General features: G+C 46.6%; 2 protein-coding genes across 4 annotated transcripts; one reads left to right on the top strand and one right to left on the bottom strand.

The window, feature by feature from the left end:
- Nucleotides 1-14,559: 14,559 nt before the first annotated feature.
- Nucleotides 14,560-57,860, bottom strand: LOC144479222 (protein phosphatase 1H-like). Of its 2 annotated transcripts, XM_078197884.1 has the most exons (10): nt 57,614-57,860; nt 41,231-41,360; nt 35,256-35,582; nt 32,420-32,532; nt 30,427-30,511; nt 28,719-28,837; nt 26,585-26,648; nt 19,358-19,465; nt 17,900-18,051; nt 14,560-15,275 (listed from the first exon to the last, which is right to left on the bottom strand). In XM_078197884.1, exons 1-10 carry the CDS (start codon nt 57,847-57,849, stop codon nt 15,137-15,139), a joined length of 1,473 nt encoding a protein of 490 aa, XP_078054010.1. In that variant the 5' UTR covers nt 57,850-57,860; the 3' UTR covers nt 14,560-15,136. The 2 variants fall into 2 exon arrangements, with proteins under 2 accessions (XP_078054010.1, XP_078054011.1); XM_078197885.1 differs by lacking the exon at nt 35,256-35,582.
- A 41,733-nt stretch (nt 57,861-99,593) lies between these two features.
- rhocb (ras homolog family member Cb) lies at nt 99,594-131,317 on the top strand. Of its 2 annotated transcripts, none has more exons than XM_078242000.1 (5): nt 99,594-99,725; nt 120,697-120,871; nt 121,873-121,993; nt 122,190-122,320; nt 130,076-131,317. In XM_078242000.1, the coding sequence occupies exons 2-5, from the start codon at nt 120,716-120,718 to the stop codon at nt 130,244-130,246; spliced, it is 579 nt and encodes a 192-aa protein (XP_078098126.1). In that variant the 5' UTR covers nt 99,594-99,725; nt 120,697-120,715; the 3' UTR covers nt 130,247-131,317. The 2 variants fall into 2 exon arrangements, with proteins under 2 accessions (XP_078098126.1, XP_078098127.1); XM_078242001.1 differs by having other exon boundaries at nt 99,598-99,725; nt 120,714-120,871.
- Nucleotides 131,318-144,179: the final 12,862 nt, after the last annotated feature.

Here is a 144,179-nt window from a genome sequence, read left to right on the forward strand (position 1 = left end):
TAGAAACACACACACTCACAGACTCAGTGTAGACATTCACACTCACACACTCAGTGTAGACACTCACACACTCAGTGTAGACACTCACACACTCAGTGTAGACACTCACACACTCAGTGTAGACACTCACACACTCAGTGTAGATACACCCACTCACACACTCAGTGTAGATACACACACTCAGTGTAGATACACCCACTCACACACTCAGTGTAGACACACCCACTCACACACTCAGTGTAGACACTCACACACTCAGTGTAGACACTCACACTCACACACTCAGTGTAGACACTCACACTCAATGTAGACACACACTCACACACTCCGTGTAGACACTCACAAACTTAGTGTAGACACACATTGACACACTCCGTGTAGACACACACACACACACACGCTCAGTGCAGACACTCACACTCAATGTAGACACACTCAGTGTAGAAACACACACACACAGTGTAGATACTCACACACTCTGTAGAAACACACACACTCACACACTCAGTGTAGAAACACACACACAGTGTAGATACTCACACTCACACACTCAGTGTAGAAACACACACACACACACAGTGTAGATACTCACACTCACACACAGTGTAGAAACACACACACTCACACACTCAGTGTAGAAACACACACACAGTGTAGATACTCACACTCACACACTCAGTGTAGAAACACACACACACACACAGTGTAGATACTCACACTCACACACAGTGTAGAAACACACACACTCACACACTCAGTGTAGACACTCACAAACCTAGTGTAGACACACACTGACACACTCAGTGTAGACACTCACACTCAATGTAGACACACACTCAGTGTACACACACTCTCAGTGTAGACACACACTCAGTATAGACACACTCACACACTCAGTGTAGAAACACACACGCACACACAGTGTAGATACTCACACTCACACACAGTGTAGAAACACACACACTCACACACTCAGTGTAGAAACACACACACAGTGTAGATACTCACACTCACACACTCAGTGTAGAAACACACACACACACACAGTGTAGATACTCACACTCACACACAGTGTAGAAACACACACACTCACACACTCAGTGTAGACACTCACAAACCTAGTGTAGACACACACTGACACACTCAGTGTAGACACTCACACTCAATGTAGACACACACTCAGTGTACACACACTCTCAGTGTAGACACACACTCAGTATAGACACACTCACACACTCAGTGTAGAAACACACACGCACACACTCAATGTAGACACACACTCAGTGTAGACACACACACTCAGTATAGACACACAATCACACACTCAGTGTAGAAACACACACGCACACACTCAGTGTAGACACACACACTCACACACTCAGTGTAGACACACACACTCAGTGTAGACACTCACACTCAGTGTAGACAGTCACACTCAGTGTAGACACTCACTCACACACTCAGTGTAGAAACACACTCAGTGTAGGCACATACTCAGTATAGACACACACTCAGACACTCAGTATAGACACACACTCACACACTCAGTGTAGAAACACACTCACACACTCAGTGTAGACACACACTCACACACTCAGTGTAGACACACACTCACACACTCAGTGTGGACACACACTCACACACTCAGTGTGGACACACACTCACACACAGTGTGGACACACACTCACACACTCAGTGTGGACACACACTCAGTGTGGACACACACTCACACACTCAGTGTAGAAACACACTCACACATTCAGTGTGGACACACACTCACACACTCAGTGTGGACACACACTCACACACTCAGTGTGGACACCCACTCACACACTCAGTGTGGACACCCACTCACACACTCAGTGTAGATACACCCACTCACACACTCAGTGTAGATACACCCACTCACACACTCAGTGTAGACACTCACACACTCAGTGTAGACACTCACACTTTCAATATCGACACTCACACTCACACACTCAGTGTAGACACTCACACACTCAGTGTAGACACTCACAAACTTAGTGTAGACACACATTGACACACTCTGTGTAGACACACACACACACACACGCTCAGTGCAGACACTCACACACTCAGTGTAGACACTCAGTGTAGATACACCCACTCACACACTCAGTGTAGATACACCCACTCACACACTCAGTGTAGATACACCCACTCACACACTCAGTGTCGACACTCACACTTTCAATATCGACACTCACACTCACACACTCAATGTAGACACCCACTCACACACTCAGTGTAGATACACCCACTCACACACTCAGTGTAGATACACCCACTCACACACTCAGTGTAGATACACCCACTCACACACTCAGTGTAGACACTCACACTTTCAATATCGACACTCACACTCACACACTCAATGTAGACACACACTCACACACTCAGTGTAGACACTCACAAACTTAGTGTAGACACACATTGACACACTCCGTGTAGACACACACACACACACACACGCTCAGTGCAGACACTCACACTCAATGTAGACACACTCAGTGTAGGCACACACTCAATGTAGACACTCACACACTCAGTGTAGGCACACACTCACACACTCAGTGTAGAAACGCACACACACACACAGTGTAGATACTCACACTCACACACTCTGTAGAAACACACACACTCACAGACTCAGTGTAGAAACACACTCAGTGTAGACACTCACACACTCAATGTAGACACTCACACACTCAGTGTAGACACTCACGCACTCAGTGTAGACACTCACGCACTCAGTGTAGACACTCAGTGTAGATACACCCACTCACACACTCAGTGTAGATACACCCACTCACACACTCAGTGTAGACACACCCACTCACACACTCAGTGTAGACACTCACACACTCAGTGTAGACACTCACACTTTCAATATCGACACTCACACTCACACACTCAGTTTAGACACTCACACTCAATGTAGACACACACTCACACACTCCGTGTAGACACTCACAAACTTAGTGTAGACACACATTGACACACTCCGTGTAGACACACACACACACACACGCTCAGTGCAGACACTCACACTCAATGTAGACACACTCAGTGTAGAAACACACACACACACAGTGTAGATACTCACACACTCTGTAGAAACACACACACTCACACACTCAGTGTAGAAACACACACACACACACACAGTGTAGATACTCACACTCACACACAGTGTAGAAACACACACACTCACACACTCAGTGTAGAAACACACACACAGTGTAGATACTCACACTCACACACTCAGTGTAGACACTCACAAACCTAGTGTAGACACACACTGACACACTCAGTGTAGACACTCACACTCAATGTAGACACACACTCAGTGTACACACACTCTCAGTGTAGACACACACTCAGTATAGACACACTCACACACTCAGTGTAGAAACACACACGCACACACTCAATGTAGACACACACTCAGTGTAGACACACACACTCAGTATAGACACACAATCACACACTCAGTGTAGAAACACACACGCACACACTCAGTGTAGACACACACACTCACACACTCAGTGTAGACACACACACTCAGTGTAGACACTCACACTCAGTGTAGACACTCACTCACACACTCAGTGTAGAAACACACTCAGTGTAGGCACATACTCAGTATAGACACACACTCAGACACTCAGTATAGACACACACTCACACACTCAGTGTAGACGCACACTCAGTGTGGACACACACACACACTCAGTGTGGACACACACTCACACACTCAGTGTAGAAACACACTCACACACTCAGTGTAGACACACACTCACACACTCAGTGTGGACACACACTCACACACTCAGTGTGGACACACACTCACACACAGTGTGGACACACACTCACACACTCAGTGTGGACACACACTCACACACTCAGTGTGGACACACACTCACACACTCAGTGTAGAAACACACTCACACACTCAGTGTGGACACACACTCACACACTCAGTGTGGACACACACTCACACACTCAGTGTGGACACACACTCAGTGTAGACACACACTCACACACTCAGTGTAGACACACACTCAGTGTAGAAACACACACCTCACACACTCAGTGTACACACACTCAGTATAGACACACACTCAGTGTAGAAACACACTCACACACTCAGTGTAGAAACACACTCACACACTCAGTGTAGACACACTCAGTGCAGACACACACTCAGTATAGACACACACTCACACACAGTGTAGACACACACTCAGAGTAGACACACACTCAATGTAGACACACACACTCACACACTCAGTGTAGACACACACACTCACACTCAGTGTAGATACTCACACTCACACACAGTGTAGACACACACACTCAGTGTAGACACACACTGACACACTCAGTGTAGACACTCACACACTCAGAGTAGACACACTCTGACACACTCAGTGTAGACACACACTGACACACTCAGTGTAGACACACACTGACACACTCAGTGTAGACACTCACACTGACACACTCAGTGTAGACACTCACACTGACACACTCAGTGTAGACACTCACACTGACACACTCAGTGTAGACACTCACACTGACACACTCAGTGTAGACACTCACACTGACACACTCAGTGTAGACACTCACACTGACACACTCAGTGTAGACACACACTGACACACTCAGTGTAGACACACACTGACACACTCAGTGTAGATACTCACACACAGTGTAGACACACACTGACACACTCAGTGTAGATACTCACACACAGTGTAGACACACACTGACACACTCAGTGTAGACACTCACACTGACACACTCAGTGTAGACACTCACACTGACACACTCAGTGTAGACACTCACACTGACACACTCAGTGTAGACACTCACACTGACACACTCAGTGTAGACACACACTGACACACTCAGTGTAGACACACACTGACACACTCAGTGTAGACACTCACACTGACACACTCAGTGTAGACACACACTGACACACTCAGTGTAGACACACACTGACACACTCAGTGTAGATACTCACACTCACACACAGTGTAGACACACACTCAGTGTAGACACACACTGACACACTCAGTGTAGACACTCACACTGACACACTCTGTGTAGACACACACACTGACACACTCAGTGTACACACACACTCACACACTCAGTGTAGACACACACTGACGTAGATTATAAACTAATATTTAACCTCCCCTTTCACACAAAGATTACGGACAGGGATTGAACCTCGAGGTGAATCCAACCTGTCCCACAAATGCTTCATAACGTAGACACTTTGCACCCCACCCAGAGTCAGCATAGAATCGCCACAGTGCCGAGAGCGGCCATTCAGCCTATCAATTCTGCACTAACTCTCGGAAATGTATCCCACCCAGGCCTCCCCACCCCCCGCCCCCCTCCCTATCCCTATAGCCCCGTGTTTTCCATGGCCACCTCACCTGCACATATTTGCATTGGCAGATAAAACTCCAGAATAGGTGTGGGGAGTGGAGACATGGGAAGCTTCATCTCTGCGCCCCTCAACTGAACTTAGTCCCAGAGTTCAATTCAGCTCTGATTTTAGTCACCGGTGTTTTTCACTCGTTTATCAAGCGCTTTTGTTGGTTTTAATCAGTCATTTATTTCAGTAAAAGTCACTCTGCACATTTTCAAAATTACTCAGATTAAAGTCAAGTGTAAAAAGGGTTTGAACTGTATTAAACTTCATTCGAAGATCATTCCCGTCCCACTTCACAGCCATAAATACAGGGGACCTTTGTAAATTCCTCCATGGATACGAGTACCGCCTCACACAGAATGAATGAGTGAGTTAGTAATCAGCCACAATCATTCTGCAAAATTATCAGTGTCCGGAGAGTAGGGAGATCCAGGAGGAATGCCCAGCTTCCCAAGTTCCCAGCGGTCTCTAACTTTATCCTTATTCAAAAAATCCCAGGAACATTATACCAGTTCTCCCAGAGAGGGGAAAGGGGAGAGAGAAGAAGGGAGAGGAGAGAGTGGCAGAAGGAGATAGAGGGGGGGGGGAAGGAGAGAATGAGAGAGGGAGATGGGGAGAGAATGAGAGAGGGAGGGAGATGGGGAGAGAATGAGAGAGGGAGGGAGATGGGGAGGGAAAGAGAGAGGATACAATGAAAGAGAAAGAGAGAGAAGGAGGGAGAAAAGGAAGGAGAGAAAGAGGGAGAGATAGAGAGAAGGAGGGAGTGAAAGGGGAGAGAAGGAGGGGAAAGAGGGAGAAAAAGAAGTCTGGAGAGATAGAGGGGGGAGCAAGAATAAACATTCCACTCACTCATCCCTCTTCCACTTTCCCTTCTCTGCTCCTTACCTGCTGTCCTGCTCTGAACACAAAGGCATCAGTGACACTTCACTCCTCTAAATCCTCCCAACATCAGGAACACCATCCTGGGATCCTCCACAGGGCTGGAGATTATCAGCAAAGCTGCATCCTCTCTCTCACCCTTTCCTCTCGTCTCATCAGCCTGAGGATAGTTTTCTCCCCCTCCTCAAACGGTGGATTCGGGCAGAAGGATGAGGGGGGCGGTGGTTGGTTTCTGGAACAGAACCTCTTCAAACTTTCAGTCTGTTGCCTCATCAAAGTCTTCGCTTTACCTCCAGGCGAAGGTGGCAATTATGCTGGTCGGGGAGAGGGTGAGGGGGTCCAACTGCAACCTGGGCTTCAGTTAGGTTTTGGGTTTTTTTTGTGCGTAGCAGTTTCTGTTCCGTGTTGTTGATAGGGAAAGGTGTCAGTGTGTGTGTCTCTGTGTGTGTCAGTGTGTGTGTCTCTGTGTGCTGTGTAACAGCACAGATAAGCTGTGTGAGCGTCTGAGATGCTGTATGATGTGTGCGCTGTGTGGTTAGAGGGAGCTGGGCTGGGCTATTCCACTGCTGCTGTTGTTGCTGATGCTGTCCTTGTTCCACAGGGACCCCACACTCGGTGCGTTAGGGTACACTGCCACCCTGAGAGCATTCCGACAAAAAACAGGCGGCAACAGGAATCCAAACAGGAGTCAAGATACAATGAGCCCACGATAAGGTGACCCTCCACTGGTGGGCAGAGGCGGCCTGAGGACAGAACAAATCTGAAAGAGCCCCTCCCTGCCTCTGTAACCCCCTGCAGTCCCTGCACCCTCTGTCTGTGTGCATCTCCATGGATGTTTAAATGCATACAATTGTGTGCATCTAGCTGCAAAGTAAGTCAATGGAACTAAAACTCCGCAGAGAAATGTAAAAGGGGCTGCAATTCAGTGTCAACTGTTTTACAACATTGTATCAAGGCCACAAGGTAAAGGGGAAAATGATAATAATGCAGAGAGATAGATCTCTGTTTAAAAATTGCCCACTGCTTGAAGAGTCACTTGCTTGGTTCCTGATACTCTGCTGCCACTATGTGGTGGCTGTGTGAATTGCTCACCACAATGCACAACTCAAACTCATGACCTCTGCCACTGAAGGTGGGCGAAGGTAATATTTTCACCTGTTTGTTACTGTGACGATACTGTGCCTTTAATAAATGTACCTGAGCCATGTTCTTGCCCAGGGTCTGTTTTGTAGCAGTTTTTTTTAAGCACTCTGAGCCGTTTTGTGTCTACTGGCATGCTGTACTGTTGCAACAGCCTAATTGTTTATAAAAGCAAGAATGCTGGTTTTAATCTGAACTAGTACCGTTCTGCTGTTTTCCCCTGGGATTTTGCAGAGTGGGACTTCGTTTGGATGATTGGCAGTTATGGTCATGTGATGGGGGAAACTGGACTTTTCACAGATAATTCAAGCTCAGAGGTTAGTTGTGGAGTTGAGGGAGAGCGGAATCTCCCTTTGCCGCTGTCTGAAGTTGGAGACTGAAAGCTGCCAGAGACTAAGTTTACCTCTCTAAGGTTTTGCAGTTTTGAGGATATATATCCTTCTCTGAAAACTGCTGCCCGGACCTCTGTCCGAAATGTAAAGAAGTTGAAAATCCAGCATCACGTGAGCAGGTGTAATTTTTGTGCTAACTAATTTTGAAGAAGAGTATACCTATGGGGTATTGCTTTAAATTGGAATAACGGGAATAGCTAGCTGTTAAGGATTATACTTTGCTATGTCTAAGTATTGTAATCAGTAAAAGTTACGCTAATTCTTTTTATTATATTCTAACTGTGTTCTTAACTAAACTTTGTTTGATAAAAGCTTCCCAGTGGGTCACTTGAATCATACCTGGAGTGAAACACCCTAATGCTCACATGTTGTGGGGAGTTTCTTTTATGATGGTGACCAGTTTTAAAAACTTAGATTCTACTTTAAAAAAACTCACAAAAGGCAGTCCATGTTCAAAAAGACATAACCAAACTTTATTTATTTTCGAGCACACAAATCATACAAGACAGACAATACATTAATGTACGGCCGTGGGAGGCCTTCGGATGGTCAGATAGCTCTGATTCAGCGCTACAAGACCCCTCCAAAGATCTGGGTCACTCAGCCAAATTACAGAACAATTATACTTTTCGTTATCTAGGCTACACCTTCTAATTAGCTTAGTTTCAATTTCATTCAGTGTTAATATGTCAGTCCAATACAAGACAAATCTCCTCAGTCAATCGCAATATGCCACTCGACGCACTCATTTGTCCATTTAATTCTGGACATCTTCCCACTTGGCGCAGTCTAGTTCCTGGTTGCTATGTTGTCAGGGACGCTTCTACTGCTCTACCCTTCCCATAGGCGCATTGCCAAGACAGCGAGATAAGCATCTCTCCAGGCCTGTTGGAAAGATACTTTCTTATGTCTGGACAATGGGATGCCTCTATAATATTACATCATGTTTCTGTCCCGGGACTTGAAACTATTAATGCTTATTCTGCTGACTAATGGACTTCTAACTTTGAACTTTTGACCTTATCATTATATTTCTGCAACATTTGCATTTTTGACTGAAATGAAAAATACATTTATTAAAAATCATTTAAAACATACATTTAGTATTCCAATATATACTTTAAAATCATATTTCATCCATTTAATACTGTTATCGCATTCACATATGAGCAAACTGTTAACATTATTTTGTTAGGTAGAATCATTTAACTCTTCCAGTTACTGTCACTATAAACTAAGGACCTATCTGTGGATCTAACTTAGCTGACCTAAAATCCCCTTCCCTATCACCGTTGCCAAAATCAAACGTAAAACTTAAGAGTCTAGGCTAATTTCACAAAATATCTTGGAGTTTCTGGCCTGGGTCATAACAGTTAGTCTGTAAACAATATATCTCAAAAACTAATAGATAGTTTGCACTTGATAACCAGACAGGGAGCGATACAAGGAAAAGCTGGTTAATTTTGGGGGGGATCCAGATCCTGGAATTATTTAAATGGTCCATTAACCAAAGTGCAAATTGACTTTTTGTTTGAATGTTCTGGGCAGTTTTAGTTAGAACGTTGAAGACTATTTTAGAATGTTGTGGATTGATTTTGATTTGATTTGATTTATTATTGTCGCATGTATTAATGTACAATGAAAAGTATTGTTTCTTGCACGCTATACAGACAAAGCATACCACTCATAGAGAAGGAAACAAGAGAGTGCAGAATGTAGTGTTACAGTCATAGCTAGGGTGTAGAGAAAGATCAACTTAATGCAAGGTAAGTTCATTCAAAAGTCTGACAACAGCAGGGAAGAAGCTGTTCTTGAGTTGGTTGGTACGTGACCTCAGACTTGTGTATCTTTTTCCCAAAGGAAGAAGGTGGAAGAGAGAATGTCTGGGCTGCGTGGGGTCCTTAATTATGCTGGCTGCTTTGCCGAGGCAGCGGGAAGTGTAGACAGAGCCAATGGATGGGAGGCTGGTTTGCGTGGATGGATTGGGCTACATTCACGACCTTTTGTAGTTCCTCAGCTGCAGCAGTGGAATTTGTCACGGCGGTCAGACTGTGAGCAGAGTTTTCAGAGCAGGTTGATGGATGTGGATTGGTCTGTGGCCTCCTCGGCGAGATGGAAGCTCTTAATTAAAAGATTTAATTTTTCACCTTACGCGGTAAAATATGATTGACAGAACATTCCTCAAAAGAACAACCTTTGGTTAGGCACACAGGTAAACATCCTTTAGGCAACATGCCCTTTTGGATAGAAGATGCTGGAGAAACTCAGCAGGTGTGGCAGCATCTGCAAGGAGAGAAAACAGGGTTGACGTTTTGAGTCCTTTGGCACTTTGCCAGAACTGAAGAATGTGTTAGAGCGCCGAGAGATTGCAACAAAAAGTAGCAACTTTAAGAACAAAAGAGCGATGGTCTGGTGAGGGAGGGGGTGCGGCGGGTTGGCACTGAGGCAATACTTGTATGGGGTGTTATTTAAAAAACGGGGTTTAAGATTGAGGAGAAACACCAAAATCTAAAGCTGCCAAACTCCATGTTGAGTTCCGAGGGCTGCAATGTGCCACACTGGGAGATGAGGTTCTACCCCTTCAGCTTGCTCCGGGCTTCACTGGAACACTGCAGCAGGCCAAGGATGGGCATGTGGGTATGGGAGTGAAAATGGCATGCAACAGGAAAGCTGTGGTCACGCTTGCAGACTGAGCTAACGTGTTCTGCAAAAGCGGTCACCCAGTCTGCCTTTAAGTTTTTTTTTAAGTTTAAGTTTCTATTTATTAGTGTCACAAGTGGGCCTACATTAACACTGCAATGAAGTTACTGTGAAAATTTCCCAGTCGCCACAGTCCGGCACCTGTTCGGGTAACACTGAGGGAGAATTTAACACGGCCAATGCACCCTAACCAGCACGGCTTCCAGACTGTGGGAGGAAACCGGAGCACCCGGAGGAAACCCACGCAGACACGGGGAGAACGTGCAGACTCCGTCCAGACAGTGACCCAAGCCGGGAATCGGACGCGCGTCCCTGGTGCTGTGAGGCAGCGGCGCTAACCATCGTGCCATCCCCAATATAGAGGAGGCTGCATTGGGAGAAGCAAAAACGAGAGAGCAAATTGAAGGAGATGCATTTGAAACACTGCTTAACCTGAAAGGAGTGTTTTGGGCCTTGAACAGTGAGCAGGGGGGAGGTCAGGGAGGAGGTCAAGGGGCAGTTCTTACACCTGCTGCGATTGCACGGGAAGGCGCCGTGGGAAGGGGATGGGGAGTTGGGCGTGATGGAGGAGTGGGCCAGGATATCCTGGAGGGCTTGATCCCTGTAGAATGCTGACAGGGGCGGGTGAAGGGAAGATGTTTCATGGTGGAATCATACTGGAGTTGGCAGAAATGGTGTAGGATGATTCTTTGAATGGGGAGGCTGGGGGAGTTGATATGAGTGTCAATGGTGAAAATCTGGCAAAAATCTGAGCACTGACTTTGTACTCAATGCATTTATAAATTCAGGATGCACCTTAAAATGCATTTGTTCAGCTTCCGCTTCCTGCATCCACCACCCCCCCACCCCCCTTATGTCAGTATCTGTCTAACCATGAGCATTTAGCATGGCCAATCCACCTAATCCATACATAAAGTTTATGTAGGTCGGCTTACATTCTCCTCAATAATAATCCTCAACACCGGTGCTCCACAAGGCTGATCAAGATCCCGTTGCAATTGGAGATAACTTTCTTCACTGTCCACTATGCCACCAATCTTGGTGTCATCTGCAAACTTACTAACCATGTCTCTCTCCTCATACATCAGTCCCGCCATCCCCGGAATCGGCCTGGTAAACCTTCGCTGCACTCCCTTGAGACCAAGAACATCCTTCCTCAGAAAAGGAGACCAAAACTGCACACAATACTCCAGGTGTGGCCTCACCAAGGCCCTGTATAGTTGCAACAACACATCCCTGCTCCTGTACTCGAAACCTCTCGCAATGAAGGCCAACATACCATTCGCCTTCTTTACCGCCTGCTGCACCTGCATTCTTACCTTCAGCGACTGGTGCACAAGGACACCCAGGTCCCGCTGCACACTCCCCTCTCCCAATTTACACCCATTCAGGTAGTAATCTGCCACCTTGTTTTTGCTTCCAAAGTGAATAACCTCATGAATGAGGTAGCGAGTAAATGTAACGTGAGGACTGACAGCATTTTACATTCAGTTTCTGCTTATAAACGAGAGAATTTACTCTGTGGTCTGTCGGCGTTCAATGTGTTTTGTTGTGGTGTTTTGGTTTCTGTTCAATTTTAAGAGAAGGTTGAGAGGAGATTCGATAGAAGTGTTCAAAATCACCAGCACAGAGTAGATCGGGAAAAACTGTTCTTATTGCTGGAAGGATCGAGAACCAGATGAGACCAATTTAGTGACTGGCAAAGGAACCAATGGCAGCGATATGAGGAGCACCCCCTTTCGCAACGAATGGTTAGGGTCTGGGAACAGAATTCCCACTCACCTGAAGAAGGGGCTTAGGGCTCCGAAAGCTTGTGTGGCTTTTGCTACCAAATAAACCTGTTGGACTTTAACCTGGTGTTGTTAAACTTCTTACTAGGGTCTGGGACGCAGGGCCTGGGAGTCTGCTGGAGGCAGATTCAATCGTGGTCTTAAAAAGAGAATTAGATAATCATCTGAAGGGAAAGATTAGCAGGGCCATAGAGCAAGGCTGGGCCAGTTGGACTAGCTGAGTCTCCCTTGCAGAGAGCCAGCACAGACGCAATGGGCCAAATGGTCTCCTGTGCTGTAACCATTCTGATTGTTGCAAAGCTCAAAGGAGGTGTGATGATAAAGACCATCTTTATTTTCTCTACAAGTGTTTCTTCCTGTGTTTTTAGGCAGGTTCTTTAACGGGAATAGGGTGGAAGGGGTGAATGGTCTCCTCCTGATTTTTTGTCCCTTCACAACACACACTGAGAGAACCTTGCATTGCCAGAGTCCACTGATTCCTATCAACTCCATCTTTTGAAAACAAACAGAACAGGTTGTGTCTCTTTATTTATGTTACTAACTTTATGACAATAGATAATATTCACAATTCGTTAACATATCTTTAATAGCTTCTTCTTGCGGACTGAAAACTGATGAGGTGTGTGTGTGTAGAATCATAGAATCCCTACAGTACGGAAGGAGGCCATTCGGTCCATCGAGCCTGTACTGACCACAATCCCATCCAGGCCCTATTTCTGCTAACCCACACATTTACCCTGCTAATCCCCATTGCCGGCTGGGGGGGGGGGGGGTGGGGGGGGGGGGGGCGGGAGTAGGGGACTATGCAAAGGTCCGTTGACCTCAGGCGGGATTTTCCAGTCTTGGAGCGAGTGTGGCTGGAAAATCCCACCCGGGAAATGTTAATGCCTATGATTTTTCCTGATGTGGAGATGCCGGCGTTGCACTGGGGTAAACACAGTAAGAAGTTTAACAACACCAGGTTAAAGTCCAACAGGTTTATTTGGTAGCAAAAGCTTTTGGTGGCTTTCTGGTGTTGTTAAACTTCTTACTATGATTTTTCCACCAGGGTTATGTTTGCAGCCCCCAACCACTCACTCCCCCCCAGGAGTTTAATCCTCAATATCCGTTTGTTCCAGGATAATCCTGGAGGGTTGACAACCCTAAATGTGTCTGCTGTCTGTCTCCGTTATTTCCTGTTTTTATTTCAAGTTTGCAGAATAAGTTGATTTCGTCAATATCTCTCTCTCCTGGTCAGAGACTGGAAACCAGAGATTAAATATAACCAGGTGAGTACAGGAGGAGAGTCTGAAATCTCAGCTCTCGCTGGGGTCAGAATCATCAACCTCATTGGGCATCGTGCTGGGACCAGCAGCCTTGTCTGGGTAGGTGCTCAGTATCGCGTGCACACTGTGCTTCTTTACGGGACTGAGGGGCGCGGGTACACTCCGACATGTCCCCTGTGGTTTAGTGGATAGCAAACTCACTCTCAGTTTGAGTGCAAAATTTAAACTAACCCACCCAGTGCAATACTGGGGGAGTGCGGTCCCGCTGTAGGAGCACAGCACCGAGGGGGAGGGGGAGGGGGAGGGTGGGAGGGTCCGGCACCGAGGGGGGGAGGGTGCGTGGCACCGAGGGGGGGAGGGGGCGTGGCACCGAGGGGGGGAGGGGGCGTGGCACCGAGGGGGGGAGGGGGCGTGGCACCGAGGGGGGGAGGGGGCGTGGCACCGAGGGGGGGAGGGGGCGTGGCACCGAAGGGGGGAGGGGGCGTGGCACCGAGGGGGGGAGGGGGCGTGGCACCGAGGGGGGGAGGGGGCGTGGCACCGGGGGGGGAGGGGGCGTGGCACCGAGGGGGGGAGGGGGCGTGGCACCGAGGGGGGGAGGGGGCGTGGCACCGAGGGGGGGAGGGGGCGTGGCACCGAGGGGGGGAGGGGGCGTGGCACCGAGGGGGGGAGGGGGCGTGGCACCGAGGGGGGGAGGGGGCGTGGCACCAAGGGGGGGAGGGGGCGTGGCACCAAGGGGGGGAGGGGGCGTGGCACCAAGGGGGGAGGGGGCGTGGCACCAAGGGGGGGAGGGGGCGTGGCACCGAGGGGGGAGGGGCACCGAGGGGGGGCGTGGCACCGAGGGGGGCGTGGCACCGAGGGGGGGAGGGGGCGTGGCACCGAGGGGGGGAGGGGGCGTGGCACCGAGGGGGGGAGGGGGCGTGGCACCGAGGGGGGGAGGGGGCAGCACCGAGGCGGGAGGGGGAGCGGCACCAAGGGGGGGAGGGTCCGGCACAGACAGGGGGAGGGGGCGTGGCACCGAGGGGGGGAGTGCAGCATTGTTGTGGGCGTTGCCTTTGTGTGAATTGTTAATCTGAGGTCCAGTCTGTCCGATCAGGTGCGTGTCTCCCATGGCGAAACCTGGGAGAGTTGGGCCTAAAATCCATCCCTCAGTCAATATCAGTAAAAAACATTATCACCAGGTCATTTGCAGCATTGTTGTGGCAGCTTGCTGTGCACTGAACTGTTCCCGCCTTCCCAACATTACAATAACCACGTTTCAAATCTACTTCATTGGCTGAGAAACACTTTGAGATGTTCCATGCTGAAAGGTGCTATATAAATGCAGGCTTTGCTTCTTCTGTCGGTGCTCCTGCTGTGAAGGTTTATATCTCGAGGGGAAGTGGCGGGGCGGGGGTGGTGTTAGAAAGTAGCAAAAAAAATAAATCCCGCCATGGGATTGGATGGATATTTCGATCCTAACATCTGCGTTGTCAGTCTTTGCGGAGTTCCAGATCATGTGTGGCCGTAAAGGGGAATAACAAAGACCGAGATGTCATCACCCGAGCCCAGCCTGTCATTGGACAGCCGCCAGCCATGTTCCTTCAGGATTCCGCGGGATCTCATCACCAGTTCCTGAGCAGCCAGTGTGAATCTGTGGAGAGAATGATATGCAATCACATACAATATACAGCACAGGAACTGGCCACTCGGCCCAACTAATATGTGCTGATTGTGATGTCGCTGTGCCTTGAACAAATGTATTCCTGTCATGTTTCTTGTGAGGGGTATGTTTAAAATTCAGCTCTGTTCTACATGGTGCCAATTGGTCTACACCAGGCAGCTCGCATGCTGAGAATGCAGGCTAATGATTGAATTTAGCTGGGGATGTGTTTGTTCTAATCTGAGTTAATGTATTTTTGTTTATTTGGTCTTTCCCTAGGGTTTCAGAGTAGGGTTTTAATTATGTTGATTGATAGAGACAGTCGTGTGTTCAAGGGGAGGAGCTAAGATTACAGGGAAAAGCAGGCAGTTACTGTCGGATTCTGAAAGAAGCAAGAGGTCTCTATCTCTATCTCTCTCTCTGGAGGCTGCTGTTTGGGAGCTGCTCGGAGAAATAGTTTATCTGTCTCTCTCTCCAGAGGTGTTTTGGAGGACTGGCAGCCCAAGCATGTAATCCTGTGCATAGCTAACCCTGTGTGTCGCTAACTGATTTTGAAGAGGAGTTTAAGTCTATAAGAGGAATATTGCTGGAGACAGGTTAGCAAATTCTTAATATTTCAATTGGTAAAAGTTAAGCTAATTCATTCGTTAAACTGTATTGCTAAATAAAGTTTATTTTGATACAAGTTTCCCAGTGAGTCAACATAATCACACCTGCAGTGAAACACCTTTTCCTCACACTAATTCCAAAACAGAAAAATTCTTGTGGTCTTCATAACATACTCAGTGATTTCTGAACCGTACCGTAACATGGTGCTCACACTGCACACAAGTTTCCTCCCATTGCATCGATCTCATCTCAGTCTTTCACAGTACCTTTTCATTCCCTTTTGCCTCAGCTACTCACCTGGTTGGATTTTGAAGGCATCCACACTATCTCCCTCAACCACTACCCACAACACTTTCTAAATTAAGTGGCTGCAATGCATTGGTTGGAAATCACATTGCGGCATTCGGAACCTGTGGAAAAATTCGATACAAGTCTTCCTTTCTCCTAGTAGGACTGTTGCGTTGCTCAGATGAAGAGAGGTGGCTTCAACAAAGGGGCTCTGGTGGCAGGGGTGGTCACAGTAAGAAGTCTAACACCACCAGGTTAAAGTCCAACGGGCAGGGATGGAGACTGAAGAAGCTGAGATTCATAAAGTCACAGAATCCCTACAGTGCAGAAGGAGGTCATTCGGCCCATCGAGACTGCACCGCCTCTCCGAAAGAGCATCCTATGCAGGCCCAACCCCATCCGCATAATCCCACGTATTTATCCCACAAATCCCCCTAACCTACACATCTTTGGACACTGAGGGAGAATTTAGCACGGCCAATCCACTTAACCAGCACGTCTTTCGGACAGTTGGATGAAAGAGGGGCAACCCGGAGGAAACCCACGCAGACACAGAGAGAACGTATAAACTCCACACAGACAGTGACCCAAGGCTGGAATTGAACCCGGGTCCCTGGCATTGTGAGGGCTGGTTTCCTTAGAACAGAGAAGGTTGCAGGAAGAGGTATTCAAAATTGAGGAGCTTTGTCTGAGTAAATAAGGAGAAATTGTGTCCACTTGCAAGATGCTCAGAGAGCGGAAGGCATAGGTTGAAGATAATTGGGAAAAGAGCCAGAGGGGAACTGAAGATTGTCAATGAGGGTTTTAGCAATGATACCTTCTTTGGATGTGATATTAAACTGAGGCCCTGTCTACCTCCTCAGATATATGTAAAAGATCCAATGACACTACTGTGACATTGCAGCTTTATAGAGCCTTAGTTAGGCCGCACTTGGAATATAGTGTTCAATTCCGGTCACATTACCAGAAGGATGTGGAGGCTTTGGATGGAGTACAGAAAAGATTTACCAGGATGTTGCCTGGTATGGAGGGCATTAGCTATGAGGAGTGGTTGGAGAAACTTGGTTTGTTCTCACTGGAACGATGGAGGTTGAGGGGCGACCTGATAGAAGTCTACAAGATTATGAGAGGCATGGACAGAGTGGACAGTCAGAAGCTTTTTCCCAGGGTGGAAGAGTCAAATACTAGGAGGCATAGGTTTAAGGTGCGTAAAGGAGATGTACAAGGCAAATATTTTACACAGAGGGTGGTGCGTGCCTGGAACTCGCTGCTGGGGGAGGTAATGGAAGTAGATACAATAGTGACTTTTAAGGGGCGTCTTGACAAATACATGAATAGGATGGGAATAGAGGGATATGGTCCTGGAAGGGTAGGGGGTTTTAGTTCAGTCGGGCAGCATGGTCCGTGCAGGCTTGGAGGACCGAAGGGCCTGTTCCTGTGCTGTAATTTTCTTTGTTCAATATCACCAAAGTTGCGTTCCTAAAATAATCTGGCTTGTGGGATCTTGCTGTGTTTAAATTGACGGGTGACTGCTCTTGAAAATGTTGATGGACTTGGGACGTGCTGAGGTTGTGCAAGGTGCTATACAAATGCAGGGTCTGTTGAAACGTTTTGCATAACGTCCTTTTTATTTCAGTGGCGCCCCCTGGATATGCAGGATTGATTCCGTGAGGGAGATCACGGAGACTTTAGGAAAAACCCCCATTAACTCCACAAACCTGTTGGGATTGTCAGCGTCGCAGCTGGACAGAATGCGGATGACCGCGTCTGCTACCTCTCGGTCCGAGACCACGTCCCACAGGCCGTCGGTTCCGAGCACTATCACATCGTCCACTCCATGCTCATGCTGAGCGACATCGTACACTTTCACCTGCCAAAGTTAACAGCGGAAGCTAGCTTTAATCAAACTAACACCTCAGTGACATCAGTTATATAATACTTACAGTACAAGAAAAACCAGGCCATTCAGCCCAAGAGACCTCTGGCAGCGTTTATGCAGCCAGAAGAAGCAGCGCTTCGAAAGCTAGTGGATTTTGCTACCAAATAAACCTGTTGGACTTTAACCTGGTGTTGTGAGACTTCTTACAGCATTTATGCGCCACACAGATACTTCATTCCATTGAAACAATACAGTCTGCGGCACGGTAGCACAGTGGTTAACACTGCTGCTTCACAGCTCCAGGGTCCCGGGTTCAATTCCCGGCTCGGGTCACTGTCTGTGTGGAGTTTGCACATTCTCCTCGTGTCTGCGTGGGTTTCCTCCGGGTGCTCCGGTTTCCTCCCACAGTCCAAAGATGTGCGGGTTAGGTTGATTGGCCATGCTAAAATTGCCCTTAGTGTCCTGGGATGCGTAGGTTAGAGGGATTAGTGGGTGGATATGGGGGTAGGGCCTGGGTGGGATTGTGGTCGGTGCAGACTTGATGGGCCGAATGGCCTCTTTCTGTGCTATAGGGTTTCTAAGATTCTAAGATTACTTTCTCCCTCGTGTATTTATTTAAGTTCCTTAAATGAAGAATTCATAGAAACCCTACAATGTAGAAAAAGGCCATTTGGCCCATCGAACCTGCATCGACAGTCTCACCCAGCCCCTTTTTTGTATTCGTTCATGGGACATGGCCGTCGCTGGCTGGGCCAGCATTTATTCCCATTCCTAGTTGCCCTCGGAGGGCAGTTGAGAGTCAACCACATTGCTGCGGCTCTGGAGTCACATGTAAGCCAGACCGGGTAAGGACGGCAGATTTCCTTCCCTAAAGGACATTAGTGAACCATTAGTGATCCCTGAAGTTCCACATTTTTACCCTGCTAACCCCTCTGACACTAAGGGACAATTTAGCATGGCCAATCCACCTAACCCACACATCTTTGGACAGTGGGAGGAAACCGGGGCACCCGGAGGAAACCCACGCAGACACGGGGAGAGCGTTCAAACTCCACACAGTCACCCAAGGCCAGAATTGAACACAGGTCCATGGTGCTGCGTGGCAGCAGTGCTAACCCTAATGTTGGATGAAAAACAGAAAATCCTCAATGGAATCAAAGTCTCTCTGCATCTACTGGATAAACACAGTAAGAGTTTTAACAATACCAGGTTAAAGTCCAACAGGTATATTTGGTAGCAAATGCCAAAAGGTCTACTGGATAACCCATTTTTGATAAATTCCATTGCTGATTCTCACCTCTGGCACGCACGACAGGAAAGGTTTGATATGGATGTTGGAACAATACACCTTCAGGTTGTGATCACCCAGTCCACGAGTCACTCCAATGGTTGCCATGACCCGAGCCTGTGGGGACAGCGTCAATCAGTCAATATCTCAGTAATTCTCATTCATCAGGGTAAACCCCCCCCCTCCACCCCTCTCCCCAAGAGTCCGCTAAATATGCTTCTTGTACTTTGACACACGGAGAGGAAGTGTTACCTTTTGGGATGTTCCCCAACTCTTGTGGTCAGACGGTACTTTGCATAAACTGGGTCTCATAATAAACTGAAACCCGTGCTGTTATACTCTGCTGCCCACATGGCAGTGCTCCCAGGTTCAACAATGACGTGTTTATCCTAATTTACGCAGCGGAAAAGATATTTTAATTGTATCAAAACAGAATCTGGCCAACTGCAACTTTCAGCTCTTCTGTGTTCTTGTTCAGTTTAAAAGACAATTGTCCGATTTCATTGGTGTGTTTCACAAGCATAACTCCAGTCTTGTCCTCATGAAGATGCGAGGGATAAGGTTTAAAGGAGATGTACGAGGCAAGTTTTTTTTACACAGAGGATGGTGGGTGCCTGGAACTCACTGCCGGGGAGGTAGTGGAAGCGGATACGATAGTGACTTTAAGGGGCATCTTGATAAATACATGAATCGGATGGGAATAGAGGGATATGGTCCCCGGAAGGGTAGGGGGTTTTAGTTCAGTCGGACAGCATGGTCGGTGCAGGCTTGGAGGGCCGAAGGGCCTGTTCCTGCGCTGTAATTTTCTTTGTTCTTTGTTTTAATTAGCAGTGTGCCGGTTAAACTATTGGATCAAAATTAACTATTTGATCGGATACATTTACAGGTAAAATCATCGGAATCAACAAAAACACAACATACAAAAAATCATATTTGTCAAAAAGAAAAGTATAAACTTTCACCAATCAGTGCTCCTGCCACTGAATAGTCAGCAAATTAGATGGAAGTGGTTACTCGAATGGCACCAGGATTGAGTGACCAGTTATACTGAATTTCAGCTTGGGTCATTGCCTGTGTGGAGTTTGTACATTCTCCCCGTGTCTGCGTGGGTTTCTTCCGGGTGCTCCGGTTTCCTCCCACAGTCCAAAGATGTGCAGGTTAGGTGGATTGGCCATGCTAAGTTGACCCTTAGTGTCCCAAGATGTGTAGATTAGGAGGATTAACAGGATAAATACATGGGGTTGCAAGGATAGGGCTGGGATAGGTGCTCTGTCAGAGAGTCAATGCAGACTTGATGGGCCGAATAGCACTGCAGGGATTTTTTGATTCTATGATATGTAGACACTGGAGAAGCTGGGATTGTTCTCAGAACAGAGCAGGTTAAGGGGAGGTTTAATGAGCAGTTTTGATTAGGTAACGAGTAACTTATTTCCACCGGCTGGAGGGTTGGGAAGAAAGAGCATGTGCAAGATTCATGGGACACTGGCAGCGGTACTCAGGAAAGACGACGTTGTTCTGTTGGGATGAGGTGCAGTTAGACAGGGCTGGGAGCAATGGCCTGGAGGAGTTGCAGAACTCACACAGTGGGGGATGGAATTGGGTAAATGGAAAATTATAAATCTAATGCAAAGAGCCAAGGCAATAAAACAGTGTAGTGATGTGGGTAAAGGCAAGACAGGAGAAGATAAGACAAGAGGGGTAGGAAAGAACAGTGAGATTAACCGTGGTTAAGTTTATTTATTAGTGTCACAAGTAGAAACGTTTAAGAGGCATCTATTGTTGTTATTTTTATTACTGGCACAAGTAGGCTTACATTAACACTGCAATGAGGTTACTGTGAAAATCCCCTAGTCGTCACACTCCGGCGCCTGTTCGGGTACACCGAGTTAGAATTTAGCATGCCCAATGCACCTAACCAGCACGTCTTTCTTTCCTCTAGGGCACCTGGAGGAAACCCATGCAGATATGAGTAAAATGTGCAGACTCCGCACAGACAGTGTCCCAAGCCGGGAATCGAACCCGGGTCATTGGCGCTGTGAGGCAGCAGTGATAACCACTGCGATAATAATGCATCAACAACCAAGGTCCATGCTGGAAATAGTACTCAAAAATTAAGGGCTCTTTATCTGAATGTGCTGAGCACTCTCAACAATATAGATGAACGAGTGGCCCAAATGGAGACAAACGGTCTTCAGCTGATTAGCTCTATGAGGTTTACATAGTGGGAAGGTGACCAAGTTTGGAAAATAAATATTCCAGGGTGCATAACATTTCGAAAAGACAGAGTGGAAAAGGGGGCATATAGCCCTGATAATAAAAGATGACACAAGGACATTAGTGAGAAAGGATCTTGGCTCAGAGCTCGGGGCAGGATGTCCTGTGCAACCCACACCGAGTGTTTCACCGTGGCAGGAAGTGGCCTGGCATTAACCAGTGGTGGGATCAGCTGGTTCTGCCATGGTCAATGGGGTTTCCTGTTGAATTCATCCCTCGCCACTGGAAAACCCATGGCAGGGGTGCACCATCAGCAGGACTGGAAGATCCCAACAGTGTGAACAGCCGGAAAGTTCCAGGCCAGGAAGTAGAACCTAGATAGTGGTGATCAGGAATAATAAGTGGGAGTAGTTTATAGGCCCCCTAACGATAGGTAAAATGTTGATCAGAGCATTAGACAAGAAATTATTGGAGCATGTCACAATGGCAATTAAATAGTTATGAGGGACTTCAATCTTCATATAGACTGGACGAAACAAATTATAAAAGGTGGCCTGGACAATGCATTTGTAGAATAATTTCTTGGCACTTTCCTGGAGCAATAGGTGGTGGAACCAACTAGGGATAAAGTTATGTTAGATTTAGCACCTGCAATGAGGCAGGGTAACTTAGTTATCTTGTAATAAAAGATCCACTGGAAAATTGTGTTCATAATACAACTGAATTCCATATTAAGTCTGAAAGTGATATATTCCAATCACAAACAAGAATTTTTTAAACTTAACCCAAACCAATTAGATAGCTATGAGCAAAGTCATAGAGGTTTACAGCGTGGAAACAGGCCCTTCGGCCCAACTTGTCCATGCCGACTGGTTGAAGTTGATTGGGCAAATAGACTAAAAGGTACGTCGGTAAATAAACAGTGGGAAACATTTAAAGAAATATCTCAAAATATTCAACAAAAATACATTCTATTGAAAACAAAATGTCTGGCTTACTAAGAAGTTAAGGATACAGTCGTATTAGATTTTTTTTTTCAGAAAAGGGGCTCAGAAAGAATAGTAGCTCTAGAACCCAGCAAAGAACCACTAAAAAGGGGAAAAAAATAGAAGAGTAAACGTGCCGGAAATATAAAAACAGATTGTAAAAGCTTTACAAGTATATAAAAAGGTAAGAGAGTAGCTAAAGTAAACATTGATCCCTCAGAAGCAGCAGCAGTACAAATGATCATGGGGGATGAGCAAATGGCAAAGGCACTGGACAAATATTATGGCCACATCTTCCAGCCGTTCACACCCCTCCGTCACTGCAAGCGAGGATGGAAAATTTGGTGCTCAGCCAAATCTCCATTCACTGCAGCGGGACCAGAGAACCCCGCCAGTGTGAATGGACAGAAAACTCCGGCTTTAGTGTCGGTCTTCACAGTGGAAGAAAATTAAGTTAATTCATATCAACAGTAGAAGCTATTACAGAAACTCAGAGACTAAAATTCCAACAAATCTCCAGGTCTTGGGGGCCTACTTCCTAGGGTTCTAAAAGAGATAGCTGCAGAGATACAGGAAGCACTAACTATGATTTTCCAAAAATCTCTATATCCTTATAACAATCCCAATCCTGGGATATACCGCAATTCCTGGCAACATCATAAACCTCTTTCCCTTTATTCTGGAAAAGTCCCAGCAAATTGATAGTTAGCAGATGTAACGTCATTAACCAAGAAAGGAAGTAGAGAGAAAATAGAGAACTACAGACCAGTCAGCCTGACATCAGTCATTGGGAAAGTGTTCAAATCTACTATTCAGCATGTCTTAGCAATGCACTTAGAAAAATATAGCATGATCAATCAGAGTCAAGATGGTTTTACAAAGGAAAATTGTGTTTGACAAATGTATTGGAGATTTTGAGGATGTAGCTGGTAGGGTAGATAAAAGAAAATCAGTAGATGTAGTATATCCGGAATACCAAAACGCATTCAATAAGGTGCCACACTAAAGATTAATGAGTATGATAAAGGGTCATGGAATTGAGGGCAATTTTTCAGCATATAGTCTTGGTTAACAGGCAAGACGTCTAATTTTTTTTTTATTAATGTCACAAGTAGGCTTACATTAACACGTCAATGAAGTTACTGTGAAAATCCCCCAGCCGCCACACTCCAGCGCCTGTTCGGGTACACTGAGGGAGAATTTAGCACAGCCAATGCGCCCTAACCAGCACGTCTTTCGGATTGCAGGAGGACACCAAAGCACCCAGAGGAAACCCACGCAGACACGGGGCGAACGTACAGACTCCTCACAGGCAGCGACCCAAGCCGGGAATCGAACCCGGGTCCCTGGCGCCGTGAGGCAGCCGTGCTAACCACTGTGCCACCATGCAAAGCAAAGAGTAGGGATAAGTGGGTCATTTTCAAGTTGGCAGGCTATGACAGGTGCAGACCCCGGCAAGGACCAGTGCTGGGGCCTCAGCTATTTACAATCTATGTTAATGACTTAGACAAGAGACAGAGTGTACTGTATCTATGTTTGTTCACGACACAAAGATGGGTGGGAATGCAATCTGTGGGGAGGACCCAAAGAGGCTGCAAAGAGATATAGATGGGTTAGTGAGCGGAGTCTGAGGTAGCAGATGGAGTATAATGTGGGGATGTGAGAGGTTATTCACTGTGGTCGTAAGGATATAAAGGCACAAAAACTTCTAAATATTGAGAACAGAAACACTTGGGTGTACGAGTACGAGGAACACAGAAAGTTAGTACATGCAAATAGCACATTTCCCTTTACTTATAAGGGGATTAGAGTACAAGAATAAGCAAATCTTGCTACTATTTTATAGGGCATTGGTGAAACCACACCTGGAATACTGTGTGCAACTTTGGTGTTCACAGTTAAGGAAGGATTTACTTGCACTGGAGACATTACAGCAAAGGTTCACTAGATTGGTCCCTGGAATGAGAGGATTGTTCTATGATGTGGTGATGTGTAAATTGGGCTTATATTTCTCTGCAGTTCAAAAGAGCATAAGGTGATCTTACTGAATCATAAAAAATTCTTTAGGGCCTCAAATGATACAGGTTTTTCCACTGGCTGGGAAATCTAGAACATGGGAATAATCTCAGGATCATTTAGGACTGAGATGGGGAGAGATTTCTTCACTCAAAGTTTTGTCAATCTTTGGAATTCTCCACGCTGAGGGTTGTGGATGCTCCATCGTTGAATATATTTAAGACCGGCTGGACAGACTTTGATCTCTCAGGGAATTAAGGGATATGAGGAGCAGGTGGGAAAATGGGGTAAAAGCACAAGATCAGCCAGGATAGTATTAAAAGGCGGAACAATTTCGATGGGCCGAATGCCTCCTCTGGTCCTATTCCAGATGTTTTCCAGAGAACACAGATTTAAAATAATTGACTGAAGAAACAGAGAGAGGGAGAAGGAGGAGGAGGGGAAACATTTATATATCTGGGACTAACAGGTGGTGGAAACAGATTCAATAATAACTTTCAAAAGGGGGTCAGATAAAGTGAAAAGCAAAATCAGCAGGCAGAGAGGGACTTGGGGCGGCACGGTGGCACAACAGTTCGCACTGCTGCTTCACAGCGCCAGGGACCCGGGTTCGATTCCCGGCTTGGGTCACTGTCTGTGCAGAGTCTGCACGTTCTCCCCGTGTCTGCGTGGGTTTCCTCCGGGTGCTCCGCTTTCCTCCCATAGTCTGAAAGATGTGCTGGTTAGGTGCATTGGACATGCTGAATTCTCCCTCAGTGTACCCAAATGGGGGATTTTCACAGTAACTTCATTGCAGTGTTAATGTAAGCCTACTTGTGACACTAATAAATAAACTTTAAACTAATCAGCTCTTTCAAAGAGCCAGTACAAGCACAATGGGTTGAATGGCCTGTTTCTACAATTAGCCTTTCCAATGAACTCTTAATAAGGAAACAGGATCTTCTGAAATGAACTGAACTTCTCCATTTTGCAGGTGTAAACCACATGGTGACATGTCCGGCCTCGCGAGTCTGCAAACTATTGGCAACAGCAAAACACCAACATCACATCAAGGAGAATCCCTGTACGTAACCAAAAATGACGCTTCCTCCATTCCAATGCCGCAAGTTGTGTTTACTCACTCAAGGACTCAAAGGATCAGTCACATGACAATGTTTTAAAGTGGAGTTCGGAAACCACGATATTAACAGTTTAGAACTCTGGGAAGAGAGACATTAAGGGATGGAAGTTAAGAGTTCCTGTATAGATTTTGCTCAGACCCCATGAATGGACCTCACTGAGGTTAATCCTAGTTGCTACATTACAGTTTCGCAATCCACATACGTCAAAATATCCAGCCAACTGAATAGGATGAGACACTAAACCCGGGCTGGAGTTACTATTTCACAGTTGATGGAATAGATTGCTATTTTAAAATGAGCAGAGAAGCTGCCATCCATCGGTATCCTGACCAAGATTTACCCTCAACCCCAACAGATTGTCTGATAATTATATAGAATGCTACAACACTGAAGTGGCCATTCAGTCCACTGTATCTAAACTGGTTCTTTGTAAAAACTCCCCAATCAGTCCTATTCCCCCTGTTCCTGCCCCATAGCCCTGTAAACACACTTTCTCAACTTGCACTGCCATTTGTGTATACACACTCCAGACCTTTCCATTCCTGCACCTCTTTAACATCATACTATTTAGGTCATATGATTACAGCAGACAAACTGTGAACTCAAGTGGTATAAAAGGTATTGAGGTGTCCAATCAGCCATGATTGTATTGAATGGCGGAGCAGGTTAGATGGGCTGAATGGCCTCCTCTTGTTTCTATGCTCCTATGCTGCTAACTCACTGTTATGCAGGAAAACCCAATGCATCATTGGCTGTGAAATGCCTCTGGGGTGTCCAGAGGATGTGACGGACGTTAAAAACACAAGTTTGTTGCTTCTTTCATACACGGGCCAAAGTTTCCTCTCCTGGACGGACGTCATTTACATTGTTCACCAGCTGGTTTCTGCAAAATGCTTTACCTTTTTCCCTTCACCGTACACCAACGGGAACTTCAGATCGTCCTCCTCTATCGTCTTGTATGCCCTGTAGGAAGGAGGAGGGAGGTTAATGATTAAAATGAGAGATCCTGCTTTAACCAAGCTTCTGAATTTTTCCAACGATCGAAGACTCAGATGTCGGAATTTTACCGCCAGGCCCACCCTGGAATCGGGGCGGGCGCGGCTCGGAGAACGGAATTCTCCATTGGTCTCGGGTGGGATTTTACGAGCCTCGCCCGAGCGAGGTCAGAAAATACCGGCTAGAGAATCTTAAAGCGCAGAACAAAGACCATTTGGCCCATCATTCCTGTGCCAGCTCTTTGAAAGATCAATTAGATAGATAGGTTCTTGATTAATAAGGGGATCAGGGGTTATGGGGAAAAGGCAGGAAAATAGGGATGGGAAAAATATCAGCCATGATTGAATGGCGGAGCAGACTCAATGGGCCGAATGGCCTAATTCTGCTCCTATGTCTTATGGTCTTATAGTCCCACTCCCAACCCACCCACTGCCACCACCACCACTCTCCACCTAGCTCCTCCTCCCTCCCACGCCCCACCCTCTCAACAGCCCTATCCAATTCCCTTTTGAAAGTTATTATGAAATCTGCTTTCACAGTTGTTTTGGACGCTGCATTCCAGAACAAAACAACTCACTGCGGGAAATAAATCTTTCCTCATCGCATCTCTGATTCTTTTGCCAATGATCTTGGGTGAGATTCTCCAGCCTCCCAGCGCCGTGTTTCCCGGCGGTGAAAGGCAGGTTGCTGTTCGCCCGTCCCACCGCTGTCTCCGGGATTTCCCATTGCTGTCACACCGCGCCACCGTGAAACCCGCGGGTGGGTGGTGCTGGCAGAACCAGAGAGTCACACTGGCATGGACGGCCGGAGAATTTGGCCCTTAAACTTGTCTTTTGGTTACTGACCCTCCTGCCAGTGGAAACAGTTTCTCCTTATTGACTCTGTCAAACCTCTCACGATTCTCACACTTCTCATCTTTCTCTGCTGTTCGGAGAATCCCAGCTTCTCCGCATCCTCATCCCGGGTAACATTCCAGTAAATCTCCTCTGCACCCTCTCCAAGATCTTCACATCCTTCCGAGAATGTGCTGCCCAGAATTGGCGTTTCTTTTAAAGTTTAATGTTTTAAAATTTATTTTTTAATGTCCCAAGTAGGCTTACATTAACAGTGCAATCAAGTTACTGTGAAAATAAGTAATCATAGAATCATAGAATCCTACAGCGCAGGAGGTGGCGATTCGGCCCATCGAGTCTGCAGTGACCACAATCCCACCCAGGCCCAATCCCTATCCATGCATTTACCCTAGCTAATCCCCCTGACACTAAGGGTCAATTTAGTATGGCCAATCCACCTAACCCGCACGTCCTCAAACTCCCCTAGTCACCACACTCCGGCGCCTGTTCGGGTACACTGAGGGAGAATTTAGCACAGCCAATGTACCTAACCAGCATGTCTTTCAGACTGTGGGAGGAAACCAGAGCACCCAGAGGAAACCCACGCAGACGCGGGGAGAACGTGCAGACTCCACACAGACAGTGACCCAAGCCGGGAATCGAACCAAGGTCCCTGGCGCTGAGAGGCAGCGGTGCTAATCAGTGTGCCACCGTGCCGTGCCGAGCCGAGGAATGTAACTTCCTCGCTGCTATTATATTCGGCAACCTAACATCAGGGCAACTTGAGTAAAATAGAATGAGCGACAGATCTTACCGGCACTCAATTCTTTTGAGATTCATCACCTCCCCAGATTAGTTATTGAAGGACAGGTATGAATGTACAAAGATTTCATCCCGTTCGCTGCCCGGACCTGGCTTCACCCTCTATCCCGCTCCCTCTGTCCGCCTCTCCGTCAGGAACCCGTGCCAGCATTTCCGACAAGGTGCGGGGTCTGAGCACGTTCAATGAAACGCACTGTAGTAACGACGTGTTTAACCTAACGCTCGCCACATTTCCTGTGGTTTTTTTCACCTGCCTCCCCACCGTCTGGGGGCCTCGCTGCCCCACAATCCATCCCTCCCCACAAAGCTGCACAAGGACATTTGCCAGTCCCCCCTCCCAACCCTCTCCCTCCCCGATTACTGGTCCCTGGTGGCCTCTCACCAGCCTGTCATGCTGTAATCCCGAAACAGCATTTTCCGTCCAATTTCCCGATGCTGGATTCTCCTGGGAAATTCCAAATGTGTGAACTCGTTTCCAAGGAGATGCGGCTGTAAATATCCCTAAACAACAACAACAACAACATGCATTTAAATAGCGCCTTTAACAAAGGAAAACATCCCGTCATGCTGGATAGGAGCAATGATCAAACACAATTTGACACTGAGCAATGCAAGGAGATTTTAGAGCAAATGTCCAAAAGGTTTAGTTGAACAAGTAGGTTTTAAGGAGCGTCTTAAAGGAGGAGAGAGGTAAAGAGGCAGAGATGGTTGGAGAGAGAATTCCAGAACGTCGGGCCTCCGTAGCCTAAGACATGTTTACCAATGGTGAAGTGATAAAAATCAGTTAAATTCAAGAGGCCAGAATTGGAGGAGAGTAAAGATTCTCTCCGGTACAGTGGCACAGTGGCAAGCACTGTTGCCTCACAGCGCCAGGGACCCGGGTTCGATTCCTGGCTTGGGTCAATGTCTATGTGGAGTTTGCACGTTCTCCCCGTGTCTGCATGGGTTTCCTCTGGGTGCTCCAGTTTCCTCCCACAGTCCAAAGATGAGCGAATTAGGTGGATTGGCCATGCTAAATTGCCCCTTAGTGGCAGGGAGATTAGCTAGGGTAAATGCAGGGGGTGACAGGGATAGGGCCTGGTTGGTATTGTGGTCAGAGCAGACTCAATGGGCCAAATGGCCTCCTTCTGCACTGCAGGATTCTATGATCTCGAAGGAGCAGGACAAGGTTTGAGAGATGAGGTATGACAAGGTCCCGGAGGGATTGATTTGAAAACAAGGATGAGAATTTTTAAATGGAGGTGGCATTGGGCAGCGGGACTAATGCAGATCAGTGAGTACACAGTGGGTAACTGGAGTTGATGAGAAAAATATGCACACACGGATTCCCAAACCACTGGCTCACACACTGTCTACTTCCGCAGCAACAGCTGGAGAGGTGCACAGAATGTGGGTACTGAGGGAAATTCCCTGGCTGAAGTGAACTGGCTGAGCATGGCAGGAACTGGTCATTGGGGATGGAATCATAGAATGACTACAGTGCAGGAAGAGGCCATTCGGCCCATCAAGCCTGCACCAACCACTATCCCACCCAGGCCCTATCCCCGTAACCCCATGTATTTACCCCGCTAATCCTCCTAACCTACACATTTGGGGCAATTTAGCCTGGCCAATCAACCTAACCTGCACATCTTTGGAGTGTGGGAGGAAACCGGAACACCCGGAGGAAACCCACGCAGACACGGGGAATAACTCCTGATGATGAACCAGTTTTCTCTTCAAATTGAACAAGAAATTTGTGTTTACAAAGCACTTTTCACCACCTCAGGATCTCCCAAAACACTTTACATCAATAAATAATTTTGAAGTGTAATCACTGTTGTAATATAGGAAATGCAGCAGCCAATATGCGCACAGCAAGATCTCACAAACAACAGTGCGATAAATGACCAGACCATCCATTTTTTTGTGATGTTGGTTGAGGAACAGATATTGGGCAGGCTAATGGCAACAACTCCCCCCTGCTCTCCCTCAAAATCGATAGTTCAATCGTCCCGCGTCCACATAACTTGTCTGCCCCAAAAAAAAGGTTTATAAAAGCGTTGTTTTATACATAAGGTAAAACGGAGAGGCAGAAAACACTTCCTTACTAAATACTGCAGTCGCTGTCGTTCCGATTCGGGAGTGAACTCATTGGACAGTGGGATAGTTTCACCGCCACGGATTAAAATGGCTCTGGAATTAAAAAGAGAAGCAACAAGTAATGTACCAAATGATAAAGTTGTACAAAGCTGGAGTTAGAGAATCAAGAGGTTGTTCTTTTCCTCTCCACGTCCACTCTATCTCGGCCTTGCAGTATCCTGTAAGTTTCATCCTTCTAAATTCCAACGAGTACAGACCCAGAGTTCTCAACCATTCCTCATACGACAAGCTCTTCATTCCAGGGATCATTCTTGTGAACCTCCTCTGGAGTAACATGCGCTGTGGATGAAGGGGAACCTGTAGAGATACTGTACTTGGACTTCCAGACGTCATTTGATAAGTGCCACCTCAGAAGGCTATTGTAGAAAATAAAAGCTTACTTGCTTTTTCCTTAAGTTAGATGGTTTCTCAAACTTCTTTAGTTAACCATGGATGGTGGGTCCTCCCCTTAAGAGTTTCTCTTTATTGTAGGAATACACTTATTCTGATTATTCTGAAATATCCCCTTAAATGCATGCCATTGATCTGATGTTGGGAGGGGGAATGGGGTGGGAGGATGTAAGTGGATTTACTGTGACACAAAACAGATCACAATTCTGTAGGACTGGCTGGATGGAGCAGAGAGGCTTTAACTGATCATCCATAATTGTAACTCAAATATTTCACATTGTGCAACAAAATACTCAGCAATGTCTCCAGTAATGTTGGATATTTTTAGAGATGCACATCTTAACCCCTCTGGTAAATATCTTAAACACATCAGTTTACACAAAGATTGCATTGGTTTCTCATGCAAGTAAATACAGCAGCCATTAGTGCAGTCAAGTGCCACAAAACGGGAGCAAGATAATGGTGGCACAGTGGTTAGCACTGCTGCCTCTCAGCGCCACGGACCCAGGTTCAATTCCAGCCTTGGGTCACTGTCTGTGTGGAATTTGCACATTCTCCCCGTATCTGCGTGGGTTTCCTCCGGGCGCTCCGGTTTCCTCTCACACTCCAAAGATGTGCGGCTTAGGTGGATTGGCCACGCTGAATTGTTCCTCAGTGACCCAAGATGTGTAAATTAGATGGATTAGCCATGGGACATGTGTGGGGTTACAGGCGATAGGACCTGGGTAAGATACTCTGTCGGAGAGTCGGTGCAGACTCGATGGGCCGAATGGCCTCTTCTGCACTGTCGGGATTCTATGATAAATGACCAGTAACAAGAACCAAGAAATTCAAGGTTCCAGTATTTCCTGAATTCAGAAAGTCCAAACTGCCTTACAACCAGTAAAATGTTATCTCTGGGGTTACAGGAAATGTGGCAGCCAATTTACACACAGCAAGCTCCCACAAACAGCAACGTGATGACAACCAGATTATCTGTTTTTAGTGATGTTGATCGAGGGATAAATATTACCAAGATACTGGGTATAACTCCCCAACTCTTCTCTGATTATCATCATGAGGTCTCTTATATTCACCTCCGTGAGCAGATGGGGTCTTGGTTTAACATCTTGGTAAGGGGATCAAAGGTTATGGAGGAAAGGCAGAAGAAAGGGCTTGAGCAACTTATCAGCCATGATTGAATAGTGGAGCAGACTTGATGGGCCGAATGGCCTAATTCTGCTCCTATATCTTATGATCTTATCTGAAAGATGACACATCGGTCAGCACAGGACTTCCCCTCAGTACAGCGCTGGCAGTGCCAGTCTGGATGTTGTGCCCAAGTCTCTGGAATGGGATTTAAACCCAGAACTCTCGGACCGTGGCATTCATTCTGCCGCAGCTGGTACTTTGCAAAGCAGGACTGGAGTGGCAGGAGTGGCAAGGGTGGCAGGAATGGCAGGCAGCTCGAGGCCCTATAATCCCCCCCCCCCCCCCAATCTCTGCCCACTCCAATTGACCGCATGACACTGACCCACAATGCAATCTGCCACTGGGGGTTGGGGTTCATACCTGCTGTCACCCGCATTTGCCACGTAGTATTTTCCCAGTAAGTACACAACTGCCAGTGCGCAGCAGCCTCCCAGGATTCCGTGCGAGCTTTGTTCTCTTTCAATTTGCTCATCCTGTAAAAATATCCAACATCAGATCACACACACCCCTGTGAAGAGACCCTCAGAACTAACCTACCTCACCCACCCCAGCATCAGATCACACACACCCTTGTGAAGAGACCCTCAGAATTAACCTACCTCACCCACCCCAGCATCAGATCACACACACCCCTGTGAACAGAGACCCTCAGATAAATCTACCCCCACCCACCCCAGCATCAGATCGCACACACACACCCCTGTGAAGAGACCCACAGAACTAACCTACCTCTCCCACCCCAACATCAGATCACACACACCCCTGTGAACGGAGACCCTCAGATAAATCTACCCCCACCCACCCCAGCATCAGATCGCACACACACACCCCTGTGAAGAGACCCACAGAACTAACCTACCTCACCCACCCCAACATCAGATCACACACACCCCTGTGAACAGAGACCCTCAGAACTAATCTAGCTCCCTCCCCTACAGCATGGTCTCTCCTGAAGGTGATGGCTGCTTTCTCAGTATTACACGTTCCAGGGATAATACAGCATCACATCAGCATCAGGGCGGCACAGTGGTTGGCACTGCTGCCTCACAGCGCCAGGGACCCGGGTTCGATTCCCAGCTTGGGTCACTGTCTGTGTGGAGTTTGCACATTCTCCCCATGTCTGCGTGGGTTTCCTCCGGGTGCTCCGGTTTCCTCCCACAGTCCAAAGATGTGCGGGGTAGGTGGATTGGCCATGATAAATTGCCCCTGAGTGCCAAGGGAATTAACTGGGGTAAATGCATGGAGTTATGGGGATAGGGCCTGGGTGGGATTATGGTCGGTGCAGACTCGATGGGCCGAATGGCCTCCTTCTGCACTGTAGGATTCTGTGATTCTACGATCAATGGTCTTTCTTCAAGAAGGGGGAATACAGTGATGGAAAAAAAGTCACATTTCCATCCTGCCTTCCACAACCACAGGGTGGGTGCTTTATGGCCAATGAAGAATTCTTCTGATTAAAGTTTTAAAGTTTATTTATTAGTGTCAAAAGTAGGCTTACATTAACACTGCAATGAAGTTACTGTGAAAATCCCCTAGTCGCCACACTCCGGCACCTGTTCGGGTACACTGAGGGAAAATTTGGCATGGCCAATTCACCTAACCAGCATGTCTTTCGGACTGTGGGAGGAAACCGGAGCACCCAGAGGAAACCCACGCAGACACGGGGAGAATGTGCAGAGTCCACACAGACAATAACCCAAGCCAGGAATCAAACCCGGATCCCTGGTGTTGTGAGGCAGCAGTACTAACCACTGTGCCACCGTGCCACTCTTATAGTCATTGTTGCAATGTAGGAAACATGGCAGCCAATCTGTGCACAGCAAGATCCCACAAACCAAAACAGCTCAGGATGAAGCATTAGCAGAAAGCGAGCGAAGGACCTGGTTTCAGACCGAGCCCACACGGCGGGATGACGGTGATGATGACAGCGGGGCCAGCCATTAACCATCTCCAGAGAATAAAGGCAAGAATCTAACACTGGATGAATTAGGTGAAGTGAACCAGGTCTGTATTAAAGAAACTTTACAGAGACAAAGCAAAACTCCTCACACACAAACATGGGGCAGCACGGTGGTTAGCATTGCTGCCTCACAGCGACAGGGACCCGGGTTCGATTCCAGCCTCGGGTCACTGTCTGTGTGGAGTCTGCACGTTCTCCCCGTGTCTGAGTGGGTTTCCTCCGGGTGCTCCGGTTTTCTCCCATAGTCCAAAGATGTGCGGGTTAGGTTGATTGGCTACACTAAATTGCCCCTTAGTGTCAGTTCGGGGGTAACAGCAGGGTAAATTTGGTAAGGTTGCTGGTCTAGGACAGGGGGACAGGCATTGGGCAAGATGCTCTTTCGGAGAGTCGATGCAGACTCAATGGGTCGAATGGCCTCCTTCTGCTCTGAAGGGATTCTATGGATTTTCACACAGTTCGCAATCAAATTCTGTTTACATTTTAGCTGTGAGGCCGAGTCAGAAGGTTGTGGGTTCAAGTCCTGCTCAGGTCACAGGCTTGAAATGTTAACTCTCGTTTCCCTCTCTGCCGATGTCACCTGAGCTGCTGATAATCAGAAACATGAGAGGCAGACAGAGCCTCAATTTAATGACTTATCTGAAAGATGGCACCTCTGACAATGCAGCCCACCCTCAGCACTGCTCATCATCAACCTACATTTTCACACTCAGGTTTCTGCAGGGGGGCTTTGGGGGAGGCGATGGTATTATCACTCGACTAGTAATCCAGAAACTCAGCTAACGTTGTGGGGACCCGGGTTGAAATCCTGTCACGGCAGATGGTGGAATTTGAATTCAACAAAAAAATATCTGGAATTAAGAATCTACTGATGACCATGAAACCATTGTCGATTGTCAGAAAAACCCATCTGGTTCACTAATGTCCTTTAGGGAAAGAAATCTGCCGTCCTTACCCGGTCTGGCCTACATGTGACTCCAGAACCACAGCAATGTGGTTGACTCTCAACTGCCTTCCAAGGGCAACTAGGGATGGGCAATAAATTCTGGCCAGTCAATGATGCCCATGTCCCATGAATGGATAAAAACAAAACTTAACCCTACCACCCTCTGCCTCAATGGCAAGAGAGTGCAACCCAATGAGTCCATGTGTCAGTGAGGGCCTCTGAGAGACTGCATGACAAAAAGCAAAGCCTCAATATTGGTTAAAGAGGGAGCGAGGTTCCTGAGGAAAGCTTACCATCTGCCGAAAGGCATTCTCGATTGCGCCGATAACGAGATACTCGTGGGAGATTTCCTTCTCCAGCAGAAAGCGTGACTCACTGTCAGTCGGGGGTTCCCAGTCGCCCTGGTGTGGGGGGCTTTTCGCACCGTCTCCTGTAGCCGCCCCGACATTGTTGCTGAGGCTGATGGGAGGTGGGACATCGCTGGCTTGCAGGATGTCAACAATGTCTTGCAGCTGTTCGCAGATGTGAAGGTGAAGGAGCTTGGCGGCCATCACAGCTGCATCTGGGCCCGCGTGGCCATCAAACAGCGCCCAGTAATGGAACTGAAGTCCGTCTCTTTCCTTGAAATACAAAACGAAAAAAGAACCGACTTATTGTACCCTGTGAATTACAAATTACACGGGATCTTCCTTGGTGTTTGGTTGTCAAGTAACATCAGAACAGGTTCCTCCGCTCTGCCGAAGGGTCATCCAGACTCGAAACGTTGGCTCTATTCTCTCTCCACAGATGCTGTCAGACCTGCTGAGATTTTCCAGCATTTTCCATTTTTGTAATATCAAAATGGCATTGGGGTGGCACAGTGGTTAGCACTGCTGCCTCACAGCGCCAGGGACCCGGGTTCAATTCCGGCCTCTGGTCACTGTCTGTGTGGAGTTTGCATATTCCCCCCATGTCTGCGTGGGTTTCCTCCGGGTGCTCCGGTTTCCTCCCACACTCCAAAGATGTGCAGGTTAGGTGGATTGGCCGTGCTAAATTGACCCTATGTGTCAGGGTGATTAGCAGGGTAAATATGCGGGGTTACGGGAATAGGGCCTGGGTGGGATTGTGGTCAGTGCAGATGGCCTCCTTCTGCACTGTGGGAATTCTATAATATTCTCCACATCATGGCATTCTATAAAACAGGTATCTAAACATTTATTACAGTGTGGTTTGTGGGATCTTGCTATGTGTAAATTGCCTGCTGTTTCCAACATTACAACAGTGACTACTCTTCAAAAGTACTTCATTGGCTGTAAAGTACTATGAGACATTCCTCACATCTATCGTTTTAACTACACGATCTGAAGAAACATTTGGAGAGTGCCTACCGCAACGTCAGGATTTCCCAAACCGTTCCTGCTGTGATGCAGGAAATGCAGCAGCCAATTTACTCAAAGTAAGATCCCGCAAACAGCAATGTGAGAAGGAGCGGATCTTTTTCACAGGGTTGGCTGGTTGGCCCGGAATGCCAGACAGAGATGTGCGGGTTAGGTTGATTGGCCAGGTTAAAAAATTGCCCCTTAGAGTCCTGGGATGTGTAGGTTAGAGGGATTAGTGGGTAAAATATGTGGGGGTAGGGCCTGGGTGGGATTGTGGTCGGTGCAGGCTCGATGGGCCGAATGGCCTCCTTCTGCACTGTAGGGTTTCTATGATTTCTATGATTTCTATGAGAACTGCCAATTCCCCTGCTCATCTTCAAATATAGAGCCTCGGGGTCATTACAACCATGGGACGTCAGTTAGTGCCTCAGTTCAACATTGTCGGCCAAGTGGTCACGTCTGAACATGATGACACAGCTACAATAGGAGGTCACATGACCCCAGGATCTCGCACAGAGCACAAGTACTGGATGAACTTAAATTACCTCGGTTGGAATTCCTTGGTGTCAGGGATTTGAGGAACCCACAACATTCTACAAATATCTCATCTAAAAGGTGGCACCTCAGACAGTGCAGCACTCCCTTAGTGCTGCACTGGAATGTCAGAATGGATTCCGATCTCAAGTCTCTGTTGGATGGGGTCAAACTCCTAACAGGCAGGGTCAAGGAGAGAGTGCGACCACCGAGTTATGGCCAACATGCGTGAAGGCTGATGATTCAGAAGGAACTCTTCCAGTGTAGACAATAAAATTATAACAAAACTTACTCAACTTATAAATCAAAGAAAAGGATTAATAAAGAAACTTCATTCCTCCAAACTTGAGGCCTCACCCTGGGCCACTCCAAGCAAAGATCAAAGAAAATTACAGCACAGGAGCAGGCCCTTCGGCCCTCCAAGCCTGCACCGACCATGCTGCCCGACTGAACTAAAACCCCCTACCCTTCCGGGGACCATATCCCTCTATTCCCATCCTATTGATCTATTTGTCAAGACGCCTCTTAAAAGTCACTATCGTATCTGCTTCCACTACCTTCCCAGGCAGCGAGTTCCAGGGACCCACCACCCTCTGTGTAAAAAACTTGCCTCGTACACTCCTTTAAACCTTGCCCCTCGCACCTTAAACCAATGCCCCCTAGTAATTGACTCTTCCACCCTGGGAAAAAAATTTCTTACTATCCACTCTGTCTGTGCCCCTCATAATCGAATTTAACAATTCCCAATATGTTCTTATTTATATTCAGTCAGCTGATCATCACATCATTCTGTCATTGGTTACATGGTTTACTGGGTCAGCTGACCCTTACAGCTTGCTACCATTGGTCACTACAACGGATCCAATGTTATCACCGGTTACATTCTAACAAAGATCTGACTGGGATATTCTGAATGATCCATTCTGAACGAGAACATGGAAGAGATTGAATCCCTGGTTATCCCGTGTAGTGAATCTCGGATCTGTCTGTCACTCTGTAACGTCACGTTGAATGCTGTGAAGGAACATCTCAGTGCGACTGCATATCGAACAGAGAATGGTGACACAAATCTCAACGGGGAGAGATAGGGAGCTCACGCTGGGGCTATTCTCAGCAGCACATTCAGAGGCTAACAATCTCCCCACATAGTCAAGATGGGGGTCATGAACTGAAATATTAACTTGGCTCACATTTAACACAAAACACCATCGTGGTGAAGGAGTTGATTCTTCGACCCTTCGAAGAGTCATCCTGACACAAAACGTTGACTCTAGTCTCTCTCCACAGACACTGTCAGACCTGCTGAGATTTTCCAGCGTTTTGTGTTTGATTCTTGCATCAGGCGCATCGCCTCATTCAGGGGTTGACTGTCATTTAAAATACCCACTGACTCTCTTCAGTCAGATTGTGTGGCATTTTGGTGGCTAGTGTTGCTCCCAACTCGCTCTCCTAACAATGACCAGCAACTAGGGAGTAAACGTGGCATTAGTCTCAACTTCAGGCATTGGTTAAAGGGATATTCACAGTTTTGTGTTCACTGTTGCTGAAGCTGTGAAGAGAACCTTCTGAAACCCATCAGCGGAATTTCTAGTGAACTGTCCAGGGCAACACCAAACCTTTAGCAACGCTTACTCCAGAAATATTCTCTTTAGGAGAAGTTCTCAGGTTCTCCGCATTCTCCAGCTTATCGGACACTTTATAGGGGTCCTTTGGGCAGTACTGTGGCAAGCACTGCTGCCTCACAGCACCAGGGACCCGGGTTCGATTCCCGGCTTGAGTCACTGTCTGTGGAGTTTGCACATTCTCCCCGTGTCTGTGTGAGTTTCCTCCGGGTGCTCCGGTTTTCTCCCGCAGTCCAAAGAAGAGCCGGTTAGGTTGATTGGCCATGCTAAATTGCCCCTTAGTGTCCTGGGATGTGTAGGTTAGAGGGATTAGTGGGGTAAATTTGTGGGGATAGGGCCTGGGTGAGATCGTTGTTGGTGCAGACTCAATAGGCCGAATGGCCTCCTTCTGCACTGGGGTTTCAACGATTTCTATGAGTCACTGGGAAATAGGGAGGGTTTGGACATTGACAATGTGCTGAACCAGAGCCACAACAATCAGGAGAGATCTGCGACTGGTGGGTGGGGCGATGGGGGGTGCCAAACCTGGCAATCCTCACCAGCCATGAGCTGGGAGGCCTGGAGCTGGAGGACGTCGCGGGGTAGGTCATCAGGTCATGGAGAGGCTGGTGTCTCTGAGGAAGGTAAGGGGTCCATGGGGCTGAAGCGTGTGACATTCAGGGTCAAGGCGCCAGGAACTGAGAACCCTCAACGTGACTGAGGCTAATCACGATGGGCAGCACGCACTGAGATGTCAGCCTGCGTGGTGTGACTAATGAATGCTCCCATCCCTCAGCTGAAACGTCTGGCAGAGTGGCAACCCCCCACCCTGCCGCCCTCCCAGACATCAGGGGATGCGTGCACGGCACACCAGTTCTCATATCCCAACACCAGCGCAGATACAGTCTTGCCAGTGGGCAGTATTGTCAGGAGAGTTATTAGAGCACGGCATTGAGGGCAGTTCCTGCTCACATGGGCAGATTGGGAGGCAGAGAGTGTGCAGAGCGCCAGCAGTCGGGCAACTGCTGGGAAGAAGGACCATGCTGAGTCTGAGGGAGGCGATGAGCTTCTGGAGTTGTCCACAAAGCAGCAAATGCAGGATGTCCAGCGGGACAGGTAGGCAGACCTGGCGGAGATCCCCGAGGGGCTGCTTGCCAAGGTCTCTGTCATGGAGAAATCCATGCGGAGCGTGAGCGCTGTGGTGCCCCTGAACTCCGAGCGCATGCCCTCACCCATTGAGGTGACCCTCATGCAGAGGCAGCTCCAGGGACAGAATGAGGGGTTCCTGGGGGTGCCCTCGGACCTGCAGGAGGCCAATGCCAGTGTGTGAGAAGGAGGCAGCGACCAGAGTCACTGATGGTTGCCCATCCTTCACTGGTGAGCAGGGAGTTGAGGACCCACCTCAGAATGGCTGACGAGGTAGCTGCCACCTGTCATGGAGCCGAGGGCACCAGCTCCTCCATCTCTCTGCCAGTCTCTGGCAACTGAGAGTTGCCTGATTATATTGTTGAGTGAACCCACCCGGGCAATGCCTGCTTAGACCACACCCACCAGAGGATGACCACCAGGTTCACCTGCACCAACAGAACAACGAGATCAGGAACCTGCCACCGATGCCACTCAAGCCAGATGTGTTATGTGTGTTGCATTGGTGTCAGACTATCATCCTATCCCTATAGTGCAGAAGAGGCCATTCGGCCCATCAAGTCTGCTTCGACTCTCTGACAGAGCATCCCTATCCCCATAACCCCACATATTTACCCCACTAATCCCTTTAACCTACACATCTTTGGAGTGTGGGAAGAAACTGGAGCACCCAGAGGAACCCCACGCAGACACGGGGAGAATGTGCAGACTCCACACAGTGACCCAAGGCTGGAATTGAACCCTTGTCCCTGGCGCCGTGAGGCTGATCACTGCCTGATCAGAGATGTCCAGAGTGCCAAGTTTCATTGGGTGGGAGTAGCCAGGAAACAGTTAAGTGTTGTGAGTCTGGGATGATGGCAGTGGAGTAGTAGTATCGTCAGAGGACAACGAATCCAGAGACCCAGGGTAATACTCTGAGGACCCGGGTTCAAATCCCGCCACGGAAGATGGTGGAATCTGAATTCAATAAAAATCTGAAATTAAGAATCTACTGATGACCATGAAATCATTGTCAATTGTTGGAAAAACCCATCTGGTTCACTAATGTCCTTTAGGGAAGGAAATCTGCCATTCTTACCTGGTCTGGCCTACATGTGACTCCAGGCCCACCCACAGCAATGTGGCTCACTCTTAAATCAGCACTGAGGTGCTAAGCCTACAGATTTCTGGATTAGCATCTCCAGGGAAATTCAAGTTACAGAAATCAGTAATTAGGACCAAAACTGCCGGCTAAATCTCTACTTTCAAACAGGCCAGCTTTATTAATACTGAATTCATTTAGCACCGGCTTGTCACCATCTGGCCAAGACAGACACAACTGGACAGTGACAAATGGCTAAGGAGCAATGCTACAACCCAGCAACAGGCAAGTTCAAAGGTCAAAGTGTGAAACAGGTATCAGGGTCAGATAAGGCAGGGGAGTAAGACTAGGCATTGGGACTTGACAGGGTAGATGCTATTTCCCCGTGTGGGACAGGCTAGGACCAGCTAGCATCACTCTGAGTCAGGGGTCACTCACTGGAGACAGAGATGAGGAGGAATTTCTTCTCTCAGAGGGTGGTGAACCTGTGGAATTCTTTACCGCAGAGGTCAAGAATTAGGGTGGCACAGTGGATGCCAACCACTCACCTTGCCCGCGCTCCCATCGTCTTTGACTGTCTCGGCCGCAGTTCCGTTCTTCCAATCCTTCCTCTCCACCTGCACTATTTCCCGGGCTGCTTGGTCTTCGTTGAGGACACTTTTTCCTGCGTTAATCACCCTTTAGATCAAAACAAACAGTGGTTGTTACTGTGGATGTGGCAGAGAGTCCCTCACCACAGGGGTAAAGACGGGTTCCATCCACGGAGAGCTCGTATGGAATGAAGCACATGCTCTGGGGTACAGATCAGCTATGACCTAACTGAATGATGGAAAAGGCTCATAAAATCCCAACAGTGCAAGAGGAGCCCATTCGGCCCATCAGGTCTGCACCGACTCTCCGAAAGAGCATCCCATCCAAGCCCGATCCCCATAACCCCACATATTTATAAAGGCAAAATAATGCAGATGTGGGAATCAGAAAATGCTGGAGAAACTCAGCAGGTCTGACAGCATCTGTGGAGAGAGAATAGAGCCAACGTTTCGAGTGTGGTGACCCTTCATCAGAACCCCACATATTTACCTCTCTAATCTCCCTAAACTACAATCTTTGGACACTAAGGGACAGTGGCTAGTCCCCTAAAATACACATTTTGGGACACTCCGGGACAATTTACCAATCCACTTAACCTACACATCTTTGGACACTAAGGGGCAATTTTAGCATGGCCAATCCACCTAACCCGCACATCTTTGGACTGTGGGAGGAAACCAGAGCACCCGGAGGAAACCCACACAGACACAGGGAGAACATGCAAACTCCTCACAGACAGTGACCCAAGGCCGGAATTGAACCCGGGTCCCTGGCGCTGTGAGGCAACTGTGCTAACCACTGTGCCACCATGCTGCCCAGGCTCATGGAGCTGAATGGCCTCCTCACGTTCCCATGTCCACAATGGCAGCGTCCTGTTAGTTGGCACCTTGTCACTCCACCTTTTCATCCAATGATGATATAGGATGGGTTAGAGCAGCAGACTAACTGTCACGATTCCTACATGACAACAATGATGTACTATCCTGCAGAAAGACTTCAGGGGCTGTGAAATCCTTTGGGATGTCCTGAGGTCCTGAATGGCATTGTGTAAATACAACCTTCTTTATTCTCAATGTGGGGATCGTTCCTCCTGAACGTGCTTCCAGGAACGGCAGCTTTGCGAATCATTAATCTGATCCAGGAGGAAACTCGTCATGTCGATATTTCTCAGATGGGTATCTGAAGGAAGTGCTTACTCATGTGGTAAAATTAGCACTGGCCTTGTAGAACCTAATGGCCACTTCCTGTTGCTACAGTTCTTAATTCCTAACAGCGCAAATGTTTCAATCTTCCAAACGTCTAGAGCGACAATTTAACAGTCACGCCCACTGGCGTTTATAACTCTCAAATCATCGGGTAAATAGGCCATTTGGCCCATTGCGCTTGTGAAGCCCTCTTCGAGAGTTATCCAATGAGCCGCAGTCCCTCCACTCTCTCACCTACCCAAAATATCAGCCATGATTGAATGGCGGAGCAGACTCGATGGGCCGAGTGGTCTAATTCTGTTCCTGTGTCCTATGGTCTTATAGTGCAGAGGAGTCCTTTCCAGTCCTCAAGTCAATAACACAAAACCAGATTATTGGGTCATCATCCTATTGCTGCTTGTGGGATCTTGCTGGGCATAAATTGGCTGTCATTTTTCCTGTAGCACAATGCCTTGAGATGTTGTAACGACTTTAATCAGGCAATTGAGTTGGGTCTGTTAGAATATGAGATCCCCGATTAAGGGTCCAATTGATGGGCCAATCAGGGAGCCTCTTACTCTGTATTTAACCAGGAGTGTCAGTTCCTCTGGGACTCCGAGTGAAGACTGCAAACTGGAAGCACTCTGTGTGCTGTTGTCAGACTTGTAAATAAAAGGATCTTCTGCCTCCGAGGACATCTTACAGATGTGCTGAGATTGTGAAAAGCACAATCGAAATGCAAATCCTCCTTTCATGAAGGTCACTGGTCTCATGTTTGAATAAAGCTGGAGGGAATTAGCCCAGTCAGTAGACAACAGTCATTCATCGATGCAAATTAAACGTGTGACCAACAGTCATGTTAAAGAAATGGAAAATGAAGCACGTTCTGCTCTTGGAAACTGAAACACAGAAGAATAAAAATAGGAAATTAGGGAAGTCACTTGTGTTTCTGTGTTTGTGCTTCTCTCTCTTCTGGATTCTGTGCAGTTAGCACCAGGGGGTGGATACGATTCACAAGTAACGTACCTCAGCCACGCCAGGGGACCCGAGAAGAGAAAAGACACCCACAACTACTTTTCGCCCAAGGGAACTCTGGGATTCCCGCAGTGACAGTCCCCTGGATTAGACCCCACCAATCTGTTGAAAGTTTTTTTTATTCAGTCATGGGACGTGGGCGTCACCGGCTGGCCAGCATTTATTGCCCATCCCTAGTTGAGAGTCAACCACATTGCTGTGGCTCTGGAGTCACATGTAGGCCAGACCAGGTAAAGACGGCAGATTTCCTTCCCTAAAGGACATTAGTGAATCACATGAGCTTTTCCAACAATCGGCAATGGTTTCGTGGTCGTCAGTAGATTCTTAATTCCAGATTTCTTTTATTGAATTCAAATTCCATCATCTGCCGTGGCGGGATTCAAACCTGGGTCCCCAGAACATTAGCTGAGTTTCTGGATTAATAGTCTAGTGATTATACCACTAGGCCATCGCCTCCCCTACAAGCACACTCGAGGCTCGGTTAACTGACTACGTGACCTCCTCTCAAACAAGTTGTGCTTTACTTACGCAGAACAAACTGATTTTGCAACTAATCATCACTCTGGGGTAACAGAGAAATGAGGGACTGGAAACAAGCGGGGAAGCGGGAGGAAAAAACATCTACCCGAGATGAGGGAGTAATCTGCAGAGAGAGGGAAGGAGGGAGCATGAGAGTGGGAAGGTACAAAGAGGCTTGTGTTTATAGAGTCATAGAGGTTTACAGCATGGAAACATGCCCTTCGGCCCAACTTGTCCATGCCGCCCTTATTTTTTTTAAACCCCTAAACTAATCCCAATTGCCCACATTTGGCCCATATCCCTCTATACCCATCGTACCCATGTAACTATCTAAATGCTTTTTAAAAGATAAAATTGTACCCGCCTCTACTACTACCTCTGGCAGCTTGTTCCAGACACTCACCATCCTGTGTGTGAAAAAAGTGCCCCTCTGGACCCTTTTGTATCTCTCCCCTCTCACCTATATGACACCTTTCAAGATTTCAGCTCATCCAATAGCCAATCAAGTACTTTTAAAGCGTGCCCACTGTTGTAAAGTAGGAAAAGTGAAGGCCAACATGTGCACAGCAAGCTCCCACAAACAGCAATTTGATCTTTATCAGATAATCTGTTTTTCTCTGTGGGTTGAGGAATGAATATCGGCCAAGACACCAGGGAACAACTCCCCTAATCTGTCCAAAAACAGTAGCCATGGGAATCTTTCACGTTCGTCCGAGAGGCGAGAGGATGTGACATCTTAACCCTGGAGATAATAAGTCACAGGGTGGCCTTCTAGTGCCTGGGGTCTGAATCCTGACAAGGAAAAGCCTGGGGAAGCTCATCTTTTCCTGCTTAAAAGAGGTGACTGAGATTTACTGGTCCAGTAAATCCGAGACACTACTTCAAACTAAACCCTGGCGTTTTTACATGGAGGTAATTGCCTGGAATGCGCTGTCAGGGGAGGTGATAGAAGCAGATACACTAGAAACATTTAAGAGGCATCTATTATTATTATTTTTATTATTCTCTCAAGTAGGCTTACATTAACACTGCAATGAAGTTACTGTGAAAATCCCCTCGTTGCCACACTCCGGCGCCTGTTCGGGTACACTGAGGGAGAATTTAGCACAGCCAATGCACCTAACCAGCACGTCTTTTGGACTGTGGGAGGAAACCGGAACACCCAGAGGAAACCCACGCAGACACGGGGAGAATGTGCAGACTCCACACAGACAGTGACCCAAGCCGGGAATTGAACCCGGGTCCCTGGCGCTGTGAGGCAGCGGTGTTAACCACTGTGCCACTGTGCTTGGCAGATACATGAATAGACAGGGAATAGAGGGATATGGACCATGTAGAGGCAAAAGGTCTTTAGTTTAGAAAGGCGTAATGTGTTGGCACAGGCTTGGTGGGCCGAAGGGCCTGTTTCTGTGTTGTACAGTTCTTTGATGGCTCAAGAGTCAAGCAGGGGAACAATAAGCTTAGGACAGATATTGGGAAGGAATTCTCAATGCACAGGAATGAACTTTGACAATGAAAGCAGACATCACAGACAGCTAGTTTCTACAATGGTATCCAGGACATGATCCTACCGGCCGTTCATCATCATAGAAACCCTACAGTGCAGAAGGAGGCCATTCGGCCCATCGAGTCTGCACCGACCACAATCCCACCCAGGCCCCACTCCCACATATTTTACCCACTAATCCCTCTAACCTACGCATCCCAGGACTCTAAGGGGCAATTTTTTTAACCTGGCCAATCAACCTAACCCACACATCTTTGGACTGTGGGAGGAAACCGGAGCACCCGGAGGAAACCCACGCAGACACGAGGAGAATGTGCAAACTCCACACAGACAGTGACCCGAGCCGGGAATCGAACCCAGGTCCCTGGAGCTGTGAAGCAGCAGTGCTAACCACTGTGCTACCGTGCCGTCCTCTGTGCTACCGTGCCGCCCTTCACCCCACACTCCCGCTGCAGCGAGGTCGGAGAATTTGGCGGCCCAGCCAAATCGCCGTTCACTGGAGCGGGATGGGAAAATCCCGCCGGTGTAAATGGTGGTAAGATTCCGGCCTCAGATATTAAATTCTCATTCATGTGTTCAAATCTCTCCAAGGGCCTGCCCCTTCTCAGCCTCCGTAATCTCATCTGGCCTTACAACTGTTCGAGATCCCTGCACTCACCCTATTCTAGTCTCTCGGAGTAATTGTCACTCCCTTCACTCCATCACTGACGCCTGTGTCTCAACACACTCAGGAGGGCAGCTAAGCTCTGGAATTCCCTGTCCAAAGACTATTTCCTCGGGTGGATGAAGCTATTACAAGGGGGCATAATTATAGGGTTCATGGTGGGAGATATAGGAAGGATATCCGAGGTAGGTTCTTTATGCAGAGAGTGGTTGGGGTGTGGAATGGACTGCCTGCAGTGATAGTGGAGTCAGACACTTTAGGAACATTTAAGCGGTTATTGGATAGGCACATGGAGCACACCAGGATGATAGGGAGTGGGATAGCTTGATCTTGGTTTCAGATAAAGCTCGGCACAACATCGTGGGCCGAAGGGCCTGTTCTGTGCTGTACTGTTCTACGTTCTATGTTTCTGTTTAACTAGACTCTAAGCAATCACTCTGAACAGCTCCTAAAGTCAATCTAAGTTGAATAACCGTCTTTATCTGAATATATCTCGTGATACTTTGAAGGCATGAGAAAAAAATAGATACTTGTTTTCATTCATTGTCGTAATCTTTCTCAGATCTGTCCCGCGATAGACCTACATCACCTCTCAAACCTATTTAAAGAGTTATTTTATTATCATCAAAGACACAGCTGGAGGGTGCGAGCTGATTTTCCATTGATAACTAACTCAATGCCGCCTACAGAAAGGGGGGTTCTTGTTCACAGAGATTCGTACAAGCGAGTGTGAAGATCTGTCTCCACCTCCACATCAAACCTGGTCAACAGCGGAGGAGCAGGAGAAAAGGAAGGTTGCAAAGAGAGGAAGAAAGAAAAGAAAGACAGGTTTGCTGCACATTTCACAAGCTCAGGGTTCGTCAAAGTCCTTCACAGCTAATTGAATTACTTCCGCAATGTGATTGTTGCTGTGATATTGGAATCTCAGTTGAGCTGTTCTAGGTTTCAAGTCATGGCCCCTCCTCTCCAACCACACCCCAACTTTCCTGCTATTGGCCATTTCACCGGCAAATCCGTACAGTACACAAACACACGCTATACAGACAAAGCATACCGTTTATAGAGAAGGAAAGGAGAGAGTGCAGAATGCAGTGTTACAGTCATTGCTAGGGTGTAGAGAAAGATCAACTTAATGCGAGGTAGGTCCATTCAAAAGTCTGACAGCAGCAGGAAAGAAGCTGTTCTTGAGTCGGTTGGTAGGTGACCTCAGACTTTTGTATCTTTTTCCCGACAGAACAAGGTGGAAAAGAGAATGTCCGGGGTGCACAGGGTCCTTGATTATAAGACCATAAGACATAGGAGCAGAATTAGGCCACTCGGCCCATTGAATCTGCTCCGCCATTCAATCATGGCTGATATTTTTCTCATCCCCATTCTCCTGCCTTTTCCCCATAACCCCTGATCCCCTTATTAATCCAGAACCTATCTATCTCTGTCTTAAAGGCACTCAATGATCTGGCCTCCACAGCCTTCTGTGGCAAAGAGTTCCACAGATTCATCACCCTCTGGCTGAAGAGATTCCTCCTCATCTCTGTTTTAAAGAATCTTCCCTTTAGCCTGAGGTTGTGTCTCTGGTTCTAGATTTTCCTACTAGTGGAAACATCCTCTCCACATCCACTCTATCCAGGCCTCACAGTATCCTGTAAGTTTCAATAAGATCCCCCCTCATCCTTCTAAACTCCAATGAAAGTCCTCAACCATTCCTCATACGACAAGCTCTTCATTCCAGGGAGCATTCTTGTGAACCTCCTCGAGATCTTTTCCAAGGCCAGCACATCCTTCCTTAGATATGGGGCCCAAAACTGCTCACCGTACTCCAAATGGGGTCTGACCAGAGCCTTATACAGCCTCAGAAGTACATCCCTGCTCTTGTATTCTTATGCTGGCAGCTTTGCCGAGGCAGCGGGAAGTGTAGACGGAGTCAATGGATGGGAAGCTGGTTTGCATGATGGATTAACCCTTGGATCCTTTTCTCTCACTCAAAGCTGATTTTCCCCAACACCATTTTTTTGGTAAAACTGTTTAAGGAAAATGCAAAGATAATTTCTTTCTTAAAAATGACTTTTCTTCTAGGAATGTTTTGGCAGCTGTATCCAGGGTGAATCTTTAATTAATGGAGACAAACAATTCCGGAGGAGTTGGCAGCTTCTGCCAAGGTCCACACCCCTCCAGCACTGGCATGGTTCCCTGGGCAAGGTGAGAGAAAGCAACATGGACTGGACATCCACCCAGATCTGAAAATACAACCTGGATCAGGGGAGCGGGGGTTGAGAGGGGGAGTCTGCAAGCAAACATACAGCAATTGTTCAGGCTTGTAAATTGTAGATTTTTTTTAAATTCATTTGTGGGACACGGGTGTCACCGGCCGCACCAGCATTTATTGCCCATCCCTAATTGCCCTTGGAGGGCAGTTGGGAATCAACCACATTGCTGTGGCTCTGGAGTCACATGTAGGCCAGACCAGGTTAGGACGGCAGATTTCCTTCCCTAAGGGACATTAGTGATCCAGGTGGGTTTTTCCGACAATGGTTTCATGGTCATCAGTAGATTCTTTATTCCAGATACTTTTTACTGAATTCAAATTCCACCATCTGCCATGGCGGGATTCGAACCCAGGTCCCCCAGAACACTAACTGAGTTTCTGGATTAATAATCTAGCGATAATACCACTGGGCCATCGCCTCCCGCACTGCTTTGATCACATTTGTCTGCATACAGAGGAACTTGACTCATTGAGGTCTACAGCACAGAAAAGGCCCTTCGGCCCATCTCGTCTACGCCAGTCAAAAACCCCCATCTGACTATTCTAATCCCAATTTCCAGCGTCTGGCCCAGAGCCTTGTATGCCTTGGCATCGCAAGCACACATTTAAATACTTCTTAAATGTTATGAGCGTCTCTGTCTCCACCACCCTTTCAGGTAGCAAGTTCCAGACTCCCACCGCCATCTGGGTGAAAAAGATTTTCCTCAAATCCCCTCCAAATCTCCTGCCCTTTAGTTTTAATCTATGCCACCTGGTCATTGATCCCTCGACCAAGGGGCATACTTTCTTCCTATCTATTCTATCTATGCCCTTCATAATTTTATACAACTCAATCACGTCCCCCTCACTCTCCTCTGCTCCAAGGGAAACAACCCCAGCCTATCCAATCTCTCTTCATAACTAAAACTCTCCAGCCCAGGCTACATCCTGGTAAATATCCCCTGCGCCCTTCCCAGTGCTATCACAGCCCTCCTATAATGCGGTTTCCAGAACTGCACTCAATACTCCAGCTGTGGCCTAACTAACATTTTATATAGTTCCAGCATAACTTCCCTGCTCTTAAACCCAATGCCTCAGCTAATAAAGGCAAAGTTTATTTATTTGTCACAAGTAGGCTTACATTAACACTGCAATGAAGTTATTGTGAAAATCCCCTAGTGGCGACCTGTTCGGGTACACTGAGGGAGAATTTAGCACGGTCAGTGCACCTAACCAGCACGTCTTTCGGACTGTGGGAGGAAACTGGAGCATCCGGAAGAAACCCACGCAGACACGGGGAGAACATGCAGACTCCACACAGACAGTGATCCAAGCCGGGAATCAAACCTGGGTCCCTGGCACTGTGTGGCAGCAGTGCTAACCACTGTGTCACCATGCTGCCCAATATATATATATATGCGCCTTCTTAACCATTTTATCCACCTGTCCTGCTGCCTTGGTGTACAAGCACACCAAGGTCCCTCTGATCCTCGGTGCTTCCCAGGGTCCGGTCATTTATCATGTATTCCCTTGCCTTGCTTGTCATGTCCAAGTGCATCACCTCACACTTATCCAGATTGAATCCTATTTGCTACGGATCAGCCCATCTGTATCCTCCTGTAGTATCAGATGGAGAGAAGATCCCAAACAGCCCTGTGCAAACATTGTCCTATCAAAATGATTGGAGAAATGGGATGATTCCTATTAGAAACAGAGCACGTGACATGCGCTGATGGTGGAAGTGCCCTCTGGATAACAAAGCTTGAAGTTAAACGTTAAAGTTTATTTATTAGTCACAAGTAAGGCTTACATTAACACTGCAATGAAGTTACTGTGAAAGTCCCCTAGTCGCCACATTCAGGCGCCTGTTCAGGTCAATGCACCCTAACCAGCACGTCTTTCAGAATGTGGGAGGAAACCGGAGCAGACACGGGGAGAACGTGCAAACCCAAGCCGGGAATTGAACCCGGGTCCCTGGCGCTGTGAAGCAGCAGTGCTAACCACTGGGCCACCGTGCCGCCCTGTCATTTATTCCTTCTTCAGGAGCACTCAAGAAATCGCAAGCAGCAGAGTCACGAGGGTAATGAGCAGAGAGGGTATTTCACGGAGGTGACTGCAGTATTCAGTGAGGATCCACTAACACGCCTCTATCATGTGAGCTCCGTCTCTTTCTGCAATGTCCACCACAAACACCCAAAGTGCTTTCTCAGCACTGAGTCCAATGTTTTGCAATGATCTAAACCAAGGTCACCCCCCCCAGGCAAGGAGACATGCCCTTTGTACATCACTTTACTGTTTCTCAAATATCAGAAATTGCTTCACAAACAGCACATGTATATTCACACTAAATCACACTCCGCACTAACCACCCACCATCGCATTTATCATCTCCATTGTCAGACTATCCAGAATTTCCTCCAGCTAAAAGCTGCACGGAAAACCAACAGCATCATCTTTAGCCCCTAACACCACACCCCACCCCACACTACACTCGATGGACCGAATGCCGTCATTCTGCAATGTAGGATTCTATGATTCTATAAACTCCCTCAATTCTTTGCCTGAGGTTGAACTTCACAACCTCAGTGTCCTCTTGATCCCACGATAAAATTTATAGAATCCCTACAGTGCAGAAGGCGGACATTCGGTTCATCGAGTCGACACCACTTCTCTCTGACAGAGTACCTCACCTGGGCCCTGTCCCCTACCCTATCCCCGCCACACCACACCTTTACCATGGCTAATCCATCTAACCCGCATATCTTTGGACTGTGGGAGGAAACCGGAGCACCCGGAGGAAACCCACGCAGACACGGGGAGAACACGCAAACTCCACACAGTCACCCAAGCCGGGAATTGAACCCGGGTCCCTGGCGCTCTGAAGCAGCAGTGCTAACCACCATGCCGCCCTTCAGATCCCAGACTTGCTCCATCACAAAGGTTGCTTACTTACACGTCTCCGCGTTACTCACCCTTGGCCTCTATGTGCTACAGGAACCCTCATCCACATCTTTGTCATCTCCACCCTTGCTCATTTAGCCGGTATCCCATCTTCTTAAACTCTATAAGCTCCAACTCATTAAAAACTGCAAGTATCCTTTATCCTTTAGGAGAAGAAATCTGCCATCCTTACCCGGTCTGGCCTACATGTGACTCCAGACCCACAGAAATGTGGTTGATTCTGACATGCCCTCTGAAATGGCCTGGCCATTTGTATAAACTGCTAAGAAGGAGTCAATAAGGAATAAAATTGGACGGATCACACGGCATTGACCTCGGCACTGGAAACAACAACATCAAACCCAGTCCTGACGACCCTGCAAATTTCTCCTCACCAACTTCTAGGAGCTGGTGCCAAAATCAGGAGCGCTGTCTCACAGACTAGTCAAGCAACAGCCTGACACAGTCATTCTCATGGAATCATACCTTACAGATAATGTCCCAGATAAACATTACCATCCCTGGGTATGACCTGGCCCACTGCAGGACAGACCAAGTAGATGTGGTGGCATCACAGTGGCGTATAGTCAGGAGGGAGCTGAAAAGGATTCATGGCACCAGGTCAAACATGGTCATAGAGGTGTCCAACATGGAAACAGGCCCTTCGGCCCAACTTGTCCATGCCGCTCAGTTTTTACCACTAAGCTAGTCCCAATTGCCCACATTTGGCCCATATCCCTCTATACCTATCTTACCCATTTAACTGTCTAAATGCTTTTTAAAAGACAAAATTGTACCCGCCTCTACTACTACCTCTGGCAGCTCGTTCCAGACACACACCACCCTCCGAGTTAAAATTGCCCCTCTGGACCCTTTTGTATCTCTTCCCTCTCACCTTAAACCTATGCCCTCTAGTTTTAGACTCCCCTACCTTTGGAAAAAGATGTTGACTATCTCCCGTATCTATGTCCCTCATTATATTATAGACCTCTATAAAATCACCCTAAGCCTCCTACGCTCCAGGGAAAAAAAAGTCCCAGTCTATCCAGCCTCTCATAACACAAACCATCAAGTCCCGGTAGCATCCTAGTAAATCTTTTCTGCACTCTTTCTAGTTTAATAATATCTTTTCTATAATAGGGTGATCAGAACTGTGTGTACACAGTATTCCAAGTGTGGCCTTACCAATGTCTTGTACAACTTCAACAAGATGTCCCAACTCCTGTATTCAATGTTCTGTAAGAAGTCTCACAACACCAGGTTAAAGTCCAACAGGTTTATTTGGTAGCAAAAGCTACTAGCTTTCGAAGCGCTGCTCCTTCATCAGGTGAGTGATCACCTGATTATTAGCAGCCATGGCTCACGCAATGCAGAACTATGCTCTGATCAAACCTGTACACATCACAGGTGTGATCTCACCAAATCGCTGAGCATTTACAGGAAGACATTCATATTCTTATCCCCCAACACTTTTGCAATACTTGTCATTTTCCTTCCTGTTTGCTTTACCTGCGTGTTTAATTCCCATGTTTTGTGTGCAAAGTACCCATAATCTTTCTGAACACCAATATTTAATAGTTTCTCAGTGTTCAAAACATTTTGGGGGTGATCTTATCAAATAAATTCTAAGTGCCGAATGAGCATGAAAATCCATTTTTTCAGTGAGCTTCCAGACACGATCTTATGGCACTAAGTGCAAAAAAAAGGCAAATGTGATTCACGCCAGTGGAGGGAGTGGACAGTCTGTTCATGCCGTAAAGCCGGCTGCTCACACTAGAGGGCGCTATCATGATTACCAGAATGACGAGCCAGTAAGATCGCCGCCATTTTGTTTTTTTATTCTTCCAACCAAAACGAATCACCTCACCTTCTCCCACATTTACTCCCCATTCACTTACACCTATCGATATCCCTCGGTAGATTCCTTACGGGGACTTCCCAAAAGTTGGGTCCATCTCTCATGCCCACCCCACTTCCCACCCGACTTCCGAGGGTCCCTACTTCTAGGGGGCAAATAGTTAAAATTCCTCCTTCCTACCCCCCTCCTCTTCGTGTCCTCCTCACAGCTCACTTTCCCTGTTAATTTAGTATCATCTGCAAGTTTGAGTACATTACGCTCAGTTCTTTCATCTAAGTCACTAATACTTAGTGTAGTACTAAGTAGTGTAATACTAAGTAGCTGAGGCTCCAGCACTGATCCTTGCAACACCCCACTAGTAACAACCTGCCAACCCAATAATGACCCACTTATTCCCAATCTCTGGTTTCTATCCATTAACCAAACTTCCACGCATAGGGTTTACCATCCCCAACCCCTTGAGCCCTTATGCTGTGTTACAAACTTCTCTGTGACATTTTGTCAAATACTTTGCGAAATTTCAAATGTACCACACCCATTGGTTCCCTTTTATCCACCTTGCTGGTAACATTCTCAAAACCTCAAATGGATTTGTCAAACTATTTCCATGTCTCTGCCTAATCATTACGCTGTTTTTAAGCGTTCTGTTGCCACTTCCTTCATGGATTCCAGTATTTCATGTTTTGCAACAGAAATTGCTCCATGTCCTTCTGAAATTCTACTCGATATGCTCTGCCCCAGAATCTTGTCCTTCCTCATTTGCTCAGTGGAATTAGAGAAATGTTATAAATCCAGTTCAACACAACAAACCCCAGGTCCGACATTGCACTTGCCCAGATTTTCTTCCGCCGTGCACGTTGAGAAAGGGTTTGGCACAAAGACTTGGCTTTTGAAAATGCCTCAATTACCTCAATCAATCAAGCAATGGAAATGGATTCTTATGCCCTGTCTCTCCAAGAACCAGTTTGTCAAACATTCCATTAACGTTCCTTCCTCCCACACTCCACAGCTCATTAAAAATTCAAGATTAAAATCAACATCCATTATCTCATCTCCTGCCCTGCCCCTTCTCAACCTCAGTGCAGCTCAGAAACATGAATTCCATCTGGCTAGACCTGCCTCCATCACCCCAGCTTCATTTAAATACCACGTGGAAATAAAAGCTAGAGTTAAGAAAGCCCACCAATGCTAAAAGCTCAAGTTAAGAGAGCCCACCGACACCTCTATTTTCTCAGGATGCTAAGAAAATTTGGCATGTCAGCTACGACTCGCGCCAACTTTTACAGATGCACCATAGAAAGCATTCTTTCTGGTTGTATCATAGCTTGGTATGGCTCCTGCTCTGCCCAAGACTGCAAGGAACTACAAAGGTTTGTGAATGTAGCCCAATCCATTACGCAAACCAGCCTCCCATCCATTGACTCCATCTACACTTCCCACTGCCTCTGGAAAAGCAGCCAGCATAATTAAGGACCTCACGCACTCCAGACATATTCTCTTCCACTTTCTTCCGTCGGGAAAAAGATACAAAAGTCTGAGGTCACGTTCCAACCGACTTAAGAACAGCTTCTTCCCTGCTGCCATCAGACTTTTGAATGGACCTACCTCGCACTAAGTTGATCTTTCTCTGTACCCTGGCTATGACTGTAACACTACATTCTGCACTCTCTCATTTCCATCTCCCCTGTGTACTCTGAATGGTATGTTTTGTCTGTACAGCGCGCAAGTAACAATACTTTTCACTTTTTAACCCTTTAAATGTATTTAAAGGGCTTCCCGAAATATGAACCCCCCCGCAGGTAGGGAAATCCCCTGTCGCCAATGTAACATTGCGTCGGCGAGGTTTATAAGAGCTATTGTAAAACGGGAAGCTGTCACAGCAAATCTGCCGGGGGCGCAAAGGTAAGTATAGCCTCCAGCGGGGAGAGGGACATGCCCTGGTAGTGCCAACCTGTTTGTGGGAGTTTGGAGGGGGGGCGTTTCTCTCCAATGCAGATCGGGGCACCCTTTAAAGATGGTGCCACCACCAGAGTGTTGACACAAAGCATGCCCCCAGAATCTCTGTTGCACTGAGTGCCAGAGAATCGGGAGAGAAAACCCGGCTGTGCCACTGCAGGGATACCCGTCGGTTGTCCGTGTGCAGCTGACACTCTGACAAATGAATGGAAGATTCCACCCACTGCTTTGAAGGGAAGTGGGAGGTCTCCCAATCTCCTGGCTAAAAATCTACCCTCCAATCGACATCACTTCAAGAAATCCTTGGGTCAATATCATACTGCTGTTTGTGGAATCGTGCTGTGCACAAAGTGGCGGCCACGTTTCCTTCATTATAACAATGGCTACATTTGAAAAGTACTTAATTTGGTTGTAAAATGCTTTGGGGTGTCCCAAGGTCACTATAAACGGAGAAATTTGCTTTATTTCATGAACAGCCATGTTGTAAAGTTGACCCATCCTTGTTCTCAACTACCCACACCAGAGAGAGTAATTTCCATCTATCTACACATTCTAAACACCTCAATCAGAACACACACACACACCTCCCGCCCCCCCCCCCCCCCCCCCCCCCACACAGTCTTCTATACGCCGGGAAAACAAACAAAGCTTAGAAAATGTGTCCTTATTATCCCTTTAATCCCGGGTATTGTTCTGGTAAACACACAAACACACACACATAGTTTCATTTTCTTTAAAGAACTAAACTCCACATAAAATACTGAGAAAAAATGGCTAAACCAAATGACGTCAGCTAGCTAGTTTTCCTCATAGAATGAAATAACACAGAAGGAGGCCATTTGGCCCTTTGTGTGTATGTTAGCCCTCTGAAAGAACCATCAATTAATCCCACTACCTCTTCCTTGCCCGTAACTCTGCAAATGCTCCCTCCTCCCAACATTTATCCAATTTCCTTTTGAAAGTTGTTCTGAATCTTTTTGGGCTGGACATTTCTCAGAAGACTAAGGAAATTTGGCATGTCAGCTACGAATCTCATCAACTTTTACAGATGTACCATAGAAAGCATTCTTTCTGGTTGTATCACAGCTTGGTATGGGCTCCTGCTCTGCCCAAGACCGCAAGGAACTATAAAAGGCCGTGAATGTAGCCCAATCCATCACGCAAACCAGCCTCCCATCCATTGACTCTGTCTACACTTCCCGCTGCCTCGGCAAAGCAGCCAGCATAATTAAGGACCCCATGCACCCCGGACATTCTCTCTTCCACCTTCTTCTATCAGGAAAAGGATACAAAAGTCTGAGGTCACGTACCAACTGACTCAAGAACAGCTTCTTCCCTGCTGCTGTCAGACTTTTGAATGGACTTACCTTGCATTAAGTTGAGCTTTCTCTACACCCTAGCTATGACTGTAACACTACATTCTGCACTCTCTCCTTTCCTTCTCTATGAACGGTATGCTTTGTCTGTATAGTGCGCAAGAAACAATACTTTTCACTGTATGTTAATACATGTGACAATAATAAATCAAATAAATCAAATCAAATCAAATCAAATCAGAGAATTTCCAAACTCCACACAGCCACCCGAGGCTGGAATTGAACGGAGGCAGCCGTGCTAACCACTGTGCACCGTGGCACCCTAATGGATAATACAAATCAGGTAGATTTCAACTAAGAGGGGTTGACTCTACATGCAATGATTAGAGAATAAAGGAACAACACAGAGATGGATCATAATCTAATCAAAGGATTCAGGTGGTTTATATATAGAATCATAGAATCCCTACAGTGCAGAAGGAGGCCACTCGGCCCATCGAGTCTGCACCGATCACAATCCCACCCAGGCCCTAGCTCCATAACCCCATACATTTACCCTAGCTAGTCCCCCTGACACTAAGGGGCAATTTGGTGTGGCCAATCCACCTAACGGGTACATCTTTGGACCGTGGGAGGAAACTGGAACACCCGGAGGAAACCCATGCAGACACGGGGAGAGCATGCAAACTCCACACAGACAGTGACCCGAGGCCGGGAATCGAACCCGGGTCCCTGGCGCTGTGAGGCAGCAGTGCTAACCACCGTGCCGCCCAGGGGTGGGGAGCGAATACCGCACTCTGATTCAATCATCCCTTGGAATCTTATCACCGTTGACGCCAGCAGGATTTTCCCATCCCACCGTGGCGAACTGGGCTCTGGCTGAGCGCCAAGTTCTCCGAGCTCGCTGCGGCGAGAGCGTGGCGTGAATGGCCGGTGAGATGGTGCCCTTTAACTTTCTCTACTCTAAAGGAGTACCCAGCCTCTCTAATGAAGACATTGCTTTAATTTTGGGAGGATACTTGCTGCTCTCTCTCTCTCTCTCTGCAATGTTTCCCCTGGAAGTTCATTGAAGACAGTTCAGTCTCTCTCTAAGTTTCCTGACTCTTGCTCTATACTCACTCGGCGTATCCAGTGTGCCAGGGCAGTGCCAATCGGCTGCGGCTGCCCAGCGCTGGCACCAGGATGGGTCTGCCGCTGTGATCCGCCGCTCGCTCGCTCTCCTCCGGACTCAGCTGCAGGAAGACCGGCCGCGAGTACGGAAATCTGGGGCCGGAGTCCGGGCAGCTCCCGGCGCCGGAGCTGGAAGCCGTGCCCCCCACCAGCTGAGCGACCGCCGCCTTCACCCGGCTGATCATCCTCCCTCCTTCCCTCCGCCCGCCCGGCCGGCGCTGCGGCGCAATCCCCGCCCCGCCCCATTTTGCTGGAAGGGCGTGGGAACCACTAACCCCACCTTCCCTGTGCCCGCCTCCATCCCGCCCCCAGGGAGAGGGGAGGGGGGATGCCCTGGGGTGTGGGGCTGGACATTTGAGAGAATGTGGAGGAATTTTAGAGAATAGGGGAAATGTGGGAAAGGGGGAAGTGTTGGGAGAATGTCAGTGGGAGGGGTGAGGCGTGGTGGGGTGAAGGAGCAGCTGGGGGAGGGGATTTGTGGGGAGCGCAGCTTAGGAGAATTCTCCGGTCTCGCGCGCCCCGCCGTCGCTGCCAGCGAAGACCGAGAATTTGGCGCTCAGCCAAAACTCTGTTCACTGCAGTGGGACTGGAAAATTCCAGCAGCAGGCGAGGTCGGAGAATTCCGGCCCTGGGATCCAAACTGACTAAACACCTATTGGGTCTGATCCGATGCTTGGAATTCTCCGGTCTCACGCGCCCCACTGCCAGCGAGAATGGAGAATTTGGCACTCAACTCGCAGCGGGACCGGAGATCACTGCAGCGGGACTGGAGAATCCAGCGGCAGGCGAGGTCATAGAATCATAGAAACCCTACAGTGCAGAAGGAGGCCATTCGGCCCATCGAGTCTGCACCGACCACAATCCCACCCAGGCCCCACCCCCACATATTTACCCGCTAATCCCACTAACCCACGCATCACAGTACTCTCAGGGGCAATTTTTAACCTGGCCAATCAACCTAACCCGCACATCTTTGGACTGTGGGAGGAAACCAGAGCACCCGGAGGAAACCCACGCAGACACGAGGAGAATTTGCAAACTCCACACAGACAGCGACCCGAGCCGGAAATCGAACCCGGGACCCTGGAGCTGTGAAGCAGCAGTGCTAACCACTGTGCTACCGTGCCGCCCTCTCCTCCAACCCATTGGTCGGAGAATTCCGGCCAATGGGTTGGAGGAGAGCATTGAGATATGGAAGTCGGAAGAGATTAGGTGGGGAAACTGAGGGGGTGATTTGGGGGAAGGGGGTTGGGGAGGAGGGGGTGGTTGTGGTGATATGAATCGATAGTTGCTCTGCCTGGGCCCAGGGGATGAGGAAATGGATGCGTTGCAAGGAAATGGGAATGAGGGGTGGGGCACAGATAGGGAAAGGGGCTGTGGAGAGATGTCAAAGTGGGGAGGCTTTTTAATTTATTGGTTCATTGGGATAAGGGTTTCGCTGGCAATGCCTGCATTTATTCCCATCCCTAATTGCCCTTGAGGAACAAAGAACAAAGAAAATTACAGCACAGGAACAGGCCCTTCGGCCCTCCAAGCCTGCACCGACCATGCTGCCCAACTGAACTAAAACCCCCTACCCTTCCGGGGACCATATCCCTCTATTCCCATCCTATTCATGTATTTGTCCAGCCGCCCCTTAAAAGTCACTAACGTATCTGCTTCCACTACCTCCCCTGGCAGCGAGTTCCAGGCACCCACTACTCTGTGTAAAACACTTGCCTCATACATCTCCTTTAAACCTTGTCCCTCGCATTTAAACCTGTGCCCCCTAGTAATTGACTCTTCCACCTTGGAAAAAAGCTTCTGACTATCCACTCTGTCCATGCCCCTCATAATCTGTAGACTTCTATCAGGTCGCCCCTCAACCTCCGTTGTTCCAGTGAGAACAAACCAAGTTTCTCCAACCTCTCCTCATAGCTAATGCCCTCCATACCAGGTAACATCCTGGTAAATCTTTTCTATACCCTCTCCAAAGCCTCCACATCCTTCTGGTAGTGCAGCAACCAGAATTTAACGCTATATCCCAAGTAGGAGGAGTTAATAATGCATTCATCGCTGCAATCCCTGTGGCATAGGTACACCCTCAGTGCTGTTAGGGAGGGAGTTCCAGGACTTTGACCCAGCGACAGTGAAGGAATGGCCAATATATTCTGAATAGTGTCGAGCTTCTTGAGTGTTGTTGGAACTGCACTCATCTAGGCAAGTGGAGATCTTTCTGGTTGTATCACAGCTTGGTATGGCTCCTGCTCTGCCCAAAACCGCAAAAAACTACAAAAGATCATGAATTAAGCCCAATCCATCACGCAAACCAGCCTCCCATCCATTGACTCTGTCTACACTTCCCGCTGCCTCGGCAAAGCAGCCAGCATAATTAAGGACCTCACGCACCCCGGACATTCTCTCTTCCACCTTATTCCATTGGGAAAAAGATACAAAAGTCTGAGGTCAGGTACCAACCGACTCAAGAACAGCTTCTTCCCTGCTGCCATCACTCTTTTGAATGGACCTACCTTGCATTAAGTTGATCTTTCTCTACACCCTAGCTATGACTGTAACTCTATATTCTGCACTCTTTCAATTCCTTCTCTATGAACGGTTATGTTTTGTCTGTATAGCGCGCAAGAAACAATACTTTTCACTAATGCATGTGACAATAAAAAATCAAATCAAAATGTATTCCATCACACTCCTGACTCATGCCTTGTAGATGGTGGACAGGTTTGGGGTGTCAGGAGGTAGTTATTTGCCTCAGAATTCCCAGCCTCTGACCAGTCCTTATAGCCATGAGATGCCGGCGTTGGACTGGGGTAAACACAGTAAGAAGTTTAACAACACCGGGTTAAAGTCCAACAGGTTTATTTGGGCTTTTGCTACCAAATAAACCTGTTGGACTTTAACCTGGTGTTGTTAAACTTCTTACAGGTCTTATAGCCACAGTCTTTATATGGCTAGTCCAGTTCAGTTTCTGGTCAATGGTAACCCCTCAATGTTGGTGGTGAGGGATTCAGTGATGGCAATGCCATTGAATGTCAAGGGGATGGATTGAAAGAATAGACCAGGAGTTTGGGGTTGAGGGAGGATTTGTACAAAAGGGAAATAGATGAGATGCACTTTGAAAGGAATGACAAGACAAGAGAGAACCCAATGAATTAAAAGACACTAGGAAGATCAGAGGAACAGAGGGATCTTGGAATACTTGTCCACAGATCCCTGGAGGTGGCAGGACAGGTTAATAGGCTAATTAAGAAGGCATATGGGACACTTGTCTTCATCAATCATGGCACCAGTGGGAGTCTCCAGTCCCGCTGCAGTGAACGGAGATTTGACTGAGCGCCCAATTCCCTGTCCTCTCTGCCAGCGGAGGAGGGACCAAGCGAGGGGAGCTGAAAATAGACGTGAGGAATGGAGGAGAAGGAGGGAGAGGAGGAGGGTGGAGAGAATAGGAGGATGGAGGCAGGAGGGGAGGGAGTTGCATGTGGTAAGATGGAGGGGCCAAATGGAGTGGTTTGGGAGAGGGTAGCTGAACCCGGAGGAATGAAAGTAACGGAGGGAGTGTGAAAGAACATAAAGGACAGGTAAGGGAAAAAGATGGATAGGCAATCGATGAGGAGAGGGAGGAGCATTACAGCTCTCCTTTACCCCTCCCTAACCCAGTGTTGGTGAAATGAAGCACAGCATCTCCACAACCATTATCCCTAGGCCAGTGGATCTGGACCACGCAGGAAGACAGCACATTGTCGCTGAGATGGTTCATGTTGCTTTTTTCAGTCCTCAGGCTCTGAAATAATATAAATCATAGAATCCTATAGTGCAGAAAGCAAAGCAAACTAAAGTTTATTTATCCGTCACAAGTAGGCTTACATTAACACTGCAATGTTACTGTGAAAATCCCCTAGTCGCCACACTCCGCCGCCTGTTCTGGGACACTGAGGGTCAATTTAGCATCACCCAATGCACCCTAACCAGCACGGCTTTCGGACAGTGGGAGGAAACCAGGGCACCCGGAGGAAACCCACGCAGACATGGGGAAAATGTGCAAACTCCACACGGACAGTGACCCAAGCCGGGAATCGAACCCAGGTCCATTCAGCCCATCGAGTCTGCACCGGCCACAATCCCACCCAGGCCCCTATCCCCATAACCCCATGCATTTACCCTAACTAGTGTCCCTGACACTAAGGGGCAATTTTAGCATGGCCAATCTACCTAACCTGCGCATCTTTGAACTGTGGGAGGAAATTGGAGCAACCGGAGGAAACCCACGCAGACACGGGGAGAATGTGCAAACTCCGCACGGACAGTTACCCAAGCTGGGAATCGAACCCGGGTCCCTGGCGCTGTGAGGCAACAGTGCTAACCACTGTGCCACTGTGCCGCCCCTTTCAATGCTTTATATAATCAGAGATTGTGGTCGAATTCTCCGACCTCGCCCGTGGCTGGGATTTTCCGATCCCGCTGGCAGCAGGGACAGGGTGATCGAGATCGGAGAATCCCAGCTGCAATCAGTGTTTATGTTTTTTTCCAAACAAGTGCAAATTGTGAATTAAAGATTGTTCTGTGATTCCTGCCCGTGGGACACTGACGTTGTGACAGACACTGATGTTTGGGAATTTTAAAAATTCATTTGTGGGACATGTGGGCGTCGCTGGCTGGCCAGCATTTATTGCCCATCCCTAGTTGCCCAAGGCCAGTTGAGAGTCAACCACATTGCTGTTGGTCTGGAGTCACATGTAGGCCAGATCGGGTAAGGACAGCAGATTTCCTTCCTTAAAGGACATTAGTGAACCAGACGGGTTTTCCGACAATGGTTTCATGGTCATCAGCGGATTCTTAATTCCAGATTCTTTTTATTGAATTCAAATTCCACCATCTGCCGTGGCGGGATTCGAACCCGGGTCCTCAGAACATTAGTTGAGTTTCTGGATTAATAACCTAGCGATAATACCACGAGGCCATTGCTTCCCCTTCAATGAAATTGCGTCATTTACAATTCTGAATTGTTTTTGTTGATCAGCTGGTTTTCTGGGAATTATTAAAGAGGAACCAGTAAAATAGTCAGTGTCCACATTCCTCTGCCACATGCAGGAATCTCAAACAGTTCTCATTTCTCTTTTTTATTTTTGACTCTCCCCATTTCGCTAAAGGAAGCTGATCTATTCTAAAGTAAAGCTCTTGTCATAGCCACCTCGCCCCACTGCCCGTCTGCCTGGTGCAAGCTAGGTAACAACAACTTGCATTTATTTAGCAACTTAAATGTATTAAATCACACTTCATGCGGGCCATCAGACAGAAACTGAGAATAAACCACAGAAGGAGATGTTAGGACATGTGATTAAAAATTTAGTCAAGGAAGTAGCTCCTTAAAGGAGAAAGAGAGAGGCTCAGGCAGGGAATTCCAGAGCTTGAGACTTAGGCAGCTAAAGGCAAGCCCCCCAGTGACGGAGCAAGTTGGATATCTCTGAGGTTTGCAGGACGGGGAGGAGGTCACAGAGATGGGGACGAGCGAGATCAGGGAGAGGTTTGAAAAATGAGGGTTTGTTGAACTGGGAGCCAGTGTAACCTGTACCTTCACCCAGACAGGATGACAAGGGCACGGGAATGCCACCACCTCAAGTCCCCCATTCAAGTCACACACCATCCCAAGTTGGAAATATAATGGCCATTCCATTATTGCTGGGTAAAGGTTGCAACCTTCATGGCAGGTTGAAGCAATTCATTATGGCAGCTCCCCACCGTTTTCTGAAGGGCGCCTAAAGATGACCAATAAATGGCACACTTGCCACATCCCAAGATTAAATTAGCAAAGCAACAATGATTGCACTACAGCTGGAGTTCTCCTGTCTCGTACTCCCCGCTACCGCTGCCAGCGAGGACAGAGAACTTGGACAAGGTCGGAGAATTCCCGCCTACATTTCCAAAGTAGGTTTTGATGCGACAGGAGTGTTTGGGCATTGTGCTGAGCTCCCAATATCTTACTGTGCTTTTATCTCACCCTCTCCGGAAGGCACTGCCTCTCTCTGTGGAATATCTCACATGGGGACCAAACTGCCCAGCAGGACATTACTAAGTTTCCCTAATCTTTCTGCACAGGGCTTAGTGAGTGTCAACTGCATATTCAACCATGGGGAGCATCACAGCTGAACCCCAATCTGTCCTTCCACGACATTCGCAGTCACACGCACTGCAACATGCCAATTATCAACAGAGTGGAAACTCTTTGAGTTTAGCGCCTGGAGGCCTTTAACTGCAGTGAGTTTATTGCTGCTTTAACTGAAGTCAAGTAACTCAGCAGGCCCGGATTTGAAACTTAGCTATTAGGCTCAGTACAAAAGCAGGAAGTGCATCAAATTAAGAACAATAAGAAGGCCTTTGATTGTTTAGCTCTAATCCCAGAAGCAGCTGGTGAATGTTCACTCAGCGCCCCATGCTCTCTGGCCTTGTGAAAGAGTCAAGTGACAAGTATCACTATCGTTCATTTAATCTTCACACTTGTTCTCTCTGCAGAAGCTTAAACTTTGCACCTCCTCTCTGAAAGACTCCGCGCGACAGTACATTTCTCATATCTGTTTCGTTCTCTGTAACCGCCTCCAGTCCCGCAAACTACAACTTCTTTAATTTGGCCTCTTGCACATCCTCTATTCTCATTGTTCCATCATTGGCGGCAATGCATTCGGGCACCAGGTCTTCAGCTCTGTAATCCCCTCCAGGAACCTCTCCACCCTCTCTCCCTTCCCTCTCTTTCCTGAAAGAACTCATTGAATGTTATCTCTGACCAGTCCTTTGTTGTGATATCTGATTATGTGGTTCAATGTCAAACTTTGTCTGATAAGACTTCATTGAAGTACCTCGGGATGTTTTGTCATATCAAAGGCACTGAACAAGTACAAGGAGTTGAATTAGACAGGTGCTTCTCAAAGTGTGTTCCGCAAGGAACCCCCAGGTAGTCTGCGGACTGGTCCAAAATACATGTCACTGATGGGCAACATCATGGCCGTATGAGAGAAGAGGCCAGAACCCTCATTTGCCCCCCCCCCCACCCCCCCCCCCCCCCGCCCTACCCCACCGCCCCCAACCCCACCCCCCACCTCTCCATCGCCGGTGCAGCACAAGTGCTCATAAGCAATAACAATGTGTTTTTTTTATTCATTCGTGGGACATTGGCGTCGCTGGCTAGGCCAGCATTTATTGCCCATTCCCTAGTTGCCCTTGAGAAGGTGGTGGTGAGCTGCCTTCTAGAATCGCTGCAGTCCATGTGCTGTGGGTTGACCCACAATGCCGTTAGGGAGGGAATTCCAGGATTTTGACCCAGCGATTGCGAAGTAACGGCGATATATTTCCAAGTCAGGACAGTGAGCAGCTTGGAGGGGATCTTGCAGGTGGCAGTGTTCCCATGTATCTGCTGTCCTTATCCTTCTAGATGGAAGTTTTATAAGAAAGATTTATGTAACTGCTGACTTTGTTTGCTTAATATCAATAATATTAATTATTGCACGGTGGCACAGTGGTTAGCACTGTTGCCTCACAGCGCCAGGGACCCGGGTTCGATTCCGGCCTCGGGTCACTGTCTATGTGGAGTTTGCATGTTCTCCCCATGTCTGCGTGGGTTTCCTCCAGTTGCTCCGGTTTCCTCCTACGCTCCAAAGATGTGTGGGTCAGGTTGACTGGCCACGCTAAATTGCTACTTAGTGTCAGGGGGACAAGCAGGGTAAATACATGGGGCTACGGGAATAGGGGCCGGGTGGGATTGTGGTCGATGCAGACTCGATAGGATGAATGGCCTCCTTCTGCACTGTAGGGATTCTATGACTCTAATAATTGAGTCCTTGTGGCGCAGCAGGTTTGTGTGTCCCTGCCTCTGAGCCAGAAGCTCCAGGTTCAAGTCCCATCCCAGGACTTGATGGCCACGGAAGGGATCAAAGGTTATGGGGAAAAAGCAGGATTAGGCTATTGAGTTGGATGATCAGCCATGATCATAATGAATGGCGGAGCAGGCTCGAAGGGCCAAATGGCCTCCTCCTGCTCCTATCTTCGATGTTTCTATGAAGGTGCAGTCATAACGCGGCCAAACAGATGGAGTGTCAACCTGCAAGTCCTTCCAACACGCCAATGGCACGAGAAATTCCTGGTCAGCCATGTGATGGGAAGAAAATTGGAGCCTCCGCCATCACTGTCCACAGCTCCAGACTACAACGGTTCATGTTCCTACTGCAACTCGGACCCCCTGAGTGAAGTGTAACACATCACTACCAAGATAGGCATTAGTCCCATACAAGATTATTGTCCAGTTTTTATAACACATTAGAAGATTTCAAATAAATGGGTTCTTTTATAGTGTTAATGTATATGATATGAAAATGTCCATACGTTTTCAATATAAATTAATAATGTATGTATAATGGCTTTTTTAAAAAGTACACATAATTTTCATTTCGTAGTGAAAAATCAGCAAAATATTTATAGTTTCCATTAGATCCCTTTAATTCTGATGAGTTTTATTTTGTGGTGGTAAGTGAGAGAGGGTAGGGTCGGATTGGTCGGAGATCAAAGGGGTCTCAGTAATGGACTGATTGAAATGAAGTCTGCCAGGTTATTCCACATGCCAGTAATGAGTGTCTGAGCTGCTGGAGTCCAGACTCAGACAACATACACAATAGTGCAAAAGCTACAGGAGATCTCGCCTTACGTTTTGGTGTAAGGTGATCAGCTCTCATCTTCCTCACATGGTAGTAAATATCCTCGATTTATTTCCTTAGCCGTAGGCCATTCCATCGCTCCTCTTAGAGCCATAGAGTCATAGAGGTTTACAACATGGAAACAGGCCCTTCGACCAGCGTCTCTTTCAACATTCTGGGGTGTAGATCATCAGGTCCCGAGGGTTTATCAATTCGCAATCCCATTGATTTCTCCAGTTACTAATATTAATCTTTTTCAGTTCCTCATTCCTTGGTTCAACAATATCACTGGGATGATTTCTGCATCTTCCTCCATGAAGTCAGACACAAGGGTCCAGATTTCCATCCCCGTGTCAGCCGTCCAGAGAGGGGAGAGTCATAGAGTCATAGAGGTTTACAGCATGGAAACAGGCCCTTCGGCCCTACTTGTCCATGCCGCCCTTTTTTTAAAAAAAACCCTCAGCTAATCCCAATTGCCCGCATTTGGCCCATATCCCTCTATACCCATCGTACCCATGTAACTATCTAAATGCTTTTTAAAGCAGAAAATTGCACCCGCCTCTACTACTACCTCTGGCAGCTTGTTCCAGACACTACCACCCTCTGTGTGAAAGAATTGCCCCTCTGGACACTTTTGTATCTCTCCCCTCTCACCTTAAACCTATGCCCTCTAGTTTTAGACTCCCCTACCTTTGTGAAAAGATATTGACTATCTGGCTGATCTGTGCCCCTCATTATTTTATAGACTTCTATAAGGTCATCCCTCAGCCTCCTACGCTCCAGAGAAAAAAGTCCCAGTCTATTCAGCCTCTACTTATAACTCAATCCATCAAGTCCCAGTAGCATCCTAGTAAATCTTTTCTGCACTCTTTCTAGTTTAATAATATCCTTTCTATAATAGGATGACCAGAACTGTACACAGTATTCCAAGTGTGGCCTTACCAATGTCTTGTACAACTTCAACAAGACGTCCCAACTCCTGTATTCAATGTTCTGACCGATGAAACCAAGCATGCTGATTGCCTTCTTCACCACTCTGTCCACCTGTGACTCCACTTTTAAGGACCTTTGAACATGTACCCCTAAATCTCTTTGTTCTGTAACTCTCCCCAACGCCCTAGCATTAACTGAGTAAGTCCTGCCCTGGTTCAATCTACCAAAATGCATTACCTCGCATTTGTCTAAATTAAACTCCATCTGCCATTCGTCAGCCCACTGGCCCAATTGATCAAGATCCCGCTGCAATTGGAGATAACCTTCCTCACTGTCCACCATGCCACCAATCTTGGTGTCATCTGCAAACTTACTAACCATGCCTCCTATATTCTCATCCAAATCATTAATATAAATGACAAATACCAGCGGGCCCAGCACCGATCCCTGAGGCACACCGCTGGTCACAAGCCTCCAGTTTGAAAAACAACTCTCTACAACCACCCTCTGGCTTCTGTCAAGAACACAGTAAGAAGTCTCACAACATCAGGTTAAAGTCCAACAGGTTTATTTGGTAGCAAATACCATAAGCTTTCGGAGCACAGCTTCTTCTGCTCCGAAAGCTTATGGTATTTGCTACCAAATAAACCTGTTGGACTTTAACCTGGTGTTGTGAGACTTCTTACTGTGCCCACCCCAGTCGAACGCCGGCATCTCCACATTCTGTCAAGAAGCCAAGTTTGTATCTATTTCGATACCTCACCCTGGATCCCGTGAGATTTAACTTTATGCAATAACCTATCATGCGGTACCTTGTCAAAGGCCTTGCTAAAGTCCATGTAGACAACATCGACTGCACTGCCCTCATCTACCTTCTTGGTTACCCCTTCAAAAAACTCAATCAAATTTGAGGGACAAGATTTTCCACTCACAAAGCCATGCTGACTGTCCCTAATCAGTCCTTGCATCTCTAAATGCCTGTCTCTCAAAATACCTTCCAACAATTTACCCACCACAGATGTGAGGCTCACTGGCCTGTAGTTCCCAGGCTTTTCCCAGCAGCCCTTTTTAAACAAAGCCACAACATTTGCCACTCTCCAATCTTCAGGCACCTCACCCGTGACTATCGATGATTCAAATATCTCAGCTAGGGGACCCGCAATTTCCTCCCTAGCCTCCCACAACATCCTGGGATATACCTCATCAGGTCCCGCAGATTTATCTACCTTGATGCACTTTAAGACTTCCAGCACCTCCTTCTCTGTAATATGTACACTCCTCAAGACATCAATATTTAATTCCCCAAGTTCCCTAACATCCATGCTTTTCTCAACAGAAAATACTGATGGGAAATATTCATTTAGGATCTCACCCATCTCTTGTGGATCCGCACTTAGATGACCTTGTTGATCCTTAAGAGGCCCTACTCTCTCCCTTGTTACTCTTTTGCCCTTTATGTATTTGTAAATGCTCCTTCCGTGACATTTTCCCTCAACTACCATATGGTTACCTTTCCACAGCGTGGTGTCTTAGGTGAAGAAGCACCTCGAATCATAGAATCCCTACAGTACAGAAGGAGGCCATTCGGCCCATCAAGTGACACGGGTGGCACAGTGGGGCTGCACGGTGGCACAGTGGTTAGCACTGCTGCCTTGCAACACCAGGGACCCGGGTTCAATTCCAGCCTCGGGTCGCTGTCTGTGTGGAGTCTGCACCTTCTTCCCGTGTCTGCGTGGGTTTCCTCCGAATGCTCCGGTTTCCTCCCACAGTCCAAAGATGTGCGGGTTAGATGGATTGGCCACGCTAAATTGCCCCTTAGTGTCCAAAGATGTGCAGGTTAGGTGGATTGACCATGCTAAATTGCCCCTTAGTGTCAGGGGGATTAATAGGGCAAATATGTGGGGTTATGGGAATAGGGCCTGGGTGGGATTGTGGTCGGTACAGACTCGATGGGCAGAAAGGCCTTCTTCTGCACTTTAGGGATTCTATGTTAAGCCTGCACCAACAACAATCCCACCCAGGCCCTGTCCCCATAGCCTCACGTTTTTACCCTGCTAATCCCCCTGACACTGGAGCACAATTTATCATGACCATTCCATCTATCTGCACATCTTTGGAGTGTGGGAGGAAACCGGAGCACCCGGAGGAAACCCACGCAGACACGGGGAGAACGTGCAGATTCCACACAGACAGATACCCAAGGCTGGAATTGGACTCAGATTCCTGGCTGCTGTGAGGCAGCAGCGCGAACCACAGTGCCACCCCACCTCTTTGAACAAAGGGTAGTAGAAACCTGGAATATCTTCCCCCGAGGACTGTGGGTGCTGGAAATCATCAAATGAAGTTTTCATGATGGAAGTCGAGAGATTTTTATTTGATAATGATACATGGAGTTGAGTCAATAGTCCTCACTCCTGACCCTATGTCCCATTGTTGGAGATTGTAGATTCTAACGATTCAGCCAGTAATTTGTATTCTTGTGTACAGGCTTTCACCACAAGACTTGGTCATGTGACAGGAAAAGGGCGATGTGCAGTGGAACACTGTGTAATATCCTATATTCATGGTAACCTCTCCTTGAACCTGCTCCCATTTGGAGATATCAGGCTCAGTGCATTAGAACAATGCTACTGCAGGAATATCTGTACATTTTATCACAATTACATAGAGTCATAAAGGTTTACAGCATGGAAACAGACCCTTTGGCCCAACTTGTCCATGCTGCCCTTTTTTTTAAAACCCTGAAGCTAGTCCCATTTGCCCACATTTGGCCCATATCCCTCTATACCCATCTTACCCATGTAACTGTCTAAATGCTTTATAAAGCAGAAAATTGTACCCGCCTCTACTACTACCTCTGGCAGCTTGTTCCAGACACTCACCACCCTCTGTGTGAAAAAATTGCCCCTCTGGACACTTTTGTATCTCTCCCCTCTCACCTTAAACCTATGCCCTCTAGTTTTAGACTCCCCTACCTTTGTGAAAAGATATTGACTATCTAGCTGATCTGTGCCCCTCATTATTTTATATTCCTCTATAAGCTCACCCCTCAGCCTCCTACGCTCCAGAGAAAAAAGTCCCAGTCGATCCAGCCTCTCCTAATAACTCAAACCATCAAGTCCCGGTAGCATCCTAGTAAATCTTTTCTGTACTCTTTCTAGTTTAATAATATCCTTTCTATAATAGGGTGACCAGAATTGCACACAGTATTCCAAGTGTGGCCTTACCAATGTCTTGTACAACTTCAAAAAGACATTCCAACTCCTGTATTCAATGTTCTGACCGATGAAACCAAGCATGCCGAATGCCTTCTTCACCAATCTGTCCACCTGTGACTCCACTTTCAAGGAGCTATGAACATGTACCCCTCGATGTCTTTGTTCTGTAACTCTCCCCAATGCCCTGCCATTAACTGAGTAAGTCCTGTCCTAGTTCAATCTACCAAAATGCATCACCTCACATTTGTCTAAATTAAACTCCATCTGCCATTCGTCAGCCCACTAGCCCAACTGATCAAAATCCCGTTGCAATTGGAGTTAACTTTGTTGACTGTCCACTATGCCACCAATCTTAGTGTCATCTGCAAACTTACTAACCATGCCTCCTATATTCTCATCCAAATCATTAATATAAATGACAAATAACAGTGGGCCCAGCACTGATCCCTGAGGCACACCGCTGGTCACAGGCCTCCAGTTTGAAAAACAACTCTCTACAACCACCCTCTGGCTTCTGTCAAGAAGCCAATTTTGTATCCATTTAGATACCTCACCCTGGATCCCGTGAGATTAAACCTTATCCAACAATCTACTATGCGGTACCTTGTCAAAGGCCTTGCTAAAGTCTATGTAGACAATATCAACGGCACCGCCCTCATCTACCTTCTTGGTTACCCCTTCAAAAAACTCAATCAAATTTGTGAGACATGATTTTCCACTCACAAAGCCATGCTGACTGTCCCTAATCAGTCCTTGCATCTCTAAATGCCGGTAGATCCTGTCTCTCAAAATACCTTCCAACAATTTACCCACCACAGATGTGAGGCTCACTGGCCTGTAGTTCCCAGGATTTTCCCTGCAGCCCTTTTTAAACAAAGCCACAACATTTGCCACTCTCCAACCTTCAGGCACCTCACCCGTGACTATCGATGATTCAAATATCTCGGCTAGGGGACCCGCAATTTCCTCCCTAGCCTCCCACAACATCCTGGGATATACCTCATCAGGTCCCGCAGATTTATCTACCTTGATGCACTTTAAGACTTCCAGCACCTCCTTCTCTGTAATATGTACACTCCTCAAGACATAAATATTTAATTCCCCAAGTTCCCTAACATCCATGTTTTTCTCAACAGTAAATACTGATGAGAAATATTCATTTAGGATCTCACCCATCTCTTGTGGATCCGCACATAGATGACCTTGTTGATCCTTAAGAGGCCCTACTCTCTCCCTTGTTACTCTTTTGCCCTTTATGTATTTGTAGAAGCTCTTTGGATTCTCCTTTGCCTTATCTGCCAAAACAATCTCGTGTCCCCTTTTTGTCCTCCTGACTTCTCTCTTAACTCTACTCCTACACCCACTATACTCTTCAAGGGATTCACTTGATCCCAGCTGCCTATGCATGCCATGTGCCTCTTTTTTCTTTCTTAGGTAAGGGCACCAAGACTCCAGCTGCAGCCTTAGCAAGGCTCTGTACAATTGCAGCAAGATCTCTTTATTCCTGTACTCAAATCTTCTTGCATTAAAGTCAACATACCATTTGCCTTTCTAATTGCTTGCACCTCTATGTTAACGTTTAGTGATTCATGAACAAGGATACCCAGGTTCCTTTGGACAATAACATTTCCCAATCTCTCACCATTTAAAAAAATACTCTGCATTTCTGATTTTCCTACCAGAGTGGATAACTACACATTTTTCTATCTGCCATGTTCCTGCCCACTTACTCAGTCTGCCTAAATCCCCCTCAAAGCTTCTTTGCATCCTCCTCACAACTCACATTCCCACCTAGTTTTGTGTCATCAGCAACTCGGAAATATTACAAGTAATCCCCACATCCAAATGGATTGTGAATAGCTGGGATCCAAGCACTGATCATTGTGATACCTCACTGGTCACAGTCTGCTCCCCTGAGACTCATCCATTTCATAGAATCATAGAATCCCTACAGTGCGGAAGGAGGCCATTTGGCCCATCGAGCCTGCACTGACCACAATCCCACCCAGGCTTTATTCCGATAACCCCACATATTTACAGTCCGAATCCCCCTGACACTAAGGGGCAATTTATCATGGCCAATCAGCCTACCCCACACATCTTTGGACTGTGGGAGGAAACTGGAGCACCCGGAGGAAACCCACGCAGACACAGGGAGAATGTACAAACTCCACGCAGATAATGACCCAAGGCTGGAATTGAACCCGGGTCCCTGGCGCTGTGAGGCAGCAGTGCTAACCACTGTGCCACTGCGTCACCCCTAATCTTTGTCTTCTGCTCATTAACCAATTCTCAATCCATGCCAGAATATTATCCTCCATTTTCTGTGTTCTAATTTTGTTTACTAACCTCTTGTGTGGGACAAAAGCCTTCTGAAAATCTACATATACCACATCCACTGGTTTCACCTATCTGTTCCGCAAGTTACATCCTCAAAAAACCCTTAACAGATTTGTCAAACATGATTTCCCATTAATAATCCATGCTGACTCTGCCCAATCTCACCATTATTTTCGAAGTGTTCAGTTATCACATTCTGCATAATAGATTCGAGCATTCCCCACTACTGATGTCAGTCTAACAGGCCTCTCGTTCCCTGTTTTCTCCTTCCTTCCTTTCTGTAAAAGTGGGGTGACATTTTCTACTTTCCAATCCACGGGAACAATGCCAGAATCTATAGAAGTTTGCAAGGTGACCACTAATGCATCCACTGACCCTACAGTGTCTCTTTCAACATTCTGGGGTGTAGATCATCAGGTCCTGAGGATTTTATCAATTCTCAATCCCATTGATTTCTCCAGTTACTAATATTAATCTTTTTCAGTTCCTCGTTCCTTGGTTCAACAATATCACTGGGATGATTTCTGCATCTTCCTCCATGAAGTCAGACACAAGGGTCCAGATTTCCATCCCCGTGTCAGCCGTCCAGAGAGGGGAGAGTCATAGAGTCATGGAGGTTTACAGCATGGAAACAGGCCCTTCGACCCAACTTGTCCATGCCGCCCTTTTTTTAAATGCCTAAGCTAATTCCAATTGCCCACGTTTGGCCCATATCCCTCTATACCCATCTTACCCATGTAACTGCCTAAATGCTTTTTAAAAGACAAAATTGTACCCGCCTCTACTACTACCTCTGGCAGCTTGTTCCAGACACTCACCACCCTCTGTGTGAAAAAATTGCCCCTCTGGACACTTTTGTATCTCTCCCCTCTCACCTTAAACCTATGCCCTCTAGTTTTAGACTCCCCCACCTTTGGGAAAAGATATTGAATATCTAGCTGAGCTGTGCCCCTCATTATTTTATAGACCTCTATAAGATCACCCCTCAGCCTCCTCCGCTCCAGAGAAAAAAGTCCCAGTCTATCCAGCCTCTCCTTAGAACTCAAACCATCAAGTCCCGGCAGCATCCTAGTAAATCTTTTCTGCACTCTTTCTAGTTTAATAATATCCTTTCTATAATAGGGTGACCAGAATTGTACACAGTATTCCAAGTGTGGCTTGAAATCCCTGGCTCTGTGAACCTTAAAAAATGGCTGCCCACTGGTCTGATTTTCGGTAATGGGGAGATGGACAAGTGACCCTAGAGGACAGAGGCAGCAGGCCTGGCGTGGGTTAGGGCAACTATAAAAATGCCCCCTCGGAGATGTCAATCTGAGTATTACTTCCCAAATGCTGCACATCCCAGGCCTTGGGAGAGATGTCAGGTTGGCGTCAAAGCTGAAAATGTCCAACTGCGAGATTACCCCGGACCAGATGGCCCACCATGGGCTTTCCCTGTGAGAGAACCGTCATCGCTGCTGTCCAATCAAAATGTGAGCTGAACTAAACCACTGAGTGGATTCCCAGGACACAGCGACGGAGGTCGTGTTGCCACCACTTGCCATGAGATGTCGATAATACACGTTGATTTAGTCATCAGCTAGTGAATGAACAACACTGCCTTGCACATTATCCCATCCACTTGCCCTATTCCAGATGTGCCCACACTGTGGAGCCGTGACCAGCTCCCCGCACAGTGCGGTGACATAACAATCTGAATAAGATGGAGTAAACCAGTTGGGCTGCCAGTTGTTGTTGAGTTCAACATGTCACCTCGGAGTGACAGTCGCAACGTACACGGCACCAAGCGAGTGTGTGGAGGCCTCCTCTCAAACACACTGTCAAGGGTATTCGTAGATGAGATGGTGTGAATGGTTCGTTCATGTAAGCAAACAAGTTTATTTATTGTCACGAGTAGGCTTACGTTAACACTGCAATGAAGTTACTGTGAAAATCCCCTAGTCGCCACACTCCGGAGCCTGTTCGGGTTACACTGAGGGAGAATTTAGCACGGCCAATGCACCCTAACCAGCACGTCTTACGGACTGTGGGAGGAAACCGGAGCATCCAGAGGAAACCCACGCAGACACGGGGAGAATGTGCGGACTCCGCACAGACTGTGACCCAAACCAGGAATCGTACCCGGGTCCCTGGCGCCGTGAGACAGCAGCGTTAACCCACTGTGTCACCAAACAAAAGTGAATTAGAGCAATGTATTCTGATTTGCTCATTCCCATTTTACACGTTCATTGAAGGAACGTAACACAGAGGGGCTGCTCTGGAAGAGATGGGGTCCAGCTGCCCCACACTTTCCAACCGGGACCCTGAGGTCCTGGTAGATCAGGTGCAAAGGTGAATCGCAAACCACGTGCCGTGAACAAGCAGGGTCCAGATTGCGGCAGTGATGAGTGCCAATGGTGGCCATTGGAGATTATGGATCCAGTGCATTCTGGTACAGTGAGTAGATTGGCTTCTTGACCATTTGGCTAAGATTACGTGTGGGATCAACCCGGAGATCCGGTGTAATGCCTGTTCTTGTCAGCTTGGATATAGTTTGTCTCTCTTGTGGGGACAATCAATAGGATTCAACCTGAATTTGAATGGGTTTTTGGAGCGAGCAAGGAGATGGATTAAGGGTTTTCCCCGTCCACGCCGCACACTGGCTTTGTAACTCCAAGAAAGGTATAAAACATTTTTTAAAGTAGCTGGGCTGCTAGGTACAGAGGGCCATGTGTACAGAGTGCAGGTACAGAGAGCCATGTGTACAGAGTGCAGGTACAGAGAGCCATGTGTACAGAGTGCAGGTACAGAGGGCCACGTGTACAGAGTGCAGGTACAGAGGGCCATGTGTACAGAGTGCAGGTACAGAGGGCCACGTGTACAGAGTGCAGGTACAGAGGGCCATGTGTACAGAGTGCAGGTACAGAGAGCCATGTGTACAGAGTGCAGGTACAGAGGGCCACGTGTACAGAGTGCAGGTACAGAGGGCCATGTGTACAGAGTGCAGGTACAGAGAGCCACGTGTACAGAGTGCAGGTACAGAGGGCCATGGGAAGTGTTACGTCTGCAGGCTGCAGGTAAAATGCAACATCTGGCACATCCAGCTGTGATGTGAGTATATCTTCAAGAGTTTTATTTAAATCATGTTCTCTGTGTGTGTGTGTGTGTGTGTGTGAGTGTGTGTGTGTGTATATGTGTGTGTGTCTGGGTGTCTGAGTGTGTGTGAGTGAGTGTGTATCTGTGTGTGAGTGAGTGTGTATCTGTGTGTGAGTCTGTGTGTGTGTGCCTGTGTATGAGGATGTGTGTGTGAGTGTGCGTGTGTGTCTGTGAATATGTGTGCGTATGATTGTGAATATGTGTGAGTATGTGTGTGTGATTGTGAATATGTGTGAGAGTATGTGCATGTGAGTGTGTGTGTGAGTGAGAGTGTATGTGTGTGTGAATGTGTGTGAGGATGTGTGTGTGAGTGTGTCTGTCTGTCTGTGTGTGAGTGTGTGTGAGGATGTGTTTGTGAGTGTGTGTGAGGATGTGTGTGTATGAGTGTGTGTGTGACTGTGAGTTTAAGTGTGAGTGTGTGTGTGTGAGTGTGTGTGAGTGAGTGTGTGTGTGTGAGTGTGTGTGTGAGTGTGTGTGTGTGTGTGTGTGTCTGTCTGTCTGTGGTTGGTGGTGACTGTTTATGGGAATGAGCTGAGTGGTTTTGCAGACTCATTTGACCGATTAGTGTAAATTGTGGTTAGGCGACATTTCCAGTTGCTTCCTATTCATGACCTTGGGTAATTTCAGTGTCCGAAACGTCCGATGGTAGTTGAGGATTTGTGTGCAGTGGGACAGGGAGAGTGTGTGTCTGGACAGACAGTGGATCTATGTGACTGCAGTAAATGGGCATGTGTTTAGGAGCTGGTGGAGGGACAATTCCAATGTATCCATCTCAGACATTCCTGAAGAGAGATGCTTTCTGACAGTTGGAGGGATTGAAAAGGGAATACAGAGGTTGGCGAAATGTAAAACCTGTCTGAGAGTCCCTGACATACCGGTGGGAAGCAATAGAGACTATCAAGAGGTTATTGATGCTCAAAGGCGTTCAGAAGGCAAGAGGGAGAGAGGGGGGGGGGGGGGTGTGTGCGGGGAGGGGAATGTCCCAACTCCAGAGAAGCGTCTGTTCTGTCTGCAGTAGGTGGGGGTTGATGTTCCAGGCTCTCCCACTCTCTGTGATAGAGGACAGGAAGGACAGGGAGGCCATGTTGACTGAGGGCTTCACTGTTAACTCGAGATATGTTGACTAAGGCCCTTGAACCCTTGGAGATGAGTAAAACCCCCAGTATTGACAGCTTACCAGGTGAGTTCATACGGTTCTGTGGGATTGGATGGGCCCAGATCTGCTGGAAGTGTACGAGCGTTTGTTTCTGATGGCAGCCTCTCAGAATCCATGAGGAAAGGCACCAATAACCTCATCTACAAGCGGAAGAGGGAGAAGGTTAGAAATTGGTGACCCAGCTCAATATTGAACGTTTTTGATTTTGATTTGATTTATTATTGTCACATGTATTAACATACAGTGAAAAGTATTGTTTCTTGCACGCTACACAGACAAAGTATACCATTCATAGAGAAGGAAACGAGAGAGTGCAGAATGTAGTGTTACAGTCATAGCTAGGGTGTAGAGAAAGATCAACTTAATGTAAGGTAGGTCCATTCAAAAGTCTGACAGCAGCAGGGAAGAAGCTGTTCTTGAATTGTTTGGTATGTGACCTCAGACTTTTGTATCTTTTTCCCAAAGAAAGAAGGTGGAAGAGAGAATGTCCGGGGTGCGTGGGGTCCTTAATTATGCTGGCTGCTTTCTCGAGGCAGCGGGAAATGTAGACAGAGTCAATGGATGGGAGGCTGGTTTGCGTGATGGATTGGGCTACATTCAGGACCTTTTGTAGTTCCTTGTGGTCTTGGGCAGAGCAGGAGCCAAACCAAGCTGTGATACAACCAGAAAGAATGCTTTCTATGGGGCATCTGTAAAAGTTGGAACGTGGATTGAGAATGCATCGTCAGTCAGGTTTGGTCTGCCCTCAGTGATCCATCCTGACCAGACCCACTCTGTACCCACTCTGTAGGGAGATCTCTGACAGCCTCCCACCACTCAGGGGTACGATAGTCCACTGCCCACGGGGCAGGAGCCGGGGATACCTGCCTCACCAGCCTGGAGCAGAAGAAGACGTTTGACAGAATATAGCACACTGAAATGATGGATGCGTTCTCCAAAATGGGGTTTGGGAGGGAACCTGCAATAGGATCCAACTGCTCTGCACAAACACCAGTAACGCAGTCTCAATCAATGGGTGGGAATTGGAAATCTTTCCAACTAAATCCGGAGTCAGGCAGGGCTGCCCCTGCTTTCCCACCCTGTTTGAGTCTTGTATAGAACACTTTGCCAAGTCCATCAGGAAGGATTATTCATTCGTGGGACATGTGCGTCACTCACTGGCCAGCATTTATTGCCCATCCCTAGTTGCCCTTGTTCAGAGGGCGGTTGAGAGTCAACCACATTGCTGTGGCTCTGGAGTTCCATGTAGGAACCAGACTGGGTAAGGATGACAGGTTTCCTTCCCTAAAGGAAATGAGTGAACCAGATGGCTTTTTCCAATAATCGAGAATGGTTTCATGGTCATCAGTAGATTCTTAATTCCAAATATTTTTTATTGAATTCAAATTCCACCATCTGCCGTGGCGGGATTCGAATCCGGGTCACCAGAACATTAGCTGAGTTTCTGGATTAATAGTCCAGCGATAACACCACTCAGCCATCACCTCCCCAAGGACGTGGGCACAAGAGGAGTGAGGATCCCAGGCAGTGGAGACACGCAGATCAAAGTCTCTCTGCGCGTGGATGCCATCACTGTCTCCTACTCGAATCCGGTGTCAGCGCGCAGACTGACCAGCATCTCCTACCAGTTTGAACCGACCTCGGGAGCCAAGGTCAATCGGGGCAAGAGTGATGCGCATCAATTTGACACGAGGCACAAAGCTTCGGTAAAAGAAGGCTTTTATTAACTAACAATGGAACTATCAGCACTTTAACACACTATCCCAGACTGAAGAGGTCCCGCCCGAGCAGGGGGTCTTATACCTCTCCCAGGAGGCGGAGCCCGACTGGGATGTGCCACAACGGTAACAACCACAGGTGTATCAATCCCACCCTCGCCCAACAACAACATTAGAACAACCCAACAACAACATTAGAACAATCCCACAGTGGGAACCAACGATGGTTCACCACAAAGAGCGAGGCCATGTTCTTTGGGATCCGGAATGACCAATCCCTTCTCCCTTTCACCGTCAGGGCAGACTGCCTGAGGGTGCTTGGGTACGGTTCAGCGGGACCAGGACACGCATTAAAACCTGGAAGGAGCGAGTAGGTATAATGAACCAAAAACCGGGCACATGGGAGCCACACTCCCTCTCCATTGCAGGGAAGGACCTGGACATCAGGTGTGAGGCACTCTTGGAGTTACTGTATGTGGCACAGGTCTGACCCACTCCTCAGTCCCAGGAGTTGGAGGGATGATGTTAAATAATCTGAATGGCTTTTGGCATCATGCTTCCACTGGGCACAGGGTTCAAATCCTCTCTCCGCCCTTGTGCTGCCCGTTCTAATACCACAGAGACTGAGCTGGATAATGTGGCAAAAACACCAAGTCAGATTTTCAGAGATTTTGTACCAGGAAGAATGGTCAGAAATGCTTCTGACTCGAGAGAGCACAATTTTCAATGATTTATGGAGTTGCCCTCACACAACGTGAGTGGGACTGGGAGGGAATGCAGTCCTCAGCCCTGAGACTGTGTCAGATAACAAATTGGACACAACATTCCAGTTGTGGTCAAACCCAAGATTCACCAGAACTTCCTGGTTCTGGTACTAAAGACACTGAGCACAAAGTCCGCTTGTTCTCCGATCTCTGCCAGATTCCCACCATTTATACCGACTTTAATCGACCTTTGAAAAATCCCAAATAATTATCTTTTTAAAAAAAGACAGGAATTATGTTTCAAAGAAATGCATCAAAACTAAGGGTCGGAATTCTCCAGTCTCGCTTGCCCCCACACCCCTGCCAGCGAGAACGGAGAATTTGGCGCTCAGCCAAAACTTCATTCACTGCAGTGGGACTGGAGAATCCCAGCTGCGAGGTGAGGTCGGAGAATCCCAGCCGCGGGGCAAGGTCGGAGAATCCCAGCCGCGGGTGAAGTCGGAGAATCCCAGCCGCGGGCGAGGTCGGAGAATCCCAGCCATAGGGGCGAGGTCGGAGAATCCCAGCCGCGGGTGAGGTCGGAGAATTCCAGCTGCGGGGCGAGGGTCGGAGAATCCCAGCTGCGGGGGCGAGGTCGGGGGATCCCAGCCCCGGGGGGGAGGTCGGAGAATCCCAGCTGCGGGGGTGAGGTCAGAGAATCCCAGCCACAGGGCGAGGGTCGGAGAATCCCAGCTGCGGGGGCGAGGTCGGGGGATCCCAGCCCCGGGGGGGAGGTCGGAGAATCCCAGCTGCGGGGGCGAGGTCGGGGGATCCCAGCCACGGGCGAGGTCGGGGGATCCCAGCCGCGGGCGAGGTCGGAGAATCCCAGCTGTGGGGCGAGGTCGGAGAATTATAGTCAAGGGGGTCCTGCCCACCATTGAATTGTAGCAGGGGAGGGGCAGACCATGCAAAGGTCCGTTAATCTCGAGTAGGACAAGCGCAGCTGGAAAATCCTGCCCAAGGAGTTTGAGTTGTGCACTGTCACAGGCAATTCACAGGATCACCACACGGTGGCAGCAGCGTATCAGGCACCAAACAAGCAACTCAGGCAGAATTTAAACATGGACTATTAGACTTTTCCCTTTACTTCCTGGCTGCTGCAATGATGTAAAACCATTAAGACCAAATCAACAGCCTGTTTTACACCTCTCCACCATCACTTCCAGTGACTTCACATACGGATCAATGCATGAATGCAGACAAACTCATTCTGCGAATACACACACACACACTTTGCAGACAGGCCACTGGACAGTGGCCAGGAACTGTCACCCTGGCGTGTTTTCCCCCCTCTTGCTGAGGCCCCTGTTTCGAGCCCAGTTAATGTTATCGTCTAAATTTCAGACCTGGGATCTTCTGGTTGTTGGCGAGTCCTTATTGGAGCTGGCCACTCGATAGACACACACACAGATTGCACAATCCTTACTGACATCAGTAAAAAAATCACATTTTCCACCTTGTCCTTGGGCACTGGCTGTGCTTTGGGTGAGAATGTACTGTCTCCAGACAGCGAGACAATACACATCTCTTTAACCTGTGCTTAATGCTCCCTCCACTCATATTGTCTGTATCTTTAAGACCTGGTTGGTTGTAGAGATTCGCATTCTAATCAGTATTCTGTAACTTGATTTTGTGTCTCTGTGCCCTGTTTGAGAGCAGATATCCACTCCATCTGACGAAGGAGCAGCGCTCCGAAAGCTAATGGCATTTGCTACCAAATAAACCTGTTGGACTTTAACCTGGTGTTGTTAAAACTCTTATTGTGTTCACCCCAGTCCAACGCCGGCATCTCCACATCATCCCTCAACAGAACAAAGGAAAAATATTGCCAGTGCCGGAACTCTGAAATAAAAACAGAAAGTGTTGGGAATTCCCAGAGGTCAGGCAGCATCTTTTAAAAAATATTTCAGGGGATGTGGGCATCGCTGGCGGTGACAACATTTATTGCCCATCCCGAATTGCCCTTGAACTGGACATTTCCGGACAAGTGTGAGGTAATGCATTTTGGAAGGTCTAATACAGATAGGAAATATACAGTAAATGGCAGAACCCTTAGGAGTATTGATCTGGGTGTACAGGTACACAGGTCACTGAAAGTGGCAATGCAGGTGGAGAAGGTAGTCAAGAAGGTATACGGCATACTTGCCTTCATCGGCCGGGGTATTGAGTTTAAAAATTGGCAAGTCATGTTGACGCTTTATAGAACCTTAGTTAGGCCACACTTGGAATATAGTGTTCAATTCTGGTCGCCTCACTACCAGAAGGATGTGGAGGCTTTGGAGAGGGTTACAGAAAAGATTTACCAGGATGTTGCCTGGTATGGAGGGCATTAGCTATGAGGAGAAGTTGGAGAAACTTGGTTTGTTCTCACTGGAGCGACGGAGGTTGAGGGGAGACCTGATAGAAGTCTACAAGATTATGAGAGGCATGGACAGAGTGGATAGTCAGAAGCTTTTTCCCAGGGTGGAAGAGTCAATTACTAGGGGGAATAGGTTTAACGTGCGAGGGGCAAGTTTTAAAAAAGATGTACGAGGCAGATTTTTTACACAGGGTGGTGGAACTCGCTGCCGGGGGAGGTAGTGGAAGCGGATATGGTAGTGACTTTTAAGGGGCGTCTTGACAAACACATGAATGAGATGGGAATAGAGGGATATGGTCCCCGGAAACGTAGGGGGTTTTAGTTAAGTCAGGCAGCATGGTCGGTGCAGGCTTGGAGGGCCGAAGGGCCTGTTCCTGTGCTGTAATTTTCTTTGTTCTTTGTTCTTTGGGTGGCCTGCTAGACCAGAAGGCAGTTAAGAATCACCAACATTGCTGTGGCTCTGGAGTCACATGTAGGCCAGACCAGGTAAGGACGGCAGATTTCCTTCCCTAAAGGACATTAGTGAACCAGATGGGTTTTTCCAGCAATGGTTTCATGGTCACCGTTACTGAGAGCAGCTTTCCATTCCAGATTTTCATTCATTGAATTTAAATGAACCCGCGCCCTCCAGAGCATTAACCTGGGGCCTCTGGGGAGGCAATGGCCTAGGGTTATTAGGCTACTCACTGCAGCCCCAACCCTCTCACTGTGTCCCAGACAAAACCATTGCGCTTTCAGTCTGACTCTCTCACTTCTGATGCTATCAACTCTAGTCACCGTTTACCAAATTGGAGGCAAACACACAGCAAATCTGCTGCCTTCATAATTCAATGGGGGGAGCCAATGGCCTCGTGGTATTATCGCTAGACTATTAATCCAGCTAATGTTCCGGGGACCCGGGTTCGAATCCCCCCACGGCAGGTGGTAGAATTTGAATTCAATAAAAAGTACCTGGAATTAAGAATCTACTGATGACCATGAAACCATTGTAGATCGTCGGAAAAACCCATCACATTCACTAATGTCCTTTAGGGAAGGAAATCTGCCGTCCTTACCCTGGTCTGGCTTACATGTGACCCCAGACTCTCAACTGCCTTCCTAGGGCAACTAGGGATGGGCAATAAATGGCAATAAATGCTCCCTCCACCCACATTGTCTGTACATTTAAGACCTGGCTGGCTGTAGAGATTTGCATTCTAATCAGTATTCTGTCATTTGATTTCTGTGTCTGTGCCCTGTTTGAGAACAGATATCCACTCCATCTGACGAAGGAGCAGCGCTCCGAAAGCTTATGGTATTTGCTACCAAATAAACCTGTTGTACTTTAACCTGGTGTTGTGAGACTTCTTACTGTGCCCACCCCAGTCCAACGCCGGCAACTCCAGATCAATAAATGTTGGCCAGCCACTGATGCCCATGTCCCACGAATGAATAAAAATCCACTGACACTACCAGTGATGCCCAGTGACATCGCACCTAATCTCTGGAGAGAAACAGGGTTAATGTTTGAGGATGATGACCTTTCTTCAGAACCTCACTCTTTCTCTGGAGGGAGTTGGCACATTTTCCCGTTCTAAGTGTGTAAAATCCTTTGGGCTGTTTGCAGCAGAGAATGTGTGACATTAAATATAAATCCACGTTGTAAGTATAAATTGTCATGACCTGTGTAATGAGGTGTCTCATGTTCAGCTCTACTGCATTTTATCGTACGTGACATTTGAACATTTTGTGTAGCGTAGCATCACAAATGTATTTGCAAACAAAAAAGCATTCCCCAATGCAGGCTGTTCCCGGGGATGCATGCTGAGACAAACACCTCCTGGGGGGGACATCAACTCAGTGATGACATACTCTTTGGTCTACCCAAAGCTTACTGGTCTCTGAAGAGCAGTCTATGACTAAGTGTTGTGGAATGGCACATTTCAAGGAGTGGGACACATTAGAGTCATAGAGTCATAGAGGTTTACAGCATAGAAACAGGCCCTTCGGCCCAACTTGTCCATGCCGCCCTTTTTTTTTAAAACCCCTAAGCTAATCCCAATTGCCCACATTTGGCCCATATCCATCTATACCCATCTTACCCATGTAACTATCTAAATGCTTTTTAAAAGACAAAATTGTACCCACCTCTACTACTACCTCTGGCAGCTTGTTCCAGACACTCCCCACCCTCTGTGTGAAAAAATTGCCCCTCTGGACACTTTTGTATCTCTCCTCTCTCACCTTAAACCTATGCCCTCTAGTTTTAGACTCCCCTACCTTTGGGAAAAGATGTTGACGATCTCGCTGATCTGTGCCCCCCATTATTTTATAGACCTCTATAAGATCACCCCACAGCCTCCTTCGCTCCAGAGAAAAAAGTCCCAGTCTATCCAGCCTCTCCTTATAACTCAATCCATCAAGTCCCAGTAGCATCCTAGTAAATCTTTTCTGCACTCTTTCTAGTTTAATAATATCCTTTCTATAATAGGGTGACCAGAACTGTACACAGTATTCCAAGTGTGGCCTGACCAATGTCTTGTACAACTTCAATGCCTAGAGTAGTTGCCACAAATGGGGAAAGGCCACTCATTGTCTGAGGCCTGTGACCATACCTTTAAGAATGTATTTGTGTCATGTTTCTTGTGAAGGAGATGTTAAGATTCAACTCTGTTTAAACAATGCCGCTTTGTCTGCTCCTGGCGGCCCACCGGTGAGACGGCAGAAGAATAATTGCTTCTAGTTATTGAGGTGTTTGTTTTAACCTGAGTTCTGTTATTCGTAGAATTCATAGAATCCCGACAGTGCAGAAAGAGGCCATTCGGCCCATCGAGTCTGCACCGACCACAATCCCACCCAGGGCCTACCCCCATAAATCTACTTATTTACCCTACTAACCCGCTGACACTAAGGGGCAGTTTAGCATGGCCAATCAACCTAACCCGCACATCTTTGGACTGTGGGAGGAAACCGGAGCACCCGGAGGAAACCGGGAAACTGGAAATCTTTGGGTTGTCCCCTGGAGTTTCAGAGTAGGGTTCAATTAGGCAGTTTGACGAGAAGAATCATGTGAATGGGCGAAACTAAACTTATAGAGAGACAAGCAGGCAGTTGCTGCTTGAATTTGAAAGGAATGGCAGCTCTTTCTCTCTCTCCCCTCTCTCTCTCTGCAGATTGGAGTCTAGGACTTGCTAGAAAATATGTTGTCTCTCTCCAGGTGTCTGCAAAAGGCAAGAGGTGTTTCCTCCCTCCGCTCTCCCCGCCACCATCCCCCCCCCCCCCCCCCCCCCCCCCCCCGAACCCCCCCGCCTCCATCTCTCTCTCTCTGGAGATCTGCTGTTTGAAGACAGGTCTTCCTCCGGGGGCTGCTGACTGAGGTCAGAAGGCAGGTGTCTCTCTGTATCTCTGTCCAGAGGTGTTAAAAGGCTGGAGGACTGGAAACCCACGTAAGCCATTGTGTTTTGCCAACTGATTCTGAAGAGGAGTTTCCATCTATGGGGAATATTGCTTAAATTGGAACCAATAGAGATAGATTAGCAGTTAAGAATTATAATTTGTCATGCTTAAGTACTTCAGTTGGTAAAAGTTATGCTAATTATTTTGGTTATAGTTAAACTGTATTGTTAAATAAAGCTTTTTTTAATCAAAGCTTCCTAGTGGGTCAGTTGATTCACACCTGGAGTGAAACACCTTACGTTCACACTAATGCCAAAATCAAAAATAGTTAGGGTCCAGGCTAACTTCATAAATAACCTTGGACTTCCTGATCTGATCCTTAACAGGCTCCTCCGCCACGGTCCAGACTGGCTGGAATGTGTCCAAAACTCCTCACGCCGCATTATCCGGAGAATGGTTGACAGGAAATGTAGGCCAGAATTCTCCGACCTCGCCCGTGACTGGGGTTCTCCAGTCCCGCTGCAGTGAATGGCATGCGAGATCGGAGAATTCCGGCCTGTATCTGTAAGTGAAATGAGGCAACAGAAAGTGTCACCATATTGAAGAAAGTTAACTGTCGTACTTCATGCAAGGTCACCTGTGGGTCGTTACCTAATGCGCTTTTACAACTCGTGGGAATAAAGTCAACTTTTGGAGCAAAGAGAATGCTCGGTCTGGTTAAACCAATGGGTGTGGCGGGCTTTTACCTCCTGTGTCTAAATAGAAACAAGGTGCAGGGGCCCGGGGGAAAAGGCAGGGGAACGGCACTAAGTCTTGATGCTCATTTGGAGAGCTGGCGCAGACACGATGGGCCAAATGGCCTCCTTCTGGGCCGTAACAATTCTGTGTTGGGAGATTGACATCAGTACCATTTCCAGGTCCCTACCTCGTGCTGGGGAGAGGGGATGGAGGGGGGGGGGGGCCCAGGGGCGGGGGGGGGCGGCGGGGGTGGAACAGGGGGGGGTCAGAACCACGGTCCTTGCAAAGCCAAGTTTCTGATTGGCTGGAAGGCAGGTTGGACAGACAATTCCTGGCAGCTTGCTGACTGGATATTTAATCTCCAGCATTCAGGCACATCAGCAGAGGAGCTTCAGGGTGCACGGTGCTCCTGAATGGCAGGATGGAGTGCCCAGGGTCATCGCTGACCCCCTGAGTGGGCGGCACGGTGGCACAGTGGTTAGCACTGCTGCCTCACAGCGCCAGGGACCCCGGTTCAATTCTCAGGTTGGGTCACTGTCTGTGTGGGGTCTGCACGCTCTCCCCGTGTCTGCGTGGGTTTCCTCCGAGTGCTCCGGTTTCCTCCCACAGTCCAAAAGATGTGCTGGTTAGGTGCATTGGCCATGCTAAATTCTCCCTCAGTGTACCCAAACAGGCGCCGGAGTGTAGCGACTCGGGGATTTTCACAGTAACTTCATTGCAGTGTTAATGTAAGTCTACTTGTGGCACAGATAAATAAATAACAAGACTCAGAGCCCAGGTACATAATACATGAAGCTTCTTATGTCAAACAGCCACTGGGATTGATCAGAGAGGTGACTGGGGTCCGATCTCTCTCTTTCTCTTTTGTCCTTGCAGGAGGAAGGGGCATTATGCCAGGGACAGGACACTGGCAGGAGGTGGAGTGCCCGAGTTCCCCATCGTCATTGCTATGCAACAGGGAGTGATAGAAATCACCAGGATCTTCCAAACACCTGCGGTTTGTGTCAGACACCATATCCCCTCCGCTGTTTGCAACCGGCAAGATACAGACCGCGCCCAATCAGAGGGGATCTCATAGAAATATATAAAATCCTGATGGGACTAGGCAGGTTAGATGTGGGAAGAATGCCCACGCTTACAAAACTCAAAACACAGTGTCTAACATTAGACCAGATCCACGATTGGACAATATTTGATCAATAACTCTCTCTGTAATAAAAATTACACCGTCAATCAATTTAAGATTGTCAGTCATGCTCACTGTGTCACATTTGTGTGGCTGGAAGCTACATATATCAATACACAGGATCCTGGTCTTTGCAGACAGAAGGAACAGATACACACATTGCACCTGTTTCAGCTAAACAAAGTGAGTGATGGCCATTTGCTGGTTCATAGAAACAAATAAATATAGAAAATAGGTACAGGAGTAGGCCATTTGGCCCTTCAAGCCTGCTCCACCATTCAATATGATCATAGCTGATCATCAGTGTCCCACTCCCACTTTCTCTCCATACCCCCTTGATCCCTTTAGCCACAAGGGCCATGTCCAGCTCCCTCTTGAACATATCCAACGAACTGGCCCCAACAGCTTTCTGTGGTAGGGAATTCCACAGGTTCACAACTCTCTGAGTGAAGAAGTTCTTCCTCATCTCAGTCCTGAATGGCTTACGTCTTATTGTTAGACTGTGACCCCTAGTTCTGCACTTTGCAACATCGGGAACATTCTTCCTGCATCTAGCCTGTCCAGTCCCATCAGGATTTTATATATTTCTGTGAGATCCCCGCTCATTCTTCCAGCACTGAACCCTGTGGTACCCCACTAGTCACTGCCTGCCACTCTGAAAAGGACCCGTTTATTCCCACTCTCTGCTTCCTGTCTGCCAACCAGTTCTCTACCCATGTCAGTACATTACCCCCAATACCATGAGCTTTAATCTTGCTCACTAATCTCTTGTGTGGGACCTTGTCAAAAGCCTTGTGTAAGTCCAGACACACAACATCCACTGGTTCACCCTTGTCCACTCTACTGGTCACATCCTCAAAAAATCCCAGAAGATTTGTCAAGTACGATTTCCCTTTAGTGAATCCATGCTGACTTGGACTGATCCTGTCACTGCTTTCCAAATGTTCAGTTATTACATTGTTAATAATTGACTCCAGCATTTTCCCCACCACCGATGTCAGGCTAACAGGTCTATGATTCCCTGTTTTCTCTCTCCCTCCTTTTTAAAAAGCGGGGTTACAATAGCTATCCTCCAATCCATTGGAACTCTTCCAGAGTCTATAGAATGCTGGAAAATGATCACCAATGTGTCCACTATTTCTAGGGCCACTTCCTTCAGTACCCTGGGATGCAGAGCATCAGGCCCTGGGGATTTATTGGGTTTTAATCCCAACAATTTCTCTAATACAATTTCCTGACTAATAAGGATTTCATTCAGTTCCCCCTTCATGCTAGACCCTCTGTCCCCTCGTATTTCTGGAAGGTTATTTGTGCCCTCCTTAGTGAAGACAGATCCAAAGTATTTGTTCAGCTGGTCTGCCATCTCTGTGTTGCCCATTATGAATTCACCTGGTTCTAACTGTAAGGGACCTCCATTTGTCTTCGCCAGTCTTTATCTCTTCACATGTCTATAGAAGCTTTTGCAATCAGTTTTTATGTTTTCTGCAAGCTTAGTCTCGTATTCTATTTTCCCCTTCGAATTAAACCCTTTGTTCTCCTCTACTGGATTTTAAATTTCTCCCAGTCCTCAGGTTTGCTGCTTTTTTGGGCCAATTTCTATGCCCCCTCTTTGGTTTTAACACTATCCCTGATTTCCCTTGTTAGCCATGGATGAGCCATCTCCCCGTTTTACTCTTACACCAGACAGGGATGTACAGTTGTTGAAGTTCATCCATGTGTTCATTAAATGTCTGCCATTGCCTATCCACTGTCAACCCCTTACGTATCCTTTGCCAGCTTATCCCAGCCAATACACATCTCATACCATCAAAGCTGGCTTTCCTCAAGTTCTGGACCCTAGTTTCAGACTTATATATTTATAACTTTGTCACTCTCCATCTTAATGAAGTATTCTATCATATTATGGTCACTCTTCCCAAAAAGATCTCATACCACAAGGTTGCTAATTAATCCTCTCTCATTACACGATACCCAGTCTAGGATGGCTTGCTCTTCTAGTTGCTTCCTAGACCTATTGGTTGAGAAAACCATCCCTTATACATTTCAAGAAATGCTCCTCCATCACATTGCTACCAGTTCGGTGAGCCCAATCAATATGCCGATTGGAGTCACCCATAGTAACTGCGGTACCCTTACTGCACACAACTCTAATTCCTGCTTGACGCCATTCCCAACCTCACTACTACTGTTTGGTGGTCTGTACACAACTCCCACTAATGTTTTTACTCCTACTAACATTCTATCCATAAGGCAATGCTTTGACCAATTAGAGTCAAGCTGCCTGTCTTTAAATTTCAAACAATGCTTGACAGTTAACTGTCAGTCACCATCAACTGGTACATTCTGCATGGAAACACCTCTACCAATCAGAGTCCTCTTACCAACCAGCGCCTTCTTCTCACAGAGTTGATGTTTCCCCGACACTGGCATTCTTGCGATTGTCCTGATGCGAAAAGAAAAGCTTTGACAAAATGTCTTTTTTCAGCAAGACTCAGTTTTATAGCAATTACCTATAACTTTGTTCTCCTGTATTATAGTTTCATGTCCAATTTGACAATTAACTGTCAGATTTGACTTATTAGCATTCTTAATTATGTTCCAGTTTAACTATTAACTGTACCTGGGTATTGTATCGCAGTGGGGAGCCACCCTACCTTTGGGCCAGAAGTTCTGGGTTCAAGTCCCACAGTAAGAAGTCTCACAACACCAGGTTAAAGCTTGGCCATCAAGTCCCACTTCAGGACTTGATGGCCAAGGAAGGTGCGTTCATAACATGGCCAAACAGTTTGATTATCAGTTGTAAATCCTTCTTGATGGCAGGCAGTGAGAAGTGGGGGAGTTTCCTGGTTAGCCACACTGCAAAAGGCAACTGCAAACAGTGATAGATATGTTCTTGATCAATAAGGGGATCAAGGATTACGGGGAGAAGGCAGGAGAATGGGGCAGAGAATCATATCAGCCATGATTGAATGGAAGAGTAGACGGGCCAAATGGCCTAATTCTGCTCCTATATCTTATGGTCTTATGCTGAGACACCAGCGAGTTCAGAAGTAATTACAGTAAGTGATTATACTGCCGGACTTTACCAATCCAATGGAAGTCCCTGGCCGTCGCATCCCCCTAGAGTACGGTACCTGATAAAGCAGGAGGATTTACATTCTAAATTAGTTATCAATAAAACTATAACAATTAACTGCTGTTTCCTGGCCCTCACCATCTCCTGTTCACCAAGGGCACCAGCCTCTCGACACCTCATCGTCACGAGCACGGTCTGAGGGCTTTCCTCTTCTCCCACATATGGAGGCCCACCCAGCCCCAACCACCACCTCCTCCGCCTTCCTGAACTTCTTCTCACTCTCAACAACTTCTCCTTTAATTCCACTCACTTCCTCCAGAGAGAAGCTGCTGTCCTGGGTACCCACATGTGTCCTGGCTCCATCTTCCTTTTTGTGGGGTATTTGGGACATGTTGTGTTCCAGTCCCACTCGGGTCCTCTTCCGCCACACATTTTCCAGTCTACTGATGCCCCCTGTCGGTGCTGTTTCCTGCTCTCACCCCAAATTGGGAAATTCCATCAGCTTTGCTTCCGATTTTCATGCTTCACTCACCTTCACCTGGTCCATCTCTGACTTGCCCCTTCCCTTCCTTGACTTTGCTGTCTCCAGTTGTGGGAATACAGGAAGTCCTCGATTTTATAATGTTCGAGTTGTGGTGAATGGTGCTGACATCATTTATAAATTGGCATCCCGTTTCGGCTTTGCAACACCAGCCCAGAACATTTATATGTGCGCATTTATGTTCTGCGCCATCCATCTGTACTGTGGCACGGTGGTTAGCACTGCTGCCTCACAGCGCCAGGGACCTGGGTTCGATTCCCGGCTTGGGTGACTGTCTGTGCGGAGTCTGCACGTTCTCCCCGTGTCTGCGTGCGTTTCCTCCGGATGCTCCGGCTTCCTCCCACACTCCAAAAGACGCGCTGGTTAGGAGCTTTGGCCGTGCTAAATTCTACTTCAGTATACCCGGACAGGCGACTAGGGGAATTTCACAGTAACTTCATTGCAGTGTTAATGTAAGCCTTACTTGTGACTAATAAATAAATAAACTTTAACGTTAAACTGGACAATGTCACTCCAGTCACGGCACCGTCTTTACTACATAGGAAACGAGTGGTTATTCTGTTTATCCATCTGTAAGGCAATGTCAGGTCCACCATTACGACGGACCTCAATCCATTGTCTAATATGCGCTCAGATTCACAAGGTTAAACAGCTAACTGACAGTGGCCGAAGGTTCATTATATTTCTCACACCAACCGAGGAACTTGTGCTGAGGCGTTGCAAGACAGCAAACAGACGCCACAGCGACTTTACAGAGCAAGAGTTGAGTATTTGACACCGCCAGGTGCCCCATGAGTGATTTCTCGATTTCTTGGCTCTCGTGATCTTACCAGAACCGGATTTCCGGTGAGAGGCTGAATAAATTATTTAAATTCATTTAAATCTTAATTTCCATCTGTTTCGCTCAGGCTCACTTACCTTTATGGCCTCACCGGGAGAGGTTCTCTCCAGCGAGGAAAACACCTGCTTCCCATGAACAGGTAACAGTCATGTTGTCCTCGCCGATGGAACCAAAGGCCATTGAAACCCCCCCCCCCGCCCCCCCCCCCCCCCCCCCGCCACAGAGAGCCAAGGGCAGGGGGAGAGCCCCTTTAGGCAGCGCAGCCTGGCACTTTGGCAATGCCCACTGGGCACCTTGGCACTGCCAACTGGGCAGTGCTGGTGGCGAGGCCTATGAGGTGGGGTCGGAAGGGAGCAGGGCCTGGAGGGGTGGGGCATATGAGGTGGGGCCAGGCTGGAGGGGGGGGGGGGGGGGGGCGGCCTGATCGCGGGGGGAGTAGCACTGCACACTCTGCAGCTGTGATCTGTGAGGGAAGAGAGGCCCACTGCTGCCCTACCTATGATCGACGGTGGGGAGGGAGGGAGGGGGGTGCGATCGATCTGGGCAGTGGGGGTGGCAGAAGCTTCATGTTCAGATGGTGTGGGGCTTGTGATCAGCCGTAGCCCCCCCACGATTGCAGGGAGTGGGGTTGGCTCAGGCTGGCTCCAGGAGCAGAGAGAGGACTGACAGATCTCCCTCTCTCTGTGTTGGAATTGGGTATTTGCTGACATAGAAGTCAGCACTTGCACAATAGCTCCCTCTGCTGTTGGCTGGTGCAGTAAGCCCCGCCCACTGCCTGTAGTAGCTAGAAACAGTCCATTTTTCCATGCATTATGTGCACCTGATTGGCCATGAAATCCCACCCAAAAAACGGATCTGTAACTCTCCCATTTTCATGCCAGCTGGACATTTCGAATTTTCTTGTGAAATTCCACCCAATGTCTCCATGGTGTTGACTCCCACTTACCCCTCCTGATGTCATGGTCAACAAGCTGTCAACATTTTAGACTCACACATGCAAGGACGGCATGGTGACACAGTGGTTAGCACTGGTGTCTCACATCATCTGAGACCCGGGTTCAATTCCGACCTTGGGGTCACTGTCTGTGCACATTCTCCCCGTGTCTGCATGGGTTTTGTCCAGGTGCTCCGGTTTCCTCCCACACTCCAAAGATACGCAGGATAGGTGGATTGGCCATGCTAAATTGCCCCTTAACGTCCAAAGGTGTGTTGGCTAGACAGATTAGCCAAGGTAAATGTGTGGAGTTGGAGGGATAGGGTGGGGGAAGGGCTAGGGTATGGTACTCTGTCAGAGAGGGTCAGTGGGCTGAATGGCCTTCAAGATAGACTGCCTGATCCACTCCTCAGTCAAGTTTAACTTTTATTAGTGTCACAAGTAGGCTTACATTAACACGGCAATGAAGTTACTGTGAAAATCCCCTAGTTGCCACACTCTGGTGCCTGTTCAGGTACACTGAGGGAGAATTTAGCAGGGCCGATGCACGTCTTTCAGACTGTGGGAGGAAGCCAGAGCACCCAGAGTAAACCCCACGCAGACACAGGGATAACGCGCATATTCCGCACAGACAGCGACCCAAACCAAGAATCGAACCCAGGTCCCTGGTGATGTGAGGCAGCAGTGCTAACCACTGTGCCGCTGCGCACCCCTTTTGTCCTGGACTCTCTCATAAGAGGAAACATACTCTCAGCATTTACCTTGTATAGCCCCTTAAGAACCTGACTGCCTCCTTCTGCACTGCAGGGATTCTGTGATTCTATGTAGAATGGCCACTTGGTTGAGGTCTCAAAAAAGACTCTATTCAGGTGGGACTTAGGCTTTTGTGAGAGTTAGGGCCTCTGACAAAAGAGGGGAGGATATTGAGCACAATTACGGAACCAGTGAAGTATCTGACACCACCCAGAAGTCTTTCCCTTTTATACCTACAGACTTAATCAGACTTCCCACGTCTTGAGGCGTATGAGGCAGACATCTTCCGGCTGCTTTCCCTGGCTTGTTTTTCCTGGAAGTGGTCACATCTCTGGAGACAGAGGCCAGGTGTCTCACCTGCTCTGACTTCCTGTGTGTCGATGTGTTGGAAGTATTTGCAGGTTGAGAATCAGCCTGTTTAACTGCATCATTACGAGTTCACTTTCCATGGCCATCAGGTCCTGGGACAAGGCTCCAACCCAGAGCTTCCATTTCAGAGGCAGGGAGGCTACCCACTGCACCTCTGGCCCTCCCACTTACTGTGTCCCAGACAAAACCATTCCACTTTCAGTCTGACTCTCTCACTTCCTGTGCTGTCCTCTCTTGTCACCGTTCGCCAAACTGGAGGCAAACACACAGTGAATCTGCTGCCTTCATAATTCAACAGAGGGGAGGCAGTGGCCTAGTGGTATTATCGCTGGACTATTAATCCCAGCTAATGTTCTGGGGGACCCGGGTTCGAATCTCGTCACGGCAGATGGTGGAATTTAAATTCAATAAAAAATAGCTGGAATTAAGAATCTACTGATGACCACGAAACCATTGTCGATTGTCGGAAAAACCCATCTGGTTCACTGATGTCCTTTACGGAAGGAAATCTGCCATCCTTACCCGGGTCTACCCTACATGTGACTCCAGAGCCACAGCAATGTGGTTGACTCTCAACTGCCCTCCAAAGGCAACTAGGGATGGGCAGAAAATGCTGGCCCAGCCAGCGACGCCCATGAATGGTTAAAAAAAACCCAGATATCACTGGGGAATAGGGTTGCCAACCCTCCAGGATAGGCCTGGAGTCTCCAGGGATTGAAGGTAAATGCCAGGACACGACACCTGGACAAAAACCATTGGGATATTAACAAAGATTGTTTTCTTTGAACAGTTTTGTAGACCGGGTGGTCACGTGATGATGTGGCTACTAAAAGGGTCATGAGACTGGAACTGTGTGAAATAGCATGGCTTGTGATGCGCTATCAATAAGGCAAAAGACTACCGGTGTGCCAATACAAGTGTAGGCTTTTATTCACAACAGAATCAGGAGCAGATCCCAACAAATAACCGACCTGGACTGAACAAGGGGGAGGAGACAGCCACCTTTATACTAGGTGCCGAGAGGAGGAACCAAACCGGGAGGGGATGTGTCCAGGTATGACAAACACACACAACGGTGGTCCATATAGGACAAAGGCACAACTGAGGTCCACCACAGCTTGGCTGCTCAGCCAGTGAATATTGTTCATTACACATCCTGGGTCGCCAGTCATTGGGAACCCAGCACTTCTACATGGTGTCAGGAGTTGGCAGTGTGGCACTGCAGACAGTTGGGCAAAGTTTGAAAAGGAGTGTCGTAAATACTGCGGTGCTGGATTATCAGACAAATCTAAAAAGATACAGATTGCTCCTTACTGAACCTAACAGATCCTGTTGAGACGTTTTAATCATTTGTGTTTCATATGGAGGAGGAGAAAGATGACAAAGTAATTCTAAAAACAGTTTCAAAACATTTACCTTCCAGTAAAGAATATAATCCTTGACGGGTACATATTTAATTCGAAGAACCAAAGAGCAGATAAATAAATACAATCATACACATCAATCTTCAAAATCTTCGCAAACCAATGTGCATTTGGCACTCTCTACATCAATGGGGACGAAGTAGAAAGGGTCGAGAGCTTCAAGTTTTTAGGTGTCCAGGTCACCAACAACCTGTCCTGGTCCCCCCCATGCTGACACTATAGTTAAGAAAACCCACCAACGCCTCTACTTTCTCAGAAGACTAAGGAAATTTAGCATGTCAGCTACGACTCTCACCAACTTTTACAGATGCACCGTAGAAAGTATTCTTTCTGGTTGTATCACAGCTTGGTATGGGCTCCTGCTCTGCCCAAGACCGCAATAAACTACAAAAGATTGTGAATGAAACCCAATCCATCACGCAAACCAGCCTCCCATCCATTGACTCTGTCTACACTTCCCGCTGCCTCAGCAAAGCAGCCAGCATAATTAAGGGCCCCACGCACCCCGACATTCTCTCTTCCACCTTCTTCTGTCGGGCAAATGATGCAAAAGTCTGAGGTGACGTACCAACCAATTCAAGAACAGCTTCTTCCCTGCTGCTGTCAGACTTTTGAATGTACCTACCTTGCATTAAGTTAATCTTTCTCTGCACCCTAGCTATGACTGGAACACTACATTCTGCACTCTCTCCTTTCCTTCTCTATGAACGGTATGCTTTGTCTGTACAGCGCGCAAGAAACAATTCTTTTCACTGTATGTTAATAATACATGTGGCAATAATAAATCAAATCAAATCAAATCTTACTGATGAGGTAGTCAGGGATCGAATAGTCTGCGGGTACCATAATGACCTTGTCCTGCAGTGGGAGAAAGATTTAACACCACAGACAGCCATTAGCATCTGCATGCTAAACAAACAGTCTGGAACAAGCAGCACAGATTTTAGGTGGGAAACCGAAGTTCTCATGGTTCAGGGCTTGCCCTGCTCCAACTGCAGTGGCCATCACCCTCAGAACAGCATGTTTGGCATATGGTAAACGCTGCAATAAATGTGGCAACTGGAACCGTTTTGCACAATGTTGCTGATTGAAACCAGAGCAACTTGCTTTTGCCACCAACCGTATCGCAGCCGCTCAGTCCTCCAAGGTTAGGAGCGTCAGCAAGGTGAAGGAACTGGAGCTCAGGCAGAGCCAACCATTCAGTCTCCAACCACACTCTATTGTGAGAGTGTCAACACTGTCACAGAAAAGGGGTGAGATCTTCACCACCTTCAACATGATTTGCAGCAACACAAGACTGAAGGCAAAGATTGACACTGGAGAAAAGTGTCAATGCTACAGGAACTAGACCCATCTACAGCAGCGGACTCTAATACCCAGGTGGACCTCATGGCCTATGGCAGTTAAACCATCCATAGGGAAGGTGAGGCTACTCTCCACTGCACACAGACCAGTTTCAAGTTTCATAACTATCTTAAAGAAACCTCTTCACACGACTGCAATGCGTGATGCTGAAGCTGCAATGTTGCTTCTCATCTACAAACATGGTAAGGAGCTGGACTTGGCTGATGCCCTTTCTGGAGCCTTCCTACCATCTATAGGCCAGGCAGATCGTCAGGAAGACAAAGACATCATGACAATAGAGGTGTTGTTCTCTCGTTGAATCCAGGAACTCAAAGATGCCTCACAGGCAGACATCTGCACATGATCATCGTGAGGGACTGGCCTGAGTCCTCAAGGGAGCTTCCCCACAATCTCGGCACATTCTTGGTTATCATGACAAGTTGGTGGTGGTGCACAGCCACGTCCCACAGCCAAGCAGTTACGTGGTAGCCTCAGATGGTGCCCACAATGTACGCAATCACCATCACAAACTCCAGGTACTTTTACCAGCACCAACAGAAGCTACAGCACTCCAGACTACAACACAGACCCCCTACACCAGTGGGCATGGAGGCTCCTTCAGAGGCTTACATAGCAAGCCCTGCGCTCACTGACAGAATGCACCAGGTCATCCACACCAGGGACACCAGCCTGACCAAACCAAACACAAGGTTCCAGGGCTAGGTAACAAACCAGTCTGCAACTGGCCTTTGATCTCATATTTACAGAACAAAGGTGGGTGAGATGCGGGGGTGGAAGGGGACGCGATGGGCTACGCACCTGCTGCAACAGCTTAATCTGTGTGTCACCAAATGTAAATACTAATGTATCATAGGATTCCTACAGTGCAGAAGGAAGTCATTTGGCCCATCGAGTCTGCACCGACCACAATCCCACCCAGGCCCTATCCCCATAACCCTTCATATTTACCCTGCTAATTCCCTGACACTAGGATCAATTTAGCATGGCCTATCAACTTACTCTGAACATCTTTGGACTGTGAGAGGAAACTGGAGCACTTGCAGACACAGGGAGGATGTGCAGACTCCACACAGACAGTGGCCCATGGCCGGAATTGAACCCGGGTCCCTGGCGCTGTGAGGCAGCAGTGCTAACCACTGTGCCACCTTGCCAGCTATTCAATCTGGATGTTATAAAAATGGTTTGTACACAGTTACTATTTGCGCTCTGTTACATCTCAATAATACCGGTTGTCCTGACGTAAACGGGAAGATGGAGACCAGGTGGTGACATGATGACGTGGCTCTAAAGGGGACATGCATTGGAGTGCGGGTGTTCTCCTCGGAGTGTGGACAGATTACAAGCATGGAGTAGCTGCTCAGCTAGTAATTAAAGTATTGTTTGCTGCAAGTCCTTGGTTGCCAGTCTATAGAAGTCCAGCACATTCCAATCTTCCTTGAACATTTCTCTACCAGATATAAAAATATTGAATTTCAAGTTTGCTGATGACACCACCGTAGTGGGTCAGATCTCAAACAATGACGAGACAGAGTACAGGAATGAGCTAGAGAATCTAGTGAACTGGTGCGGCAACAATAATCTCTCCCTCAAGGTCAACAAAACAAAGGAGATTGTCATCAACTTCAGGAATTGTAAAGGAGAACATGTCCCCATCTACGTCAATGGGGATGAAGTAGAAAGGGTCGAGAACTTGAAGTACAACCTGTCCTGGTTTCCCCCCCCCCCATGCTGACACTATAGTTAAGAAAGCCCACCAATGCCTCTACTTTCTCAGAAGACTAAGGAAATTTGCATGTCAGCTATGACTCTCACCAACTTTTACAGATGCACCATAGAAAGCATTCTTTCTGGTTGTATCACAGCTTGGTATGGCTCCTCCTCTGCCCAAGACCGCAAGAAACTACAAATGGTTGTGAATGTAGCCCAATCCATCACGCAAACCAGCCTCCCATCCATTGACTCTGTCTACACTTCCTGCTGCCTCAGCAAAGCAGCCAGCATAATTAAGGACCCCACGCACCCCAGACATTCTCTCTTCCACCTTCTTCCGTCGGGAAAAAGATATAAAAGTCTGAGGTCACGTACCAACCGACTCAAGAACAGCTTCTTCCCTGCTGTTGTCAGATTTTTGAATGGACCTACCTCGCACTAAGCTGATCTTTTTCTACACCCTATCTGTGACTGTAACACTACATTCTGCACTCTCTCCTTTCCTTCTCTATGAATGGTATGCTTTGTCTGTATAGCATGTATTTGGGGCGGGGGGAATGTTTGTTTGGCTGATAATCAACCATCAAGCAATTGGGCAATGAGATTTTTTTGCTTTCTGATTGAACCACAGAATCATAGAATCACTACAGTGGATAAGGAGGCCATTTGGCCCATCAAGTTTGCCCAGACTCTCCAATAAGCATCTTACCCAGACCCACTCATCTACCCCCCATCCCCGTAACCCCATGTATTTACCCCGCTAATGCTCCTAACCTACGCATCTTGGGAAACAAAGTGGCAATTTAGCCTGGCCGATCCACCTAACCTGCAAAGCTTTGGACTTTGGGAGGAAACCAGAGTAGCCAGAGGAAACCCACGCAGACATGGGGAGAATGTGCAAACTCCACACAGCACAGACAGTGACCCAAAGCTGGAATGGAACCTGGGTTCTTGTCACTGTGAGGCTGCAGTGCTAAACACTGTGCCATTGGTGTAGGAAGGCATTATGTCACAAGGATGGATATGTTGGCTGACTAATGGCTGAGGATTGGGGAAAAAGTCATGTGAGGATACCTGCAGGAATACATTTAATCGGAGTTGGCAACCCTACTAGGTAAGAAGCTGTGTTAGTCATTCCAATCGTGGACACTGCATTTAAGGGACGAGTAACCCCAGCCTACCAAAGCCAGACAGCCAGGTTCCAGAGGAGCTGGATGGCTCCAGGGTCTGGGTGGGACTGCGCCTTTAAGAGTGTGAGCGGTGGACTGCGCCTTTAAGAGTGCGGGCGGGGGACTGGGCGATTTGAACGGCCGCTCCCGTGATTCCTGGCGCGGGTCACGTGCGGCTGATGTCACGTGGGGGAGGGGTGTGGGCAATTGCTCATTAACCGCACCCCCTCCCGCCCATTTGGAGCTCAGGCGGCGGCCGCAACCCAACCGGCAGCGAGACAGAGACACCGGCGGCAGGAGCAGCAGGTAGGGGGCCGCGCCCGGGTCCAGGCTCGGGAGAGGCACCGCCAGAGGCCGGCCTGCTTCCCGGGGAAACACCGGGGGCGGGGAGGGGGGACACTCCGAGCTCTCGGCTGCTGGGCCGCTTCGCCGCCACACCCAGAGCGGCGGCCTCGGCAGCGCGAGAGAGGGAGCGGGATCAAAGGGCGGGGAGGGGAGGCCGGGGGACATGGCGGCCCCGGGGGAGGGAGGAGGTGGTTAATATGGGGGATGGGATAAGGAGGGTTAAAGGAGAGGGGGCTGTTTTAATGAGGGGGTTGGGGGGAGGGGGTGGTGGGGGGGGGGGGAGGGGGTGGTGGGGGGGGGGGGGGAGGTGGGTGGGGGGGGGGGGGGGGGAGGGGGTGGTGGGGGGGGGGGGGGGGGAGGGGGGTGGTGGGGGGGGGGGGGGGGGAGGGGGTGGGTGGGGGGGGGGGGGGGGGAGGGGGTGGTGGGGGGGAGGGGGTGGTGGGGGGGGGGGGAGGGAGGGGGTGGTGGGGGGGGGGGGGGAGGGGGTGGTGGGGGGGGGGGGGGGGGAGGGGGTGGTGGGGGGGGGGAGGGGGTGGTGGGGGGGAGGGGGTGGTGGGGGGGGGGAGGGGGTGGTGGGGGGGGGGGGGGGAGGGGGTGGTGGGGGGGGGGGGGGGGAGGGGGTGGTGGGGGGGGGGGGGGAGGGGGTGGTGGGGGGGGGGGGGGAGGGGGTGGTGGGGGGGGGGGGGGGAGGGGGTGGTGGGGGGGGGGGGGGGGGAGGGGGTGGTGGGGGGGGGGGGGGGGGAGGGGGTGGTGGGGGGGGGGGGGGGAGGGGGTGGTGGGGGGGGGGGGGGGGGGGGGGGTGGTGGGGGGGGGGTGGTGGGGGGGGGGGGGGGAGGGGGTGGTGGGGGGGGGGGGAGGGGGTGGGGGGGGGGGGGGGGTGGTGGGGGGGGGGGGAGGGGGTGGTTAATGCTGGGTGGAGGGAGAGGTGATATGGTAGTGTGGGATGAGGGGAGGGGGTTGCTTAGGGTGGGGGAGGTTAATGAGGCTGGAAGGTGGGGGGGGGGGGGAATGAGGGTGGGAGGGGAGAGCTGGTTAATGTGGGGTGGAGAGGAGGTGATATGGGAAGGGGGGTTAGAAAGAGGGGGTTTGGTTTAATTGGGGAGGGAGTGGGTTGGGTTTGTGGGGGAAAGCTGGTTCATGCTGGGTGGAGGGGAACAGGAGGTGGTTAATGTGGGGGATGGAGGAGGGGGCTGTTTAATTGGGGGTGTGGGAGCTGGTTACTGTTTGGGGGGCTGGTTAATGGGAGGGGAGGTGGTTAATATGGGAGTGTGGGATAAGGGGAGGGGGTTAGAGTGGGGGCTGGTTAATGGAGGGGAGAGGAGGTTAATATTGCAGTGAGGGAAGGGGGCTAGAGGGTTTTTGGAAGTGGGAGCTGGTTAATGGGTGGCTGGGGGAGAGGTGGCCGATATGGGAATGTGGGGGAAGGGGGTTAGAGAGAGATGTTGAGGGGTGGCTGGTTGATATTGGGGGCTGGTTAATGTTAGGTGAAGGAGACAGGAAGTGGTTAATATGGGAGTGTGGGATAAGGGGGAGTTAGAGTGGGAGCTGGTTAATGTTAGGTGGAGGAGATGGGAGGTGGCTGGGAGGGTGATGGTTAATGGAGCATTGGAATGAGGTGCAGAAATAGGCCAATTCAGCCCTTTGAACCTGCTCTGCCATTCCATCAGATCATGGCTGGTATCTCCCTGGTCTCCAATCCAGCTGTTTTTTCCCCATTGTCCCCTTTCCCTTTTTGGAATGGGGGGGGGGGGGTGAAGGAAAGACTGGAGGCTGGTTAATGGGGGAATGGAGAGACTGACTGACATAGCAGGAGGCTGGAAAGTGGGGAAGGGAATGAAATTTGGGAGGGGTTGGGGAAGGTGGGAGGGGAGAGCTGGTTAATGTTGGGTGGAGAGGCGAGGTGGTTAATATGGAAGTGTGGGATGTGGAGGGGTTAGAGAGGGGGCTGTTTTAATGTGGGAGGGTGATGGTTAATAGAGTATTGGCATTAGGGGCAGCAACTTCAGCCCTTTGAACCTGCTCGGCCATTCAATCAGATCATGATTGATCTCTCTCTGCTCTAACCCACCTGTTTCTCCCCGCATCCCCTTCCACCTTTGGGATGGGGGTGAAGGAAAGACTGGGGAGGGGGGCTGCTTTGTGGTGGGTTGGGGGAGGGAGGGTGATTAATGGGGATGTAGAGTCAGGGAAGGGGATCTGGCTCCTGGGTGGGGTTGTTTGTAATGGTTAATGGGACCAGGAGGGTTGGCATGGTGGGAGTGGAATGCTGGTCAATGGACAGGGGGTGCTGCTAGGCAAAGGTGCCAGTTATTTATTCGGTAGCACAGTGGTTAGCACTGCTACTTCACAGCTCCAGGGTCCCGGGTTCGATTCCTGGCTCGGGTCACTGTCTGTGTGGAGTTTGCACATTCTCCTCGTGTTTGCGTGGGTTTCCTCCGGGTGCTCCGGTTTCCTCCCACAGTCCAAAGATGTGCGGGTTAGGTTGATTGGCCAGGTTAAAAATTGCCCCTTAGAGTCCTGGGATGCGTAGGTTAGAGGGATTAGCGGGTAAATATGTGGGGGTAGGGCCTGGGTGGGATTGTGGTTGGTGCAGACTCGATGGGCTGAATGGCCTCCTTCTGCACTGTAGGGTTTCTATGATTTCCAAGATGAGGGTAGTGGGAGGGGAACTGGTTAACATTGGCTGAGGTTGCAGGGTTGGAAGGTGATCATGACGGGAAGGAAATGGTTAGAGGTGTGATGTTTAAGGGGTATTGGACTGAAAGCTGGAGTGGGTGAGCTGGATGTATCTTGTGGAGTTCGGGTAGTTAACTGATGCCTTTTTGTAGCTCTTGTGTTTGTGCTTTTCATGTTCCTTTCTGAACCCAGTTGGATAAAATCAGCTGGAGATACAGTGGCTGGAATGAGATTATTTGGACAGCTTGGCTGATGTGCTAACCTTGGTGGAGTAACTTGCTGACAGTTAGCGATGCTAACAGTGTGGACTCAACTCCTGTAGTGGCTGAGGTTATTCATGAAGGCTTTGCCTTCTCAACCTTGCTGCTTGCCCGAGGTGTGGTAGTCCTTGGGATAAATCACCATCAGTCAGCTCCTGTGTGTGCCCCCCCACCATCACCTGGTACTGTGGTGAACCTTTATGGTCCTAGGCCAGATCCTGATTGGTGAGGAACCAGTAACCTTAAAGTAAAGCCAGATTTCATAGGTTCTGAATAAGCAAAAGTGAATTTTTACAAGGTCAGAATAAAAAAAACATTACTATCTCTCATTTGGGATTAATGAGATGCATGTGAATTAAGAGGCAAACTGGTCAAACACTTCACTGCACAAAGAACAGGTTCCATAGATTTCTCAACACTTGAGAACCGAAAATACTTAGGATTCCAGTCTTCACCACCTTCAAAGATCTCATCTTGGCGTTCCTGTGCAGTTGCTCCAACTTTGATCTCAATGGCCTGCCTCACCAGGTTTCAGTCCTCCTTCTGCTGAGCCTCTTTGCTCCTGTTCTTAACTGGGATCTCCTTGTTTCCTTTCTGTGATTCCTCTTAATTGGGGCACCCTTTCTGGTCATATGATTAGGATTTTCTTTTTGCAGAGCTGCACTAGGTCTGCCCTTTGCCAGATTGTGTGTGCAAGGAAACTGATGAGGCATGCTGAGTTGTGGTTCCTGGCCTCTGCTGTTGAGATATTTTGGATCTCGAGGCTTGGGTGTGAATGGTAGCCCCCTAATTGCCATTTTATTGCCAAATGGAATTTGTCTTTTGGGAGGGGAAAAAATCTTTTAAATTCAAAATGTCACTCAGCCTCCTTTGTTTAAAAAAAAATACAGGAGACCATTTGGCCCATTTTATACTTTTTTTCAGGAGCCATAGTTTTTTGATCCCTCAAGTAAAATAGGCTGTCTTTGACTATTCTATCTTGGTCTCAGTACTATCAACCTAACCCCTGATCCCTTCTGACCACCTGGGCATTTGACTTTTATGGATGTCTACTTTATCTCTTCCTGTCTGTGCAGTGCAGCCTCCTTTAAACCCACTTTTGTACAAGTTTTTGGTCACTCCTTGTGTATGTAGCCTTTGGCTCATTATCCTTTTTCGATATTACCTCTGTTTAGGAGGTTACTTCTGTTTTGATAAGTGCAACTTGTTTGTTTATATATTGGTTCCTGTGATGCTATTTTTTAAAATAAAATGACCAGTGTTGTAATTGCAATGCTATCCATTTTAGCTATATTCTCAATTGTGATAAGCAGTGAACATATCAAATTTGGCCACTTTTTTTTTTGCAGATCAGAGGGGTATGGAGAGAGAGGGAGTGGGATACTAAGTGCATGATCAACCATGATTGTATTGAATGGTAGTGCAGGCTCAAAGGGCTGAATGGCCTACTCCTGCACCTAAATTGTTTCTAATGCCTTTGCTAAATAACCATGCAAGTCAGGATGTATCAATCTTTCTTGGTGAAACCACTAGAAATCCTCAAAGGATTGAATCTTGCATGGTTGAATAAAAAAAGCTATGGCGACTTGGTCTGGGCTTGTTCAGAGCAACTGGGCATTGATGTGTTAACTTGAGTTGGAGAAAGTGGACTAAAATTTGGGGCTAGGAATTCCTGGCTGACTTCTAGTTAGACCATAAGATACAGGAGTAGAATTAGGCCATTCAGCCCATTGAGTCTGCTCGGCCATTTGATCATGGCTGATGTTTCTCAATCCCATTCTCCCTACTTTTCCCTGTAGCCTTCAATGACCTGGTCTCCACAGCCCTTTGTGGCAATGTGTTCCACAAATTCACCACCCTCTAACTGAAAAAATTCCTCCTCTTCTCCCTTCTAAAGGGTCATTCACTTACTGAGGCTGTTGCCTCAGATCCTAGTCTCCAACTAATGGCAACATCTTCCCAATGTCCACTCTATCCAGGCCTTTCAGTATTTAAGTTTCAAGGAGATCCCACCTCGTCCTTCTAAACACCCATTGGGTACAGACCCAGGGTCTCCATGTCGAGCTTTTCATTCCTGGGGTCATTCTTGTGAACCTCCTCTGGACCCTCTCCGAGCCCAGCACATCCTTCCTTAGATACAGGGTCCTAAATTGCTCAAATGTGATCTGACCAGAGCTTTGTAAAGCCTCAGCAGTACATCCCTGCTTTTGTATTCTAGTCCTCCTGAAATGAATGCTAACATTGCATTTGTCTTAACTGCCAACTCAATCTGCAAGTTAACCGTAGGAGTTCTAGTTCAGGATCCTCATCCCTTGGTGCTGAAGTTAACTAGGAAGGCAAGTGAGGAATTTGGGAATTACTTTACTGGCTTTTTGTTCTTTGCTGGCTGCAAAATTGTGTGGATTTCACAGGAACTATCAAACCAAAATTTGGGTCACATAGGGAGCTCTGCAAAAGGCTAGAATTGGAAACGTGCAAAGATCTTAACAGGGTTGTATGGATGGTGAGGTGAGACGATGGAGGGATTTGTAAAGAGTTCACTTGGCAATTGAAGTCTGGAGTTGTGGTGTGTTTAACTTCAGATATCATTAATGCAGAGGTTTAACAATTGTGCAATGCAACAGGAATTTTCCTTTTGTCTGCTACAGTATTTGCATTTCATTTTGTTTTGCATTCGACTTTGCATTGCAGGTGATGCTTTAATCCTCCAGAAATATTTGATATTGTACATAATCTGGTTCATTTAACAATCTGACACTGTCTCCATTTGTACAGTTTGTTCTTTTTAGTCTCAAATTGGTTGGATGCAAATTATTAAATGTTTGACTTTCATTTTGGATCTAAAATGGAGGTCATTGATGTAACTAGCTTTCTGCAGTAAAGCAGCAAATTATAACAGAGGTCACCAATCTGACACTTAACTGTTCCTAGTCGCAGTAATTTGGGATCTAGAGTGTATTTTTAACAATGGATTCCATGTTGTCATTTTTGCCTTCCTACAGGGCAATATAATCATTGGGAAACAGCAAATGTTTCATGTTTTTGTGAAGTAATTCTACCAGCATCTTTACTGAGAAGTTGACCTGGCCTTGTATCCTATCCATGACTGTTTCTACCTCAACATTGCCTGCCTCAGTCCCTCAGCTGCTGAAGCTCTTGTGGTTTAGTCACCTCATCTTCACTTCCACATACTCCTTGCTGGCCTTTTGATCATCTCCATTGAGTGTTCCAGTGCATTTACATTTTGTCTTGCTCCCTGCAGTGCAGTAACCCATCATATCTCCAACCAAGGTTAAATCCCTTCCCCATACATTTTGGTCTTGTCTCCTTACCTCATTTGATGCAGAACTGCCTTGGCACCAATTATCGTCACATGTATTAGTATACAGTGAGAAGTATTGCTCGTGCTATGCAAAGCATACCATACATAGAGGAGAGGGTGCAGAATGTAGTGTTAGCCAAAGCTAGGGTCGAGAGAAGGGTCAACTTAATGAGGTAGGTCCAGTCAAAAGTGGTGACAGCAGGGAAGAAATTGTTCTTGAGTCGGTTGGTACGTGTCCTCATTTTAGTATCTTTTTTCTGACAGAACAAGGGGGAAGAATGTGTCTGGGATGCTTGGTCCTTGGTTACACTGGGCTGCTTTTCTGAGGCAGTGGGAAATGTAGATGGAGTCGATGGATGGGAGGCTGGTTTGAGTGGACTGAGCTTTGTTGATGACCTTTTGTAGTTTCTTGTGGTCTTGAGCAGAGCAGGAGCCATACAAAACTGATACAACCAGAAAGAATGCTTGCTGTGGTGCAGCTATAAAAGCTGGTGAGTTGGAGCAGACATGCTAAATTTCCTAGACCCCTGAGGAAGTAGAGGTATTGGTGGCTTTCTTAACTATGGTCAGCATTGGGGGACCAGGATACGTTTTTGGTGATCTGGACACCTAAACTTGAAACTAACCATTTCCACTTCATCCCTGTTGATGTAGAGAGGCAAAAAACTTGTTGTGGGTTGAATGAGGCAGCAGGTAGTGCTTAGTACATTGCTCAAGCCATTCTTAGGTACCCTTGGGCCTAGGTGCAGTCAGCTGTGCCAAGTGAGAAGTTATCTAGGCCAAACAGGATATGGTAGCTTAATTCTCTGTCTTGCTGTCTGGATTGCACTATATCCATTCTAACTCTTATCTCTCTTCCAAATCATAGAATCCAACAGCACAGAAGGAGGGCATTCAGCCCATCAAGTCTGCACTGACTGCATTCCCACCCAGGCCCTATCTCCATAAGCCCATGCATTTACCCTAGTTAGTCCCCCTGATTCTTGAGGGGCAACTTGGCATGGCCAATCCACCTAACTGCATCTTCGGATCCTTTCCATCTTTTGCCACTTTATAAAAACCTTCCTTTTTGACCAAACTTTGCCCGTTGCTGGTATTTCTGTATCTATTTTCTTTGCTTGCCAACTATGGTAAATGGCTTTGTTTTAAAGAGTAATTATGAACTGGTGGTAAATATAGCCTTGTGGCTCTACTGCATTGCTTTGCAGAAAGGTAGCATGTCTGTTTGCACAGATGGTTAGGAACCCACCATATGGCATCAGATGATTGGGGGAGGGGGTTTCTCTAATTCCTCCCCTCCAGAAACGAGGGCTGTTTGCCCTGCAAGCTGTTCCTGGCAAGAGCTATTGAGAACCAGGAGTTGTCTTGTCAATGTTGCATTGAGCAGAAAGTAGCTATCTGAACAGTCTTGTAAATTGTCCTTTGTGAATTTCTGTCCTGTAGATTGTCTAGTTTTTTTTGCAGTGGCTGTATCCTTGTAGGAGTTTGCTGTGGAATAGAAATGGCACAAGTCCAATGACTGCATCAGTGAGTGCACAGTTACAAATATAGCTGGGTGGGGTCAGTGTTGCTGTGGAATTCCCCCAGCTTTGTTAGAGGAAATGGCCTGTCTGACCATTTCTTAAAGCTTTTACCATCCTCAAAAGTTGCAACGGATTGCTAGTCTTACTTTAGTGGTCTCTGTTTCTGATTAATGTGACAGTACAGCTCGGATCCACGAATGTTCAAGTATATGAATCAGAATAATTTTAAAGAAAACAGAAGGTCTGTGTTCCTAGTCATAGCTGATCTCAGCTGCAATAGTTCACCATATGAACAGTCCCTGTGCTTCTGACTGGGGAGGAAAGGAATCAGTCGGGGTTCTTTCCAACCAGTGACTAAATGTCAGTTGGCAGGATTGGGCTGGAGCGTAATGAAAGGCTGCTGGCTGACACTGCCCCATTCACATCTGAATAATGGCAAGCCGTCAAGTGCTGTCAGTGCTCAAGAAACCATACCTCATGATTTCTGTTTTGAGTGAAGAAAACGTGAAAATGAGCATCCCTTTCCACCATTTAAAAAAAATATTATCCAACTTGAGCTTTTACTGCTAGCTTGGGAAATGCAGGACAGCAAATGGATGTTTATCAGCCAAGGCTCCAGCCCTGATTAGTCAGTTCCTGCTGCAGTGAAATTACAAAACACATTTACTAATAATAGGGCTCCACTGGAGTAAAACAGTTTTTTATTAGAATTTACTCCAGTTTTGTTAACTAGGCCCAAAACAAATGTGTCCTGCTTACCAATAGCTGTCATAATCCAAACTGAAATAGTCATCTGAAAATTACAACTAGGAATGAAAGCTCATTTGTTAAAGTTGGAGACCCAAGTGTGTTTAGTTCAGCTGGCTGGAGTGTGGTGCAGTGTGAAGCCAAGCAGTCCTTGGACTTGGCTGTAGTAATTAATGGAGGTTTGCCTCTTGCCTTTCCCTGTGCTTGATGCAGAATAGTGCCCCCGAAGCTGTCTGACCACTTGTCTTTCTAACACAAGGTACCTGTGATGCCTCATGGGACTCTTAATATGGAGATTTTGGACTGACAAGGATGTTGTGGGGAAGGCAGTGGAGTTGAGACCACATCCCATCAGCCATGATCTTGAATGGCAGAGCAGACTTGAGAGAGGACACTATTACCTATGCATGCATTAGCAGCAAGAAGGTAGCTAGGGCAACAGTAGGCCCATTTGAGGATAAGAGTGAGGTTGTGTGGAGCCAGAGGAAGTAGGTGAAATCCTTAATGAGTACTTGCATTGGTATTCGCCAAAGAGGGACATGGGAGCTGTTAGGGAAGAGTGTGTGAATACTCGGCAGGTGAATATAACAAAGGAGGAAGTGTTGAGTATGTTAAAATGTTACGGTAGACAGGTCCCCAAAGTTGGATGGGATCTATCCCAGGATACTGTGGGAGGCAAGGGAGGAATTAGCTGGGGCCTTAACTGATATCTTTGCATCCTCTTTGGCCATGTGTTTATAAGAAGCTGTAGTGGGTAAGTTATTCTGAGACATGATCTTCAGGCATTTGGAGAGGCAAGGACTGATTGGGGGAAGTTGGCATAGCTGAGTGGAAAATCATGTCTTGAATTTGATTGAATTTTTTTGAAGGGGTAACCAAGAAGGTAGATGAGGGCAGTGTAGTCAATGTTGTCTATGTAGACGAGCAAGGCCTTTGACAAGTTACTGCATGGTAGGTTGTTGCATAAGGTTAAATCTCAGGATCCAGGGAGAGGTAGCATTAGATACAAAATTGGCTTGATGACAGACAGGGTTGTTTTTCAAACTGGAGGCCTGTGACCAGTGATGTGCCTTGTGGGTTGGTGCTCGGTCCATTGTCATTTATATTAATTTGGATGAGAATATACAAGGCATGGTTAGTAAGTTTGCAAATTACACCAAGATTGATGGCATAGTGGACAATGAAGGTTATCTATGATTGCAATGGGATCTTGATCGATTGGGCCAGTGGGCTGGTTGGCAGCTGGAGTTTTGGATAAATGCAAGGTGGTGCATTTTGGTAGAGCAAACCAGAGTAGGACTTATCAGTTAATGGGCATTAAGAGTTATAGAATAGATCTAGGGATACAAGTTCATAGCTCCTTTGGAAGTGGAGTCGAGTGGACAGTGGTGAATAAGGCATTCAGCATGCTTGGTTTCATTGGTCAGAATGCTGAATGCAGAACTTGAGACATCTTGTTGAAGTTGTACAAGATATTGGTACGGCCACACTTGGAATGCTGTGCACAGTTCTGGTCACTATTATAGTGCAGAAAAGATTTACTCGGATGCTACTTGAGTTCTAGACAGACTTTTTTCCCCGGTATGTTGAAGGCTAAGGGGTGATCTTGAGGAGCTCTATAAAATGAGAGGCATGGATGAGGTAGATAATCAATCAACATCTTTTCTCAAAGGTAGGGGAAGCTTAAAATTTGGACATGGGTTTTTAAGGTGAAAGGGGAGAGATACAAAAGGGTCCAAAGGATGGTGAGTGTATGGAATGAGCTGCCAGAGGTGGTAGAGGCAGGTGCAATTGTCTTTTAAAAAGCATTTAGACAGTTACATAGGTAAGGGGTATAAAAGGATGTGGGCAATTGGGATAGCTTGGTGGTTTAAAAACTGGGCTGAAGGATCTGTTTCCATGCTGTAAACCTGACTCTAAGCTGAAATACTGGGCAACAGCTTGTATTTGTAATGCAGATGGTGAAGTTTTGTCAAGAGGTTAGGGAAGGTGATTGAAAGCTTTTAATTACATGAGTTCTAGCTAATGGTGCTAGGTGAAGGCTCTTTCAGAAAGATCAATTTTCACTAACTACTTTGCAGTGTTAATGTAAGCCTACTTGCACAAACTTTTAAAACACAAAAAAAAACTTGAATGGGGAGATATGATGATATTTGAATCAGTTGAGCTCCATCTAGAAGTAGGGACCCAACATTAAAGCCTGACTTGAGTTGCGTTCATTGAAATTATTCAAACCTTAGCAAGGATATTCTGGAATGTGCATAAGCATTACAGGATCTAGAAGGAATGATGGGTGGGGTTGTGGAAATGAGTACGATGACTGGATGCAGTATGGGTTTTGAAAATCAATTTGAGTTGCACAATGTATTCGACTTGTAAACAAGGGAGTTTAAAGGTGCATATCAGACTCGGCTTAAAGTATTTGTCACCTAATCAGAATAGAGGTGGTTAAGGGAAGATCTCAAGTATTAGAAATTGAGTACATTGAGGGTGGGAAGAAACAGTTGCCATTGACTAAGGTTGATAATCTGAGGGGGTAGGCTTAATTCTCAAAAGAAACCAGAGGGGTGATGCATCATAGAATACCTACAGTACCAGAAGGAGGCCATTCAGTCCTTCAAGACTACACTGATGACAATCCCACCCTATCCCCAGAACCCCACAAATTTACCTTGCTAATCCCTGAAACTAGTGTTAATTTAGCATAGCCAATCAACCTACCCCATGCTTTTGGACTCTGGGAGGAAACCCACGCAGACAGGAGGAGAATGTGCAGATTCCACGGTGACCTGATGCTGAAATTGAACCCAGGTCCCTGGTGCTGGGGCAACAGTGCTCACTGCTGTGGTGTTAAACGCAGTAAATTGTTTGCACTGCCGGGGCAGGGGTGTGCAGCAAATTCACTAGCAACTTTCAAAAGGGAATTGGATATGCTGAGGGAAAATCTGCACGGCTAGAGGGAAGGAGCAAAGGAGTGGGAATAATTGGATGATTCTAGCTGGAGGAAATTCCAATCCATCCCCAACATGTTACTGTCATGCTTGTAATGGAAACAAGTTGTAGAAAGACGAGTGGCTGTACTTGGCGACAGGCATTATTGTTGTCACTAATGTTTTTGAATGTAGTAGTGCATAACTGAAAAGCTACCTGTTCAGTAGCTATAAATGTTCTTGATGTCAATCCTCTGGATTGCATAAAGAGTATGCAGACACATAAATCTGGACCTGGCTGATCTCAGCCTGGCTGGTGGGAAGTTTTGATGTGGTTATTCACCCATCAAGACTGCACTGACAACAGTCCCTATCCCCATAACCCCACATATTTGCCTTGCCAATTCCCCCTGAAACTACGGGTTAATTTAGCTGGGATCTTGGGTTCATGTCATACTATCTGTAACACACACAGCTTGCCTGGACTTGCAAAGTCCAGCTTGGCTGTCCTGTCTGGAGACAATACACCTCTTTAACCTGTGTTAATGCTCTCTCCCCTCTCATTGTCTGTACCTTTAAGACTTGATTAGCTGTAAAGACTTGCATTCCAATCATTATTCTGTAAATTGAGCTTGTCTTTATATGCCCTGTTTGCTGTTTGAGCAGATCTCCCACTCTCCTGACGAAGGAGCAGTGCTCTGAAAGCTCGTGGCGTTTGCTACCAAATAAACCTGTTGGACTTTAACCTGTTAGACTCCTTACTGGTGGAAAGTTTGCCATAGTTCTTCTGGGAAAGAAGGAAACAATAAGCCGGGACTCCTGAGTGCTACTCCAGGATCATGTACTTGGATCCATAAGTAAGGAGGGGATGGGGCTTGATTATTCCTTTAATCATTTATTCACTTAATTTTCCTGGATGAGATAATTGAGGCTGTTGGCACTTGTGAAATAAGTGAATGTTGAGGCAGGTGAGAGGGAGGAGGAATAGTGAGGAATTTTACTTCCATGTCAACAGACCTCCCACTCTTTGTGAAATGCTGCATTAGTTTTATCCTGTTAGTGGTATAGCAAAACTGATGGATTCCATGTGTTTGAATTGAATTATGCATTGGGGTTCATTATATCATCTTCTGTAGTTAGTTTGATGTATTTGCTCAGAGGCAAGTACATTAAACTGCAATGTTGCCAATTTGTACTTATTGATTTAACACTGCAGTAATGTGCTCCTGAAATGGGTGGGATTTTGTATGTCTAACTTAAACTATACAAAGTGGACAACTTTTTGGAAGTGTTTTGAAGTTTTATTATTCCCATTCTATTTGCTTTAATTTTAAAATCCTGTACTGAATCTTTGACTTGTGCACAAGTTGAGCTAAAAATATCTGGTTTCAGTGCTGTTTGTAATGTCTGATCTAACTAAGCACAGTAAGAGTTTTAACAACACCAGGTTAAAGTCCTTTAAACTGGACTTTAACCTTACTGTGTTACCCCAGTCCAGCGCCAGCATCTCCACATCCTAACTAAGCACACCAGAGGTTAAATCTAGGACCTATCAGTCTCCGATAAGTGACTGCTTTCCATACAGCCTTGAAGGACTTGCATGTACTCTTCCAATGGCTGGAATTTGCTGCTTTTATATATGCCTAGCTATGACCCTTAGATTCAGAAGTAGTCCCACTAAATTGGAAGCTAGCAAATGTTACACCACTTTTTAGGAAAGGACAAAAGTGGTGAATTACAGACCAGTTAATTGGGGAAAATGCTTTAATCTATAAGTCTTAATGCACCGTAGACACTAGTCAGCATGCTCTTACTAAAGAAAAATCGTCTGACAAAGTATAGCCTTTTTGTGGATGTAATTAGTAGGGTAGATAGAGGGGGACCAGTAGATGTAGCATATCTGGATTTCCACAAGATATTCAAGTGCTGCACAAGGTTAATGGATAAGATAAGGGCTCATGGAGTTGGAGGGCAACACTGCATAGGTAAAGATTGGTTGAAAATGGGGGATTTTCAAGTTGGTAGGCAGTGATTTGGCCTCTGCTATTTGCAACCTATGTTAATGACTTGAATGACGAGGCAGTGATACGAAGCTAGGTGGACAGATGAGCTGCAGGGAACACAAATGGAGCAAAGAAATAGACAAGTTGGGTGAGTGGGCAAAGGTGGCAAATTGAGTAGAATGTAGGGAAGTTAGTCACTTTGTTTGTAAAAGTGACTTTAAAAGGTGAGAAACTTGTACGTAATGTTCAGACTTTGATGCCTGTGTACAATTGCTGGAAGCTAGCAAGCAATTAAGAAGCAAATGGCATGTTGGCCTTTATTGCTTTATTGTAACAGGGTTAGAGTACAAGAATAAGTCTTGGAGTAGTGTGCTGTTTTATTCTCATAGGATATACTGGCATTGATAGTACAGTAAAGTAAATTGGTACCTGGGTTTTCCTATGACAAGCTAAGTTTTGCTATTCTCTATTTAGAAAAATGAGGTTTTCTATTTGGTCAGGGAATTTAAAACAGGCACAAGATAAGGGATCAATCATTTGGGACTCATGCCAAGAAATTAATTCATAGAATCCTACAGTGCAGAAGGAGGCCATTTGGCCCATCAAGTCTGCACTGACCACAATCCCACACAGGCCTTATCCCCTTAACCTCATGCATTTACCCTAGCTAGTCCCCTGACACCAAGAGGCAATTTAGCATGGCCAATCAACCTAACCCACACCTTTGGACTTTTGGATTCTTAACCCCAGAAGGTTGCGGATGCTGTGCTGTTGAATAGATTCCTGGTGTCTTGGGAGTATGGGGTCAGGTGGGCCAATGAAGTTGAAGCTGAGATCAGCCATGATGTTGAATGGTGGGAGCAGGCTTGATGGGCCATAGCTTTGAGCTGGGTTGAAAATAAACTTGTTGGTCCACGAGTTCTTGGGACTAACTTGACAGAATTTGGTGTGCTAGCTTTACTCAGCACAGGGTGGGAGTCCAGCAGTCTCCTGGCCTGAGCCCTATGTATTGAGACATGTAGAAAACCACATTGTTTTGGCATGCAACTTTGTTCGAGACTTCAACAAAAGGACATTGACGATTTGCTATGTTTCTGAATTTGTTTTGTCCTGAACTACCCAAGAACAGGTGACCTCTAACTGATCTTTGGCATTAAAAATTAGATCTTTAATGCACCCATAAAGTTCCTTATCACTGTACTGAGATAACACATTGTGTTCCTAATTTTACGTAATAAACCCTTCAACTTTTAAACAGTGTTTTCCTTGAGCTTCACTGGTAAGGTCTACACTTGCTATCCAGCCTTAATTGTCTTTCAAGGTGAGCCACTTTGAACTGTTGCTGTCCATCTATTGTAGATGTGGGCGCTGTGCTGTTTAGAAGGGGGTCCCAGGCTTGTGGTGCAGTAACACTGAAGGAATGGTGATGTAGTTCAGGCAACAATGGTGTGGGTTAAAGGGAAATTTGGTGGTGGTTACACACCTGCTGTCCTTGTCCTAGATGGTAGAGATCATGGGTTTGAGATGTGCTAAGGAGACTTGGTGTATTGCTGCATGATCTTGTATGTGGTGCATACTGCTGACAGCACTGTGGTAAAGGGTGCAATGTTTAAAGTGGTGGATTGAATGACTATCCACGCAGGCTGCTTTGTTTTAGACGATGCTTTGAACTTCCTGAGTTTTGGAGCTGCATTCACCCAGGCAAGGGAAGTTTATTCCATCTCCAATCTTGTAGATGGACAAGACTTGGAGTTGGGTGCATTACTCACCATAGAATTACCAGCCTCTGACCTACTTTTGTTTTCAGTTTTATGGGTAGATTCTCTTGTTGGAGATGGTAATGCCTGGCAGTTTAGCAAGTATTTGTGCCATGCATCCGCCTAAGTCAGTTTTCCAGCTTTGCTGACTGGTATGGTGTACTGCAAACATCCATCTGACCTGGTGAAGCAAAGTAATTAAGCAGAAGATGGCTGGTCCTTGGAGTGTACCCTGAGGGGCTTGTGCAGTGATGTCCTGGGACAGATGTTTAGCCTCCAACCACAACCCTCTTCCTTTTGGGTATTGCTCCAATTAGGATCATAGAATTCCTACAATGCAGAAGGAGGCCATTCAGCCTATTGAACCTGCAGCAACAACAATCCCACTGAGGTCCTAGCTCCATAACCCCACATTTACTGGAACACCTAGAGGGGAAACACAGCAAGTGAGTTTTTTCCCCAGATTCCCATTGACTTAGTCTTGTTGGTCAGCGTTGATGTCATACTTGTTGAATGTGACCAGGATGTCAGGTAGTCATTCATCTCTCCTTGCCTTTTGAATTTCGTTCTCTTGGCCATGTTTGGATCAAAGTTGTAATGAGGTCAGGAGCCAAGTGGCCCTGGTGAAACCCAAACTGGGCATCAGTGAGCAAGCTGTTGCTGGAGAGAACTGTCGGGCACCTTCTGTCACTGGAATACTCCCAACAGTTTGGGTCCCCTTAGCCAAGCAAAGATACTGGCATTTGAGGCAGTCCAGAGATGGTTTACTAGGTTGATCCCAGGCATGGATTTGGAGGTTGAGTAAGTTGGGACTCTATCCATTGGAGTTTAGAGGCAACCTTATTGAGACATGTAGGATTCTGGAGGGGGAGTGCTTGACAGGGTAGATGCTAAGAGACAGTCTCCTTCAAGGGAGAAACAAGGACCGGGGGGCATAATCTGAATAAGGGGTTGCCCATTTAAGACAGATGAGAATTTTTTTACTGTAGATTTTGGCTGAGATATTTAATCAGTAAGAATTGAAGCTTATGGGAATAAGATTGTGGAGTTGAGAACTATCAGGTCATGATCTCCTTGAATGGCAGAGTAGACTCTATGGGCCAAACAGCCTACTTCTGTTAATCTTGTGGTCTATCACTTTGCTTATTTAAGAATAGACTGAGGCCAATTGACTGAATTGAATTTGTCCTTTTGTGAACTGGATATAACTTGGGCAATTTTCCACATTCTGGTAGTTGCTAATGTTTTGCTTTGCTGCGACGGCTTGGCTAGGGGTACAACTAATTCTGGATTTGAGTCTTTAGTACTCCAGCTGGGATGTTGTCCAGGCCTTGTAGCCTTTGCTGTTAACAGTGCCTTCAGCCACTTTGCATTGTGTTTTGAATTGGCTGAAAAATTGCCACCTGTGGTGCAGACTATTGCAGGAGACAGATGGATCAGCATGCTTCAACCTTGTCTTTTGACATGTACTGAGCTCTGCACCACTAAAGGTGGGGAGGTTTGTGAAGCCTCCTTGTTGCTTAATTGTCCATCACCATTCATGACTGGCAGGACTGAAGAACTTTGATCCATTGGTTACAGGATTGCTTGACTCCTGTCACATGCTGCTTCTGTTGGCATGGCTGTAGTCCTATAGTAGCTTTACAAGGTCACCTCATTTAGGTATGCCTGGTGCTGCTCCTGTCATGCTCCTGCATTCCCCATTGAACCAGGGTAGAGGGAGATATTCTAGACCATGAAGTCACGTTGTGGCTGAGTACAACTTTGCTAATGGCCCATACAAGCAATTTTCAGATGCTAGATCTGTTCTAAATCTAGCCTATTCTGCATGGATGGCACAGTGGTTAGCACTGCTGCCTCAGTGCCAATGACCTGGGTTCAATTTGGGTCTTGAGTGACTCTGCAAACTTCACATTCTGAGTCAGCATGGGTTTCTCCCACAGTTGGGTCTGGTCTCAACAGATGCTGAGATTTTCCATTTTTGTATTGGATTCCAGTTTCTGCAGTATTTTGCTTTTGTATCACTCTGAAGGCAAGACCTCCTCCTCTTGACTGTCCCTTCTACCAATACTCATGGGCAGATGCAACTGGGCAGTTTGTGAGAATGGAGGGGGGGCTAAAGTTTGTATTCCTGCAAGCTATATTTGTATTCTTGGGCTAAGTGACCAACTAGTCCCTGAATTGATGAGTTGGGGTATAAGAACAGCTCTAGCACCGCCCTCGGTCAAAATTGGGTTCAAGATTGCTCTATACATGACTACATATTGGCACATCAGAACTGTGACAAAGCTCATACCACTCAGGTGGGTGTTGAAGGTGCTCTGGTATGATTCAAACAGCTGTTCAAGTATCTGGCTCTTTCATCCTTTGACCGGTATTTCCAAAAACTAAACTCTTGGACATGGCAGCCACGTCATACATACAGAAGGGCATTACATAAATGTTTTGCTTATCCATGCTGTTCTCTTGGTATGTTCCTGTCACAGTAATGATCCAGGATTTATCACTTGGCTTGGAAACCAGAACTTCATTCCCCTGGCAATAGTTGCAGACCAATTGGACATTGTCACTTGACCAGTTTTAAAGTGTTTAGTTTCAAGCTGGTAGCCCAGTGATGAATAGGATTAGATATCCATGGTGACCATGGTTGAATGTTGAGGCAAGGTCAGCTGACATTGTACATGTGACTGCTCCCTGATCTTGCCAACTTGAATACTAGGCTGCTTATTCGGAGCTTGCTAAAGTTGTAGGCCAGTTTTAGTTCAGTGGCATCTTAAGCAGCTTGCTAGAGTATTAAAAGGACAAAAATACAGGGTGAATTGGCACTCAGTTGATTTTTGCCAACTTCTGAAGTTAACTCATTAGGTATAGTTCTGTATTTGCAGCTCCCCAAGCAACCACTTGATTAGTTATACAGCTTGGTCTGAGTTCCCTACTTTGCATACTCTAGCACCAGATATCAAAAATTGCACAGTTTTGGGCAAGACAGAGCTGGGCTGTTCAGTCCCAACTGAATTCAAAACTTAAGCTTGTTTGTCAGTAAATCATTAGCTTTTGCCTTTAAACTGTTTTTCAATCTATTAAAATAATAGAAATAAGCTTTGTGATTAGGAAGTGACCTGCCAGTGGTGTCATCTTGAGCCCGTTTGGAATAGAACATTGTGCTGAGGTGGAAGTTACTCATGACACATTTAGCACAATGCAGTGTGGAAGGCCCTTTTTTCTCATTAATTCTTCTACATGCTAAGAGCGAAGGAAAACGTTGAGGGTTGATCTAAACAAGATGTGGCTGGCAACGAGTGTACACCTTTTTTTTTAGTGCAGAATTGAGATTATTGTGAGGCTGCAGTCCAAAATAAACTTGAAATCCTCAGAAGAATTTACTGTAAGACTGGAAAAAATTTGCAGTGGCCTAGCCAGTTTCGTGACTACATAATTAAAACCTTGTCTGCATTGAAGCAGGCCACTGACTTGGCTGGGTGAATGTCAGGGAAACATTGAAGTTGGGGGGGGTTATCTGCAGGTTATGCAGGAAGCACTTGGCCCCACAATTCCATGCAGTTTATGTCCAAATTTAAGTATCACTTCCAAGGTTTCCCCATGCCACATTGGGGTTGATATCGCTAGTGTCTCCCCAGTAACACTGCTAAACTGAAGGCTATTGATGTACTAATCCCAGGACTTCCACACCTTTTTTGCATTTTAGTACCAGTCAGTAATCTACATGTTTTGGTTATGACTAATTTAAGTTTACTTTACTCCTGTTGTGCTTTAACTGGAGTTGAGTGATCGTGTACAGAAACCTTCTTTATTATTGAATTCTGGTCTACACCCAATTTAGCATTTAAGCAGCTATTCTGTTCATTAATCCTGCAATAAATTATGGGACTTGGCCCAAAGCATTGTCAGGTGTTTGTTGCAGCTTAGATGTCCTTTAACTTGGGGAAAGCAGGGCCTCCACTTACATTAGTAACCAAAATTCTGTTCTGTGCTGGTTAATGAGATGTGGCAGGTTGCTAGCTATTGCTGCCGTCTCTGCTTTTCTTATACTTTAAAAAATTATTTCATGGGATGTACACATTGCTGGCATCTATTGCCCATCCTAATTGGGTGGCACAGTGATTAGCACTGCTGCCTCACAGCACCAGGGACCCAGATTCAATTCCCTGCTTGGGTGACTGGAGTTTGCAGATTCTCTCCACGTCTGTGTGCATTTCCTCCCACAGTACTAACGTGTGGGGTAGGTGGATTGGTTATGCTAAATTACCCCTTCATCAGGGGAACTAGCTAAGCTAAATGCATGGAGTTGTGGGGATAGGGTCTGGATGGGATTGTGGTCTGTGCAGACTTGATGGGGCTGAATGGTCTCCTTCTGCACTAGGGATTCTGATTCTAATTCAGTGAGGCAGTGGTGGTGAGCCCATACTCGAGTTGCTCAAATTTAATTCTAAATGGTGAGCATTAGCTTTTAACTGTTTCTGGATCCTATCTACATATTGTGCACTCAAAACCAGAGAACTGATTAAGAAACAGGAGCTTTTATTTTTTACTGTTTTGCCTTCAGACTTGGACCACTAGTTTAATTGTCTACTGCTATAACTGAAAACTGTTTTAATTTCCCCCTTTGATCTCTTTGGGTTACATGTGGTGAGCTGGTTTGCCTCTTTGCCACACTGCTTTTTCACTGGCTATTACATGGCTCAGTATTCAATAGGCTGCCTCCTTTTTTCTCCTGATTTGATTGAAACTCATCTCCACCTCTGGTCCTGCACTGTCAGACCATTTAAAATTCTCCTTTACTAAAGGAATAATGTTTCTATTTTTGGTTGGCAGCACAGTCCATTTCTCATGACTCTTTTACACTGGGATAGTTATGGAACAGTGGAAATAAATCGCTTCCTGGAAGTGCAACTTGGCTACTGGAGTAAAAAGGTTTCTAATTCCTTTTGCTGTTTTGATCAGGTGATTCTCTCTCCCACCATCTAGCTGGCATCTGTCTCCTGACAAAAATCCAGCATTTGCTTCCAAACCCATAAGTAATGGTGTTTCTGACTCACAGCTGTAACTTGACAAACATTTCAGTGTTAACTCAAGATTTTAAAAAAGCTTTTTGTGCACTGCAAGATGAGCAAGGAACTTTACTTCTGGGTTCCATATCTATGGTGTACCATTTTGTAGTTTCCACTGATCTGTAGTTCTTGGAGGCCATTAATCTATCTACTCCTGCATGTTCAACATTATGCAGAACTGTCAAAAGCAGCATGGGAGTTCTCCTTGGTATCTTGGCCAGTATTCATCCTGTAACCACTGTATACATGAGAAATTCTTTCTTGCTGTGTACAAATTGGGTGTCACTAATAAAAGTGACCACTTCACAAACTGACACCCAAGTACTTTGGAATAAAACAGGGCTATTAGTGAACTGTGGTAGGCATAGTAGTCAAACCCAATTTAGTTGTCTTAAAATATTTGAGAACCTCACCCAATATCTAACTTCAGGCAGACTAGGGTTTGAACTAGATTATAACAAAGTTTTTGTAATCTATTCCCCATCTAGAAATGTCTGATCCAGTGACATTTCTAATCATCCCACTTGTGTTTCTCTTTGAAGTAGCTGGCCTCAGTTTCTCCAGTTCTGTACTTTAACTCTGTTTGCTTTATCTTTGATTGTTGACATTCCAGGTTATTACATTCCTGATTCTTATTAATTTCAGTTTTCCCCCTCACCCAGAGATGGCAGCCATTCGGAAAAAGTTGGTCATAGTTGGCGATGGTGCTTGTGGCAAGACATGTCTTCTGATTGTGTTCAGTAAGGATCAGTTCCCTGAAGTTTATGTACCAACCGTCTTTGAAAACTACATTGCGGACATTGAAGTGGATGGCAAACAGGTGAGCTGGGTTGGTCAAAATTCAACTCTAAAAACATTTCTCCCCAAAAATTCTCAAGTTTTGTGCCCATAAAAAAGAACCAAACCTTGTAGTTGCAAGTAAAGTGACCTATTTTTTTCGTGTCCCCATTCTGGTACTGGTGAAATGCGAATGAAAATTCCAGCTATTAATCACATCTTGTAATTATAGCACCTAACCTAAAAATGTCTCCAGGTGCTTCACAAGTGAGGCAAAATTAGACTCGACCATGAGTGATATTAGTACAGATGGCCAAAGGCTTGGTCAGTTTGTTTTGAGGAAGGCCAAGGTTTAAGCAAGGACTTTAGAGCTAAAGTTTTATTAGTCACAAGTAGGCATGCATTCACACTGAAATGACGCTACTGTGAAAATCACCTAGTCACCACACTCCAGTACCTGTTCGGGTACAATGAGAATCAAACCTGTGTCCCTGGTGCTGAGGCAGCAGTGCTAACTACCATGCTGCCCTGCTGAAGACCTGGCCATCAAAGGTGAAGTGGTTTGAGAACTTGATGCTTGGAGGTCAGATTGGAGGAGCTCCAATATCACTTCAGGTTGGGGAGAGGGGAGGCCTACTGGTTTAACCAGTATTTTGTGCATGACTGAGTTTGTCATATGCAAAATTCATACTGGTCATGTGAGCAAACATTATACTGGACCTGCCATTTTGACTGCAGGGAGAACTTTCCCTGAAATGGGAACAATCCAAGCTATTCGTTCAGCCTTCAGCAGATTGTCGTGCAATAATGCTACAGTTCCTGAATTATAATGTTCTAAAATGTCTTGTTAGCTCACTTGGAGGCTGAGTTAAGTGTAACCATTTTGCTAGCTAAAACACCAACTACGTCAAATTTATGGGGTGTTGAATTTGGGGACGACTGTTGCTTGTTGTAGTTGGTCAAGCTCCCTCGTAAGTATACTGAAATCTTAAAGTAGGATGTGTTTTCAGTGCCGCAAAATAAGTTGCACTTTTTTTTTTGTAGGTTGAACTTGCACTCTGGGATACAGCTGGACAAGAAGACTATGATCGACTCCGACCCCTCTCCTACCCTGATACTGATGTTATTTTAATGTGTTTCTCAATTGATAGTCCAGACAGCTTGGGTAGGTTCAGCTCAGTGTTTTTTGTGCATAACTTGTGATTCTTGAACTTGTAACATTTTGAAATCTCCACCATGATGCAAAAAGTTATGTAGTTATGCTAGCAAGTAGGATTCTGGAGCTGCTGTTTTGGCAACCAGGAGAACTTAATCTTTTGAACTTTACCTGAAAGTTACTAATAAATAGCTCTCTCCTGCAGAAAATATCCCTGAAAAATGGACACCTGAAGTGAAGCATTTTTGTCCCAGTGTGCCTATAATTCTAGTTGGAAACAAGAAAGACTTGAGGAATGATGAGAACACAAGAAAAGAGCTTGCAAAAATGAAGCAGGTAAGTGTTCTTGGGTGAGGTGCTTCTCCCAGTGAGTTATGCTGACACTGGGTTTTATAAAATGTTACGTTGTTCAAATCAGTTGCATACAGCAGCTTGCATTCTCTGGAGACTAAAAATGATGTGATCGGTTTGAAGGATTGGGTAGAGTAATTAAGGAGAGACTATTTACTTGGGTCTGGAACAGAGGAACAAAATCTTAACATTGGAAGCCATTCTAAAGTGATCTTAGGAATACCATAAGACATAGGAGCAGAATTAGGCCACTCAGCCCATCAAGTCTGCTCTGCCACTTAATCATGGCTGATGAGACCATTTTCACCAGAGTAATGGAAATCTGGAATACTTTCTCCAAAAAGCTGAAACTGGGGTGAGGAAGGGGATCTGTTAAGTTGAAGCAGATTGAAGTTTTTAATATGCAAGGCCAAAAGGCATCTCAATAGTTGGGATATAGATCACAGCAAGCATGTTCACATTGTAAATGGTTTCCTTGTCGTCTTTGGGTCCTCGTGACTGAAGTGTGGTGCAGGATCAGTAGAACTAGTTTGGGACCCTCTGCAGCTGTGCCACACTGCTGGCCTTCTGAGCATGTTGGATGTTGAGTTTGGCATGTCAAACCAGTGTTTGTGGCTGGTCAGATGCAGACTTTCTTAGTGGTCTGCCATGCAGAACTTCTGAGACCAGATGTCCTTGTATAGTTTGTACTGACCTACCATGATATTGTCCTTTAGTTCCCAGATTCTATAGTCGTCCATGCTGTTCATGTAAGCTGAATTTTCTGGAGGGTAGTCTCTATGCTGTTGACCCCAGCATTCCATTGCTTTAGCACCTACAGCAGACCAAGTTTAAACCAAACAGCAAGGTGACAAGGGCAATAGTCTGGAGTTTGGATTTTAGCTCTGCTCTGCTGTTTCCGGTCTGCACTGCAGGCTGAAGCTCAGTATGAATTGATGCCATCTTCAAGAATGGCATTGGAGCAGTCAGATCAGCTGTGATCCAGTTGCATCACAGAATAAGCTCAGTGCCAGCTGGCTTCCACCTGTTCTGATCTTCACATTGCTTGCTCTTCTCTCTGCCTTCCCATCAGCAGTTAAATTAGCATAGTCTACCCTCATTCCCCCACACCACACTGGCTGAGTTTGGTGCTGTATAGTACCAGCCTGATCTGAATCACACTAATGAATACATTTGGATTGTGTCTTGCACTTTTCTGCCTGCCTCTTCATTTTGTTCTTAGCCAGAGAACATAGAACAGTACAGCACAGAACAGGCCCTTCGGCCCACAATGTTGTGCCGAGCTTTATCTGAAACCAAGATCAAACTATCCCACTCCCTATCATCCTGGTGTGCTCCATGTGCCTATCCAATAACCGCTTAAATGTTCCTAAAGTGTCTGACTCCACTATCACTGCAGGCAGTCCATTCCACACCCCAACCACACTCTGCGTAAAGAACCTACCTCTGATATCCTTCCTATATCTCCCACCACGAACCCTATAGTTATGCCCCCTTGTAATAGCTCCATCCACCCGAGGAAATGGTCTTTGAACATTCACTCTATCTATCCCCTTCATCATTTTATACACCTCTTAAGTCTCCCCTCGGCCTCCTCCACTCCAGAGAGAACAGCCCTAGCTCCCTCAACCTTTCCTCATAAGACCTACCCTCCAAACCAGGCAGCATCCTGGTACATCTCCTCTGCACTCTTTCCAGCGCTTCCACATCCTCCTTATAGTGAGGTGACCAGAACTGCACACAATATTCCAAATGCGGTCTCACAAGGTCCTGTACAGTTGCAGCATAACCCCACAGCTCTTAAACTCCAACCCCCTGTTAATAAAAGCTAGCACACTATAGGCCGCCTTCACAGCTCTATCCACTTGAGTGGCAACCTTCAGAGATCTGTGGATATGGACCCCAAGATCTCTGTTCCTCCACAGTCTTCAGAACCCTACCTTTGACCCTGTAATCCACATTTAAATTAGTCCTACCAAAATGAATCACCTCACATTTATCAGGGTTAAACTCCATTTGCCATTTTTCAGCCCAGCTTTGCATCCTATCTATGTCTCTTTGCAGCCTACAACAGCCCTCCACCTCATTCACTACTCCACCAATCTTGGTGTCATCAGCAAATTTACTGATCCACCCTTCAGCCCCCTCCTCTAAGTCATTAATAAAAATCAAAGAGCAGAGGACCAAGCACTGATCCCTGTGGCATTCTGCTAGGAACCTGCCTCCAGTCCAAAAATTTTCCATCCACCACCACCCTCTGTCTTCAATCAGATAGCCAGTTACCAATCCAATCGGCCAACTTTCCCTCTCTCCCACACCTCCTTACTTTCATCATAAGCCGACCATGGGGGACCTTATCAAGCGCCTTACTATAATCCATGAGGTTAGTTAATCCACTAATACCATAAGAACCATTGAAAGGCTAGACAATCTAGGACACATGCAAGTTCACAACATGATTATGAAACTAATTTCTCAAGAAATTAAGGTTTTTGGCGCACATGCTAAACTCTCAGCACTCAGATGGCTAATTAGCACAAGTTAAAAGACAGGATAACACCCTCATAATTCTTCATTCTTTGGAAATCTGATTAGACTTGTGGGATTATATCATTCTGAATACAGGACAGTCTTGTGCTATGATGCAGAGGCCCATTTATGAAGTTCCCTATAGTGGACAGCTATTCACTTCCACCCCACCCCTATCTAGGTATACAGATTGCAATGGTTGGCATTACCACTTTCTGTGAAACTTGTGGGTTTGAGCACTAATTTACCACTTACTTGGTGAAGGAAATTTGGCACCCTTTAATGGAGCAGTTGACTGATTCTGAATGGTTTGTTTTTGAGACCGTGCTCTAGTTGCTGCTTTATTGTCTACATTTTGTATTTAGCATTGACTTGTTGGCATTTCCTAATTAGGGGTGTTTCAGTTTTTACTAATGTCTGTTTTGTCTAAAGCATTTGAAATTGCCTTAGTGGCAGTGATAGTTGAGTCTGTGGCTGCATAACAGCAATTGATTTTATTAAGTGAAGCTGGAAGCCTTGGTGGAGTATAAGACGCATTACTGATGCTTTGAGTAGCACTTGGACAAAGGGGTAATGCAACAATCTCTTTGATCAGGAAGACCTGTTGTGATTGTGACTTGGATTAAAGGAATAGCACTGTCTCCAATACAGTTAATCAGAATTGTAGACTCTTTAGCCATCCAGCTTATTCTGCCATTCAATGAGACCATGTACTTTCATTCTCTCTCCCCACTACAGGCAACTGTGGTAGCAGTGTAGACATCCAGATGCACTGCAGTAATTTGCCATGGCTGCTTTTGTTGGTGCCTTTCAAGCTGGTGAGCCCCCACCCACCAAGAAAGAAGAGGGAAGCACCACTTGCAAGTTCCCCACAACATCCTAACTTGGATGACAGTGCTGTGGATATTCCTATATAGCATAGACCAACAGTCAAGAAGGCCTCTCCTCACCTCCCCAGGGCAATTGGGGATGGACAATAAATGCTGGTCTGGCCAGCAATTCCTGCATCCCCGGAAATGATCAAACTAGCTCGGGCAAATTTGAGAAGTTACACCATACATATCAGCTTCCCTCACAATGGAATATTTGAAGCAGTGGCAAAATCTCATCTGTTCCAATGGTCTATCTGCCCAAAATTCACATCTGACAAGATCTCCACATTTCAACAAACAACCACCTGTAAAAGCTCAACTCATCAATTCCCCCTCTGATCTTTCCTCTTCCAGTATCTCCATCTCTATGTAACTGTAGTTACCTATCCCTGGCAGTGTGAATCTACACTATTCATGGTGGTTTTCATGTGCTTATCCCAAATGTCCCTAAAACCGGTCTAATTAACATTTTGTACAAAAATATATTACTTGTGCTTTTATGAAACAAAAGGCTTTATCTACCCTCATTTTAAGGTAATTTGTTTGAGCCCTTGGATCTGTTTATCACCATTTTGTCCTTTGCTTTATCTGATATAAATGCCAAATTGCACCATCAGAATATCTTAATATGGATCTGTATTATCTGTCCCAACTGTTCATCACATCTTTCAGATCTGTGTTGCCTGTTTTGTCTTGGGTTTAAGACCACACATCCACTTCTACTCAACTTTCGCAATTCATTATGCCTCCAGTTAACTGGTTGATCCTTTAACTTCTTGAACAATGGAATTGTCTGCAGCAGTTCCAGTGCAACTTGCATTGACAATTGTGAAATTTATGCTATCTTTGACTTTCAGCAGCTTTGGGCTGATGTAATCGGGGCTCAATATCTAATGTCCACTTTGAGTTCTACTGAAAATTAGTTCTCAATTTTTGTAATTGGTAAACAATTGTTGCATGTACATTTTCAATTGTCATTGCCCAAAATAAAATAGCAATATTTAACTATCCTCCACAATTCACTTTAATTCTTGTGAACCTACTTTCTAGCTATAATTTAAAAGCAAAATATTGCAGAAGTCTGAAATAAAATGCTGGGGAAAAAAATCGACTCTGGCAGCATCTGTGGAGAGAAACGTAACATGTCTAATTTCCAACTACACTACATAGTGCTATATATATATATTAGAGCTCTGACAGTGTCATCTGGACTCAAAACATCAGCTGTTTTCTCTCCTAGATGCTACCAAACCTGAGATTTCCCAGTGTTTTCCCTCTGTGGGTACACTATATAGTCGTCTTCCATGCTTGGCCTCCAGTTATCTGCCTTCAATTTCTGTAGAGCAAGTGGGACTAATTGATGAAAGGGTTTGTAGGTGTAGCAGGTTGAATCAATAGTCTCCTGTGCTGACATGTGGTTTGCTCTTTTTTCTAGGGGGGTGCAACTGTTCAGCCAAACTTTTGACTCTTTCCTACCCTTATTGAATCATAATTTATCACTGACTTGTGACTACTGTTCACAGTTCCAATCTCTATCATGCCTTCAAGTTTGTGATGGTTTGAAATGGCGTAGCCAACACTTAATTTCTGCCTGCATAATCCTTTACATTTAGAGGCCAGTATTTTGTGGGGAAGCAGCATTAGAGATGAGTGTTGCATCTAGTATTTTTCAAATGTGTGAAACTACATATTAATCTATGCTGCCTTTTTTAGGTCAGCCACTGAACTGGGTCAGCTATTTTGAGTGAAAGTAGGATGTTTGCACCATCCTCGCTTTTTCTCAAACACCCACCCTGGGGTTCATACTTGTTTCCTCTAGTTTGAGGAAGCATTTCTATTGTCGTTTGTTAATCTGATATGCTAGCAACTCTTTGACCAGAAGTGCCAAAATATCATTTGTGGGTCGCCCTTTTTTAAAAATAAAATCTGACTTTATGTTGCTATGATCTGAGGCAAAGAACTTGTCAACGCTTACTGCTTCAGTCCATTTATGATTCAAACATTTGGCTCCCATATTGTGGTAACCTGGAATTGCCTCTATCTTGGGCTCTGGGGCAGTTTTTTCTCTCTCGCACTTAACTGAAGGTGATATTTCTATATAATTTGACTTTCAAATTGTGTACTCTGTAATCAGTTTATTTTCACAGACCAGTCTTCACATTGGTGGAATAAATTGTTCAGACCATGGCTTACTTTCCCTACAGTTCAGAGGAAATGCAGGCTTACCCAAGGAAGATGCAGGAGGCATGAAAAGAGAATTGCAAAATATTTGGAACTGTGGCCATGTAATTGTCTAGAGGACAATTTCTAAAACAAAAGAATTGGGTTTCTAGTGACATTGGATTTCTAGTATCCACTGTGCCAAATGGACAAGTACTAAACTGAAGGACAACACCTCAGTACTTTACTGGAGAACCTTGACAATCTTTCAATGCTGCTACACATGTCTCTGGCTTTATTTCCACGACTCGGGAACAGTTCGGTAATTGATCAGAGGGCTGGACTGAGGATTGTTGATTGTAAAATATAACTACAGCACAAACTGCATTTGGAGAATGAACACAATTGATTGTCTAGCACTAGCTTGGCATAAGGTTTCCTTTCTACTCCCCAGCAATCTGTTTCTGATCTCTGTCCCTCAAATCTAGTGGTTGATCTGTGAACACTTGGGGAAAATATAGACACCAGTCAGCACATTTGATCAGAACAAATTTAGTAAGAAGTGTGGATGAGGGTAGTGTATATGGAGTTTGATAAAAGTACCATATTGAGCTTGGCAAAGTTGAAACCCATAGGACCAATTACTTTGATTTATTGTCACGTGTATTAGTATACAGTGGAAAGTGTGTGTGCACCATATAGAAGGAAAGTGTAGAATGTAGTGTTACAGTCTGAGCTAGGGTGTAGAGAAAGATCAACTTAATGTGAAGTAGGCCCATTCAAAAGTCTGGCAGCAACAGGGAATAAGATGAGTCTGGTATGTGATCTGACTTTTGTATTTTTTCCTAGTGGAAGGGTGTGTGGGCTCCTTATGCCTATTCCAAGGTAACAGGAAGTGTAGACTGTGAATGGGTGGGAGGCTGATTTGAGTGATGGACTGGGCTTCATTCATGACCCTTTGTAGTTTATTGCGGTCTTGGTCAGAGCAGTAGCCATAGCCAGCTCTGATACAACCAGAAAGGATGCTTTCTATGGGGCATCTGTAAAAGTTGGTGAGGGTCATAGCTGACGTGCTGCATTTCCTTTTTCTTAGAAAGTAGAGGTGTTGGTGGGCTTTCCTAACTAGAACGTCTGCATGGAGGGACCATTCTAATCAGTATTCTTTGTCTGTTTGCACTGTTTGAGAACAGATAACCACTCCATCTGACGAAGGGGCAGCGCTCCGAAAGCTTATGGTATTTGCTACCAAATAAACCTGTTGGACTTTAACCTGGTGTTGTGAGACTTCTTACTGGAGGGACCAGGACAGGTTGTTGGTGATCTGGAAACTTGAAGCTCAGCCATTTCTACTTCATCCCCATTGATGTAGATGGGCATGTCCTCCACTACGCCACCTGAAGTTGATTTCTATTGCCTCTGTTTTGTTGCCATTGAGGAAGAGATTAATGTGATCAGACCAGTTCACCAGATTCTTTTTCTCCTGTACTCCATCTCGTCAATTTTTGGGATTTGACCCACTGGTGTCACCAGCAAACTTGAAAATAGTTGGTGGGGAATTTGGCCTCACAATCATTGGTGTATAAGAAATATAGTAAGGGACTGAGGATAGAGCCTTATGGGTACCAGTGAGGTGTAATAACAGCATAAATACAAAACTGGCAGGCTATTTGAACTGAGGGAGTGGTGATTTCTAAGTTAGTATTATGGCCATTGCTGTTTTTTCCATGCATTAGATTTGGGTATCAGGCACAATTTATAAATGACATGAAACTTATTGTAATAACTAGTGAGGAAATTGTTGGTAGACTTGAGGGCCTGTAGAAGTGTAGAATATTGAATTCACAAATGTGGGGTATTTTGATAAGAGGATACAGACCTAAACTGTAAAAGTAGAAGGATGTACTAAACTTGTATGGAATACAGCCCCAGCTGGAGTCGGTTTTTTTTTTGAGCACCATACTTTGGAAGACATGAATGGGATGAGGGATTCATTAAGTGGATAAACTAAAGCTGAGGTGGTTCTCCTTGGAACAATGCAGGCTAAGATGAGACTGGGTAATCAAAAGCATGAAGGAATGAAATAGAAATTCAAGATCCAGCAGAGTGAGTCAAATGGTGATCAGTGCTCTACTATTCTATAATGTTTGAACATGCTAATACTGTGGTGTTTTCACTGTAGGAACCTGTGAAGCCAGAGGAGGGCCGGGACATGACCAACAAAATTAGTGCTTTTGGCTATATGGAGTGCTCTGCCAAAACAAAGGAAGGAGTTCGGGAAGTCTTTGAGATGGCCACGCGAGCTGCATTACAAGTCAAACACAAGAAGAGACGCAAGTGTGTGCTGTTGTAGGATCTGATGCATACTGTCGCATGTACTGTATCAGTCATAACATTTATCAAACTTTTTACACAGTATATGGAGATTTTCCTCTTTCTTCCCCCTGGTTTCCAAATGGCTATTTTTCAAACACTTTAGTCTGAGCCTTTTTTGACTTGCTGTGTAATGCTTAGTATTTGAATAGTGATGGGAGGAGTCTAGTGTTGACCTGAGACCATGAACACCAGCACCTCATGACAGTGGGTTTAAGTACTGTAAGTTGGGGGTGAGGGGGGATTTAGTACCATTTGGGTATCTACATTGTTATAAAAAAAAACTCATTATAAAACAAGATAATTATATAGTGTCAAAACAACTTTTCTGCATAGTTCCATTTAACTTGAACGTTTGGTACAGAGCATGAGTTAGTTTGTATAATCATCTTCTGTAACCTGATCACTTTATTTGCTGAAATGAATTATTTCTCTACATTCTAAGTCTGTGCTGCTGTTTTTTCCTGTTTTCTAAGCATTGCAGGCCAAACTGGGAGCAGTGCTGCAGACTCCTGCAAACGGTAGCCTAACTAGCTTTTGTATAATTGCAACTTTTGATTTCTTTTTTGTAGATTTATTGTATTGAGATTCAAGTTTGTATTGAACCTCTTTGTATAAAATGCTAACTGTCAACACTTTTAGTAATTGTAAACCCCTGCCCTATCGAAGGGTTTACATGATGTAATTCTGCCTTCTCAATTTTGTAATAGTTGTGCAGAAGTGACTCGACCACAGTTTATTGCAATTGCTCTGAAGCCCTGCTTCCTGTGATGCGCACACTTGTATTGCTGCCCCTTAACTAAAGGCTGAAGCAGTTTTTCCCAAAGAACATTCCGCAATTGTTTAATTCACTCTGGTGGTCTGCAACCTGCACAGCTAGCATGTGCATCTCCTTTTATTCCCCTCTCTCTTGAATCTGTTAATCTCGACTTGTATGCAATAACCAATACTGTGGCTTAAATGTAAAATCTTTTTGCTTTCATCCTGGGTTATAACATTCAGACAGTTGGCACTTAAATGTAAAAAAATAAATTTAATGGAACACTTTAAACTCTGCCAGTAATCAGCAAAGCTTTTTAATGTTGTACTTTGGAATGCAGAGAAGCATCTCGCATGCATTCCAATCCATTAGCATCTTCCTGAGGTGCAGAACAATTGTTTTTTCTTGAGGTTTGAGGCAGTTTGGCTCCTGCCTGCTGCCTTGCTGATGTCTATGCACAGTCCATCACAAAATGGAATCTGCCCCTCACAGGCTCCATTGGATAGTAGTAGGTGAGAGGCTGTATTTTCCTTAACTGAAGGGCTTAGACTTGGGTACATAGCTCAAGAATAGGGGTCAGCCATTTGGGACCAAGATGAGAAATGTCTTCACTCAAGTACCCCAGAGAACTGTGGATGTTAAAGTTATAGAACCTTAGGCCGCAGTTAGAATATAGTGTTCGATTCTGGTCACCACACTACCAGAAGGATGTGGAGGCTTTGGAGAGGATGCAGAAGATTTACCAGGATGTTGATTGGCATGGAGGGCATTAGCTATGAGAGGTTGGAGAAACTTGGTTTGTTCTCACTGGAATGACTGAGGTTGAAGGATGACTTGATAAAGTCTACAAGATTTGAGGGGCATGGACAGTGGATAGTCAAAGCTTTTCCCAGGGTGGAAGTCAGTTACTAGGGGGAATAGCTTTAAGGTGCAAGGGGCAAAGTTTAAGTATGAGGCAGCTTTTTTAGAAGATGGTGGGTGCCTGGAACTTGCTGCCTGGGGAGGTAGTGGAAGTGGATACGATAGTGACTTTTAAGGGGTGTCTTGACAAGATGGGAAAAGAGGTATATGGTCCCTGAAGGATAGGGTGTTTTAGTTCAGTCTGGCACCATGGTTGGTGCAGGCTTGGAGGGTCAAAGGGCCTGTTCCTGTGCTGTAATTTTATTTCCAGACAGCTGCTTAGGTTTTGGGGGATTTGAGGTACAAGGTGGGAAGTAGAATTGCTGTAAATCTTGCTGAATAGCCTGCTCCTGTTTCATACTTTTTGAAATTGCTTATCTGACCTAGTGTTTGAAGTTGAAAAGGAACCAGGTTGGGAGCAGTTTTCCCATTCTCAGTCTTGAAGGTAACAACCAAGCACCTGTGGCATGATGTAGAAACTTGTTGCTTCCTTTTCTGAAAAGGTGTTCCGAGGTGATCACTCTACCAGACTGAAATAGTCGTCAAACTATGGTAAATTTTAACCCTATAAAATACACCCCAAGCATGGACCATAATGACTTTACAATGTACAGCTCCAAGTGACATTATGAAAATTGTGCTTCAGTGACTAGTACCAGTGTCAAAAGATTGTGGGATTTTTCTAGCTAAAATTGTCCAACCCTGGCCAGTGGACCCTCAAATGACCCATGCCTTCAAAGTACATTAGAATTAATTAGGCTGGAGCAGGGTTCACATGATGGGAGATAGATGGTGGTACTAGTAATGAAAATCGGGGGCAGGAAGAGACTGCCAATGAGTGCACTAGCAAATCAGATCAGTGGGGAAAATGGTAAAAAACAACTCTAAATGCACACAGCATTTATAACCTGATGGACGAAATGATGGCCATTAGAAACATGATGAAGTGACCATGGCTCGAGCCTGGATATTCGAGGGTAACTGTTTCCGAAGGATGGGGAGAAAGTAAAGGTGGAGTGGCTCTTAAAGGAGATCAGTACAGGTTTGGAGGATCAATGTAGAATTTGTTTGGGATAATGGGGCTTGTAAGGTTACTGCAATAATTATGGGAGATTTGGATCACCTCAGATGGATTAAATAAAACTGACAGAAGTAGCCTGGAGGGTGTATTCAGGGCAGTTTCTACTACCCACAGGACAGTTATTTAAACAAAAACCAAAAATGCTGAGGTCTTCCCTGGTCACATCTGGGAGAGAAAGTTACCACGAGTCCATTTGACTGAAGAATTTCTCCTTGGATGGTATCAGACTTGTTCGTTCAGCATTTTGTTTTTATTTCAGATTTCCAGCATTAGCAGTATTTTGCCTTTTGAGACAGAATTAATGACCTCCAGTAAAGGATCCTCACTTGATTTCCATTTGAGAGATATTTAGTGTCACAAACTGGCTTGTATTAACATTGCAATGAAGTTACTGAAATATCACCTCGTTACATTCCAGCACCTATTTGGGTACACGGAGAGAGAATTTAGCATGGCCAATGTACATCTTTTGGGAGGAAACCCCCAGACATGGAGAGCACAATGACCCAGGGCCCTGGTGCTGTGATGCAGCAGTGCTGACCACTGCACCATATATTTGGGTCTAAGCTAGTGTCTAAACTTCAAGGTCATGAAGACCAAGTTGGCGAAAGTGGACTGAGGAAAATAGGGTAAAATTACAGATGCAATAGTAGGCATTTTAACTCAACATTCACGCAGCATCTGTGGCTAAGGTGGTGTCAGATTGAAAACTCAGTATAATTCTGCAAAGCTGAGTAACCCAGAAGGCAAAGGTTCGCTAAAAATCCACTAGAGGGTGGGGGAAAAACTGAACATTTCTGCAAGCATAAAATGGGTGAGTTTGTTTCCTTTGCTGGAGGTGACTATTACTAAGGGAGAAGCAAGGAAATGTGTTTGAACAAGTACTTTATCTAGATAAGAGCATCCAAAGAATAGTAGAAAATCAAAGGGAAAGAGATCACCAGTACCAATCTTTTGCCTGAAAACACATCTAACCCAATCATGATCCCTCCAGAAGTAGAGCAGAGGCCAGTCCTGCATGTACCCCAGCCAGAACATGGACCAAACCCCATGCTGTTTGCACCAATCTGATGGGAACCACACTGGTGGTTCAGTAACTGCCCTTTGCCATCTCAAATCAGTTGCCATTGGAACATGCCCTTGCATGTACTGGCCTGTGAGCTATGAATGGAGGGGCTAGAGGTACATGGCTGATCAGGAATCTCCTTTTGCCATCTGTCATTAGTGTATGTTGGTAGGATTTGCAGATCAATACTGTTATGAACCTTGGCCATCAAGTGGATTTGCATCCAGATCTCCTGGCACAGGCAGTTGCATTGTGCCACAGGACCTCCCCAAGGAAAGCTAATGGGGCTAAAAGCTGACAAAGTCCCACAGTTTGCTGGCTTTCCTTGTATTCCTCAAATAGTGGGTATATTGAGTTCATTAGATTCTGGAAAGGTCCCAGTGGATTAGGAAAACCACAAATTATTTGGAGGGAGTGCAGAGAAGGTTCACCAGGTTGATACCAGAGATGAGGGGTGTTGATTGAGGAGAGACTGAGCAGATTGGGTTTGTATTCGTTGGAATTTAGAAGGCTATGGGGGGATCTTATAGAGACCTATAAGATAATGAAAGGGCTGGATAGGGTAGAGATGGAGAGATTCTTTCCACTTAGAAAGGGAACTAGAGGGCACAGCCTCAAAATAAAGGGGGGGGTCAGTTTAGGACAGAGTTGAGGAGGAACTTCTCTCAGGGTGGTGAATCTCTGGAATTCTCTGCCCACTGAAGTGGTGGAGGCTACCTCGCTGAATGTTGAAATCACGGATAGATGGATTCCTGATTGGTAAGGGAATTGGGGGTTATAGGGATCAGGTGGGTAAGTGGAACTGATCCACTTCAGATCAGCCATGATCTTATTGAATGGCGGGGCAGGCTCGAGGGGCTAGATCTACTCCTGCTCCTATTTCTTATGTTCTAAACGTAGCATCATTCAAGAAAGGTAGGAGACCAGAAGCAGAGAACTGTACACCAGTCCCCATGCTAGAATCTGAGGTAGAAGCCAGGTGTTTAGAAAGTTATATAATCAGACAAGGTCAACATGGTTTTTGTGAAAGGCAGTGTTTGACAAATGTAAGCAGGCTGGATATAAGTAAAGTTTATTGGTCACATGTAGGCTTACATTAACACTGCAATGAAGTTACTGTGAAAATCCCCTAGTTGCTATGCTCTGGCGCCTGTTCGGACCAATGCACCCTAAGCAGCACATCTTTCTGACTGTCGGAGGAAACCAGAGCACCCAGAGAAAACCCACAGAGGACATGCAAACTTGGCACAGTGACCCAAGCTGGGAATCAAATCCAGGTCCCTGGTGCTGAGGCAGCAGCAGTGCTAGCCACTGTGCTGCTGCGGCCCCCCCCTTCAAAAATGAGCAAGTATGTGTAATGCATTCCCAAAGGTATCTGATAAGGTGATTGTACATGCTAAGAGCTGATGCTGGGGTGACATATTAGTATAGATAGAGGAATGACTACAGAACAGTTGGGGGGGAAAATGGGTCACTAGTGGATTATGTCTATTGCACTTAGTCATCAGTGTATTTGGCTACAATCTGTCCCTTCAAAGGTGAGGTGTTTCACTTGAACAGAACATTGGCAGATGGTTTATAATGTGAGGAAAAATAGAAAAGGTTCTTGGTATATTGGCACCAGCTCTGGAGGTGGAACCTTTACAGGCCTGAGGGGGCTACACCTAAATAGAACTGGGACTGAATTACTTGTGGGGTGATTTGTTAGTGGTATTTGAAGGTTTAAACTAGGCGGAGGTGTGGAAATATCAGGAATGCCAAAGTACACAACAGGAGAGATGGCTAGCTGTAGTTGGGATAAAGTTGAGGTCAGACTAAGGGTTAAAGTCTCAATCATGGTTAGCATGTATGCGAATGCATGGAGTACCATTAATAAAATGAGTTATGGCTCAGAAGGACAGGACTGAGTGTTAGTCTTATGAAGAGATTGGACAAACTAGGCCTGTATTAGTTTTGAATGAGGTGATCTAATTGAAACCTACAAAATATTTATACTTGCATCCACCATGTCTATTCTGTTTCCTTTGGTTGGGGAGTCCAAAACCAAGGACCACAATTTTGAAATGAGGATGCCACTGAGGGCCAAGATTAGAACTTTTTTTTGAGGGAATCTTTGGAATTCTCTATCCCAGAGGGCTGTGGAAACTCGTGTAGTCAAATGTAAAGGGTTGAGGTAATATAGGTTTAGGTGGCAGTGGTTAGGATTGCTGTCTCACAGCGCCAGGGACCCAGGTTCAATTCCAGCCTCGGGTCACTGTGGAGTTTGCACTGTCTGCCTGTATTTTTGTGGATTTCCCCTGGGTGCTCCAGTTTCCTCTTGCAGTCCAAGGATGTGGGTTAGGTGGATTGGTCATGCTAAATTGACCCGTGTCGGGGGATTAGCAGGGTAAATGTGTGGGGCTATGGGAATAAGGCCTGGGTGGGATTGTATTCGGTACAGACTCGATGGGCTGAAAGAATCCCTACAGTACAGGGAGGCCAGTGATTTCTATGATGGGTGTAAAAAGGCATTGAAATGTTTGATCAGCCATGGTTGCATTAAATGGTAGGACGGGCTTGACCGGCTGAATGGCCTTCTCCTGTTCCTAAATATCCCTGGATACAAGTGTTCAGAGAAGAGTGATAGTTTTAATCTGAAGATAACACTGCTGTCTGTGTTGGAAAGAGGATACCCCACGGGGGTCAAGGACAGAATCGTTTTGGGTAGAGTTAAGGACAAAGTTGTGAAATTGCATTGTTTTCACAAGACTATATGCAATGTAAACTAACAATTTTACAAAAGATTGTTTGACAAACTTGTACCAAATGATATAGGGAGGGGAAGGCATTGGAGGCAGTGGGCTGATTGGCCTACCCTTGCTGCTACATGCCTACAGAGGGGTGCAAGAGTTGAGCAGTTATAATGGGTGACTTTATCTGGGTATGTACTGGGATAGTAGTCCACCAAGAGCAGAGGTCCTGCTGGACCAGTTTTGTTTGGGGAATGAGATGGGCTGGGTTGATTGTCAGTAGGAAAACATTTGGGAAGACTGATCATTGTGTCAAAGGTTTAGGTTGGCTATGGAAAAGGACAAACAATTTGCAGGAAGCATAATTAAATGGGTGAAAGCCAACTTCAGTGGGGATAAAAATGCATCTGGGTCAAATAATTGGAATCCAGATTGGCAGGAGAAACAGTAGCTGAAACATGGGCTACCAGAATGTAGTGTTACAGTCATAGCTAGGGTGTAGAGAAAGATCAACTTAATGCAAGGTAAGTCCATTCAAAAGTCTGACAGCAGCAGGGAAGAAGTTGTTCTTGAGTCAGTTGGTACATGACCTCTGATTTTTCCATCTTTTTCCTGATGGAAGATGGCAGAAGAATGTCCGGGGTGTGTGGGGTCCTTAATTATGCTGGCTGTTTTGCCGAGGCAGTGGGAAGTGTAGATAGAGTCAATGGCTGGGAGGCTGGTTTCCCAAATAATAACCAACCCCATTTCTTTTAAGGACTGAAAGGGATTTGCTCCTGGAGGCTTGGGAAAGTATTGAACAAATGTTTTGCACCTGACTTTACAGAGAAGCTGTCACCTAGGCCGTGGTGCAAGAGAAGGCAACTAATACACAAAGGATTTAAACTCAGCGAGATGGAGATGGGCTGATGGTGGCATAGGCAATATTACTGAACTAGTAATCCAGAGGCCCAGGCTGATGTTCTGGGGACATGAGTTCACCACAACAGCCAGTGGAATTGAAATTCAGTTAATAAAAATTGGCATTGCATCATCTTGTTGAAGGAAAAAATCCCATTCACAAATGTCCTTTTAGGGAAGGAAATCTGCCCATCCTTACTTGGTTTGGTCTATATGTGACTCCAGACCCACCCACAGCAAAGTGGTTCACTCTTATCTGCTCTCTAAGCAAGCCACTAATTTTGACGGGTAACAAATGCTGGCCTTGCCTGTGATACTGTCATCCCGATGGAACTATAAAGAAAAGTCTTTTAATTCACTTTTTGAATGCCTCTAGAGTGGCCTCCTCCTCCTCTCTCGGGGTAGTACATTCCAGACCTTAACTTGCTGTGTTGACTAGCCTAGTGATTTAAAAACCAAGGGGTGGCATGAACAAGTTGGGCTGAAGGGCCTGTTTCCATGCTATAAATCTGACTCTGCCTTCTCATTCCAGATCATTTCACAGGTGGGAACAGTTTTTCCCTACACACTCCGTCCCCTCATGACCTTGAATGCTTCAATGAAATCTCCTCTTGGCCTTCTCTTATACAAGGGAAACAGTCCCAACTTCTCCAATCCATCTTCGTAACTGAAGTTTCTCATCCCTAGAACCATTCTTGTAAATCTTCTCTTCTGCAGTTTCTCCAATGCCTTCACATCCTTCCTAAAGTACAGCTCCTAAAACTGCACCCTGTGCCCAGCTCTGAACTGGTGTCTTGCACAAGATCAGCGCGACTTCCAGGCTCTTGTAGACTTTGCCCCTAATTAATAAACCCTGTTTCTGTGCTCTGCCACAATGAAAATCAATTGGACGGAATCTCCAACTTGGCACGAGTGCAGGGGAGAGAAGTGAAACATGAGGCAGAGAGAAGTGAGGTCATGGCTACATTTGTAAATGGCAGTGACTTGGTTTGTAGGCAAATGTGAAAGTTGTTTTGCATGCAGCATTAACCTGTATGGCATTGAATGAGGTAGGTTGTCTTTAATTTGCATGAAGCCAGATGTTAACTTTAACTAAAATAAGGACCTGGCTCATGTTGATATTTAAATGTTTAATTATAGTAACTGAATAGAATGAGTAGAAGAGTGAGTGGGATTCTCTGTTTCTTAGCCTCATGACTCCCATGATTCACTTCCTAAAATTAACTGCACTTCCCAAGTCTCACAGTACATATGTGGAGGCTATTCAGCCCATTAGTTCAGCTCTCAAGAGTAAGACTGGCAGCAGTTAATGTAAAAAGGAATTTGATTTATTATTGTCACAAGAACAAAAAATTACAGCACAGGAACAGGCCCTTCGGCCCTCCAAGCCTGCACCGACCATGCTGCCTGAATTAACTAAAACCCCCTACGCTTCCAGGACCATATCCCTCTATTCCCATCTCATTCATGTACTTGTCAAGACTCCCCTTAAAAGTCACTACCATATCCGCTTCCTCTCCTGGCAGTGAATTCCAGGCACCCACCACTGTTTTTTAAAAAAAAAATCTGCCTCGTACATCTCTTTCAAAACTTGCCCCTCGCACCTTAAACCTATGCCCCCTAGTAATTGACTCTTCCACCCTGGGAAAAAGCTTTTGACTATCCACTCTGTCCATGCCTCTCATATTCTTGTAGACTTCTATCAGGTCTCCCCTCAACCTCCGTCACTCCAGTGAGAACAAACCAAGTTTCTCCAACCTCTCCTCGTAGCTAATGCCCTCCATACCAGGCAACATCCTGGTAAATCTTTTCTGTACCCTCTCCAAAGCCTCCACATCCTTCTGGTAGTGTGGCGACCAGAATTGAACACTATATTCCAAGTGCAGCCTAACTAAGGTTCTATAAAGCAGCAACATGACTTGCCAATTTTTAAACTCAATACCTCAAAACTCAACACTATTGACAGAGTGAAAAGTATTGTTTCTTGCACGCTATACAGACAAAGCATACCATTCATAGAGAAGGAAAGGAGAGAGTGCAGAATGTAGTGTTATAGTCATAGCTAGGGTGTAGAGAAAGATCAACTTAATGCAAGGTAAGTCCATTCAAAAGCCTGACAGCAGCAGGGAAGAAGCTGTTCTTGAGTCGGTTGGTACGTGACCTCAGACATTTGTATCTTTTTCTCAAAGGGATAGGGTGGAAGAGAGAATGTCGGGTGTGTGGGGTCCTGAATTATGCTGAGGCAGTGGGAAGTGTAGACAGTCGCTGGATGGGAGGCTGGTTTCCCAAAATAGTAAAAGGAGTGGGGTTGATTAAGGACTAAAGGGCCACTAATCAGTTCCCCCACACCAGCTCTTCCCCGTAACTTTTTAAAGTATCTGAATATTGTTGAAGAGACATATTACCAAAGTTTTTCATCTACTACTCATCAGGACAAATGCAAGAATAACATTTTTTTTTAAAAATCAGTTTATACTACAGGCAAAAAGGGTGTTGATTGGCTTGCAAGTCAACTCTGGCTGCAAGTAAAGTTTATTTATTAGTCACAAGTAAGGCTTACATTAACACAGTGAAGTTACACTCGCACCTGTTCAGGTCAATGCACCTAACCAGCATGTCTTTTAGACTGTGGGAGGAAACCAGAGCAGACACGGGGAGAATGTGCGAACTCCACACAGTGACCCAAGCCAGGAATCGCACCTGGGTCTCTGACGCTGTGAGGCAGCAGTGCTAGCCACCATGCCACCCACCTGAGGTGTTACCATGGAGAAAGTAATGGGGCTTTCAAAAAATATACAAGGCTTGAACGTATTCCTTTTTGCATCCATGGGGTCCCTTTCAGTGAATGTTTGTTTGTCTCTTCCTGCAAGTGTACAATCTGGACTGATTATCTTAAGTTGATTGTGTAGTTAGTGTACTTAAGAGTGTTCAGCATATGCTATCCAAATAGCCTTACAGTTGATTTGTTTTTGGTTTTCCAAGCACAGGCTAGCTATACTGTACCTATTGTGAGCACCCAAAGGGACATTGTTTGACTTGATCAGCTAACCACTGGGAACGTTTGTTCTAAACATTTAACTTCCGTGAATCTGCTTCCACCATCCTGGCTGCCCTCAGTATTTTTTCAGCTTTTTGGCATCTTAAATCTGCCCTTTCGTTGTAAATGGCAGTGACTTGGTTTGTAGGCAAATGTGGAAGTTGTTTTGCATGCAGCATTAACCTGTATGGCATTGAATGAGGTAGGTTGTCTTTGATTTGCGTGAAGCCAGGTGTTAACTTTAACTGAAATAAGGACCTGGCTCATGTTGATATTTAAATATGTTGAATTATAGTAACTGAATAGAATGAGTAGAAGAGTAAGTGGGTTTCTTTGTTTCTTAGCCTCCTGCCACTGCAAGTTTATATTCCCCTCAATCAAAACCCTTCACAATTTTGATGACCTGTTTTAAATCTGGCCTTATCTGTGCCTGTTCTCAGGAGAACAATGCTATTTTCTTGTCTTCACAATTTGAGGTAATTCTAGTACATCTGCCCTGAACCCTCTTTAAATTCTTGACACCTTTTATAAACTTGTTTGTAACAAGGCAGGGCAGAAAAGTACCGTGACACCTGTGAATAAGGGTCCATAGCTTTCTCAAAGTTAATGACCTCCAAGAATTAAGTTGTTGTTCCTTCCTATCTTATACATTATATGTTAATGATTTGGATGAGGGAACTAAATTTGCAGATGATACAAAGTTGGGTGGGAGTGTGAACTGAGGAGGATGCACAGATGCTTCAGTGTGATGAGGGCGGCACGGTAGCACAGTGGTTAGCACTGCTGCTTCACAGCACCAAGGACCCAGGTTCGATTCCCGGCTCGGGTCACTGTCTGTGTGGAGTCTGCACATTCTCCCTGTGTTTGCATGAGCTTCCTCTGGGTGCTCCGGTTTCCTCCCACATTCTGAAAGATGTGCTGGTTAGGGTGCATTAACTCGAACAGGCGCCGGAGTGTGACGACTAGGGGAGGTACACAGTAACTTCATTGCGGTGTTCATGTAAGCCTCACTTGTGACTAATAAACTTTACTTACGATTGGGATCAGGCTGAGTGGGCACACACATGCCAGATACAGTATAATGTGGATAGATGAGAGGTTATCCACTTTGGTAGCGATAATAGACATTACTTGAATGGGTGTAAATTGAGAGAGGTGGCAAGAACTTGGTGTCCTCGTGCATCAATCAGTGAAAGTAAGCACACGGGTACAGCAGGTAGTAAAGAAGGCAAATGGTATGTTGGCCTTCATAGCGAGAGGATTTGAGTCTGGGTCACTGCCCACAGCAATGTGGGTGTTGTTGAAATGTCCTACCAAGCCACTTGATTGTATTCAGAACAGTGGCTCAAAACCACCTCCTTGAAGGGCAATTAGGATGGGCAACAGGCGCTGGCCTGCCCAGCGATATCCACATCCTAAGAATGAATGCACAAAGTAAAGTTCCTGGTTCAAACTACCAGTAATATTTCAGTCCCTGTTCTAGAACCCCCCTCCCATTCAAAGAACAATACAGCACAGGAACAGGCCCTTCGACCCTCCAAGCCCGCGCCGCTCCCTGATCCAAACTAGACCATTCTTTTGTATCCCTCCATTCCCACTCCGTTCATGTGGCTGTCTAGATAAGTCTTAAACGTTCCCAGTGTGTCCGCCTCCACCACCTTGCCTGGCAGCGCATTCCAGGCCCCCACCACCCTCTGTGTAAAATACGTCCTTCTGATATCTGTTCAAAGGATATTCTCCAAGGGCAAGTTGTCCACCACCCATCACCAGCATCAGCGATGCTGATTAGGCCCAGAATGCTTGTCAGTACCAAGCACCACTCTGCTTTCCATCCACCCACATATCCCAGAAGGAGGGCAATGGCACAGTGGGAAGCCAGAGCCCCAGGGTAATGTGCTGGGCTCCCAGGTTCAAATCCCATCAAGGTAAATACTTAAATTTGTATTTTTAAAAATCTGGAATTCTAATGATGACCTTGAAACCATTGTCAATTCTCTTTTTTTTTTAAAAAACCATCTGGTTCACTAAAGTCCTTTTTTAGGGAAGGAAATCTGCCATCCTTACCTGGTCTGGCTGACGTGTGAATCCAGACCCCAGCAATGTGGTTGACTCTTAAATGCCCCTCTGAAATGTAGCAAGCTGCTCAGTTCAGGGCAATTAGGGATACGCAGTGAACAAAAAGAGAAACTGCTCCCTACTCTGCCCCCTACCCCTTTCTCACTGGTGAAGAATGTCCATAGATCCTTGAAGGTGGCAGATCTGGTCGATGAGGTGGTTAAGAAGGAAATGGAATTCTTCCCTTTTATTAGCCATGGGATAGATACAAGAGCAGGGAGGTTATGCTTGAACTATATAACTCAGTAGTTAGGCCGCAATCTGAGTACTGTGTGTAGTTCTGATCACCTCACTACAGAAAGGATGTCATTACATTAGAGAGGGTACAGAGGAGATTGAGGATGTTGCCAGGACTGGAAAATTGCAGCTGAGGAAAGATTGGATAGGTTGGGGGTTAACCTGCATGGAACAGAGGAGGCCGAGGGGAGATTTGGGTGGCACAGTAGGTGGTACTGCTGCCTCACAGCACTAAGAGACTGGGTTCAATTCCAGCCTTGACTGTGTGGAGTTTGCACAGCCTCCCCGTGTCTGCATGGGTTTCCTCCCACAGTCCAAAGATGTGCAGGTTAGGTTGATCGGCCATGCTAAATTGCCCCTTAGTGTCAGGGAGATTAGCAGGGTAAATACCTGGGGTTACAGGGGTAGGGTCTAGGATTGTTGTCAGTGCAGGCTCGATGGGCCGAAGGGCCTGAATGGGAACGGCCTATTAACTTTAGTGACGAGGGCCCCTAGAATTAAAATGATTGGCAGAGAGGAGCAAAAGTTTTTTCACCCAGAGGATGATCGGGGTCTCGAACTGACCGAGGCAGAAAATCTCATCTACTTTAAAAGGAATCTGCACGTACACCTGAAGCGCTGCAACCTTCAGATCAGAGTGGGATTAGGCTGAGCTCCGATTCAGCCACTCAAAAGCAGTGGCCTCTTGTTCCAAAATGTTTTTCTGATTGAGATAAAAAAGCATGCACTGTGGTCCCTTGGTAACAATACAGAGCATGCTGCTTTACAATGAGCCGTAGCTTGGTTCAAAAAATCCATTTCTGACAATGTTGACCTTGTAGGGTCTTTCACACGTTATAGGGTAGTTTAACTTAGATGAATGATTTTTGCTTTTTTAATTTTTCTCCTATCTACACCCCCTCCAGTGCCACTTATTTTCAGAGCAAACGGCAGATGGATGCAGACAGTTGTACAGACTTGAGGGCCGCATGGGAGCAGGAAACCGTATCTGTACCTGTGGCGGTTGCAAAATCCAGGACATCTTTGTGCACCAGTGTGTAGCAAAGACCGGCTGTTCCCACCTATTCCTTTCTCCTTTCCCCCTGCTC

Source organism: Mustelus asterias, chromosome 25 (assembly GCF_964213995.1).
Source record: "Mustelus asterias chromosome 25, sMusAst1.hap1.1, whole genome shotgun sequence".
Taxonomy (NCBI): domain Eukaryota; kingdom Metazoa; phylum Chordata; class Chondrichthyes; order Carcharhiniformes; family Triakidae; genus Mustelus; species Mustelus asterias.

Coding starts and splice junctions, on each gene's coding strand:
- rhocb (XM_078242000.1), top strand. CDS start 120,716: ATGGCAGCCATTCGGAAAAAGTTGGTCATAGTTGGCGATGGTGCTTGT. Junction 120,872..121,872: donor TTGAAGTGGATGGCAAACAG/GTGAGCTGGGTT, acceptor TTTTTTTTGTAG/GTTGAACTTGCACTCTGGGA. Junction 122,321..130,075: donor AGCTTGCAAAAATGAAGCAG/GTAAGTGTTCTT, acceptor TTTTCACTGTAG/GAACCTGTGAAGCCAGAGGA.
- LOC144479222 (XM_078197884.1), bottom strand. CDS start 57,849: ATGATCAGCCGGGTGAAGGCGGCGGTCGCTCAGCTGGTGGGGGGCACG. Junction 41,361..57,613: donor TGGCACACTGGATACGCCGA/GTGAGTATAGAG, acceptor TTTGATCTAAAG/GGTGATTAACGCAGGAAAAA. Junction 35,583..41,230: donor ACGATGGGAGCGCGGGCAAG/GTGAGTGGTTGG, acceptor TTGTATTTCAAG/GAAAGAGACGGACTTCAGTT.